This window comes from Neomonachus schauinslandi, chromosome 6, assembly GCF_002201575.2.
Source record: "Neomonachus schauinslandi chromosome 6, ASM220157v2, whole genome shotgun sequence".
NCBI lineage: Eukaryota > Metazoa > Chordata > Mammalia > Carnivora > Phocidae > Neomonachus > Neomonachus schauinslandi.
Genome location: NC_058408.1, coordinates 65,995,614 through 66,129,191, shown reverse-complemented (window position 1 = coordinate 66,129,191; position 133,578 = coordinate 65,995,614). Strand labels below are relative to the sequence as shown.

Here is a 133,578-nt window from a genome sequence, read left to right as displayed (position 1 = left end):
CTGCTGTGCCTTCCTGGGGATGGACCCCTGAAAGTCTCTCCTGGCCCCGCGCTCCCTTACTGTAGCCTACCCTTCACCCACCCCCCTCCTCGCCGCTGAAATCTCTGGGCCTGGGTGTGTTTTGACCTTTGTTTCCCTAGAAGGCGGCCAGCGACTCCATCCCTGGGCGAAACGGCTAGAATTGTCAGGTGTTCATACACAGAATCCCCAGTGCAGGTGTGAGTGAGCACAGGCCAGCAGCCTTTCACATTATACTGAACGCCACTCCTGGTCAATAGTCCTCCTAAAATCCCTGGGGCCGGACGGGTCTCCAAATTCGGAAAACGTGGATTTGAGACAGAATAAGACCCATGTACTGTGCATTTCCTAACACGCCCGCAATCTGGAGCACCTCCCAACTATCGAGTGCATGACTGTTTTTGCAGAGAATCCTGTGAAAAGTCAGACTAATTGGGATCAATAAAAACCATAAATAGCCTCACCTTGCTTGGTTCAGGTCAGATCTTGGCCTAAATAAGTTATGGAAGAAAACTTAGCATTCAAGGGCTTTTGGGGATTGAGAATTGCAAAAGAAAAAAAAATTGTGTGGGGTGGCAGACTTTTATCTGAAAAATCCCTCTTACCGATGAGGCCCTGGGGATCCCGCTGTTGTTACACAGGGATTCCTCCCGTTGCCAACATCTGGAGGCTGTCCTTGTCGTCCACGTCATGTGGACATGGGGTCGCGGAGGGAAGCCATCCTGCCCCAGGTCCCTTCCTCACCTCCTATCCCTCATCTAAGCCGGTGACGCTTCAGGGCACCTGCTCGGTGCGTGATTGTTCGGGAGTTGGATCCTGGTGGGGGAGGAACTCACAGGAGGTGTTGGGGCCACTGCGGGTCAGGGATTGCTCTGAAATGAAGAGAAAGGCGATCCAAAGTCATGGTGGACATCTACCGTCTGTTTTCATTTGCTTCCTAACATGGGAATTGCTAAACTGTGGGACTGGCCCAAAGCTGTTTGCAACCCCACTGGGCTCCCCGAGGGAGCTCTTCCTGTCTGTCAGAGACTCAGAATGTGGCCAGGGCTGGAGCAGTGATGTGTCTGGCCTCTTCCCCGTGGCTGGATGGGTGTGCTTGGGGAGCCTGCAGCTGGACAGGCCCCCTTGCTCCCCGAGCCCAGTCACCTCACCCGCTGGGCTTTCTGATTATTGTCCTGCCAGGGAAGTGGGCCTTGGGCTCCCTGTGGTTTGGGCAGCTCTCGGCACCCATGGAGAAACAAATCCCCTGCCCCACTCCCCGATCCTGCCCCCCTTCCCTCCTGATCCCAGCCTGGCGTCTGCTGCTTCTCTCGTGTTTGGAATCCTGTGCGTTTTTAAGGTGTGGGACCAGCTTTGGTTTTATCCAGAAAGCCAGAAGCTTTTGGTGTGTGAAGACGGCATCCTCTGGGCCGAGAAGACAGCAGCAGGTGGCTCCTGGCTGCGCCCCGGGAGGCTGCATCAGAGAAGGGAGCCACCCCTGTAGCCAGGCCAGAGCAGCTCGGGCTGAGGGCTGGGCCGGGCCCTTCACCCCACACGCCCAGAGGGATGCCCGGCCTCGGGCACAGCCCCCATCAGTGGGAGCCGAGGATCTTGCTTTCCTGGCTCGGGCTGGGGTGGCTGCTGAGGGGGAGAGAAGAGACAGCAATTTGTGCAGCATGTTTGGTGGCGATCCAGACACAGGTGGGGGTTTCTTGAGTGAACCCCGGCACGGGATGGCTCATACAGGGGTTTGTGGGCTCAGAAGGACAGTTCCACCTTGGCCCCTGAGGCTCCCCTCGGCCCCAGCTGCTTCCAAACTTGAGAGGACGTCAGCCTCTGGAGGAAGCCCTTCCTGTGTAGCTGATGTGTGCGAGGAATGGGGGCACCCCGGTCCTCTGAACCCCCAGTCTGTGAGGATGGCCGCGTGGGGGAGCAGCTCGAGACAGCGACTTTCTCCATGAGACTGTGGCCCAAGCGTCACCGGCTTAGATGAAGGATAGGAGGTGAGGAAGGGACCTGGGGCAGGATGGCTTCCCTCCGCGACCCCACGTCCACATGACGTGGACGACAAGGACAGCCTCCAGATGTTGGGTCCTTGATAGGCTCGGTGTGGTGCATCTGACCTGCGGTGACCCTTACCAACAATCCTGGCAGGGGGGCCATGAGTTTGCAGACCTTCCAGGTGTCAGGACTGAGGCACCAGCAGAGCAAGGCCCCGAACACCGTGGCGTAGCTGACATGGCCTGCAGCGAAGTCTTGCAGCCGAGGGGAAGGGGTCTTGGGGGGTTGGAGGGTTCTCTGGACCTCCTTGCCCGTGCAGAAGTAGCAGGTGACGGGAAGGGGTCTTGGGGGGCTGGCTCCACCACATGCCGTCCTGGGCGGCCCTCCAACCTGCAGCCCGGAGCGGGCAGGGGACCTGCTCCAGGCCCCCGACCCCCCACTTCCCAGAGGCTTGGCTGGGGCTTGGGCCTCATGCAGACGTCACAAGGCCCAAGCCACAGTGAGGAGCACACGAACTCTAGAAGGTCGAGGAAGCCACACGGTCAGAATTTCCCCCGGAAAGACCCAGACCTAAGAAAGAAAAGCCGAACACTGAGCCCCCAGGCCCAAGAGAATGCCTTCCGAAGGCCTGACTCTGGAGGAGGAAGCGAGGGGTCCACTGAGGTGGTCCTCCTGCGCCAGCCCAGCTCTTTAAAATCCCCCCAAAAGATCTACAATTTTTTTGGGGTGAACCCCATCCTCACGCAGATGGGGTGAGTTTGCAAGGGTCACTTGGGTGTGGGCTTGGCCCCAGCCGCCGGGCCTAGGGCCTGAGCCAGCATGGGGCCCCATCCTGCTCCCGGGGCCCGGAGGCATTCACGACCCTGGATGTTTTTCTCTGGTTGGTGATGCTGACCACTTCGGCATTGTGGAAATGGCTTGGGGATGTATAATCTAAATGTCAGTCCCCAGTCTGTGGTCGCAGGCCCTTGTTGACCCCTCTTGCTGGTTTGTTTGGAGGGCTTTCAACAGAGGGATTGGAGGCTTAGAGCACCCCCAGCTGCACTGACCCTTCCTGGAGACCGTGACCTCGCAGGGGGTGGGGGAGCCGTGTGAGCTGCTCCCCACGAACCTGCCCGAGGCTGAAGGGAGCCAGGGTGCCACCTTCTCAGCGGCCCCCCTGTGCTGCCATTAGGCAGTTCTCCCAAGCGGGGCTCCGTGTTCCACAGTTGTGCATCCCGCAAGCACTCAGCGGGCACCGATGCACCCAAGGGGGGCTCCCAGAGAGCAGCACCCTGGCCGCCGCGGCACAGCACCTGCCCTTCCCGCCCGCACAGGTGGAACAGCAAGGCGAGCGGAGGCAGGAGGGGCGCTTCTCCCCGCGGAGGAGGCCGCTGCGTGTGGCCAGGAGGCCACAAGGCCAGGCAGCCATGAGGCCAGGCTGTGGGAAGGGGGGCTGGGGGCTTCCCGAGCGGGTGGGCGCTGGTCGGGGTCCGCGTTTTTCACCTTTTGGGCTCTGAGAGCTTCAGAATGTCTGTGGGATCACGGAGGCATGCAAGCTGGGCCGGACTCGCGAATCTGCCCTAATCCCTGTGCTGATGCGTGGGGAAACACGTGCCGCAAACACTGGGGCGAGTTCCAGCCTCAGTGCTGTTTGTCTCTCCTCCCGTCTCGTGCTTGAGTTGGACCATCCGTAGGTGGGGCAGGGAGGGACTGGGAAGCTGATGCCGGTCCCATTTCTGTCAGAGCAGAGGCCTTGGAGGACAGGCCCAGGGCCCTGCAGCCGCGCTCCTGTGTGGGCCTCACGGACTTGGCACGCAGGGACTCTTTCTAGTGACAGACATGGGCGCTCTCTCCCCTCCTGATCCAGTCACACGGGAGGCCGATGACAGGGCTGTCCTTGTAGGTGTCCTGAGTTTCCTGTACAAGTTGTCTCTTTAGGTTTAGTCCCCAGTCCCTCTCCCTGCCTGCCTGGATTTGCCAACATGCCAGCCATCCCCAGGCCAGGCCACCGGCACCCTAGGCCGGCAGAAGCACAGACACATGCACACTCTCTCACACACGCATGTGCACACACGCCCCCCCCTGCCACATGCTCACAGCCCCTCCGGCTGCTGGGTGAGGGCAGGTCTCAGGATTGAGACCTTAACATCTGCAGAGAGGCCCTCACACTGCCTGGGAGCCATCCCTCCAGCGTGCGCCCTGGCAGGCAGCACTTGTCCTTGTCACCCCACCCAGGGCCCAGACACGCACAGCTCCCTTGATCCGAAGGGCCCCTGGGCCAGGAGCACTTCCTCCCAGGGTCCATGGCTCCACACCCCCGGCCACCAAACCTGGCTGGCCTTCTGTGGGAGGGATGACATGGGTCTCCCAGAGAGGAGGGGACCGTGAGCCCTTTCTGGGCTCTTCTGGGGCTACAGTCATCCCCACTATCCCCCCCGCCCCCCGGCCTCAGGATGAGAAGCAGTGAGGAGAGAAGGGGGCAGAGGTCACGCCCACCCTGCTTTCTGGGTGAGCACCTGGCCGGGTGTCCCAGCCAGGGAGGTGGCGTGGTGGCCGTAAGTGGCCGGGGCACCCCGTGGACACACTTGGTGGGCCCTTTGCCCGGGCTAAAGTACACATGCCGTTGTAAATGGTGCCAAATCTTTGAAAACAACGTACATAAAAACAACACTGGTTCTGTGCATATTAGCTGAATTTATATTTGGATGAGTGTTGTGCTGTGATTTGTAGTTTTTGATACGTGAGCGACTTTGTTTGGGTCTGTCTTCCTCCCCTTAAAGGAATCGCTGTCCGTTTCTGTTGTTCTCTGCCGAGACCCTCTCCCCGACCTCCCAGGGCTTCCTCAATTTACTTCTGCCCAGATCCTCGGGGGCCGCCCCCCACCCCCAGCCACTTCCCCTGTGATCCTAGCCAGCCAAGGGGGTCTCCAGCCCAAGCCAGTGACTGGATGGAGCCTTCCACGAGAGGAAGAAATTCTCCAGCTGGGGACCTAGGGAAGCTTCTAGACTTGCCGCCTGGGGCCCGCCTGCGGCTTGGCCTTCCCCGCACCTTCAGGACCGAGCCCCCAGCAATCTCGCCCGCCCCCGCTGCTGCCCGGGTCCCCAGGGCCCCTGGAGGCAGGGTCCCAACCCCCCCAGCGCCCCGCCAGCTTCGGAAGTCCCAGCTCAAGCACCGTTGCCATCCGTGTAATGGGAAGCAGTGCGCATGACTGTCGAATCCTGTGTACATATCTCCATGTACATATTTATATATTCCGATTATAAATATGCAAAGCATGGCATCTCTTTGGCATTCCAAGTTTGTGTTTTTTTAAATCCTGAAAATACGGCTTTAGAAACTTTTTCTTCCTTTCCCTCTTTTCTATGTAATAAACATATTTCTATGTAATAAAAATAAAGGTCACTCATGTGACCTTTCTGGTGGCTTCTCAAAGCCCTGTGTGCTCTCGTTTTTCCAGCTGGCCGGATCCCGACTCGCGCCCTCTCTCCGTGACCTCTGCTCATGCGGTGGTCTTAGCACGAAGGCTATCCTTCCCCAGGGCAGGCCCGGCCCTCCTTCAAACCCTCACCTCCCGCCCCCCTTGTCCTGGGGACCCCCGTGTTCGGCGATCGGATCCCTCTGCAAGTGGGAATCTGCCCACCAAGTCGGGCATTGGGCCCCCACCAGGTTTAGCAGGAACGCGGGGCAGGTGAGACTCATCTGCTCGCCCGTGGACCGGCTGATGAGGGGAACGTGTGGAAGTGTTAGGACATGGTTAGGAGGACTTGTAACGAGGTGCTGGTTGAGCTGACGGGAGCTGGGAGGGAAGTGCAGGGCTCGGTCCACAAGCTCTGCGGGCCCAGCTGGAATTTGCTAACGGGGTGAGGACCCGAAGAGCTTGTGGAATCCGTGGCCAAAGACAGTAGATAGACCAGATGGACACGTGGGAGTTCAGAGAGCTCCTGACAGGCAGAGGTAATGCAACCAGATGAAATCTGTGAGCTGAAGCTAACAGCTCGAGGAGACAGCTGCCCTGGGCCGTTAGCGCCCCACGCTCTCCCTCACGCCCGCGAGTCAGGGGCTCCAGGCCGCGTTCTAGAAGGCTCTATCTGCAGAGCGGCAGTCAGCGCTCGATGACCCAAGGCACACCCTGGGACCTTTCTTGATCCAAAGACTTATTGTGCTCAGATCATGCCAGGGATGCTCTCTGCCAGAGAAAGCTTTCCGCAGGCTGTGCGGCCTCAGAGGGGCCCCCTTCCAGGGGTAGGGGAGGAAGTCGGGCTGTATGAAGGCATCTACTCCCTAGGATTGCCCCGCACCCCCAGACCCCAGACTGGCCACGGCCTTCAGAGGTGACCCTCCAGCCGGGTCACTGAGGGACTTCACCCGCGGTGACATAGGCCAGGAATTACCGAGGAGAAGAGGGGGCCCCACAGAAAGAGGAGACAGTGCAAGCGTTGCTGGTGTGAATGGGGTCTGCGTTCGCGGCTCAGGGGCAGCAGGGTATCCCGAGCCCAGGGGAACTCGAGACAGGGCCTATGATGGGCCTGTAGGCCTGAACGGCCCCTGGGGGAGGGCCTCCTCCTCCCACCCACTGGGTTCAGGCCCCCAGAAGGGCTCTGGCTCTGTGGGGAGTTATGGGACCAGGAGGGTCCCATGCTCTTAGCAGGAGCCTGCAGCTGTCTTTCCAGTCAGAGCCGTGGGTATTTTCATGTCCACCCAAAATAGCTATGTTTAAAAAAACAAAACAAAAACTCTAGAAAGCAAAGAAACTTTTAAAACTGGGAATGTCATTGGTGGAGGAAATAAGCACTTCCAGAACACTTAGAAGCTGTCCACATCTCCTGAGGTTCCGGGCCAGGAGGGGAGCCCAGAAGTCAGGACTCGCCCTCGCCGTTGGCTTCTGGGGAACCTCGAAACACGTCCAGGATCTTTTGAAGAAGCTGAGGTGGAGATGAATGGATTTTATCACCAAGAAACCAGTGTTGCTGCTTTGAGCATCGGGGGTCCCTAGAGTCTGCATCTGCTCTCACTCCCCCCATTCAAATCCTCCCTGGTTCCCCAGGCCCAGCTCAGGAACGGCATCCCCCAGGGTGAGACAGACTGATCTTGCTTGCTCTGCCCTCCACTCCTCTGTTCCAGGGGCCAGTTGTGCCCCTCACATAACCCATGCTGTGTTGGACTTATCCCATCCCAGCCCGGCCAATAGCTTGTCCCTCTCACTGAGCTAGCCTGCAAAAATCAAGGTCTTTCCTGAGGTCTTTGGGATCTCTCCTCTTCGGTCCTGAGGCTGTAGTTTATAAGCCTCAGGTTCCTGCCTCGTGGATACAGGAGGCCAGACAAGACAGCAGCACACAGAGTGGCAGAAGAGAAGGTCTCGTCCTGCCTCCCTGAGGCCAGTCCTAGCCTTGCCTCTCCCACCAGGAGGGGTCCTCAAACTAGTTCAAAGTGACCTTCTCTCGCTAATAACAAAAAGCCCTAAAGTGATATTTGCTCCAGAGAGTGTCCTCGGAGTCTCTGTCTTTACTGACATGGACTCGGTCTTTGCACAGGACAAACACACCCACACAGGCGTGCACCAGGCCTGGGCACACGCGCATGTGCTCTCCACAGGTGACCAGCGATGGATTTGGCACTTAGACATTGTAAGTTTTCATCCCCAGCCCAGCCTCCCACCTTCCTGCTTCACCTGTCCCCTCCTGTAATGGGGCACAGTATTTAAAGAAAAAATTGTAGGGGGGCCCGGCTGGCTCAGTCAGTGGAGGGTGCGGCTCTTGGTCTCGGGGTTGTGAGTTCGAGCCCCACATTGGGCATAGAGATGCCTTAAAAATAAACAAAACTTTAATAAAAAAATAAAGAAAAATTACATGCATGCACAACGATGCCAATTAAAACTTTTTTTTTCCATTTAAAAAGGTCCCGAGAAGGTTAACATACATGTACAAATCCTTTCTTTTCCCATCAACCCGACGGCAAGTGTGGATGCCCCAGGCAGGTGCAGGGCCAGCCAGGACACCTCGAGCATGCTGGGAGTCGTTACCTGGTTAGAACGTGAGAAACCGGGGGTGGAAGTCCCAGAACTGAGACCAAGCATCTCCTCTTTGAGCCCCTGCAGAAACCGAACCCCGAGGTTGGCATCGAAAAGTCCTTGGGGATTTTCCACCATCCTGGACCCTCGGGGGTGTCCTGCCGCCCAGCCCTGCTGGGTTACCCACCAAGCAAGGACGATGGCCCAAGTCTCTTCACAGAGGGAACCAGGGTTGTCAGCCAAAAAACGCTCCCCCAGATGGTGCCAGGTCCTAGAATAGTTTTATTTCCCTCGTTCCACCTGGCCCCGCTCCAGGATCACTTCATTACACAGGGAAGGTGGAGTTAGGAGCGGTCAATTGCTGATGAACACACCTGCCCCCTTCTACAGAAAATGGAAACTCTTTTCTGCAGAGAGTCCTCTCTGTACCTACTATAGAAACAGGATTTGTTTCCATTGGCTTCCTGCCCGTCTGAAGTGTTGGTTACTTAGCCATGCAAATAAGCAGGAGCCAACAGGCCTATGGGCTCAAAGAATTTTAGCTCTCGGAGAAGCCAGCCAGACAGAAAGAGAGCAAACACTTGGAAGAAGATGAACAGCCAAGCCTCAGGAAGGGCTGATGGAACATTGGAGGCTTGACAGGGTTTCCAAAGTGTCTTGAAATTTCAGTGAAAGCATTTCACGTACCAGCTCTGCCCTGGCTTCCTTGTGAGACCCAAGGGGCATTGTTCAATGTGGCCCCACGGGGCCTCAGGTCGTTTGGGGGCAAGGTTGGCAGCCATACCTGAGCCACACCTTGCAGAGATGGAGAGCGCAGTGTGCCAGGCTTCACTGTTGCCGTGGCCTCCGGGTCACCAGGCTGCAAAGGCTTCCCAGGGCCTGGAGCCGTGGAAATTGGGGTGGTCTGCACCGTGGAGGGGGCCTGCCCTGAGCGTGGAGTCGGAGTCCATCTCGGAGTCCATCTTAGAGTCCATCTCAGAGTCTCTCTCCAGCCGACAGGAGTCTGGTTTGACACTGGTGGAGAAGGGGACACCCTCCAGCCCAAGACTCGCCGCCCCAGATTGCTTCCAGATTCACTTCCTGCCAATTATGCGGCCTCTCTATCCTCCTCAAGACCCAGGCAGCCCGCCTGGTTTTGCAGAATTCGATGCAGTGAACTTGACTACATTAGTAAATGTATCTTTTCAGCACAGTAGCCATCTATATTCATTAAAACATTTTGGAAGATAGAAAAAAGTAGTTGAAATAAAAGCATACTTGTTGACTGAAAATTACTTTCTAGGGGCACCTGGGGGGCTCAGTCGGTTAAGTATCTGCCTTCAGCTCAGGTCATGATCCCAGGGTCCTGGGATCGAGCCCCGCATTGGGCTCCCTGCTCTGCGGGAAGCCTGTTTCTCCCTCTCTCCAGCTTGTGCTCTCTCTCTCTCATAAATAAATAAAATCTTTAAAAAAATGAAAATTACTTTCTAAATGGACAGCGGCTCTTCTGAGGAACCACAAAATCTCAAGGGTATGGCGCCCAACCTTTCTACCTTTTCCGCCGTCTCCCAGGTAAAGGGTCACAAATTTCCGTGTAACTCCCCCAAGACCGGGACTCACCACCTTATTCCTCTGTGGGTCGCGAAGAACTCTCAGAGACATGTTGGCTGGGCCATCCCCTACTTTTCTGCAACTTCTACCTGTCAGTCCCTGCGGATCTCTCCAGGACCCAGGATGGAGGATAACACAGGGGTGTGGGAAATGCCCTCCGTCCTCCGCAGGACAATGGCCCCCATCTGCCGTCCACCTCCCCTTCCCTTCTGCACAGAAAACACCTGTGGCCCTTTCCACCACCACTCAGGAGACCTGGCTGCCAGGCATGCTCTGTTCTGATTGAGGAATCCCAGCGCACACGTTTTGGTTGTCGAGGAGTGCGTGAGTGCGTGAGTGCGTGTGTGTGCGGAGGGGGTGCAGCGTGGGGCACACGCTGGGGATGAGGAAGGGGCCCGCGAGCTGGCTGAGCAGGGTCGTGGGAGGAAATGGGGAGAACACTGGAGTGGCCGGGATCCCACTCCTTGCTTGTACCCGCCCAGAGTCCTGAATCTGAAAGCGTGCCCGTGGAGAATGTTTGGAATACACATAGAAGGATAATGAAGGAAAAAGGAAAGGGCTCGCTGGACGCTGAAGTCGGCTTCTGTCACCAGATGGGATACTGTGAGCACTGTCCCACTTGGGCTCCCGGGGACTCGCTCTGGAACGCCAGGCCGCATATCTGCCGTCCCCAACGCCCCCGTGGGGGTGTCCCCTCTAACCAGGCGGCAGGTGGGAACCAAGCCCCTCCTGCCACCACCCCCACCCCCAGCCTACAGCTGCTCAGACCAGGTGTCCCCAGGGGTCCCCCCAACCCCACACAGCCACAGCCACCTCAGAGGGGTGCCCACAAACCCCTTTCACACCTCTACAGCCCACGGCCTGACCTCACTGCTCCTCTGGCCGAGCCTCCTCACTTGGTCTCACCCTCCCCCAAGCCACCAGCCACCAGCGGGACCCCCCCCACATGCCACCTCCTTGTGCCCTGGTGGGAGAGCCTTTGAAGACAGCTGCACGCCCCACCCTGGCGCCCTGGGGGTCCCTGCCCACCCCGCCAGCCCCACCCCCAGCGGGGCCCCACATGGAGCCACCTTGGGCCACCTTGGGCCACTGCAGACCCCGCGTCCTCCAGCTGCCTCAGCGGCATCTCATGTATTCCCTCCACCCCCCAGCCCTTCTGGATAATTCTGGATAAACTGACCTTGGGGGGCACTTCCTCTGCAAAGCCTCTCTGAAGTGGCCTTGTCCCTCTCCGGTGTCAGGCGCCCTGCCCTGCCCCCCACCCAGGACCCCCAGCCCTCTCACCTGTCTGCCTCCACGCCATGCCTTACACCTGGGGTCTGGTCCCGCCGGCAGCGCGACCTTGCTCACATTTCCTAATTTACACCGCACAGGTAATGACACGCGCAGCATGCACCCGCGCTGGTCGCGGCGCCGGTTAGGAGGTATGGTATGTGCACTGTTCAGCACCCACCCTAGCGCTTGGCTGTCGGGGTTCTGACGACATTGCGGCGGCCGCTGTGTCCCAGCAGGACAAAGATGCAGCAGGCTGGGGGGAGCCAGGAAGGCCAGGGACCTCTGTCTGCCCTGGGGCATTTCTGGGGGCCCGGACCAGCCCGCCCAGCGACCTGTCGACCTGTCGACCTGTCGACCTGTCGGTGAAGGAGCTCCTGCACTTCCTCCTTTCCTCCTGGGGGGCTGTCCTGCACATGACCGTCCAGAAGGGGGCACTGTCCCCCACGGCCGCACCAGCAGCCTCCGTGGGCAGCGTCCCGACTCACTCCTGCATGCACGTGTGCTCAGCAGGCGTGACTGAAGTCAGGCACTTGTTTTCCACTGAAGTAAAACAGGCCTGCTGCCGCCAGCAAATTGTCCCAGTGAGACACTGTTTGCCCATGATTTGCAGAAACTATTTTTTTTTTAAAGATTTTATTTATTTATTTGAGAGAATGAGATAGAGAGAGAGAGCATGAGAGGGGGGAGGGTCAGAGGGAGAAGCAAACTCCCCGCTGAGCAGGGAGCCCGATGTGGGACTCGATCCCGGGACTCCAGGATCATGACCTGAGCCAAAGGCAGTCGCTTAACCAACTGAGCCACCCAGGCGCCCTGCAGAAACTATTTCTAAAATAACCCAAATACGTGTCGCCACATTGAAAACCACAGAACTCAGCGACGCCCTCCCCCAACCCCAACCCACACCCCAAAACCGCTTCACTCATTCACAAGTTTGGAAGGTATGGGATGGAACGTGGAGCTGGAAACAGCGGTGTTAGCACACAGCAGGGGCGGGGGCTGCCTTGTGTGCCCCCCAATTTCACATGCCGAAGCCCGAGCCCCTGGCAGGACTGTGTCTGGAGCAGAACCGGCAAGGTGAGGGTGTAGCAGTGTGCCCCACTCAGATGCAAGGGCCCTGCGTGAGCAGCCGCGGCAGAGCTCGCCCCGGCCCCGCGAGGTCAGTGCGCGGCCCGGAAGGGCCCCCCCAGGCACCAACCTGCCAGACCCTGATCTTGGACGTCCAGCCTCCGCGACTGTGAGAAAATAAATTTCTGCTGGGGGAAGCGCTTCCCGTTCTCATATTTTTATTGTGAGTATTATATCAGGCTAGTTTTTTTCTTGTTGAAAAAAACCCCAAACTGTAGGCCCTCACACCCAGCTGAGGTGTGAAGTCTCTCTTCTCACTGAAGTTCCGGCCCCCGCCTCCCTGCTCAGGCCTGTGTGCTCGGTGCACTAAATGTCTGTTGCAGCAAAGGGAGACAGGACGCGCACACGTGCCTTGGTGTTTGCGAGAACAGGATGCATTTTCTGTCTTTCTCTGGAAGGACGTGTGACCCGGCCCGGGAACCAGCAGTCTGTGGGGGGCGTCAGGGGCAATAATGACTGCGGCTCTGCGTGCCAAGGGTCTCTGGCGGGAGGAAGGCTGCGGGGGCTGTGCTTGCTTGCAGGGTCACCTGGAGCCTAGAACAGACAGCGCCTCCCAGAGAGCTCCTGAGCCAGGCCCCGCCCCCAGCCCAACTCCCGCGGGCTGGCAGGATTCCAGGTCCTGCCTGTTGGTGGTGGGGGCCAGAGCCAAAGCCTGGGCTCTGCAGCTCAGCTCTCACCACCAACCCCCCCCTCCCCGCTCCCCGGAGAGGGCCATGCTTGGGATCAACATCTCCAGGGCCTCGTCAGGTTTCTAGTCCCCAAAACTGGAACTCATGGCTTGACCACAGGCCGTCCCCAAAATTCTGTAATGCAGCCACATGCCCGGACCAACCCTGCCACTTGGTCGGTGGGCTCAGTTGTGCAGGGTCGTGGAAAGAGCTTGAGTCTATTGCTTACCAGCTGTGTGATCTTAAATAAGTTACTCACCCTCTCTGTGCCTCTGCTTTCTCATGTGCAAAACGGGGTTAACGAAGCTCCTCTCTCAGAGGTTTTATAAAGATTGGACTAACAGTCGTGACTCACTTAGCATGGTGCCAGGCAGGGAGTCATTCTTTCTATGGCTGCAGTCGGCATGAGGTGGGGATTGGAGGACTTTCCCATAAAGGGACAGGTAGTGAGTATTTAGGCCTTGCGGCCACAGGATGACTAGGGTACCTACTCAGCTCTGGCCTTGTGGTGCGAAAGCAGCTGTAGACAGTACATAAATAAATGGGCATGGTTGTTTCCAATAAAGACTTATTTACAAAAATAGGTGGGCTGTAGTTCTAAGATGATGCCTTTCAGAAGGCTGGATCCTTAAGGGAGGGAAAAAGGGGGACAAGCAGCCAGGCTGGCCTCCGATGACAGAGATGCCCTTTGCAGTGAGGGGGTTTGGGCGCATTCCCCTACCGGGAAGGGCTACAACAAACCAAGGATTCTTAAGCCAGACCCATCCACCACCTGGGGATCTATCCAGGGGCTTTGGTGGGGGAAAGGGGGGTGTCCAAGAATCCCTGAATTCCTATATAAATTTGTGCATATGCTTATGGGCATTTTTCTGGGAAAAGGGTTCATCGCTTCCTTTAAATTATCGAAGGCATCTGTGATCCCCAAAAGGTGAGAAACCACCCTGTTGAGTCAAGCAACTCCCCAGACTTCAGTGAAGATGCTCAGTGACCTTGGGGCTCTAGCCGATGTGGGAAGAAGAGGTACCAGGGCTCGCCAGGCCCGCCACTGCTCAGAGGCAGGCTTGGGTCTCCTGGTCCCTCCCCCCACCCCCACCAAAGCAGGCTTCCCACCAACTGCAGGTTCTCAAGCTCATTCTGGGAGGCTTTCCTACGGGCCCCTGGTCTGAAGACAGCCCAAGCACTCCCCAGCCAACCCTCTGCAGACCCACAGGGAGCTTCCTTGTTTCCAGTTTCTGTCCCCTCCCCAGACTTGGCAGGTTGATGGGACCCCAGCGTCCTGCTCAATAGGGTAAGGGGGTGAGACCCTCAGAGAAATGCAAGGCACAGAATGGAGGACTGGCCAGCCGGTGGGGGTAGAATGGGCACTGCCCTCTGGTGTTTACTGGGAAAGTCTGGTCCACCTTGGTTCCCAGAGCACCCCAGACCAGAGCAGCCCAGCAACGGCCCATGCTGCCCCCATGGTCAGGGCCAGGCTGCTGCTGACCCACACGGGCACCCAAGAAGGCTGACAGTGCTGCCCACCAAAGTCGATGCCCTGAGGACAGGATGGCCAATGGGAGGCAGAGCTGGGGGCACTTGTACTTGCACTCCTAGCCCTGCTCCCCCAGGACCAACCCCGGACTGGCTTCTGGGCCTCTCCGAAGACGTCCCATGAGACGGGAGAGCAGCTCACACTTGCTGACCCTGCCCCTCGCCTTGTCCCAGCCTCGCGCCACATGCCCCCCCCCATGCCAGGCCCCCCGGGATCGCTCTCCCCGAAAAAGGCCAGCTTTTACCTGGTTTCTAGGGAACCCAGGCCAAGCCGGTTGGTGCCAAAAGTGACCTGGAAAAGCAATAGGGTGACTGACCACCCGAGATGCCACCACGGCCCTCTGCTGACGGAGTCCAGGAAGTAAGAGTTTTGGCCCGAGTCCCCATCACAGTGGGCCCAGTGGGTCCACAGAGCTGTCTGTGGTTGGTGCCCTGGTTCCCAGGAGCAGCACTAGGATGTGTTTACCTGCACCTGACGGGGCACTCACCTTCGATCCTCACCCGAGGAGCAGAGACTCACACTTCCCAGGGATTTCCAGCCGGGCCAGGCCTGGTGAGAACCACCACCACAGAGGGAGAGGCGCCCCTGCCCACCTTGCTGGAGTGCCTCTCCCCACCCCCGCCCCAACTGGGGCTGTGGCGGGACTGTGGGCAACGGACCCGGAGCTCTCTCTGGTTTGCATGCTGATTCCGTCTTCAGGGCAGGGCCAATGGGCAGCCCTGGCTATGGGAGTTTGTCCGAAGCAGGCAGAAAGACCCAAGACTCCATTAAGTGAGCCCGAGGACAACTCTTCCCCCCCACAGGGGATGCCCATGTGCCCTGGTGGTGCCCGGGCTCCCCTAAGCCCCTCCGCCACGGCCTGGGGTCTTTTCTCCAGGGCTGGACCTCTGGGGGATATGTGGGGTCTGCTCCAGGTTGGCAGGAGGAGGGGTGCATAAGCTGAGGAGGCCCGGATGCTCCCAATCCCACTGATGACCCTGCTGGAGAAACCCCGGGCCGTGAAGTCCGGGCTCAGGAGCCGTGGGCCTGGGACACAGGTGGGGGGGGGTTTCATGGGTTGGGGGTGGGGGATGATCACCAAGCCCTGGGGGGCCACAGAGGAGACAGTTGTGAGTAGAAGGGGGACCGGCGCTCACGCCTTCCAGCAACTGTTTGCTGGGTGCTCTGCTGGCAATGAGAAGGTCTAGTAAGACCTGGAGGAGGGACGGCCCCAGGGGGCGCAAGACCCAGGAGCCAGGGAGCCCACGCCAACTGTGAGTCGTTCTTCTGCCGAAGGAAGGGCATCCACGCACCCAACTGCCATTATCACTGACGGTGCTCGGTGGGGCCCTGTCAGCAGACACTGGCTAAGCACCTGTCCTGGGCCTGGCCCTGCGAGATGCTGAAGAAACACCAGTTCACAGGGGCAAGCCCCCGCCTTCGGGGTGACATCCCACTGGCGTGGACAGAGTCTAAATCCCGTGGGTGGCTGCAACACCGAGAAGGTATGGGTGGGACCATCACTGTGGGAGACAGTGGCTGGGGCATCTCGCTTTTGCCTGGGGTCCTCACCCCACTCCAAGGGGCCAACAGTGGAGCCAAGACTGTACTTCCGTTCAGGTTCTCCAGGAAGCTACCTGGAGGGGAGGCTTATTTCCCACTGCTCTGTGAGAGCGCACGGCCCCCTGGATCAGAAGCGATGGACAAGGCCAGGGAGCGCAGAGCCCCGTGCGGAGAGCCTGGGACCCAGGGCCAAGACAGGACAGGCTCTCTGTCCACAGATGTTCCCTGGAGAGGAGGAAGACAGAATCAGGTCTGCAACCAGGCAAAGTCTGGATCTAAATCTCTGCTCCCCATTTATTGCCCAGGTCCCGTTGTTTGGCCTCAGTCTCCACCTCTGTAAAGCGCAGACTTCAGAGCCCTGTTCGTGGAGGTGATCGGGAATCAAAGGGGGCCACAGAGGCAAGCAGCCAGCCCCTCACCTTGCACAGAGCTAAGCTCCACGTGCAATGGCCTCCCGGTGGCCCCCCCAGCCCGCGGGATGGGGGACAAGCACTTCTTCATGGCCATTCTGCACCCTTGAACAACTATGTAAAGGTTTTGTGGACAAGGTTGAACAGACTGGATTTGAAGACTGTTTTAAATCCTTTGCAGATCGAAATGTTATCCGGTCTGAGCCTCCATTCCGGGGCGTCCCCAGAACGATCCTCCAGTTTCCAAAGAATGCCACCACCACCACCCACCCACCCCGAGGCGCTTCTCCAGGGCTTGGGGTGGCAAGGACCGCACTGCAGCCGGCACTGTGGTCTTTCGGGCCTTTATTCAGAAGGTACAGAGCGGCGCGGTCTGACAGGCACTGTGGGGGGGCGTGGTTTGTAACAGTTGTTTACTCCAAGGTGTCGCAGAGAAAGGGGCGCAGAAGGAAAGAGAACCCTCTGGGGAGTTGAAGAAAGGCACTGGCTGGAGGGGTTGTGAATCCCCCGCCTCTTCCCAGGCTGGTGGCCTGGGTTATATACACACGGGGGCAGGGTGTGGACTGGATGCAGGCAAACTCAAAGCTAGATACAGCGAACAGGGGAAAGAGTCCATCTGGGGGGGGGGTGCAGTGCTGTGTCCGGGCTCTTTCCCCCAAGTGGGAAAAGAAGTTCAGAAAGAAGGCACAGCTTTAAAGGACAAACAGAATCCAGCCTCCCAGTCTTAGTGTTTTGTGCAATTAAAAAAACTGGAAAAAATAAATATAACTTAAAAACTTCTTACACGACACTAAAGGCAAGAGAAACCTTCCTCGAATACGTGAAGCATGCTGCTCACCGAGAACCCCCTGGGGGCCCGGCAAGGACCAGGCAGGAAGGCTGTCCGTGTACCTGTGCGCACACGGCTTGGCTCACCCTCCCGGCCCCTGCACGGCCAGGACCCAAGGCGTCCCTGTGGGGGCTGGGGCTGGGCAGGGAAGGGTTCTGAGAAATTCCACTCGGGATCCATCTACCCCTCTAGGAGAAGGAGGCGGCAGGGAATGGGGGAGAACAGTTAGCGAGTAAATACAGAACCCCAACCCTAAGGAAGAGAATAACCCTACGAAGATGCCGCTTCATACCACTTTCACAGTCAGAACGGGACCCAAAGAAACCCACTGCCAATGAGGCAGCACGGACCTCCTCTGACAAATATATCACTTGCACTTCAGCCCATCGTTTGCAAACCATCGGTGCCTGTTTAAAGTGCTTGGAAATTTTGTTCTCTTAAGTAGATAAAGCTGGCCACCTGCACTTTTTGTTTGGAGCAATCATTTGCTTTAGCAAACTTTCTTGGTAGATAGAGGACGATTTCTGGCCAGCCCACAGTGCTGGAATCTTGAATCTCAATGTCAGAATTTAAGTCCCTCCCTCAGGCCCCTTCCGAGCCACAAGTCACTCCAGCTCCGGAAGGAGACCCAGAGCTGCCTTTGGTGCTCCTGCCTTCAGAGGTCACATGCTGTCACGAGGCCTCTCTCGCTCAGCTGGGCGGGGGCGTGACCTTTAGCAAACCCCCCACGGGAGCTCACTACTGTTTTTGAACAAGAGCCAGGAAGTTTAAAAGTGATTTCCTTTTTAAAAAAATCTGTACTTAAACATCCTCATGTGTCCCACCCTCTGCCCCCACCGTTACTCACCCCACCCGAAAGGGGAAATGCTGGTGTCGTGTAGGGAGGTCGGAGGTCCCCCAGAGGCCCTGGGGCGGCAGCCCAGGAAACCTCTGAACTGGTCCCTCCAGGCGCACACACCTGGGTGCACACGTCTCCACCGTGTCCCTGAAACAGCTCCCAGCAGAGAAACTGGCCCCAGCACCTGCTGCCTGGTCAGAGCTCAATTCCGCCCCCCCCCCGCCCCCGCCCGTACCTGCACGGACAAAGGAGGGCACCTGGGGTACACAGCTCCGCATGGCCAGAGAGCTGAGTGCTTTGTTCTTAAAGTCTGGCCAATTTTACATTCTTCTCCATAACAGAGACGTAATTTGCTTGAAAATTAAAACACAGCTTAATGGCTTCCCCAGCCATCTTTAGGCAACCTGGAGACTCCAGGGAGAGATGCCTGGAGCACCCCCTCCCCATCCCTGGCACCCACCACCTACCCTGGGAGCTGCCCACACCACATTTGGGAAATGTGGGTCTAAGCCCTTCAGGCACTAAGAGTTACTTTAGGGGGGAGATGAGGCCAGTAAGCCAGAAACCTGCTTAGCGCTGCCCTGAAGCCCACCCCAAACCTTCTGGGGACCTGACCTCATGAAAGAAGCCCAGGGAGGTGGGGGTGGTGGGGGGTGAAGGGATGTGTGGGATCTGTGCTCTGTAGGTTCCGTCTTCTTTCTCCGGGGCTGGCTATGCCCCGGCCCACCCCACCCGGTGCCCCCAACCTCGGCACTGCAAGGTGGGTGGCTGGAGGCACAAATGGCTCTGGGGGGTTGGAGGGACATCCCTGGAAGCTCAGGTGTGCAGAGTGTCCTCTGAATTCAGAGGGTGAGCATCAGAGGGAAGAGCACAGCTCCTGCCTGCCCCCTCCTGCAAAGGCCTAGGTCAGAGAGCACAGCCAGTCAACTCTAGCTAATCTCCGAACTCCCAGGTCTGGCCCAAAGCTGGAGGGTTTCAATACCAGATGGGTGGGAGCCCTGTGTTAGCAGGCCACCACCGTCTGGGGGCGCCCCTGGACTGCTAAAGGCCAACATGCAGTTCCCAGTGGCTTGGTACCCCAACTACCAGAAGCCTGCAGCCAGGCACCTGCTGAAGCCAGGGTTCTTACAACCCCCTCACTGCGGCCCCCCAGCCTGTGTGCTGAGCTGGGCAGCTCACTGACCGCACGGGCCACCAGGGGGCAGCAGGCCCCCACAGGAAGCCCGAGCGGAGGCTGGAGCTGGCTGCTGGGTTAGGAGCCCACCCAGTGGCCACCTGAGCCTGCTTCCAGACCTAAACCCAACAGAGCTGCCCTATAGGCCGCTGAGCCCTGGTCTGGGCATTCCTCTTCTGCTCGGAGATCCGACGGATAGACAGAAGTGGAGACCCCAGCTTCAAGCCCTTCATGAGGAAAGTCACCAGAAAATCTCCCCTCTGCTCTTGGAAATCTCCATCTCGTTTCTACAAAGTGTCTTGTAGTGCAGTTCAGGAGGGTCAGTTCTGGGGCTCGCACTTCCCTAGACACGAAGAGAAAAGGAAGGAGAAAAAAGGAAGCACAGGGGGAGGAAGGGAGGGTGTGGCGAGGCGGGCACAGGGGGGCCTCAGGCAAGCGGGGCGCCCTGGCACATTTCTGTCAGGATGTCGATGAGGTTGTTCAGACCCGAGAGGTAGCCGTCCTCCCGGTTCCCCTCCTGCCAAGGCACGTTGTGCTGCAGGGTCTGGCCCTCGGGCAGGGGTGTGGTTTTTCCGAAGTCGATCATCCACACCTTGGCCTGCTCCTTCTGGTCATGGATGAAAAGGAGTGAGCTGCCGATGACCTGGGGGGAGAGGGGGGTGAGTGGGGGACTGGGGAAGGCAGCACCGGAGCCCCCACAGCCCATTCCACTGCAGCCGGGTACCCAGGGCATGCCCGCCCGGGATGGGGGGCGTGAAGCCCAGAGCTCAAAGCTCCATCCTGTATGGCAAAGCCCACCCAGGGTGGCTGACCAGGGGGCAGAGGATGCCGGCCACCAGGACAGCCACTGCCTTCCGTGTGGGCAGCGGCACGGAGGACATCTAGGATGGCAGACCCCCACCCCCCAGCTCTGGCCTGCACACTTTCCACTATTTCAGACTACCGCTAAACCCTGGGCCTCACTGTGCCCCTCCTTCACCCTGATGGACCTGCCCAAATGCACACACAGGTCCCCACCCAAGAGGGTGGCAGGGAGGGCCAGACCACCCCCATTCCAGCAGCACAACCCAGGCAAAGCCTGCGCAGACAGGCCCGGCAGGGCCTCTGGGGCTGGTCCCTGCCTATGCCCCTGCTCCGAGGACCACGGGTGCCAAGGAGCCCTCCCCCACTCCAGGCCAGCTCAGAGCAATTGCATGGAGTAAGGTGCTCTCCCAAATATGAACACATCCCCCAAACCCTCCCCTAGGTCACTGTGTGGGACTGGAGAAAATAAGGGGGTACGGGGAGAGGGTGTGGGGTCCTTATAGCTCCCAGGGCCCCAGGCAGGACAGGGAAGAGCTCCTGGAAATGCTGAACCCAGAGAGGAGCTTCCTTTTCCCAGATGGAAAATGGCAGAAGCCCCAGCTCTTTCTAGACTGAAGCTTTCAAATGAGACTCCAGAAGGAGTAAAGCAAAAACAATCTTCCAGAAATAACAGCAAAGGTGCAGAAGAAGAAAAGGCATATGTTCGAGACAAAGCCTGGGCTGCCGACCGGGGGCGGTGCGGTCCATGGGGCAGGTCCTGGGGCTCTGAGGCCCACGGACGGCCTGTGCCCTCTGGAGCATGCAGGCAGGCTGGGGGGGGGGGGGGGAGGGGGGCTCCAGCAGGCTGCACAAAGACCTTTTATTGAGCTGGGAATCCAGACGCCCTGGGTGGGGCGGAGGGCTTGCACACCCTGGGCCTCAGTGTGGAGGAGGAGAGGAAAGGGCATCCTGGGAATGGCTAGGCCAGGGGCAGCTGCTCAAGGCAGAGCCCGCCCCGTCTGCCCTCTGGGCACCATAGTCCCCCCTCACGGGCAGTCCTATCCAGGCAGCTGTCAGAGCCACCCCGTGGGACAGGTGCGTCCTTGACCAAGGGACCAGTTAGGGATAAAATCCCAGGGCAAGCCAGGCTGTGTGCCCAGAGGCGGGGCCAGCCGTGTCACCTGCTCAAAGATGCCGTGAGGCCTAGCAGGGCCTGGCCCACCCCCCTCTGGGGAAGCTCCCTCTGCCTGGGGTCCTGGGACCACCCGTTTCTTGTTCCTCCTGCTGCCCTCACTGCCCCCTCTGTGTGCCAGGCTCAGACTCAGGCTCCCTCCATACAAGAGCCCGAGAGGGGCTGCTTTCTGGAAGGAGCTGCAAGCCTGCAGGGAAAACAGGATCCCTGCTTCACATGCACCTGGCCACGGCAGTACCGTTTCTGGGAGTAGCATGTATACACATGTGCACGCATGCTCCAGGGGCTGGGGGCCCTGGACTCTCTGACATCAGGATCCTACAGACCCCCCAGGGAAACTGCTGACAATTCCCAAACCTCTCTCGGGTGTCTGGGTTGCCTGCCCGCTGCCCCTGCAGACAAACAGGTGCAAAAGCAGGAACAGGTGGAACGTTCCAGCCCTGCTCCAAGAGTGGTGCCTAAGACGGGCCAGCCCCTTCAGAAGGTCTTGGGTGGTGATGGGTAGCTCTGCCCTAAGACCCAGAAGCGTGTGGGACAGAAGCTTCAGCTGCTGGGAGGGGGAGGGAGGAGTGGGATGAGGATGACCACAGCGCTCAGGCAGGACAGCCTGCGTGGTCATTCCAGGGAGCCTGGTGCAGACACGTGCCGACGAGGCTCCTGCTGGCAGCGAGGGGCCTGATCCCGGGCGGGCTGCCTCTGGCTGCATGGTCCAAAAAGTGCCCCTCAGGCTTCCAGAACAAGCAGGTCTGGAAGTGTGGGAGGCGCGCTCACCACTCAGGTGGGCAGGCCCGAAGATCATGGCTGACCCCACAGAGCAAGGCTCTCTGCCCCAGAGAAGGAAAGCCCAGTATCTACCTCATGGCATTTGAAGAAGGGAGAAACTTCTAGGGTGGCACGAATGTCTTTCAGCCGGTCCCGGTAGGCGATCTGGGAACAGAAAATGGCCAGAGTTTTTTTTTTTTAAAGATTTTATTTATTTATTTGAGAAAGAATGAGAGAGAGAGAGTGAGAGTGAGAGCATGCACACATGAGAAGGGGGAGGGTCAGAAGGAGAAGCAGACTTCCTGCTGAGCAGGGAGCCTGATGCGGGACTTGATCCTGACACTCCAGGATCATGACCTGAGCCAAAGGCAGTCGCTTAAAAATAGCCAGAGTTTTAAACACTTGGGGGTGGGGTGGCTTTTAAGCCCCGCGTGGCCCACTAGCATCACTGGGTGTCAGAGCGCAAGAGACCTTACACCCTGAGGTTTTATTCCAACCTCCAGAACCAGGCGAGGCGGGCAGCTGGGCTCCTGGGGCCACGCTTCATCCACACCCCCCACCCCCGCACAGCCATGCAGCCCCTCCGAGCTCTCACACGAGGGTGAAGTTTATTCTGGAACACCAGCAGTGTGCCTCCGAACAGCCCGGTTGCCATAGTGTCTTCCAGAATACAAACCTCCATGCCCCTGACCTTCCAAAGGACAGAGGAAGTGGGAAAGCCACAAAGATCTCGGCCAGCGGCCTCTCCACAGAGCCCTCGGACAGGGATGGAGCTGCGCGGGCTCCCGGGGTGCCTGCTGTCCCCAGGGACCATGGGGAAGCCCGGTGCACACAGGCTGCCACGGTCCCTCAATGCCCTTCTGCAGAACGTCGTGGCCCGGGGCTTGGCACCACGTGCTCTGGGGCGGGCACCATGAAGGAGCAGGTGACCCGGAAAACAGAGGGCTCGGGCCGTGGAAGAGCTTGGGGGTGCACCCCATGCCCGAAGCCTCCTTGCCAAGGGCTCAGGGAAGCCTACCCAGCCTGCAGAGGAGGGAGGGAGATCCAGCCAGCGAGGAGTCTGCTCAGAGAAAAGGCTGTACGTGTCCACCCCTGCTCAGAAGGAGCCTATCCCCAGGGGCTCCAGGGCCCATGTCCCCAGTGTGTCTGGGTCTGTCGCAGGGTGCCTTTCCCTAGGGGTATGGATACTCAGCACACCCTACCTCTGCCTGGAGGATCGAGGTCCTGACCGCAGAGGTCAGAGCCATCTGTCCAGCCTGTCTACTAGTGCAGTGGCCTGCGCATGAGATCCAGTTTGTGCTTTCCTAGCTGTGTCCTGGACCTCAGTTCCTCACCTGTCAAGTGCGGACAAGAACGTCTCCCTGCCCCAGAGGGCTCCCTGGGGATTTGCAGCGAGGCTATAGTGACAGCAATCCTCTCATGGGAGGGAACCGTCTCGGCACCGTGAGGGGACGGCAAGGCAGAGAGTGAGCCCACCAAGTGCCCCCATCTACCCTCGGATGGGGCTGGCGACCAAGTCACCTTCCTCTGCACCTGCCCAGTGGAAGTTTGGGGCCAGCGGGGGCACTGCGGCCCAGCTCAGTCTAGGGCTGGGCAAGCCTGGGGGTGCAACAGTGGTCCCTGTGCAGCTGGCCCCTTCTGGTGGGGGTTGGGGGTGACTCACCAGGATGTTGTGGTTCCCCTTAGTGAACTCTCTGAAGGCCTCGGTGACCTGCTCCCTCGTTTTGGTCTTCTTGAAGTCTCGGTTCACGGAGCCGTCTTCTTTCTGAGAAGGAGAAGAACACCCGCCCAGGAGGGATCAGCAGAGGGCCTGGGGACCGGCGGGTCACTCACCGACCCAGCAGCCCAAGGAAACCAGGCAGCTCGGGGGGGACCGTGGAGGCGTCATGGTCCCCATGTGCAGGACAAGGAGGCAGGTGCGTGCACCATCCCAGGGAGGCTAGTCAGGTGGCAGCGCAGAAGGTCAGGGGAGGCCTGGGGGTGTGGAGCCCAGGGACGGAAGAGCGGGGCTGTGGGCAGCAGGGGCCGAAGGCTTCCCCCGGGGCCTGGCCTCGGAACCCGAGTGCCCAGGGGACACTGCTGCTGTCCAGACAGAAGAGAGGGGCCCCCTACCCCAAGGTCAGCTAGGTTCCCTTTGTAACGTAACATCTTTTATCATAGGTTCCCTGGAGACCAAGATATAATATTGCCTGCCCATCTCTTCCCTGGCCCACCTGGTGCAAGAGATTGCTCCAACTTCTTAATCTGGCACTATGTCTGTTCCAGGCTGTTCCAGGGAAGCGCATGGAGCTTAGCTCCCCCAGGAGGAGCTCTGTTCTTGGGGACAAAGGGTGAGTGAAGATGGCTCCATTAGGAGCCACCAAACTTGGGTCTGTGCGCCATCAGGCCGGAGGCTAGTTAACGCAATGTGCTTGCCTCTGAAAGGTTAAGCAGGATGCTGGGGTGGAGGGACAGCCAGGTGGACAGCCCATCTCGGGGCGGGGGGACCCTTTCCTGGAGCAGGGGAGGGGAGAGGCAGGTGAAGTGTTGGGGGAGGACGCTGGCCAGACAGTGAACAGAGGCGAGAACATGCAGCTGGAGAGGGAGAGGTAAGGAAATGGGGGATCGTTTCAAACAGATAAGGAGAGGAAAAGGAGCATTACAGGGAAGGGGACGAGCATGAAATTTGCAGCCAGTCTGAGGGCTGGATACAGAAAAATAAAAAAAATGCTGGTTTCAGAGGACAGGGGAAGGTGAATGGCCTTCTCAGCCCAGAGCTCGAAAAGCAGCGGTGCCCAGGGGACTCTCTGCAGGGGTGCCCTGCCTTCAGCCCACTGGCAAGCTGGGGGCTCCCAGCCGTCCAACCCCGATGCAAGGGCTGGGCGGTGGGGCCCAGAGTGGGTCGAGGATAGAAACCCAACAATGCTGCAAGGACCAGGGTCTGCGCATCCATGACCCCATGGGTGAATGTCAGAGCCTCCATCCCTTCCTCAGCTGGGAGCTGGCAGCCCGTGCACCTGGCCCACCTTGATGCCCTCGATCCTGAACCCGAGGGTGGCGGTGGAGCTGATGGTCTCCCTCCACTGCATGTACCGAGGCTTGGTCACAGCCCGCTGGGCCTTCTCCTCCTCGGTCGGGGCATCAGGGTCTACCTCAATCATCTTCTGGTACATGTCCTTGCGGAGGCTGGGTTTCTTCCGGGCCTTGGTGAGCTCCTCCTCCAGGTAGGTCCTGTGTGGGAACAGGGGTGATGAGGACCACTGGCTGCACCACAGCTCCAGCCTTGCCCGAGGGCTGTACTCAGCTTAGCCAAGGCATGCTCACCCGGGATGGGCACACACTCCGCTCAGGCTGCAGAGAACAGGGCCACCTTGCGGATGGGGTACCCCACACCAGCATCACTGAGGAGGCCTGGCAGAGCCCAGGAGTCTCCCTTCCAGGAAGAGGCTCTCTCAGGAGGAGACATCTTGAGTACAAAGGCCAGGACCAGAAAGTGGCCTCTGAAGAGGCCACAGTGGGGGAGGGGGAAACCCATGACTGGGAGAGGGAGCCTGGGTGTCCCACGGCCACTGTTTTATTGCCCATGGGCCGGCTCAGCCTGCCTCGCCCAACCCGTGCCTCCTCACAGTGGAGCCTCCAGCCCGAAGGGCCTGAGAAAGGGTGGCCAACGCTTGCTCACTGCCTGCCCTCCACACGAGCCAGCTGGGCCTGCTGGCTGACCTGGCAGGGGTCCCCTGGAAACTGGCGGGGTAACGGGAGCAGGGGCAGACCGGCTGACTCCCTTGCCCCCATCGCCAGACTGAGGTGGGGAACCCACCCCTGCTGCACACACAGGCGAACGCAAACGCCCCCCTGCCCCCGGCTCCATGGCTGCCTGCAAGCCTTCCTGAAACAGCAATCACAGCGCTGAGCTGCAACGGAGGAAAGTTCTCGGCGTGGGCCCCTCGTGTGGGGGGCGGTGGCGGCGCCCCCCCCCCCCCCCCCCCCCCCGGGGTCGTCCCGGGGCCTCGCTTGCCACTGCCCATCACACCAGCTCCAAGCTGCTGCGCTGGGACCCAGAACTGACTGCATGTCAACTCCTGAGCTCTTCCAAGGACAAGTTTTCAGAAACCATTGTATCAAACGTAAGAAAAGACCAAATCATTGGGTGTGAACACCGGCCTAGTCACTCAGAGCCTTCCGTTGTACTCGTGCGCACCCCCCTGCACGCACGCGCACACACCTCTCCCTCGCACGCACGTGCACACCCCCACGCACGCGCACACACCTCTCCCTCGCACGCACGCGCACACCCCCCACGCACGCATGCACGCGCACGCCCCCACACCGCTGGGCCTGCAGAGCCCGGTCGGCGATGGGGGAGGGGCGGTGACACGTCGAGGCACGTCCGGCGGGCCTGTGCGTGCGTTCTGCGTGGCGGGGGCGGCCTGGCCATCCCCAGTGCTCCGGAGGGCGCTGTGGGGGCCTGCGGGGTGGGTGGGTGGCTCGACTTCTGCAAAGAGCTTTTACTAGCTCTTTAAACAGGAAACGGGCCTCAGCTTCCAGTCCCTTCTGACGGGGGCTTTCTCCAAAGCTGGCCTGCGATCCCTCCGGGGGGAGTAGCCCACCCTCTGGCAGAGGAAACGGTCAGCAGCCGGACAGTGGGGCCCGAGCTCCCCGACGCCGGCCCTGGAAGAACGCGACACCTCCAAGTACCACAGGGTCACATCTAAGAAAACTCCCCAGGGCCACGTGAGCCTGTGTCCGAGCAGCACCCCGGTCCCACGAGGCCCCTGGCTTAGGACACTACCGGTGCCCGTGCCACCTGGGCCGACGCTAGATTTGCTGATCAGCCCCTGCCCTCTTCTTCCCTGCGACAAATCTCCACCCCTCATGCCCTGGACTCGGGCCTCCCCCTTCTGGCAAGCACAGGCCACACTCCAGGCATGGCCACCGACTGCTGGTCTTAGGGGAGGTTGTGAGGTCAAGCATTCTGGATGGATGGAGTTGGGGAGGCAGTGCAGTCCCTGCAGGGGCACAGGACCCCAAGGAGCCCCCTTAAGGCCTGGTCTGCAGGGCCCGGTCCAGACAAGGCTGGCTGGCCTGTCAGCCCAGCACGGCCCTGCTGGGTCCCTCCCCTGTGGCATCTGTGACCCCTACTCGGACTGGGCCGTGACCTCTGCCTTGGGGTGGCAGGAATGCAGGGGAGCCCATCCCTGGCATGGTGAAGCAGAGAGAAGCTGGGGCGAGACCCCTTCTGGGGAGACCCACCCCTCCCCTCCACGCGGACTCCGGGCCTGGCCCACACCTGGGCTAAAACTGTTCCAGCCTCGAGGGTCACTCTGGGTCTCTCCCGAGAGCACCGGGGGGACAGAGCTGCAGGACCCAGCCTCAGGTGGAGGGGGCGCCTGCCCCCAGCAGCTTCCCGGGGAACAGACAGGCACACGGGGCAGCCTTTCAGGACCCACTAGCCACACGTTCTTCCCTCAGGCTGTACTTTTTTTGGCCACGGTCAGAGTGAACACTCATCAGAATATTTATGTGTCTTCCCTTGAGAGGGCCCATCCTGGTATACCCTGGGAGGGCCTTCCAGGGACAGAAATAAAACTCTGGGGAAGAGCAGTGGCAAAGTGGTGGCTGGAAGGACATTCTGTTTCCTCTCGGTGGGCCGGAGTGGTGAGGGCCCTGGACAGAGGGAGGGAGGGGGTCAGGGACACACAATAGCCGAGTGGGACCGTACCTCCCCATCCCTTGGTCCCTTCCTGGGGACAACACAGAGGGGATGCAGCCCGCGGGCCTGACTTAATGACAATCCCAGGAGGGGTGAGGGAAGGGAAACCGGCCTTCTCCCCCAGCCTCCATCTCTGTCACACACACATAGACACACAGACACATCCTTCTCTCTCATTCTCCTCTCTTAAGAAAGAAATCTGCTTACAGCACCCAAAGAAAACACAGGCCCCAGCTCGGAGCTGCTTCCCAGGGCCCGGTCTTCCCGGCGAGCCGCGGGTCGGACGGAGGAGCCCGGCGTCTGCCTGTCCAGGCTGGGCCCCTGCAGCCGGTGGCTCCCCGAGGTGAGCATGGCTCCCGGACACCACGTGGCCACAGCCCTGCCTGCAGGAGAGAAGGAGCTGCTCGGGAACCCCTGGGACCGAATGGTCCAAGTTTGAGAGGGATGAGAACACCACGCAGCCAAGACAGGGCCCAGGGTGGTGCAGGCGGCGGGGTTTCGGCTCCTCTCGGCACGGCGCACCACCCTGTCTCCTCCTCGCCGCTCTTCCTTCTCCTTCCCTCCCCAGTCCTCTCCTGGCTTATCTCCCTGGGCAGACACCAGGGGTTGGACCCGATTCCAAGCACAGGCCCACGCAGCCCCTTGTGGCCTCTATGCCTTACTTGGGGCCCCGGAGCACCCCATGTCCGCCAAGGGAGCAGCTCCTGGGCTCTCCCTCCCCTCAAAGGGCAGACGCAAGTCTCTGTTGGCAAACCAGCACGTTCCACTAATGGGCTCTCCCTTCCCATGGGTGGGGGCACAGGGGGCACTGAGAAGGGCCTCTACCCCTGCCTCCCTGTGCGGCCACCCCCTTGCTACTCCAAGCAATCCCCCCTGCCCAGAAAGGCAGTTCTCTGTGCCCTCCCCAGGGAGGCTCAGCACGGACCCAGGCCCTGTTTCCGGCCCCACAGGTATTGGCTCCAGAGAGGGGAGGACGCTGACAGGGGCAAAGCAGGGTCCCATCCCCTCTGCACGTCATGTGACAGGACCGGGGTGGGAGGGGGTCCCAGTGGTCCCCCTGGACCCCCAAGCCTCCCCCGTACACACCGGACTTCGGCGCGGCCTCTGTGGGGCCTGGCTCACCTAACGCCCATCTTGCAGTCCATCACGCAGGGAGAGTCAAAGGCGGCCAGCAGGTCGTCCATCTGGTTGTAGCGCTCCCCGTCCTTCACCACGTCCCCGTGGTAGGCGGGTACAAAGGGTTTCAGCACGTCGGCCATCAGCCGGTCCAGGCAGCGCTGCTCAGACTCACAGTGCTTCTTCAGGATCCTGCCGTTGGCTGCCGCCTTGAAGCTCCCTGCGGGGCAAGGTGGGAGGCGGCCTTTGGTCCCTCTCCGGGGCCCGCCCTGCGCTGATCCCCCCCACTCCACAGCCCCCTCGGGAAGTCTCCCGGGGGGTGCCCCCCAGGTCCCCGCTTGTGGACCAAGCACTTTAGGGGGAGTGGATGCAGGTCCCGGTGTCCAGGCACGCTCACAGGCTGGTTCCCCGGCTTCCCCGACCACAGGCTCCTTGTCTGAAGGGAGAAGGCCTCCAGTGCTCACGGATGGAGGGCCTGTGCTGTCCTACTGGTATTACCGTTACCACCCCAAGCCCATCGTCCGTCCTGCTTCTCAGGTGTTGAAGGTGCCTCCAGTCTCCGGACAGGAGTCCTGGTAGGGCCGGCTTCAGTTTCAGGACAGGGACACTGGCTGAGAAGCGGGGGTCTGAGGCATAGCTCACCCGAGCACTGCTCCAGTCACACCTCCAGGAAAATATCTATTTAGGAAGGTGTCTGTCCAAGCACCTCGGGCTGGGCCCAGGTTTCGGAGATATAGAGGAAATGTCAGACCCCGTGCTGGTCTGCGGTCATGAAGGTCAAGTCTGGGGCAGCCACCGAAACCTCCGCAGAGGACGATGCTCACCAAAGGGCCCCCACATGTGGACTGGCCAGCTCTCGGGCTCTGGCGTGACACGTCCTTCCACCCCTGTGGCTGGTGGGCACCCTGGCCACCTGCATCTAGGACCTTCCTTAGCTTGTGGGGTGACCTGCCTGCCTCTCCCCCCCCCCACCTACAGGCTCCTTTGGGACAGAGACCACGTTTCCAAGAATGTGGTGACCCCCAAGACCATGGTGATGCGGGGATAGAGTGGGCGCTCAGTGAAGCGCTGGGCGTGGCCCCTTTGTCCCAGCTGACCCATGGTGGGCTAGCGGCAGGACTGATGACGGCACAAGTTTTATTGGGCTCAGCGGAGGAGAGGCAGAGGGGGAGAGAAAGATCGAATGCGACAGAGACGGGGGGGGGGGGGCGTGTGTGTGTTTGAGGAAGGGGTGGCACGGGCCCTAGAGGGGGCAGCTGTGCTCAGGGCAGTGCTGAGGCCACATAGGCATGTCTGGCTGAGACTGCAGACCCCGGGGTCTCAGAGAAGCTGCTCCAGATGCTCCCATCCCCAGGAGCATCCAGGGCCAGGCCCGCCCCACCCGCGTGCTGGGTGCCTCCGGAGGGAGCCGGTGGTCCGGCGGGAAGGTTGGGGGTGGGGTTCAGTACCTGCATGTCCTGCCAGCTGGATCCAGGGGTACTTCTTCTTGAAGGACATGACAAAGGGAGACCAGTGAACCATGTTTTTTATTTTCCTCCATGATTTGCTCTAGAAACAAGAAACAAAAAACTCTCCATTAGAAAGAGAACGAGTACTTTCCAGTTAGGATAAATTCAAAGCAAGGTAACTCCGTGCCGGCGGCCCCAGGATGAGAAACGCCACGCCCATGGGGCAGGGGCCCTTGGCGGCTCCGAGGTCCTCACCCTCTGTCATCTACATGGCGGACGTACCGTCAGAGGGAGCTCGGCAAAACCTGTTGCTGAGCAGAGCGCCCAGATGCAAGGGGACCTTCAGGGCGAGGGTGTGACCGGTGCAGCGTGGAAGCGGGAGGGCACGTGTCTCCAGTCCAGTGCGGACCCCACCCCATGCCACCGCCCCACCAGGGAACGACTAAACCCACCCTGCATCCCCGCTACATGCCCCTCTGGGGCCTCAGTTTCCTCCTCTGCCCAGTGAGGGAGGGACAGCTGGTCCACCAGGCTCCTAGCATGGCGGGACCCTCAAGGGTTCTGGGAAATGACCCCGGCGTCCCAACAGCACTGGCCCCTCAGAGGCAGATGAGAGATGGCCGGTGTCGCCTCACGCTGTACCCGTGGGTGTGGTGGCAGAGGTATTTCTTGCCTGCAAGGGGCTTGAAGAGAGACTTTGCAGGGAGTTCCTGGGGAGAGCACCCTCCACCCCACAGCTGGGGTGCACTCGGGGTGAGCGGGCCTGCAGTTCCCTCCTCTTCAATGTACTTCTCCTTAGGGAGTTTCTCAAGTAAGACCTGTGAGCGTATGCACGCGTGTGTGAGTGTGCATATGTGTGCGTGTGTGCATGTGCAGGTGCGCAGGAGGGGCTCCTTGCGCAGAAAGAACTGACATTGACTTAGCACCTTACTTTGGCTCCGCAAGAAGCATGCAGGGCCGTCACTGTCCCGTCCACGGGTAGAACGTGACCCTCAGAAGTCAGCGATGAATGAAGCTGGCACGCAAACCTCCATCCCATACGACTACCTTACAAAAATCCTCTTCTCCCCCAGCAGTACATGTTTCTCCAGAAACACACATCCCCATGTTAACTTTAGGACAGAATCAGAGACGGAGCGGGGAAGACCACGTGCCCCCAACACAGGCGTCCCTGGAGGTGGGTGGGAGCCCGCCCTGAGCAGCGAGCGGGTCCCTGGCCAGCAAAACCACAGCGTGAACCCACGGGGCTCCGGGACTCCGCGCTGGGGGAAGGAGAAGCTAGCCCCTCTGCACAGGGGCAGGGGGCGGGGAGGAGGGATCCCGCCTCCACTGGGGGGGCCTGTAGACGCAGCAGCTCCTTGTTCCCTGCCCACGGCCATGTTCCCCAAGGACACAGGCCGCATCCTTGCAGAGGCTGCTGGCGCCCAAGGTGGATTCAAGGTTAAATCAGTCGCCCCGGGTTTTCGTTCTCTTTGCTGAGACTCAGCTGCTTCTGTCATCAGGCTTTCAAGTGAAAATCTGTTTAAGGAGAGGAATTCCTCCCTACTGAACCTGGCAGTCTTTCTCACTGTGCCAGAAACGCTCACCCCGCCACCAAGACCTAGTCTGTTCTTACGCCACGCCATGTGACAAAAGGGCCGGGCCTCTACTGGCAAGGTTGTTTTTCTAGATCATTCTGACGGAGATCACCAAAGAAGCCTAAGGAAGGCCGAGGCGTGACTTAACTCAGCACCCAGAAGGCCGCACAAACAGCGCAGGGCGTGGGGGCGGGGGGCAACAGCGGAAAAACCTCATTATAGGAGAGGAGCCGGCGGTGGTCCGACGGCCCTGCGGGGAAGACGTCAAGGTCGGTGTGGAGGCAGAGCGCACAGCCGGCCACCACCCAGCACAGCTCACAGGGGATGAAGGTGCCACAGGTGCAGCGTGGAAGCAGGATGGCACGTGTCCCCAGTCCAGCCTGGACCCCACCCCGTGCCACCGGCCCACCAGGGAACGACTAAACCCACCCTGCACCCCCGCTTCATGCTCCTCTGGGGCCTCAGTTTCCTCCTCTGCTCAGTGAGGGAGGGACAGCTGGTCCACCAGGCTCTTGAACAGTTGGACTCTCAGGGCCAGCATCACCCGGCTGCACAATGTATCTGTAGATGCAGTGGTGACACATGACCCAGGGAGGACAGGTCCTACGGCCAGGGAGGGGTGTGCCAAGATGGGTGTGTGCTGGGAAGGAAGGTCTTCGTGGAGGCTGTGCCGGACAGAGGCAGGGTGCCGACAGACTTGGGGGAGAAGACTGTTGCAGGCCTCTGGGACGGCGCCTCGGCCTGGGTCCTGAACAGCTGGGTCCAGCAGGGGCTGAAGGTGAGCAGGCGAGGCCAGCTCTGGAGGCTGGGCCGGGAAGCTTGGAGCAGGGCAGTGTGACGATGAGGGGAGGCAGGTGGACCTGGCTCCGTCCCCTCCTTGCTGACCGCCCTTGGATGAGCTCATGACCTTCCTCGTGGACCCCCCTTACCTGTAAGATGGGACCAGCACACGGGTTCCCCTGATAGCAGGAGCAAAAGCCACTCCACGAGGATGGGGTGTGTGTGGGAGTGTCGGAGCTGGAAAGGAGAGGGGTGCTCGGGGTGGGTCCCCGACAGTTCAAGCTGAGCTTTTCTGCTCAGCTTCCCTTCCCAACATGAGGAAGCATGCCTTTCACATGAAAAGGGCCAAGGCCACGAGAGTCCTCCCACAGCAAGGCTGCCCCGGGTGGTCGAGGACGGTGGAACATTCTTGTCTGTGGGTTTGCATGCCTGGGGGCACCGAAGTGGTGCCGAATGTGGCCACCAACACTAACAGGAGAAAGCATGTCCAGATCATGGTCGGGCCCAGGAAAGGAGGGTGCAGGGCCACCGCTCACCAGCCCACAGCAGCGGAGGCATGTGGGAATGTGGGGGGGATGGCAGAGAATCAGCCCCCCCACCCCAGGGAGGTTTCTTCAAGGCGGGTCCCCTGGGCAGTCAGGACGGGAGGCTGGCAGCCGCTCTGCTCAGGGGGAGTCTTCGGAGCGCTCCTTTAGCAGAAGAGTCCAGAGCCTTCGGCAGACGCACCGTGGCTGGCCACCCAAACCCCAGGTATGTCCCATGTGGGGGCTGGGCCCTGCCACTTGCAGCCTAGCTACCAGATAACGCCAGGCTCTGCACCAGTCAGATCTGACCTTGGCTGGAGTGCGGCACTTGGGATGTTGTTGGGAGCACTTCAAGGGAAAGGAAAGAACCATGGAACGGCCTGCCTGCCAAGCAGGTGCGGAGCCACGGGGCAGACTTTCACCTCCACTCTGTGCTGCGTGGGAGAGCCTCCTGCAGCGCGGTTTTCCAGGTAGTGGTGCAGGTTTACAGAATGTGATGAGACCCCACGACACAAATCCCTCGCTGACAAGCCCCCGGGGTTCAATCAGCACTATCTGGGTTTTGCTCTGTTTCCCACGTGCAGGGGACCTGCTGCACGCCTGACCTCGCCCCGTGAGCAGTGGGGTTTCACTCTATACTCCGGCTGCACGGGGCGATTCAGAAGGAAAGGTCCCAAAACCAGCAGGACGGGGGAGGTGAGCGGCCTGGAGATGCCTGATGCTTGGAAATTGTTCCAGGAGGTTCCATCCCCTGGCACCTGACTGCACAGGAGTGGAAACAGTCAGAGCACGTGGAGAGATGTGTAGGGGGAGAAAAAAGACCTGAAAACAGACCCCTACCCTCTTCGTGCCTGAGCCTGGCCCAGCCCAGACGAGCCTTCCCCACCACAGCCCACCCGCCCGTCCCGGCAGCTCAGACTTTGCCCGCCCTACATCACCGGCCCGCAGGAACCGAGATGTCTGGCCTCACAGCAGATGCGAACCTGCTAGAGGCCGGCGCCTACATGGGCGCCTCCGAGCGGACAGGCTGCCGTGGCCCCAGAAGGGCCCAGGGCGGAAATGGTCCCCTGGCCAGTGGGGCCACAGGGCCCAGGCCGAGCACAAGAGAGGCAGCCTGGCTAGCATCTGATGCTGTGTGTTTTTCTAAACTGGATTCCAAGCCTCCCTGTGAGGCTCGTGGCTTCCGAGAAAACGCCATCCTCTCGTTGCTCCCCCACCATGTCCCACTCATGCTGCAGGGGACACTGCCTCCAACAGATGAGAGGGCCGACTGGGATTGCCTCAGAGTCTGGCCTTCGTCTTCCATAAAACAGACAAGAAGGATGCAGCGGGGAGAGGAGAACGAGGACGAGGACGAGGAGGACGAGGAGCAGGGACCCAGAGCCGGGCTGGGGGAGGAGGAGCCAACCCACGCCCACAGGACCAGCGACATGACATATGGGATTCCTTGTCCAAAACTCCGTAAGACTGTCCACACGGGGATGGCAGAGGCTGAAGCAAGCGTGGGGTCCCTGCTAGGCGAGGGCGCTCTGTGGCCACAGAGCATTCCCACCAGGGAAGCCGGCCCCGCCTCCTGCGGGGGATAAGCGCCCAGCCGGTCAGCGGGAGCAGGTGACCTTCTGGGTCCCGACCTGCTCGCCCTCTGCCGATGACCATGGGCCGCTCTTCAGCACTGGGGGGCAGGGAGGGCTCCAGCACGGGTGGCCTGAGACTCTCCTTGGGGGGCTCCCAGCAGCACCCCCAGAAAGGCCCGGCAAGGGGTGAGGATGGTTACCCATCAGCACTCCTCTCCTTGCACACACAGCATCATGCCTGTTCTTTGGGTCTGGCCTTGCTCCGTCCCCCCTGGGGGCCTCCTTCTCGTGCACTGAGAGGAGAGTGGTCCCCACGGGGGTGTCTGAGCCCAGTGCCCAGCCTTCCCCACAGGAGCTGCCCAGGGTTGGGGCCCTCTGGGGCCTGCCCCTCGTAGCCAACAAAACTGGGGTGGGGTGGGGAGAAAGGGGAGTGATGTTGAAGTGACATCAGGCAGCTGCCCCCACCCCCACATGGAAGTATGAACAGCAGTTCACTAAACACGTACTCTCCCAGGCTGGTGAGATCCTGCAGGTGACCCGGGCCCCACACACCTCTCCCCACCCACCCTCAGACGCCTGCAAGGGTGTCTGGTCTCTGCCCTCAGGAATTCCCCCCAAGAATGGCTGCAGAGAACTCAGCTAACCCCACGAAGCTCGGAGCCCCCGTGCCCTGGAAGCCCTCCCTCTGGGTGATTCCGCAGGGCCCTGGGCATGCCTGCACACCAGCTCTTATCTGGACGAGCGTGAGCCTCCTGAGAGCCAGGCCGCCAGCCCCACCAGGGGGGTCCCTGAGAGGCCACCCTGGTCAGCCCGGCCTGCAGCTGAGCCAGGCCCCACACGGTTCAGGAGGAGGGAGACCAAATCCAACTGGGTCTGCCCCGTGGGACGTGGTCAGAGCCCCCCGGGGCCAGCTGAGGTTTCCAGGCCTCGGCAGTGAGCAGGCCTTTGACCCTGAACCCTCTGCCCCCCTCAGTGTTCTTATCTGTACAGTGGGCTCGAGAATGTGACACGCGCCCTGCCCACCCCACAGGGCTGTGGGGAGAACCGAGGAGGGAAGAATACAGATGGGCAGGTGCTCTGTTCACGGTCACAGGACAGGAGAACCTCAGGTGTTCATTTGCTTTTACTTCTGTATATATATTTTTTTCTTTTGGTAATTGAAATAGTTTTCACCTCCAAGGCACAGCAGACGGGCAAGAATCCAGCTGGGCGCTTCCAGAGGGTCAAGTCATCACCAGGGGGCAAGAAGATGAGTAACTGTGTAATTCATTGCTCGTGATGCTTCCCTCTGGGTGCTCTCAGCCGCTGGGAGCCCGCGGGGCAGCTCCAGACGTCCCCGCGCTCCGGGCCTCAGGGATAGCCAGAGCCAGCCAGGCCCAGGCGCTGACACCAGGTTCTGGGTCAGAAGATCAGTAAAGTTGCCCAGAGGAGAAGAGTCTCCCAAATCACCCCATTTCACATATGTGGAAGTCTGCCAGGCGCCCCCGAAGAGCAGCACTTGGGGGTAAAGAGTGAGATTGCTGAGCACATTTCATTTTATAATAAAAGGCAGTTTTATAGACTTTTCTTAACCTTTTCCCACCAAACTGGTTCCCCCAATTTTCTTCTTTTTCCTCCAGTGCTTCCCTTTTTATCGAAATAGTTTGACCAGTTGGCTGACTTTTCTTTTTAGATAATTACACAGAGTCTCCATTTGTTTTTTGTTTGAGTATAAGAGATGAGGAGAAATCTCTAAGACGTCCGAAAAGGGGAATCTTCTTTGGACCCCGTTACTCTCCAAAACAACACTGCCGGGAGGCCGGGCTTTGTGGCACACGTGCGTGTGCAGGTGTGTTAAGTGAGTGGCCATAACCCGGCGTGTGGGGGAAAGTGGCGGAGAAACTGCATGTTACATGGCAAAGATAGTGCCAGGCATATTACTAAGCTTTCAGGCTGTCCTCCCTCACCACACTGACACAACCCTGTCTGTTCTGCACATGAGGACACGTGTTCAGAGAGGTTAAGTAACTTGCCCAAGGTCACACAGTTTCCTGGTTCCCGCCATTTAATTCTGAGGATTTTGTTCTGTTTCAGCCAACAGGCTAACCAGGCCCCGTCTTCTCTGCCTGTTCTGGGGCTATCGGCTGCTCCCCTCCTCCAGTTAAAACATAACCTCAGATCAACAGCAAGGGCTTTGTCCCAAGAGCGATCTCTCAGACGGGGGAGACCTGCTCTGCCTAGTTCCCAGCACCGCCTCCCTGACGCACACTTAGGGAAGGCACGCTTCACAAGCCCTGAGAAGGGGGCAAGACACCCCCTGCCCAGGGAAGGCCCGCTCTGCCTCAGTGCCTTTGCTCTGCTCTTGCAAAAGTCTGAGCGAAAGTCACTGAGGTGTCCATGTTTGGAAGAATGCTTTTTTTATTCCTTCTTCTTCGGGTCTCTCTGAAAAAGCAGTTAGGGTTTCCCGGGTGATCCTTCCCTCCTGCGCTGGGGCAAAATCTGCGCTTCTCCCAGGCTGGGCTGGCCAACTTTGTTCATTGTATTCGTCCTGGCCCAGCTTCCCGAGCTGGCAGCTGGGCATGCCCGGGCAGGTAGGCACCCCTGGCTCGAGAGCTCCCTCCTGCAGCCCTGCTTAGAAACCTGGCGGGGAGACCCAAGCGAGAGCTGCCCCGCCCCCAGCGCTGAGCTGTGTGCTTGGGGCGTTGGGGGAGAGGGAGGGAAGAGGGCCTTTCAAAACCAAGACCCCAAGGATCGGAAAAATTAAGCCCAAGGACTTGGCAGGGCAGGTAGCTCTGGCTAAAAATAAGAGTCTGGGCTTTAAGACCAACCATCTTTCCCCTCTTTAACAAACAAAAAAATTCCCCCATAAACCAAACGCAAAAACACTTGCAAAAAGACCCGAGGAATGTTCTTTTTTATTCCCGCCTCCTCACGTGATGTTCCCCTGGCCCCATGGCTGGGCGGGGGGGGGGGGGGGGGGGGGAGAGGGGGGTGTGGCGGCAGCAGGCGGGTCAGAACACCTTCAGCGGAGGTTATGGCTGGGCACAGGTTTTCCACCTGTCCTTCGGAGAAGCCACCAATGCAGGGTGGGGTGGCTGAAGTAACCCCCGGTCTGGATCGGCAGCTGGCCTGGGGCCGGAGAGCAAGGATGGGCAGCCCTCTCTTGCCCCCGAGGCCACCACCTCGGCCACTGCAGGCGTGAGAGGTGGGACCCAGCCCGGGGTTCTCGGGGTGAGGGCTGCTGAGCGCCAGCTCTGGGGTGGACGACCTGGTCAGGACCTACATCTCCTGCTCCACAGTGGGCACTCCCGATGCAAGCTCAGCCCCGTTGACCCTGTGTGAGGGGGGCCACCCCGGCCAGCCAATGCCTTCCAGCACATTCTGGCCAAAGCCAGAACCCTGAAGGGCTGCCCAGCTCTGCTCCCCCGGTGAGCTGCCTCCTTCCTGCAGCAATGAGAGGCCCACTTTCTAGACCCGGATTGGCACACTGGGGTCCTCAGTCAGAGAGACTCCCCCTCAGCCAACATCCAGATCTCGGCTGGGGGGGCTGCCCTGGCCCGGCTGGCGAGTGCCCCCCACCACCCCCAGGAGGGAGCTGGCCCCCCAGGAACACAGGCCAGTCCCAGAGGCCTTTCCGCCCCCACGCCCACACTCTAGCTCTCGGGGCCTCTCCCATCCTCACCCATCCGGCAGCCAGCCCCCTCCTTGTCCCACACCCGCCCCACACCTGCCCCATCCCAGGTCTCTGCCGATGCAGCTGCACATGCTCTGCCCTCCGTCCTCCCCTCTGCTGATCTGCGTCCTACCTATCCCTGCAGCCGATCCCGCAGGAAGCTGTGAGCTGGCCCTACTTCTCCACGGAGCTGCTTAGACCACTCCAGCCCCACGTTCTGGAAGCCCAGGAGAGTGTACAAGTGCCTCCTGACTCTGCGTAGTGTGCTGTGTCTGCCAGGAGAGGGTGAGCTCCTGGGGGGCTGGGCCTAGCGCTGCTGTGTGCCCCCCAGCTGCACGCCCCCCAGCTGCACACACAGTGGATTACAGCACCCCCGGCTGGCTGACTGACGGAGGGGGGGCTTGTGGGGGAAGCCTCGCAGGCCCAGCACACAGCAAGGGCTCGGGCCCTGCCACATCGCACTTCCTACAAGATAAAATACACCTGAGCCGGCACACGCTTCCTTAGATTCACCTGCTGGGACCTGGATTTTTCCAGAAACATCTCCAGGGAGGAGGGGCATCCTTGCGGGAACTTCCCGCTCCATCTGCTTGGGGTTCCCTACACCCGCCATGGCTCCTGGGCAGCTGGGAGCCTGGCTGGCCCTGGACCCCAGGGGTCTTCGCACACTCACAAGGGTTTGAGGGTTTGGAGGACCACCCCCCCCAGCTCAGATCAGTCAACTAGCAAAGAAAGCTCTTCTCATAGTGCATATTCCAGACCCACCCTCCTCCCCAATTCCTAGCTTCACACGAGCTGGCATCCAAGGGACCTGCAATCTTGCCAACCCAGCCTTTGTTTGGCTAGCCAGGGACGGAGGTATCCTTCGCTCAAAATGGAAATGTTCCTAACACTCCCTACCAGGCGAGGCCCACAAATGCTCCATCTCAGGTCTGGAAGGTCACTAACTTGGCTCCTCCTTCCTCCTCCCTCCTGGGCTTCATCCTCTCAAGAACTAAAAATAATGGAGGACTAGAGGAAACACAGAGGGGTGGGGGAAGCGGGGGAGGGAGGGAGAAGGACACACAAAGGGAGACAGGGAGGGAGGGAGGGAGGTGCTCTGCACGCACAGAGGCCTAGTGTACCTCTCACACCAGGAGCCAGGGGGCCTCTAGGCTGCAGGACCAACAATAGGAGGAAACCGGGAGAGGCCGGGCTGGCGGAAGGGCTCTGGGCTGGGGGAGGGCAGCCTCCAGCAGCTGACCTCCCGGTGGACAAAGCGCACAGGACAGAAGAGCTCAGCTTTTCCTCTGGGAAAGGGCACCCGGGGCTCTGCCCAGCTGGGGGGGGGCACCCCTGAGACATGCACCAGGGCCCTTCCCCCGCTTCGCCTCACCCACCCTTCCCCAGAGACCTTATTTTCACTTTGGTAAAATGCAAAGAAACAAAGCCCCATTACAGAGGGTGGAAATTTACTGAAGGTCCTCACTGGTCAGCCAGACGCTTGGCAAGGAAGGGCGGGGCTACACAGCACCCCCCCCACCTGGTGCCCCCCTCGCCCCACGCACCTGCTCCTGCTTCCTCCCTGGCCTGGGGGTGCTGCAGGCCCTCAACCCCTCCTTCTCAGCCCCCGGAGACTAAGGGAAGGCCATGCAGGCAGTGCGGTGGGGCCGAAAGCACGCGCACTGAGCTGGTAACGTAATAAGCAGCTAACAGTATTGAGTACGAGAGCCAGACGCAGAGCTCGGTAAGCATCACGTGTGTAGGACACCAGCGCCTCAACCCACCACACAGGGACTCCCGTTCTCCTGGGTTACAGGTGGGGACACAGAGGCACGGAAAATTAGACCGTCTGTCCCAGGTTCGACAGCTGGTAAGTGGCAAAGGCAGGATCTGAACCCAAGCAGTTTGGCTCTAGGGTCAAGCCCTTCATCAGTCTGCCAGGCTGCCCCGTTATCACTGGTGGCATGTGACCTTCCAGCTAGATCAAGCCAGGTTGAAATGCTGGTATTCCTGGCTGGCGGGATCAGACGAGTCAGCAGCCTCTCTGAGCTCCAGCCTCCAGCCCATCTGCAGAATGGGAATACGTATTACCTGTCCTGCAGGCTTGTTTTCAGGATGGAAGTCTCCGCACGCAGTGCCGGCTAGCAGACACAGGCATCCAGTCACGTGAGGACGGCACACCTCCCATGGGTGTCTGGTCTCTGAGCCCCAGAGCGGGGGCGCCTCTTTGGGGGATGAAGCAATGGCAGGGGCTCTGTGTTGGCTCAGCAGATGTGAGCTGCATGGCCGGGTCACCTCCTCCTCTATGCCCCAGTGCAGGCCTTCGGATCCCTCCTCACCAGAGGGACGTGCAGAGGATGAAGGCCGCAGCTGGCAGGAAGTGGGTCCCCACCAAGGTCCCATTCCTTGCCTGGAAATGAACCCTGGAGGAGCTTGCCTTCCACAGTCTTTCTGGAAGTCCAGAAGGCCAAGGAGATGCTTTTATGAAGCCTGGTGCTGAAGACAGCAGGTGAGAGGCGGCCTGGCCCTCGAGCCACCAGCCTGTGCCCCCAGCAGATGCTCCCCTCCCCCCCAGCCCTCCCCTAGGGACCTAGGGTCTGAAAGAAGTCACTCTGCTCCTTCCCAAAGGCTCCACCGAGCAACAGGGCCCGGCTGCGCAGCTTTGTCCCACACGGGAGCATGACATTTAGACTGCCAGGAAAATGTAGGGAGGTTTTCTGCAAAATGTTGAGGAATCTACAGTGTCATTGTCTGCCCTGCAGTTCTCAGAAACACAGCCCTGCTACCGACACAGAGTCCTCCTGGGTTAGCACTCTCACACTCCTGGTTATTTCTCTGACGATACATTGAGATCGAAACTCTTTGGGTTGTAAATCAGAAAGCCTAAGGACACCACTGGGCAGAACAGAAGCCTTCCTCAACCTCTAGCTTGCTAAAAGTTGACCTCTCTGGGGACGCCTGGGTGGCTCAGTCGGGGAAGCATCTGCCTTCGACTCAGGTCATGATCCTGGAGTCCTGGGATCAAGTCCCACATCAGGCTCCCTGCTCAGCGGGGAGCCTGATTCTCCCTCTCCCACCCCCCCGCTTGTGCTCTCTCACTCTCTCTCAAATAAATACATAAAATCTTTAAAAGTTGACCTCTTTGGGCCAAGAATGTTCACGGACACAATACTGCCTTCTAAGTAGCTTCTGAGAATGCAGAAAGTGCTCGTAAGAGATTTGCTAAGGGGCTTCGTCCAGGCTAACTCCGAAGCCAGATTTTGGGGAACTCCCACGTAAGGAATTTCTGAGACGGAAAGTTTTCAGGAAGAGCGTGAATGCCACATGAGAACTTACACGCAGTAGTATCAAATATTTGAACTTTATTTAGGAAGTCTAATCAAGATGTGTTGGTGCAGTTCATATTTCTGAAAGATCCCACTGATTTGCCTGTGGCTAAGCGGCGGTGAGCAAATAGGAACGCAGGCTTGCAGACACGGGCAGCAGCTCATTTCCAAAGAAGCGCCCGCAGCCGTGCCTGGCGGAGGCTAGCGGCGGGGCAGCTTGCGGCCCTGGATCCCGCCCCGGGTCACCCAGCCTCCCTCTCCGCCCTGAGCCCGTCAGGACAGAGCCGTTCTCAGCAAAGCGGCCATGCACCTGTTCACGCATAGGCCACTGCTGGCACAGGAAACGGGCTGCCAAAAAGACACAGCAGCGAACCCCCAAGTATGAGCCAGACTCGTCGGCTCTCAGAACACGCTGTCCCCCGGGTTATCTCGACGTCTGTGTCGGTACGTGTGATTTTCATAAACAGACTGACTCATCGCCCTTCCCCACGCGTCTCTGTCAACTGGGCCCCAAGTGCTTACTCAGCACTTTCCCCTGCAGCCCGAGCCTGTGGGGAGGCAGGCAGTCCACGGGCCTCCCAGTGCCAGAGAAGTCTGCCTTCTCCCTCGGCGTCACAGAGCAGCGGGCCAACAACCCGACGTTCCTCGCAGCCTGAGCCACACCGCAGTCCCCTGTCGGTGGCCTGCACAGCCTACAGAAAGCTTCTGGTTCTCTCAGACTCCTCTCGCCTCCTACTGACTCACGGGCAAGAAAACACGATTTCGGAGACGTGAGTGGGTTATCTGAAACATGTATTCTGGAAGGCCAGAGGCTGAGGACTGGGCTCCACGGAAGTCCCTCCCACCAAGGACTTTGACCCTGAATCCGGGGAGCTAGAGAGGCGCTTGGAGGATGGGGTTGCTCTGGCCACAGGCAAGAGGTGGGAGCTGAGCAAGCGCAGAGAGCAGCCCCTTTGTGACCTGCACCTGCCACCCGCCGGGCACCACATGCATCCTGGAGGAAGTCAGAGCAAGTGGCCGCCACAAGGGATGAGGTGGGAAAGCTGTCCTCCTGGGCGATCGCGAGCCGCCAGGAAGGACTCTGTCCCATGCAGAGGGACTGTGGAGTCTCACCGTGGCTACAGCCCTCTGGCAGGCTCGGCCCCTCCGAGGCCACTGGGGATGGCCCACATTTAGGACCTGTGACATCGCTTCTAGGGAACAGAACCAGCTGGCTGACTTATTCCCCTTAACTTTCAAGGCTATTAATAAGGCACATCTGTCTCTGAGTGAAGTCACTAAGGAAAAATCCAACCGAAGAAAATACTTTCAAGCGGTCGTCATTTCAATTTTGGGAAAAGGAAGCAAGGCAATAAACCACCACAGAACCCTAGAATTCAGGGTGACCCAGGAGGAGAATGGAAAGTATGTGCCCTGGGAATGTGGGAGTGTGGGCGGCTGGGCTATGTACTTAGGTCTTGGCCAGTGGGACGTGAGTGGACCAGCACCTTTGCAAGCTCTTTCCTCCTCGCCTCCCCAGGCCAGGTCCTCTCCTTCCCCCGCAGGTTCCCCCTCAACCCTCCGTCAGACCCAGAGTAGAGCCACTTAGCAACAAGTGACCAGATGATGTGGGCCAGTCCAGCTAGTAGTCAGCTAACTTATTTTCTGTGGCTACAATTTTTTTTTTCTAAATTAGTCGCTGACATGTACAAATGAGGACATTTCACACAAAAGCCCAGATCTCCAACTGTCTTTGCGATCCGTGGCCCACCCTCCTGGGAGGCGTCCATCTACAGGCTGGAGCTGAGAGGACACCTTGAGATGGGTCCCCAGGCCCCGTTCCCACATTAGCACCTGCCCAGAGCCTGACAGCATGTGAGTCGACCCCCTGGATTTAAAGACAAAGAGGAAGGAGAGGAGCCAAAGATGGCGTCAGGACCTCTACGGGTCTTAAGGAGTCTATTTGCCGGTCAAGTGAGTGTGGACAGACTTGTCACCTATTTTGCTGAGCTTCTGTCCATCTGCACATGGAAAGGAAAATGCACAGCCCTGCCCACGCCTCAGACCGTAGGGAGGATGACGCTGGAAAACAAGGGGATGCTCTGAACACTGACTGTACCATATTCAAGTAGGACACTGGCCATTCGGGGCTAAGGGAGAAAAGAAAATGCCCGCGGGAAGCTGGCCTCTCTGGTTAGAGGAGTAGCTGGGGAGAGGCGAGCGGGGCAGCGGAAGCCCATGACATGGCTCGGTGGTCACCGAAGGGAGCTGAAATAGAAGCTGGGACTTCTGAGCCACCCAAGCATGCCGCCATGGCTGGGACCCCATTGTCGGCTCGCCAGAGAACTGGAACAACACTGAGTCACGGCTGAACAGCGCGGGCCCTCACCGGCCTCTGCCCCCATCGTTAGAGCAGAATTTAGAATGCGGCACCTGCCACTTGGGGCTGCCAGCTGCGGCCCGGCCTGGGACGGGAGACACGACGGCATCGAGGTGGGCCAGGAGGAAGCCCAGCATTACATCTTGGCCATAAAACTCAACACTCAACGCCGGGGGCAAACCGGAGGGTCCCGTGCCTCCGAGTAGTCACAGCCCGGCGGCCAACTACACGGTGGCTGTTGACCCACGCTGCCAGGAAGCCCCTCTGCACTTCAGCCTCAACAGCTCTCTAGAATGTGAATCTCAGCATGCCAACTCCAGGCCCCTCCCCACCTTTGCTGGCGGGGCGCCTAGGGGACTCAGTCGATGAAGCGTCTGCCTCCGGCTCAGGTCGTGATCCCGGGGTCCTGGGACTGAGCCCCGCGTCGGGCTCCCTGCTCAGCGGCAGAGTCTGCTTCTCAACCTCTGCCTGCCTCTCTCACTCTCGGTTTCTCATGAATAAGTAAATAAAAAACTAAAAAAAAAAAACAACAACAAAAACCTTTGCTGGCTTCAGGATAAAGACCAGACTCCTTCAGATGATCCCCAAGCGCTCTCACCTGCTCCCCCCAGGCAGCCCCCATGCTGAAGAAAAACTAGCCTGTTTGTCGAGACACGTCACGCTGCTTGACGCTTCTGAGCCTTCTGTGCTATTTGCTCGGGCAGAGACGCCTCACCTAACCTACCCAGAGAACTCGTCTTCATCCTTCAAAACCCCACTCAGGCATCACCTCCTCCTTGCACTCTCCTCAGACCTCATGTCCCTTAGCCCAGTGCAGGAGCAAAGGGACCATGTCTCCCCTCATGGCACCTGTGCCCCAGGCCTCGAATGTCCATGTGCTGCCCGGCTCAGAACGTATTCACGTGACTGGGTTGTACCTCAGTGTCCCCTCCATTGGAGTGAACCTGCCTTCAGAGCAGCAAACGGCTCGTCCACTCTGAATCCCTCGGCCCCAGCATGCTGCTTTCTCAGGAATGCCTGGTACCTAAACGGCTGGGAGTCCCCCAAGACTCAGCCTGGTTGGGAAGGCCGAAGAGGAGCCTCGCCGGAACCCCCAGCCCCAACCCTGGAGTTTGGCTTACGGCTGGGGGAGTGGGGAGGGTGTTCCAGAGCCAGGGAAGGAAGCCTCACACGAACCCGGAGGTCAAGAACTCGAGGCAGCAGCCTCCAAGGGCCAGCACCTCAGGAAAAGAGGCAAATGGGGAGAGCCCGGAGCCAGGACCCAGGTGGGGAACCCTGGGCTGCCTCCCTCAGGACACCCACACCTTTTGATACCGAGGCCGGCCCTGGCCGCACATGACACTGGCCAGGGTGGCTTTCTCCTGCAGACTTATTAGGGTGCGGCTGCCGGGCGGGGGGGGCGCTTGGGCACACGAGGAAGACAGAGCCCCCAAAGGCACCTGGGGGGGTACTCTGCACATCAGAGCAAGAAGCAGCTGCAGTTCACACCCCTGTCCACCCAGACCACAGCTCAGCAGACAAGCCTCAGGTCTCCCCACACCTAGGTTCACGGTGGCCCCACAAACAGGCCACCTCCAGTGCTGCTGTGCCCTCTCCCTGCCCCAGGCCCCCAACCCCCTGCCCTTTTCTGATGGAAGCAGCCCCCTAGGCTCTCTCCTGAAACCCCAAATCTGGTAGCTCTGCTGCCTCTTTCCCCCTCCTCTTGCACTTTGCTGGCTGGGATGATTTGTACCCATTCAAATCCCACAATGTGTACGGTACGGGGTTCAATGCTGTGTCCTGGGGAGCCACATTCCATTAAAGAGGATAAGTATGGGGCTGAATAACTATAAAAGAGGGTCAGAACCATCAGTGACCTTATAGAGGCCCAGATATCAGGCCACAGGGAGTTAGTTTCTTTGGGAGACGGGAACAAAATTAAGTCAAGCAATTAAGAGGGCAAATAATAATGAAATGGATCAGCTTTCTGTTATCACCAGGAGCCAGCAATTGTGGATGAACACATGCCCACCTGCCTTTGCTCCCGACCTCCGAGCCTCCTGTCTGATTCTATACACCTGCTGCACGAACGGTTTCATTTTAATAATATATGTAAGTTTCAAATTCCCCGCTGTGTTAGCTATCCTTAATACACACTGCACTCCACCACCCAGAAGGTCCTTCAGAAGCTCTCAGGTGTAAAGTCAGCCCCCAGACAAGACGCACACGGAAACTCCGTGCTTTGGGGCACATTCACAGGATTCAGAATCTGAGGGGGGGCCCCACTCAGCACGGTTTGCATCCCTGAGTCCTGTCCTGAACTTCCAGAGCAGGTGAGAAATAAACGGTGGGAATGCAGAAAACAGACTGGGGCCCCCTCCTTCCACCCTGTTGTTCAAGGAGACCCCTTGCAGTTTTAGTGATGTTTTAAATTTCTCAGCAGCAGAGACGTTTAATCAATCCCAGAAAAACAGAGTTAAGGACAGTATGACGGTTTCCGGATTTACTGAGGGGAAATTTGTGACTTTCTGCCAGGTTCATCTTTATGTTTAAGATTTTTTCTATTTGTATTTCTCCTGCTTCAGTGGAAAGAAACTATTCAAAATTAAAATTAGTAAGAATTGGTCTGCAGCCAGCTATAAAGGAAGGCAGTCTGACAAACCTGGCTCTCCACCGACCATGAACTGGCAGAGGAGATCAGGTCTTAAGAAGTCTGACAGATGTATACGAGACTCAAAATAGAAACTATAACGTTGTTATTTATTACAACCACAGACCCATATAGAAGTGTGATTTCTCCCTTTCCCCTAAACATGCATTAATGTATTTAACAAGTATTACACCAGGTGATGTAGGAAGTGGAATCACCATATCATACGCCTGAAAATAATATAACACTGTATGTTAACTACACTGGAATTATAATAAAATTCAATTAAAAAAAAACAAGTACTAAATTCATTACTACCCTGCCCCCACACACAGTTTTTTGGTTTTTGTTTTTTTACCAACGTGATCATATACACAAAATTCAACAGTAGACAATTTCACTGTCTGCAACTCTCTTCGGGCCATTTCATTGTTTTATTTCTTGATTATTGCTGAAAATGATTTTGTCATCCAGGAGAGAAGAGTGTTAGAAAAATCCACGCCAAGTGCCAGATATGCTGCATAATACCACTGGTTCAGTGTCCTGACGACGTGTCAGGTGGAGAACAGAAGGTGAGGTTTTCAGAAAGGAAAACCCAGCCAATTTCTCCCAAGCAGACTGCTGGTCTAAAGTCCTGGGGCCACAGTCTCTAGCTAAATGGGCAGACTCGAAGGAGGACAGTACCAGAGCTTTCTCGGACTATCTAAAATGTAAAACTTCTAAGGATCAAAGGCAAAGAAATCCCCCAAACCAAAGTAAAAGTCAAATAAACTGGAGAAAGTATTTTACAAAATTTATTACTGTAGAAGGGTTGATACATCTTGTACATGAAGAACTCAAACACAAGGGTGAAAAAAAACCCCTCAGATGCCAAGACATAAACTTGGCAACACATACATAGTGAAAACAACAATGTGCTCTTTCCCTATGAAATTAGCAAGAAACCAGAAAAATAGCAACACAAGCGCTTGGGGGAGGAGGACACGCTTGGGGGAGGAGGACACACAGGAACGCACCAATACGCCGGGCTGGAAGCGCCCTAAGTGCATGGGACCCTCAGGAGGAAGCAGCCCAGGGGTATGTGTCAAAGGCTGTCAAAATGTCTGAAGCTTCCATTAGCTATTCTACCTCTGGAAATCTACTTAAGGAACTATGGAAAAAGTTACAAGCACCAAGATGTTAACGATGCCATTGTTTATTTCACAATAGCATTGAAAATAGCCTGACGCCTAACAATAGAGGAATGATCAAGTAAATCAGGGGCACATCCTTGGGACTGATCATTAAGTCCTAAGCGTTAGAAAGACACATGGAAAAGTTTGTATAATATTCTGTGGGGGGAGGGGTGGGTAGAAGGGGAGGAAGGAGGAGAGGCTATAAAACACATACATAGTTAATTTTTTTTAAGATTTTATTTTTAAAAGTCATCTCGACACCCAACAAGGGGCTCGAACTCACAGCCCTGAGACCAAGAGTCGCACGCTCCACCGACTGAGCCGGCCAGGCACCCCTACACGTACATGCTTTAAAAGGCTCGGTGGAAACACACCAATTTATAAAAATAGCTACATTAATATGCATTTCTGCATACTACGTTTATACTGAATTTGACAAAACTATTTGGCCTCTTGCTCTGATTTTTTAGCTATTTTTTAAATCGCACCATACTGCACATATAGTGGGTAAGCACTTTCAAATCCTTTTTGAATTAAGGTGGAATATACATTCACCGATTAATTAGTAATTGACAGAATCGTTATGTTATGATGTTAGGGTTGCGATGATATGCACTCTACACCTATGATGTTAGGGTTGCGATGATATGCACCCTACACCGTCTTTATTTCCAAAACGTCTATAATATGGCTAGTTTGCTTTATACGATTTACGAAATACACAGATCACCAAAAAACCAGGTAACGTGGACAAATTGCTGCCCCCTCCAAATGCCCCTTTGTGCAGGTTCCATGAGGTCAGGGCTGGACACTGTTCCCGGAATGGAAGCCCGCAGAATTCTAGGACCCCAGGAACCTGAGCGGAGGGCCACTGGATAACAAACAGCTAGAATCGTCCGGTGACGGCCCTCCCGCTGTTCAGATAGCACCTGCAGGATCCGGAGGGGTGAACGGAACGTGCAGAACCCTCCCACTGAGAAGGGCAGGGCCAGTGGGATTCATCCTCGTCCCCTCCCTGCAAACACGGGGCCCAAGGAAGAGCTCAGTAAATGCCTCCGCTAAGGGATCGCTGCCCTCCCTCACTGCCGGACAGACACACAGTGAAGTCCCTGACGGTCCTCCGTGGAGGGAGGCAGACGCAGACAAACATATGGTCCATCTGCCCAACATGTGGGCAGCAAGCGTTCCGACGAGCCTCAGCTCTTCCCCATTAGGGGATTTTTCCGAACCCTCTGCATGGGTGCAAGTCTCTGCGAAGCCTCTGGAGCCTCTAGACACAGCCATAGGGCGACATGTAAGGCACTCGTGTACGTGAGACGTGGCATATATTTCGAATCTCTTGTCCTTTCAGCTCCATTATCTCTATCTGCACAAAGTAGGAAGCAAGACAAGCCTGTGTGCAATTTTGATTTCCAACTCGGCCAGAGTTGCAGGGAGCTGTGGCTTCGTCTGCCCAGAGGGCTCTGCCAGGTGGGCTCAGAGACCTGCTCTTCTATTGTTCTGTTTAATGATGCGTACAGGTGAGGCACAGACACACAGAGGGGCTTTACTTCCCTTTCTGGATCAGTCACGGTGTCAGGTGGAGGACAGAAGGTGAGGCTTCAGGAAAGGAAAACCCAGCCAATCTCCCGAACCGACTGCTGGGCTAATGTCCTGGGGCCACAGTTTCTAGGTAAATGGGCAGAAGAGAGGGAGCACAGAGTCGGAGCTGGGATCCCCACGTGTGCCTCAAGCTCCAATGCCCCACCCCCAGCTCAGCGGCCATCCCAAAGCCAGGGGTTCTAAGTTCCAGGCCAGAAGAAGTTTGTCGTGCTAGAATTCCATGCTTTCGAAGGCTCTGAGCGACACTGGGGGGTTCAAAAGTTCTTGTGACCCAAACCAGCCCTTACAAATAAGGTTTTAAAGTGGTAAGGTATTTTTAAAAATATCTAAAATCAACAGCCTCTCTTATGACTTTTTTACTGCACCTCCCTTGCTTTCAGTTTCTTTAGAATCCCTGTTTGCTTCCTTCTCCTCATTACCTGACCACCAAGTCCCCGCTCTGCTCCCCTTGCCACCTCCAGAAAATCCACCGCGGTGTCTCCTGTAGGTCACACCTGGGGACCCACTGCATCTGCAACTCAGCTGTTCACCCACATGCCTCTGGCCCACCCCCGTGGCCCCTCCACCCTGAATGACTCGGTAGTCCGACTAAACTGACTCCAACCCAGATGCCCCCCAAAATAAAGCAGCAGGATAACAAAGCACCTCGGTGAAAACTGCATCTGCCCGTTTCCAGGGGCACTGCGGGGTACCCTGAAAACTCTAAACCGGAGGGAAAGGAGGCTGGTCCTTCAGAATCGTGTGCGTGTGTGTGCACGCACGCTTAAAGACAAGAGAAAAAAAAGAAACCCAGTGAGATGCTCAGAAGGGAATGCTCTGCTGTAACTGGTGTTTACCATGTTCCACTGGGTGCCGAGGAGGAAGTGGTTACTATAACCCCAGGGGGGGAAATACTTGCTTGAAACAGGAAAATGGAACTCTTACAATTTTCCACTAGCAGTGTGCAAGAGGCCATCACACTTGGAAACCCTTGCACAAACACTGCCCAGAGCTGAGTGCCCAAGACTTGGTGCTATTGCCCCCAAACCCTCAAGCACAGAGCAGGACCTTGACACAGCTCCGCTCTTTCCCAGAGACATCTTGGCTCTTGGAAAAATGCTCAGCGTTGTTTCCCTTACCCTGAGCCAACGGAGAGGCTGGGAGGGAGCCCCTGGGAGCTCAGGGTAGGAGGAAGGAAGGGTCAGAAGACCCAGGCTATAGTCCCAGCCCGGCCATTTACAAGCTGTGGAAATTACTCAACCTTCCTGCTTCTGGGTTTCTACTTCCTCTCTATGAGCCGGTGATATTATTAACTGCTCTGCTCACATCCTCCGTTGTTGTGAGGCTCATACGGAGGAATAAGGCATAAAGTCGGGGGTTCGCTGGAAACCCTAAGGCGCATGCAAATGCAGGTTGCTACTACCGAACGTTCAAGCCTTCAGAAAGCTTTCTGGAGGGCTGACCTCTGGCTCTCGGCTCAGCCCTCAGCTCCATCTCGGCTGGACTACTTCCCCAACTCAGCCTGCTGGGCCTTCTTCATAATTCTGCCCACAGTTCTGCAGAATGGCAAATATCCGACAGAGTGTGCTTAGTGGAGTGTAAGCACGACCAGCTAGCAGCAGGGAGAATCAGTGACACGGGCCCCCCGCTCCCACATGTGCTCCAATCCAAAGACCAAGCCTTCCCCCTCAATGACTAATTTGCCTGCTCGGAGGGTCAGGCCAGCTCTAGTTCTGACTCATAGTTTCCATTTATTAAAATGAACATCTGGCTGCCACCGCGATGCCTTTTGTACACAGGCTTCTAGCTCTCGCTCACCTGCGAGGCAACCTAATGTCCAAGGCAACGGGGACTGCATAATCACGGCCACCCGGCGCTCCATTCCTGGCCCCTGGCCCCACGTGACCTTGAGCAGGCCGTGAGCCCTTCCCAGACCTTGGCTTCTTCATCTGTAAAACGGGAATGACAAGACGGGCCCTGCCTGGCTGCCAATGTGATTGTCACAACCACAGGCGAGGTCCAAGGGCCGGGTATCTCGCAAAAGTGCCTTGAGAATCACCCCGGAACCTGGAGGTGTTTTATATTTTAATCCATTACCGGATGGAGGTCTGACCTTGATCTAAGAAGACTTTAAGCTAGCCGCCCAGAGGCATTTTTAAACAATGTCTGAAGTTTATCCAAGCGAGTCACAAAAACAAGACCTTAAAGTGCTAAGTAGGCTTTTAGACTTTTTTTTTAAATAGGGAAACTTTAATTCTTCCACTTTTCTTCTTTCACTCATTTCTGCTTTAGAGCCTCGAAAAGGACGGATCTAAGCGTATTGTGTTGCCTTTTAGGTAGAGCTAAATGTGGTCTCGCAAGTCCTCTCTGTCCCCACTTCTTTTCCCGGAGCACCTCGGCAGCTCCTTGGCCAAACCTGCAAACCCCGGCCCCCCGGGGCCTGTTTGGAAGCCCAGAGCTCTGTTTTCCTAAGGTCTTGAGGCCAAAGGCATCCCCATCATCCTTCCAGGAGGGTGTTACCCTTGGGGAGGGAGAGCAGGAGTTTCCAGGACACACAAAGGCTTATTCTGCTCACAAAGGATATTTACCAAGTCAGTCCCACAAACGTTTGCCAGGATTCCTGGCACAAGAGAGAACTGGGACGGCCTTCTGATTCACTGCCTGGCAGATCTACCCCTGTCTATTATTAGCACCCCAGGCAAGATGCCACCGGGCTGGGGAGAGACCTTTGTGTCAAGGTAGAGAAGGCAGGAAGAGGTGTGTGTGCAGGAGAGAAGCAGGAGGAGCTGTTTGAGGTTTCCTCCAGAGAGGGAAAAAGGCAGGGGGAGAGAGAGAGGGGTGGGGCTTCAAGTAGTCACTCCTTCCTTCTCTAACCTCATTTGAACTTCAGACAAGCTCCACCCCAGGATCAGAAACCCTGGAACTCAGCCCCACGCTGGCCGTGCCTCAAGGAGGCCCAGGCGTGCTCCCACTGTCCCTTCTGGGCCCTGATGGTCACACAGCCTCGCACCTGCCCACCCGGCTGGGCTGTAGGCCATGCCCGACTCTGCGGGATGGAGGAGCCCAGAGAAACACAGCAGAACGCTGGAGAAGCCCCTCCATCCATGGCAAAATCCAACTTACCGCAGCCCTAAATGCACATATGTGCCCCCACATTACTACCGCCCTTTACAGAGCACCTGCTACATACGCCGCCCTCTCTCCTTCACAAAAGGGGGGTATCGTCCTGGAGTTACAGACGCGAAAACCATCTTGGGGCGGCTCAGCTGCCCAGGCTGATGGTGATTAAGAGGAGAGGATGATTTGCGTCACCTGTGTACATCTCCCCAAGCACTATCTAGACCAGGCATGTACAGGCATTACTTGAACACTTTGAAAAAACATCAAATGAAAAAAAAAAAAAAAAAAGACGTGCTGGCAGTCAGGGGGTGGGTGTCTGTTTTTAAACAGATTGGTCCACTTCTACTCCTGTCCAAAGATTATTTAGCTAACATTCTTCATATGAAAAATCTTGCAAAAGAACCAATACCCAATCACCGTTATTAAGCATGACAAATGACCGCTGGAAAACAAAACTGAACAACATAAAATGAAAACCTGCCGCTGTGCAGACTTAGGACTGCGCATAGACACCAACCAAGTGTTGCAAGACCTCAGACTCCCGCCCAAGAGGGCGGAAAATACGAGCCGTGGGCGGACGCCACAGGGGAGGGGCTGAGCCTCCGTGGGAAGCCAGCTAGCCGGGTCTCCTGGTTGACCTCAGGCGGGCTTGTCGGTGTCCCATCCATTTCCCCGTCTGTAAAATGAGATTGGGACACTGTGAGATCGCATCAGATGCTCTCTAGGTGTTCCTTTTGTTAAAATGAGTATCTGTCCCAGTCAGAGAGAAAAAGGATGAATTGTCTATTCCAAAAGGAGCCAGGCTGGGCTAATAAGGCTTTGGTCAGGTTTTCACGGTCTCGACAACCATGCTCACAGTGGACTTACTCCAAGCTGCTCTCCAGAAGGAGGTTTCCTGTGTGACCAGTGAGGTCTCCCAGGAAGTGACAACAGAGGAGTCAGTCTTCCCAGCAAGAGCCAGACGGCAGGCTCAGAGTGGATGCCGGAGAGAGGGACATCCCAGGGGGCAGGTCCCAGGGGAGGTGCTACTGACAGACCCAGAGGGACGCCAGCAGAAGGCTCAGGGGCTAGCCGAGGCCCCGGGCCAACTTCTTCGGGGATCCCTCCATGTGTCCCAAAGAACTGGGTGCCTCTCCAAGACAGAGCCCTCTGACTCCCCATGCATTGACTTGCTGGTGTCTCCTTCCAACGGGGGGGGGGGGCCCCGGGGGGGGGGGGGGGGGCAGCGTCTATTTAAAATTTTACAAGATGTGGCTTTGTTTCCATTTGTAAAAAGAGATTCGATTGTACCAAAATTCCAAAGAAAACTGTCCCTTTGTAATGTTACCTCTCCCCTTCTCTGCCTTGCTTATTATTAAGTCTCCAACCGAAAGGGCTGTCCTATTCAGTGCTCCTGGAGTTTGGGGAAGAGCCTGACTTTGGGGAAAAGCCTGGGTTCTTCTGGGTCCCAGGTCTGCAGCTAATTCCGCACCCCTAGCAAGTCATGCCACTTCTGAGCATCAGTCCACAAAATGGAAGGATTAACCACATAAGCTCACAAATAATGGCTGGCCCTGAAATTCCATGGTTTGGGATAGTCTCAAAAAAAGCTGAATTGTGGGAACTGACCCACGTTCAGATTTGGCTTCCCTTTTGAAGTGGTTTTTAGGGAGAAAGTGGATCAGAGGATGGAGATTTTCTTCCTTATCAGAATGACACAAGAGTATACTGAAAATTGCATTTTGACAACATGAAAATTTTTTTCAGTGCTTAGAAAAAATGTCTAACAGGGGGGACTATAGGTTGATTTTCACTTCTTTACGGTTTTCTGGATTTATCCAATTATCTACAGTGGACCTACAAGGTGTGTTGAACAATCTCACAAGTTATTGTGTAAAATTATATTTTGCTGGGGAGAGGCTGAAGAAGAGAAGCTGACTTCTGAAATCCTGTCTTCACCGGTATCAAGCGTTCGCGCTCCCACCGGAGGAGGGTTCATCGAAGCGATGCCGGAGGCGGAGAAGAGGACATTCGGGAACCCCCAGACCCTGGTGCTTCCCACTGAGCTAGACACCTGGGCCCCGCGTCTGCGCCTGGGACCTGCTGACGGGCACCAACCACCTCCTGGCCTACGCAGGCCGCTGGAGGCGCGGGGACCCGCCCCTGGGGCCGCATTCCCAAGAGTGACGGCGGAGAGCCCTGCCCTCCGCCTTTCTCGGGAGCGGGGCGGGGCGAAGCACGAGGGGCGTGGCAGAGCGCAGGAAGGTGGGAAGAAGCGGAGAGCGGGGGGCGTGGCGGAGCGTGGCGGAAGGTGGGGCCCACTTCTGCGCGACCCCGGAGAGAGCGCCCAGCTTCTAGAAATCTAAGTGGCATTTCTTGAGATTTGAGAGGCAGCATCGGAGTTCTAAATCCCTTTTGGCAGAGGTGCAGCCGAGCCCCGGCAGGAGGAACAGAAACTCTCCCCGTAAGAGACAGATGATTTTAGGGTCCTTGTCCAGGAACACAGGTGAACGCGTTACTGCAGACTGGACTTTACCATGAGCCACTGTGCTAAGTTACCCACGATTCTTTGGCGTTAAAAGGAAGCAAAATCTCATACTTTGGGGCGGGAGGAAAAAGGGGGCCCAGGCCCCTGAGCAAGGGCATTGGCAAAGAAGTCGGCATCCGTGCTAGGAACTTCTCCGGGAACAGGCTCAGCTTGGTTGAGATGCAGTCAAGCCCAAGAGGCAGGTGGAGGTAACTACTGTCGAAGAGGCATTTTTAATGCCTTCTCTCACCTGAGGATTCACGCTGCCCCCTTACCTTGAAACTCACTGGGCACCACAGCTAGCCTGTCTGTGGGAGAAACGAGAGGGAAAACGTTGCACCTCATGCTGGGTGAATGCAAGACCTCACCCCACCCCCAACACACACACACACACACACACACAGACACACAGACACACACCCTTGCGAGTAGGCTAAGTGGGCACGTTCCTCCATAGCCCCAAGAAAAAGTCCCCAAATAGAAAGTGGTCAGACTAGGACTAAAGTTCTTGTACCAGCCACCAGAATTTGCCCAGGATGGCAGGATGATTCATGCCCTGGCAGCTTTGCAGCTGAGCACCTTGGTCAGAAAATTGACCGTCTGCCTCCTCTCCCCGTGTCAGACCCAGGGGTCTAGTGAGAAGGTCTCAGCCCCGTGGGCTGTTGCCGGTTCCCCAGGAGAAGCCAGATGGCTTTCTTCCCAGCCTGAGGATCAGGCTCAGGCCTAGACTGGTGCTTCTGCTGTTCAGGGGCATTCCTTCATCCACCATGGGGTTGGCTAGCGAGTTTGCCCTTGCAGAGCATCTTGAAAATGGGGCAGGGAAGGAAGGGGAAAGAATTCACATTGTGTCGGATGCACACAGTGTGCCTGGCACTGTGCCAGAGCTTGTATCTGTGCTCAGTGCTCACAGCCACGTTGGCAAGAGCGCAGAGTTGAAGTGTAGAAACTGATAAATCTGCAGCGAAGATCCAACCAAGGTCTCTGCCAGATGTCAGGCAGCCTCCTCGCAACTGCCTGCACCACGGGGAAGAACTCCTCCATCAGGGTGAAAGATCTGATTTAAAAAAATTATGCAGTCTTTTCTTTTAAAACCCAATTTGCATATCTTTGCATCCTGCAGATTTGGATCCGTGCTTTGTCCTTTCCCACCTGCAACACTTAAATGCCGTAACCCAGGCACTGAAAAAGGGAGTGAGAGCAGGGCTATTAGCGGACCATCTTTTGGCAGGGCTGCAGAACACAGCTCTCCATGATACCTCACTCCCCCCTTCAAAACAACTGTCTGTATTCTAGCCTCTGTCTCCCAGGCCCAGGCTGGGAGTTCAGATGCCGCGTGGAAGCTCACGGGAAGACACCATTAAATAAGAAGTCATTGCAGAGCTATCTGGAAACAGTTTGTAGCCAGATAGGCAGGCCCCCCAGAAGGCTGGCTGAGGGATCCCAGGCAGGGATCCACCTTCACTATTCAAAGGAGCAACAGGAGAACCACCAGCTAGTGGCTGGCGGGTGCGCACAGTGGTCCGTAACCTTGGCTACACATGAGCATCACCTGTGGGCTTTATGACCCCGTTCCCTGGGTCCCGCTCTCAGAGATTCGGATTTAACTGGTGGGGACTGCAGTCCGGTGTAGGACTGGTGAAGGCTCCAACGTTTCCAACCTTCCCAAGTTCCCACATGTTTCCTAGGGGAGAACCACTGGGCTGGTGTTTGGTCACAGTGGCCCAAAAGAACTAGGAAAAAGTGAGTAACATTCAGCAAGCCACGTGGGGTTCTTGAGAACAGAGAAAGCCCAGGGGGACTACTGTTAATCGGCAGTGACAGGCAAGATGGCAAGGGAGAGCAAAGGTTTTGGAGCCAAGGAAGCAGAAGTTTGAATCCTGGCTCCAGCACTTTGCCCAGTGTGTGACTGAGGCGAAGCCACTGAAAGCTTCGGAGCCTTACTTTCCTCATCTGTAAAATGGGGGTAATAAGACATCCCTCACGGGATGTATTAAGAACTAGCCACCCCAGGACCCTGCCCGGCACATACTATGTCCTCAATGGATGCCGCCAAGGACTGTGAACAACTGAATGCACTGGGGTTTAGCCTGGGTTTGTTCTTGAAGAGAAGGGAAGCTGTGGGCTGACCACGCCCTTCGGAGGGGACCCCCGAGAGGGAGTGTCACACTTCCCTGGGGGGGGGAGCTGTGCAGCAAACAACGAGAAGCCAAACGTGGTGTGGGTGACGGGCAGGGCAGGGCCTCAGCCTGCACAGCGCTCCAGATGTCGTTCCCCACCCCCAGTCCCCTCTCCACATCCAAGTTCAGCCTCTGGAGGAGGTGCACACTTAGAGGGAGAGTCTAAGTGCATCTGGCTGCAGCTCTGCCTCCCAAGGTGGTTGGCAATTAGACAGAATTGTGTCACCCCAAGCAGCTCTGCCCACGACAGGTCTGTCCACCCCGGGACCCATGCCCACTCTCTCCCTCCCACTTTGCCCTGAGATGCTCTGGGGGCGGCCAGGCCCCAGAGGGGCAGCCACCGCACGGCGGCCCGTCACCTGTTCCCGATGAGCACGGGCAAACCTGGTGGCAAAGCTAGAGCTTGGGAATCTGTGACAGGTATCCCAAGGCAGACAGGACGGGGGAATCCCAACTCCGGAACAAGAGCTCCCCATTCGCCCTCCGAGCAGCCCAGCACAAAAGACCCTGCTGCCAACGCGTGGCTATCTCTCCTTTTCCTTTCTCTCTGTTCTCCCTTCACAGCAGTAGACTTGGTGGAGCTGCCTTACATACATTGTTCTCATGATGCTCAGAACAGCCCAGTGAGGCAGGTGACGGCAGGGTGGGGGTGGGGGGCGAGATGCCCCAACTCACCAATAAGAACACAGAGGCTCAGCAGATCTCCTGACTTGCTCAGGGTCACAGAATCCCTCAGAAGTAAAACCAGGACTTGAATCCCTGTCTGCATGCCAAGAACCCATTGCTCTCCACCATGCCACAGCCCCTTGCCCTCTGCCCATTTCCCCCTTGCTCGCTGTGGGAGCATACTGGGAACTGGGGGGATGGAGGGAGAGGTGGCTGGCTGGATTCTCAGTTCTAAAACTGTGCACTTGGGTCACACATCATTCCCTCTTTACTATGCCTCTCACTTATCCTCATTGGAGAAATGGCAGAGCCACCTGCCCAAGGCCAGGGTGAAGGAGGACTACAATCCAACCACCAAGCACCTTACAAAGTCTATGCCCCAGAGGGCAGCTTTCAATCTTAGCAACGTTCTTGCTGGAGGGCTTATACGTCACTGGTCCAAAGTGGAAAATGTTTGATTCCAGCCAAAGAAGGCGCGGGTATCCTGCTGATACCCTGGGGCATGCCCCATACTGACAAACCATCTGGCTTTCTGGGTCTCCAGGAAATTTCCAACACAAATAATAAACGAACCAGGAGAAAGGTAGCCAGCCCTCACCCTTGGCACAAAGTACTGACGCCGGGGTTCTTAGGAACAGAACCAAGGAGAATGAGGAAGAAGCAGCATTCAGTGTTTCCCAGGAAGGGAACGAGGAAGAAGGACAGCATCCCCCCCCGCAAAGAATTCATGGCGAGAGAAAGTCCTGCTCATCTGTTGCCAGGCGCTCTGCAGCTGGCCTGCCTGGCACGACGCTCCCAGGAGGGGGTGAGCCCCAGCCAGGGAGCGGAGCAGCCGGCCTGGAGACCCCCATGTCCTCTCTCCAAAGTCTGCATGGACGGCCCGCATTTGGAGTCACAAAGCAGCCCACCAGCCAGTGAGCAGGGGAGGGGAGGACAAAGGGGAGCTGTTTTTTGTTTATTTTTTTAACGTGAGAAGGGTGACCACCGATTCAATCCATACAAACCCGAAACCATTCCTGTCCCAGAACCGGGATCTCTACGAGCCCACCTCGGGCAGAAAGTCCTGTCCACCACAGAGGAAGCTGGAAGCTCTCCTCCCCAGGGAGACAAGCGAATGCGTGAGGATGTCAGGCCTTATGCTCTTAAAAGGACATTGCCATAGGGCATTTCTTGTGTTCTTTGTGGAGCGTCCAGAAGGCGGGCATGGACCCAGAGATAAGAAGACCCAGGCACAGTGACGGGATGAGAGTCCAGAGGCATTGGGGCCCTGTGCTGCCCATCAGGGCACCCCGCATCTGGTGCTCCAACCCCCACTCGCGGAGGTGGGTGCTGATACGCTGCTGGAAGATGGGACTCAGCATCAGTCCTTAAAGGGGAACAGCGTCTTGAGAGAGGCGCCCCCAAGTCCCTGTCCTCAGTGATTACCTCTCTATGCCTGGATTTGTCAATGCCACTTTCAAAACCGGAAGTGTCTCCTTGTCAACCACAGGACGTTTTCGTTTCCCAAGAGTGCAGCCCTCCAAAGCCCAGCTCGTACTGTGCTCCACATTTAGGAGGCTCAGTTCCTCACCCCCTCCCCGCCGATCCCCTATGTCCCATCCCACTCACCATTTCCCGGTCCCGCCACATTGTCTCGGCTTTGGGCTGTGGGGTCTTTCCACTTGGAATCTTGTTTCCCTCCCTGTCCAGCCACAGGAGTTCAAGTCCACACCGCACACCTGGCTCAACTGTCCCAGCTTCTGGGATAGCTGCTGGGGAGACTCCCGGCTCGCCCAGGGCAGAAATCACCCCTCCCTGGCTGAGCCACGCCGCCCTGCCCCTGCCGCTCCTGGGCCCCACAATCTGATTGCACAGCTCCCCAACCAGCTACACCACGCACGGCAGGTCCTTGGGGCTCACTCGGCTGGAATGTCCAGCATGTGCAAAGTGTTTAGCTCAGTGTCTGTAAAATGAAACAACGAAAAGTCCAAACACACAGTAGAAGCTAAAAAAAAAAAATCCCCTTCTGGTCATGAGGCTCCAGATTTGGGGGAGTGAGGGGCTTGCTTCTGAGTGCAAGGAGCGTGGGGGGCTGGCAGGCAGCACGGGGGACGAGGTTCCCCCCGGGAGCAGATGAACATGGGGTGATGGGGGGCTGAGGACGGTGTGGGCAGCAGGTGAAGAGTGGGAAGAGGATGAAGACGCATCAGCTCCCGATAAGTGAGGCTGCTGCTTCGGGGTGAGGGAACAGCCCAGCTGGCGTGCTCCAGGAGGCCCACGAGCACAGCTCACCAGAGAACTTCTTGAGAACCCAAGGGAAAGCCAGGCCAGCAGGCGTCCCAACCGGTTTTGTCTGCTGGGACAGGGAGGCAGTGGAGGCAGGCAGCCAGCTCCCAGAAGCATCTGCCCGGGGGGTCAACAGCAGGGCTCTGCTGGCTGAAGAAGGTCTCCAATTCTCCAGCCTCCTAGATGGCCTAATTTCATCTCTAGGCACCGCTGGTATTGACTGGAAAGGGGGTCATGGTTAGTTATCAAGGGAAGGAGAAAATCCCTTCAGGTTCACAGAGACACGGTTACTGGACTCGGGTCCCCTAGAGCATCTCCTAGGCCAGAGCTGGGGATCCACTTCGGGCTCTGGGGAACTGGGGAGATTCTAAAGGCTCAGCCCATCCAAGCCTCCGTCAGCTTGGTGGGGAAACACAAAGCTCCCGCACGGCCCTCCTTACTCTCCGAGAGGCCCGAACCTCCTCCAGCCTGCGGTGTGACGTGCCCTCCGCGCCAGCACAGACCTACGCCGGCATTAAGCCTCATTACACCCATGGGCCAGGGAACTCTCCAAACCTCCCCAGCACTAAAAGGCTATCTCCAGGGCGTGCGCCTCCTCTCTAAGCAGCATTCCCTTTTGAAATGTGGTAGGTAGCTCCGCACAGTGTGGAGGAGGCCATCCCAAAGGGCCTGGGTATGTGTCCAGCCTGCCCGAGGCTTGTGCGGGGTGTGCCGGCGGCGGGTGTGCATGCTGACGCCTGTCTGCCGTGTGCCAGGACAAGGGCCCCCTGGAGCGGCCAGCCGCAGGTGGGGGTGCCGGAGTGCGAACCTGCGGGAGCAGGAAGGCTTGGGTGCAAAAAGGAACGACCCAAAAAAAGAATCTCTCCATAGCATCATTTACACTTGGGCTGAAATAAGCTCAGTGTGGAGCAAGGCACACTCTGGTCAAGAAGAGAAGGCAGAAACTAGGGCAGAGTGCTGCCACATATTTGGGCCATGGGCTACAAAACCATGAGCTATCTGCGAAGAGAGCTCGTTTGGAGCCACGAGCATACGGCTCCCGTCCTTGGATGAAAACAAGACATCTCACCCCCTGCCCACATGGGGCTGCTCAAAGTGGGTGGAAAAGAGGGGCCAGGAGGGCCCGGGGTCTCCTCGGCCTCCAGCCCGTCACTCCCAGCTGCCCGGTTTCTGTTCTCCAGCTTGGGCCCCAGCCTGGGGGAGCAGACTGCCTGGAACGCCTGGAACAGCTTTCTGCATGGAAGCCACTGGCACACGAGTGAGCTCAGAGTTTCCTGAAGCTGCAGCCCCAGCGGATCCACGCACCCAGGGGCCTGGCCTGGCACAGAGACGCTGTGGGGCCTGGACAGCACGATAGTTGCTCTTCAGCTTCAAGGGCCCCTTGAGTGTGGCCCTCTGCTCAAGGCAACGCAGACTGAGGTCAAAAGACACGGTCCCGGGGCGCCTGGGTGGCTCAGTCGTTAAGCGTCTTCCTTCAGCTCAGGTCATGATCCCAGGGTCCAGGGATCGAGCCCCGCATTGGGCTCCCTGCTCCGCGGGAAGCCTGCTTCTCCCTCTCCCATTCCCCCTGCTTGTATTCCCTCTCTCGCTGTGTCTCTCTCTGTCAAATTAATAAATAAAACCTAAAAAAAAAAAAAGACATGGTCCCCGCACCAACCCGGGGCACTCACCAACTCCCACAGGCATCTGGGGAGGGGGGAGAGCCAATCCCATGAACCAGGCATCTGCCAGGACCAGCAGGGTAGTTTCTGCAACAACCTTTCCCCCTCATGTAACAAGAAACACCAGAAAGCCCCAAGCCCCCTAAGCTTTCCTTAGGATAACAGACCTAAAGTGGAGGCCAATACCAAGTCTGGCCCAAGTCCAAGGCCAGGAAGGAAAACCATGGGCTCAGTGCTTCAGAGAGTCTTAACCCTTCTGACAGCGCCAAGCAGTGAATCGGAGCCCCCCTGGAATGGCAGATTGGGCCAGTGATGTCACTATAACAAAGATCCCTGCAGCCCTTGGTGGGGGGGGGGGTCCCAGGCAAGAATGGCCCCCTATCAGTGACAGGTGCAGTGCTGTACAGAGCTACTCCCGGAGACCCCAGGCTCTGCCAGCCCAGTCCCATCTGCTTGGGGTCCCCTGTAAGACAAAGAGAAGAGTCCCCCCGCACCCGCTTTTGCTGTATTTGACATTAGATGGTAATAAGCCACAAGGTGAAGAGAGGAAAGGGGGCTCCGTCCTGAGCAACCCAGTGCTAATGAAGCCCCCCACGTGGGCAGGCTGCCACGGGGCCACGTGGGCCACAGAGCTGGTGCCATGTTCCCTGTGCTGCAGCAGCTGGTCCAGCCCAGGCTAGAGCTTTTATGCCGGAACGTCTCCTGTGCCTTAGCACCTGATGTTCAGAAACCCACCCATGAGCCTCGCCCCTGTCCTTCTCTCTGCCTGAGCCACAGACTACCCATGGAGGCTGACGATCCACGGGTCCAAGCACAGACACATGCCCTTGGGTGGGCTGGGGATGGGGTCCGGAGGGAATGGTTTGAACGTGCTTTGCTCCTGCAAGCAACCATGCGATCCCCCCCCCACCCAAGTCCTCCCTAGTTCACGGATGTGCTCGTGACCCCCCAAGTTTGCGCTCCCACCTCCTCCGACTCGATGAAAACAGCCCTCTCCAAGCAGAGAGGTTTAGCTCTATGAAGATTCCTAAAGCCATCGGGATAGGTCTTCTTGCCAAAACATCTGGCCACTGGCCTGTTTTGAAAGTTCCAACCAATAATCTTTTAAAAAACACAGCCAAGGAGGCAACGACCAAAAAAGTAATGGAGCCAATACGAGGTTTCTGTTTTCCAAACAAGCCAGAGTCTACCCATCTGAATAAATAATAGTTTCCTCAAAGCGGTCCCCTTTGGAGTCCTGCCCTCAGTCCACGGAGCTGTGTTTGCTCAAAACATTTTTGCAAAGTCCTATAGAATAGCCTCTGGTTGACACAGAGCGTTGAGCATAATGTTCCTAAGCATTCAACTGGCAGCCCTACTATGTGCCTGGTTCCGTTTAGGCCCTGGGGGTCCTGGAGGTCAATGGAACGCGGTCTTTCCCCGCAATGGGCTCGGGGTAGAGAAGGGAGGAGGAACACTGGATTTTTTGAACACACACCAACCAGGCTGACAGCTTTCGATGTGCTGCCTTTAATACGCACACACACGAGTCCTCTTCAACACAGAGGCTGAGATGGAGAGAGGCTTACTTAGCCAGAGTCACCCAACCTGGAAATGACAGAGCTGGAGCTGGCCCCAGGCTGCCACCCCCGGGCCGCCCTCCCGCCACCGATTGGCTCAGGGAAGCTCCGTCCGCGTTGGGACCCAGGGCAGGAGCTTGCCACGTGTCTGTCCAACTCCAAGTCTGGCCTCTAAGCACCTCCTGTTTACCCTTTCGTCAAGAGCCTTTCGCAAGCCAGGTGGTAGGAAGAGCTTCTCCAGATATGAAACAGGCCTCTTCTGCCCTGTTTACATCAACTTCGACAGACAGGCACTCAAACATATCCGCACATACCTCACTTAGTCATACAGGGGACCGTCCACCATACTGGCTTCTTACAAAAGTTGAAAGGTAGGAACAGCCCAAGTGTCCACGAATGAAGGAAGGGGTGAACAGAGGTGGCGCATCTACATCACGTTATATTACTCAGCCTTGAAGAGGAAGGAAGCGTGACACCTGCTGTACCATGGATGGACCTTGAGGACTTTGTGCTAAAAGGCGTAAAAATAGATGCTGTATGATCCCCCCTGTAGGAGGCACGTCGAGTCAGTCACAGAGACAGGAAGTAGAACGGTGGTTCTCGGGAGGGGAGGGGCAGGGGAGCCCTTCCACGGGGCCAGAGTTTCAGTGGGGTAAGACGACAGACTTCTAGAGGTGGATGGTGGTCAGGGTTACACATGATATGAACGTACTCAGTGCCACGGAAATGCAGTTGAAAATGGTTAAAATGGTCAATTTTAGGTTACATATATTTTATAATTTTTAAAAACTAGCTTATTCTCTTTGGGGGTAAGGATGCATGTTTTCACCCAAAGTAACCGTAGACACTTCTGTGAGATTGATTTATTCTACTCTCTTCCCAACCTCAGGCCATAAGGCCTCTGATGACAGTGGCAGGGCCAGGCTGTGGCTTAGCAGGTTCGGGGAGGGCTCGACATGTGCGGCATGCTAAAACCAGCCCTAGGAAGCCCCCCACCCCCCGTCCTGCCGAATGTTCACGAATGCCTCAGCCTGGGCCTGAATTGAAGGCAGGAAGGAGAGGGCTTAGAATAACAGACTCCCCCCCCGCCCACCTACAAAGCAGTACCTTGCCTAGTGCCTTTGGCCCAATGCAGAGCAGAGCCAATAATTTTAATGGAGGAAAACGAACAGACACCTGCTTGTCTGAAGACCAGTGTCTTCTGGAAAACTGTTCTCGAGAATGACCCAACATGATAATGCCTTAATGCCAAGCGCCCCGTATACGCTGCCACCCTCTCTCCCCATCACGTCGTTGTACTGGATGAGGTCAAGTTTCAAGGACCCCAAACCAAAAACCAAGCATGGAGGAGCGTGAGGAGCCGCACAGGCTTTCAGGGGCCCTCATCCTGAAGGCCAGCGTTGGTGGAAGTGCTCCCAGGGTCCACCCGGTGTCTGCAGTGCTTTGTTCTGGGCTCCCGGGTACCTGCCAGAGCCCAGATGGGTGACCAAACCAAGGGCCAGTGAGGAACAGTAACAGCCCTGGGGAGACAGGGATAAAAGGCCTGTGAGGGGATTAGCATTTATCAAGGGCCTACTGTGTGCAAGGTGCTGTATCTTTATTCCCCACTGAGCCTTCACAACCCTGTGATTGTCAGGTTTTTAAGAAGAAATTCAAAATCCCCCCAGGAGTCACCTGACCCCAAAGTTTACACTGTTTCTATGACACTGGGCTGCCTCTCAGAATGAGCTATTTTGGTTTTTGTTTGTTTGTTTTGTTGTTTTGTTTTGTTAGTTTGGGGTTTTTTTGCAGGGGAGGGGGGAGATCCTGCTTGCCTGGCTTTCAAAGTTCTCCAAGTTTTCCGTAGGCCCCGGCCCAGACCAAATTTCCATCTGGGTAAAAAGAACATCATCCCAGGGCTATGTCCCAAGTCACATGAAATGGCGGGAAGAGATCTCATAAACACAAGTCCCAAAACCTCTTTAAATAAATAAGAAAGTGGAAATCACTTTTAAAGGGGTAAGCTTTGACAGAAAGCACTCCGGCTCCCCAGCCTGGAATCCTTAACATAAACCAGTGCGGATCCTCCCCCACCCTGCGCTGAGCTCGGCCTCCGAAGCCTAGCCTAGGTCCTCGACCCTGTCCTCGACTTTGTCCTCGTCCAGAAAGCGGGGCTCCGGGCAGCGCCCGAGCTGATGGTCTCTGAGCAAAGCCTCATCAGACCACCACCTGGCTTACTGTCAGGAAAGGGAGGCGGAGATGCTGGTTGTTCAAGAGATCAATGCCCAAAGTATAAAAGTAAACCTTTAGGTTTGAGGAACATGCTAACTTTAACAGGAAGGAAGGAAGGAAGGAGGGAGGGAGGGAGGGAGAGAAACAGTCTCCACACAACAACCCTGTTTTGTGTATTTTTACCAACATGGACACGGTCTTTCATTCCTCCTTTTCCCCTTTTACCAACAAGCACCAACGATCAGCAGACAATAAAATCTCAACAGCTGGCTCTTGAGTCCAGGGCCGTGGCCTTGTCCTGGGCTGGGGGGCGGGGGGGGCGGGGGGAGCAGCGCAGCCTAAATCCCTGATGAGCTGCTGTCACAGTGCCTGGCTGGTGAGGGAACAAAGTACCTTCTGGTCCTGGTTTGGGCGCTGCTTCTGTGCGGGACCTCGGAGCCCGTCACAGCGCACCCCACAGCAGACTCTTCTGGGGACCTTCTGGGGGCAGACAGCCCCCCGAGCCCTGCTTGCTCAGATGGGGACTGAATGGGTGCTGGGCACGGAGGTGGGAGACGCTGAGCTGGGACCACCTCGGGCTCATGGGGCCCCTCCACCAACCCTCCTGCCCCACTGCCTCTCCCTGGCTGGCCTCACCTGAGCGCCTGTCGTCTAGCAACGCTGAGCATACGGGGGACGGAGAGATGACGACACATGCTGAGAGGCACAGGGGCAGAATTCAATTTCTAGACTTGAGAACCACTTCCTATGTGGGTCTAGAGACCACTGCGTGCTCTCACCTGGCCTTTAACTGGGACCCATGTAAGCAGTCATATTGACAGCATGTGCCCGTCATGACCCCCCCCCCACACTGTGCACTCGCACACACACACACACACACACACACCTGTGCACACACACTGGTAACAGAAGTCTCACAAACCAGGACTTAGCACAGCTTTGTGCTACTCTCCTGCATTAAAACTGACTAGGGGGCACCTGGGTGGCTCAGTCGGTTAAGCAACTGCAGTCCCAGGATCTAGTCCCGCATCGGGCTCCCTGCTCAGTGGGGAGTCTGCTTCTCCCTCTGACCCTCCCCCCTCTCATGTGCTCTCTCTCTCAAATAAATAAATAAAATCTTAAAAAAAAACAAAAACAAAAACGACTGGCTGTGACCACCGAATCCAGACCCGCATTTCAGGGTCACGATCTGTGGTTTTAACACTGCTGGGAAGATTCCTGCCGCCGGTCCTACCTTTCTGAGATAACCTCGTAGGCTGACATCATGGGTCAGACCGAACTTACCAGGGGTTGGTTTCTAGCTCATTCCCCTGTTCTGGATAACTCACATCTCCCTGTAGAGCCCCACACTGGTGCTTTGAAGAGAATTCACATGAGCCAGGGGCCCAGCCCCGGTGGGTTCCCATGGCACACATGGCTTGCTTTGTCTTCAAGGGCAGCCCTGAAAGACCTCAACTGTGTGTTCACAGAACCATTGTTAGCAGCCTTTAGGACAGCACGGGGGACGGGAGAAGGGTCGGGAGACTAAAGACAGGTAAATATTTGTCTCCTGTTTTTTGCCAAATTGGACTCTGGAAGCTTCTGCCTGGCTGTATTATAGAACAAGTGATTTGTGAACATTTACAGGGAAGAGCAGAGGTCACTAACAGTCTAAGTGGGTTCTGTAAGGAAAAGTCTCAACAAACCAACCTCATTTCTTTTCCTGGGACAAGCTATAAAATCAGAAAGAATGCCATGGAGAATGTGTTTAGATCTCCTTGAGGTGCATGAAAAAACAGACAGACATAAATCTGCATCTGAGTGGGGCTGAACAATTTTTTTTTTTTTTAAGATTTTGTTTATTTAAGAGAGGGAATGAGATAGAGAGAGCATGAGAGGGGGGAGTGTCAGAGGGAGGAGCAGACTCCCCGCTGAGCAGGGAGCCCGAAGCGGGACTCGATCCCAGGACTCCAGGATCATGACCTGAGCCGAAGGCAGTCGCTTAACCAACTGAGCCACCCAGGCGCCCAAGAGCTGAACAATTTTGAAGGTATCTGAACTACACTCTGGAGGCTACTTACTGATCACGGCCTGTTCATTAGGAACCTTGTGGAATGCTTCTCTGAGGACTCCAGAAGGTTCCTTCCTGAGTCTAATCCTGCTCAAGCTCTCTATCGACTACTCCTCTGATGTGTGAATGAATAGCCACAGTCCTGATCGGGGTGCAATGCCTTTGATCATAAGTGATAAGGGCATGAATTGGACACACACAGCCCTTCACAGTTCTACCAAGGACGTGCGCATACCTCACCTCATTCGAGCCTCCCAAGGCAGGGTGCCACGTCTCATTATGCTCATTTTGCAGGTGAAGAAACTCGGGATTTCTCAGCCTCTGCCAGGCTGACATTTTGCATGGAGAAAATCTTTGTTCCTCCATGCACCGTAAAAGGTTAGCATAGCCTCATCCCTCACCTCACCCCCCAAAATGCCAGTAGCACTCCCCTTACAGCTGTGATGGAGAAAAAGGTCTCCAGCCATTGTTGAATGTTGGGGGTGGGGAATGCAAAACTGCCCTGGTTGAAACCCACTGGCTTGGTCAAGGTCCAGAGTTAAAAACGTGCTGGGCCAATTTCTGAATTCAAGTCTCAATTCTTTCTACGCTCTCAAAAAAGCTGGGAGGGATAGTGAACATGAGGAGTCGTAGAAACCAAGAATCCAAACTATCTTGATTGAAGTGCTAGGCCAACATCAGTAATAAGAGAGCCCGAAGGTGCTGGCATGGCAGCAGTCAGGGACGACAGACTGCAGGGGAAGGAAGCGGGGGGGGGTCAGCCTCGAGCTTATGGGTAGCAGTCCTGGCATCTCTCCCCCCAGCCCCTCCTCACCCGCGGCAGCCGAGCCCCAGACACCTGCAGACCCCCCCCACTTCCCCTGGAGAACCTGCCTCTGCCCCAGCCTCGCCCTGCCCTTGAGGAGCCTGCCGTGCAGTAAACTGGCAGACAGATGACAGGAAGGAAGAGGGGACAGGGAGGGAGGGGCCTGGGGAGAAGCCTGGGCAGGGCCCAGACCTGGGGTGAGATCTGCAGGCACCTTGGGGAGGGTAAGGACGAAGCAAGGAAGAGGGGAGTGTGGGGGAAATGCAGGGGGGACCCAGACCAGGAAGAGGAGGACAGAAGGAGGTAGAGCAAGGGGAAGGCTGGCCTCTCTTTGGCCTCCTCCCCAGCCTGATACTCATCCCCACCCATACTGTTGCCCTTCCCGCTGCTCATCCTGCTCCTCGCCCAGAGCATCCACTGAGCCCAATACCCACCCACAAATGTCCCCACCTGGGACTCTTTGGAATCCAATACACTTGGTTAAAATCCTGGCTCTACCCATGAGTGTGATTTGGGGCCAATTATTTAATCTCTCAGAGCCCTAGTCTCCGTATCTAGGAGAGGAGTACAATAATATCACCCTCCTGGTTTTGCTCACGGGATTAAACGAGAATTAGATCTGCTCAGGGCAAGTGTGCGCCGGTAGCTAGCATCAGTTATGATGGGCGATCCTGGCAGGCCAACCAGGACCATGTGTCACTGCCCCAAACGCCAGCCCCAACATGGGACAAGGTGAAGGCTCAGAGAAGGCAGGCCTGGGCCCAGACTGTCTCTTCTCTTTCCTGAGGACACCACTTTCTTGTTGGGAGCATTTGCTGCTACCATTTCTCAGGGTCCCTTTGGTGACAAAGTGACCATTAAAGAGGACAACTCCCTCCAGAGAATTTAGTGCCGACAACAGCAGTGAGAAAAATCAACAACACAAAAGGTTAACATCCGGTGAGGGCTCTGAAGAGTTTCTAAGTATCTGTCACACTCACCGCGGAGGCAATGTGGCCTGGGCCTCCCCGGGAGGCCTGAGTACCGCAGGCAGCCCCCCACCAGCTTCAGGGGGGCTGAATACCCCCTGTGCCCACTCCCAGGAAAACATCCCGGGCACGGATCACACTCAGTGGTGCCAGTCTCCTACAGGAAGGACGGGGACAATGTCCCTAATTAAAGAGAGGACATATCCTGATGTTCATTCATCCAGGCCTCCTGGGAACAGACCATACACTAAAGAAACTGGTTCACTCGAATTCGGAGGTATTATTGTCTGAGAGCAACCAAATACGGCTCATCGAACCAGAAAACACGGGCAAACGCAACTGAAAGCTGGTAGGTCCAGGAATAAATCCACTGAATTCAGGCTGCGTGCCTGTCACAACTTGCTTAACCTTTTGGAATCTGTTTCCTGGTCTGACAGATGACGGAGATCGACGCAAGACGTGATGCAGTTAGTATCTGGTGAACTGTCAACAAATGTGAAGTATCTTTCCCCTTCCCTCCCCCCACCCCAATAAGGAAATCTGAAAATATCCCAAATACACAGAAAACACGAGAAAGAGAATGTCCCCCTTTCAGCAAGTGAGTGCTGCGAAGGAGAGCTGGGCATGAGCAGCGAGGGGAATGGTTTCCGGTTTCCTCCTCTCGCCAACCCCCTGGCTGAAGTCAGGCAGGCGGGAGCCCTCTGCACCCGATTCCCCAACTCAGCAAGCCAAGGCTGCCATGAACACACCCGGGACCAGCCATGCCCCGTGCCAGGGTGCTCGGCAAGGGCCAGTGGGTGTCTCCCAGGCAACCTCACACAGCTCTGGGGGGTCAGGACAGAGGGGTGACGGGCTCCCCAGCCTTCTCTCCCCACGCTGAGTGCTCAAGGGGGAGAGTAACCGCCAAAACCAAGTCCCAAAGGGAAGGCAGAATTTGCCAATGTGGCCAGGCCCCTGCTACACGTTACCTCCCCAAAGTGCCTTCCCCGCGCCCACGAAAGCTGAGCATCTCTCCAGAGAGGGCTCCAGGGGAGGGTTCTCTGACTCTGTCAGAGCGAGCAAGAACAGCCAGCAGAACGGATACGCCTTCACCCCTGGCTGGTAAGGGGTCTCAGAGAGGCACGAACACCCTCTCAGCCAGCAGACCCGGAGCCAGGGGCTTGTACACAACGCTTAGCAGGCAGCGCGAGTGTGACTCTAGCCCGGGCACGCCAGCTTTGTGGGCTGAAAGCAACTTTTTTGTCTGCCCGACCGGCTCAAATCGTATTTTCTGTCCCCTACGTGTCATGGGTGTCACTGTCGAGGAGCCAGAGGGATCACCCGCCTTGCACGGTTCCTCCAGGGCAGAAGCTCTGCTGCTGTTTGCACAGCACTCAGCACGGTACCTGGCACACGGCAGATATCTGGGACATCTCCATTGATGCAAAAGCTGAGAAAGGTCACAGGCTCCTTAAGGTCCCTAAAGCAGTTACAGCTCCTTTCTGGAGCGACCACAGCTGGCCTGAGGGCACAGGGCACAGAGGATGAGAGTCTCTCCTAAATGCGCATGGATGCCCTCAAGAGGAGGCCCGCCCTGGCAGGACCACCAGGTGGGAAGGTGCGTACCTTTTCATTTCCTTCTGCCTCTTCTGGACTCAGGGCGGAGCCCAGCTACACCTCACCTGGAAAAAACAAGAGGCCCAGGGAACAGGCATTGCTCACTCACAGGTGAATAAACCAATTCACCCGCAGCTGGAGAAGAACGAACAGCAAAACTCTTCCTCCGGGAGGCCCAGCCTAACACGAAGGAGCCACCGACTGAGATCAGAGCAGGAAGAGGTAAAGCATCGTCGGCAGGAGTATCTGGAAAGCGGCATCCCCAATGAGGCAAGCTCTCACCACTCAGCTCCAGACCTGGCTTCTGCTCCGTCCTGCTGACTCAGTCCTCACTCGTCTGCTGATGGTCCACAGAGGGAGCGCCGGGCAGCACCAGCTCTGCTCCTCGGCTCACGACTCAGGCTGCTGCCCTGTCCAGCCTGTTGCCCTTACTTGCTTCAAATTAAGAAGTCTGAGTTTGGCAGCTCAGGGAAGAGCTGGGAAGCCAGCATCCATCTGGAGTCATCTGGAAGCTGCAGCTGCTGCTGGGCAGGGCCCAGGGAAGGGCTGATGGGCAAGAAGCACTGCCTCACCATCTCCTTGGGCTCCAGGACCTCTGCACGGCCCTCCTCTCCCTCCCACCATCCCCCATAAGGAACAGCCTTGGCTTTCTTTTTTTTAAAAATATTTTATTTAAGGGAGAGAGACAGAAAATGAGCAGGGGGAGGAGCAGAGGGAGAGGGAGAAGCAGACTCCTCGCCGAGCAGGGAGCCTGACGCGGGACTCGATCCCAGGGCCCCGAGATCAGGACCTGAGCCGAAGGCAGAGGCTTCACCTACTGAGCCACCCAGGCACCCCCAGCCTTGGCTTTCTAACGTGCTGATAGTAAGGACCCATCAGACCAGGAGGGCGGGGAGCTGTCGGCCAAAAGGCAAGTACTCAGTGGGCCATCTGTTGAGCAGTGTCCTGGTCAGAGCTGCACTGTGACAGAGTGACAGAGGACAAGGGCACGGCAGGACACCAGGAGCAGGACCTGAGGGTCTCGGCACCGCCAGGCCCCTCACAGGCTGCTGACGATGCCCATTCCCGAATCTAACAGTCTGCCCTGGAAGGCAGGGTAGGGTGCAGCACTTAAGGGCGCAGACTCTGGCACCAGGCGGCCTGTGTTCACATTCTAGAATTTTCCCTCACACTTGAGAAGCTACTCAACCGCTGTGTGCCTCTGTCTGCTCACCTGCAGAAGAGCTACGTGAACAAGGCTTCCCTCATAGGGCCATTGTGAGAACTGAAGAAGCCAGAATGTTTAAAGCACTTAGCATGATGCCTGGCACATAACGTGCACTCAACAGTTAGCCTTTCTCATCTGTCAGCTCTCCAAGAGCAGTCCTTGCTGGGATACTCCCCAGAGAACCCAGTACAACACAGCCTCATTAATTTAAAAACAAAACAATTAGTACCACTCACCACTTTTCACAGAAGAGAAGTATTTTGCCTAAAATGCTATTAGTAATTGGCCAGGTCAGGATTGAAACTCGGCCTCAGGCTATAGAGTCTGCTTCTCCTTCCCATAGGCTATCCTGCCTGAATGCTGAACACAACCTCCCCTTCACAAAACTAGAGGGAGCCCAGACAGAAGTCAAGCAAGAGAGGAACAGAATACAAAAAGGAGAAGCTGAGAGGCATCAGAAGAAATTCACTATCTCGTACAGGTCTGTCTCTCTCTGGATACTAGGTTTACTGCAGCTTTCCCTTTGCCTCTGGGTTTTTAGATTACACAGGGCACAGCATGGATGCACACAGCACCTTCGAGAAGACACAGCGACAGGCGGTGGAAACCAGGTCTGTGGACGTGGATGGGGACAAGACTTCTCAAGAGCTGACTCTTCCCGTGAACACACCTCTGAGAACCTCACACGTTCTTGGCACTCGGATCCGAAGCCACCCGAGAAGGATCTGTGAGCGCAAGCAAGGCTCCCTGCTAGATCAGCCCCAACTCCCACTTCTGGAGGAAGTACCATTTCTGCACAACAGAAAGGACCAACCCAAAGGAGGATTCCTACAAGGCTCTGCAGGCTCTAGTGTCTTGCTCGCAGCTCTACTTCAAAAAGTTGACTTTCCCCATTTTCTCCGAGGACCTCAGGTCTTACGCTCCACGGATGTGGGGAGACCTGCTCGGTATACTGTCCGCGTGGCAGGGATTAGGAGGGATAGGGAGCCTTGCCAAAGCCCGCTGCTAGCTGGGCCTGAAATGAGCACACGGCAGGAGCCCTCACTAACCCTCCTGGTTGGGATGACAGGCTCAATGTCACCACCCACCGAACCCTGCTACCTGACCTCACAGCATCAGCACCGAAATACTCCCTAATTCTGCTCAACAGTCAGTGCCAAATAGCCATTTCTGCTCACCAACTGCTCTTTTATCAGAGATCTTCCTCCCCCTCCTCCTCTAACACTCCCTGCACACCCAGGGAGGGTCAGCAAAGGCCGGAAATGCTTCCCTGAGATCAGAGACAATACCTGGGAGCAGAAAGAGACAAGAACACTGTATCAGGTATTTGTTAAGCAGGGAAACTACTTCCTGACAGAAAAACCCAGGCGATGGCTCCCCTACTTCACCATGGTGAGGCACCCCCAGGACCACCTTCTGCTGGTGCCCTTGCTCTTCTCAGGGCCTCACTGGATCCATCTGCCAAACAGGCGGGACACCTGGCGCAGTGCCTAGGGGTGAGACGGCCGGCTACACTCGCTGAGACCGCAGCCCAAGGTCCATCAGCTGGCTCCTGGACACCCAAGTGCTGCACTGGGCACTGGGCACTGGACAGGCGGCGGTGAAGACCCCTGAGCCGGACCCTGCCCTCTGAGAGACTGGACGAGGGGTCCTGGGGAGGTTGGGTCACCGCAGCCAACCGGGAGCGCATTTCAGGGGCGGCATTTTTCTGTGACTGTCCCTTACCCCGGCCTCCGGTCTCAAGGGACCAGGAGTGTAATGACCTTACTCCTTTCCAATCACACACTTTCCCCTCTGGTGGATCACGTCCGCGGACCCCGTGGAGGAAATACCTGAGCTGGTGTGTCCCTGCGGTAGGCGGTTTATTTTCATGACAGAAAAATACCGCAGCCAAACATGCCTGTGTTTCAGGATGCTGAACACTGAGGTGTGACAGGGGGCCGAGGGCTGAGCGTACCGGTCTGAGCCGCCGAGAGTGGCCACGAGGACGAGGGGGGACGCCCGGGCAGGCAGGGGGGCAGGTGCACGCAGGACCCCCCGGCCCGGCCTGTGCCACGCGCCGTGCCCCCGCCCCAGAGCGGCGGCCCTCCCGCCCTCCGAGGGGCGGTGAGTCGGGGGGGCCCGGAGTCCGGGGGTCGGCGGCCTGCCAGCACTCCCAAGGGCTTCTCCCCGGCGCGGACTCCGCCCCTCCCCCCGTCCCGCCGGCCACGCGCGCAAGCCTGGGCCGCCGGGGCGCCGCCTCCCGGCATGCTCGGCGGCGGGGGCGCGCCACGTGACGGGCGGGCGGCGCCGCGCGGTCACGTGACGGGCCCGGCCACCGCCCCCTCCGGGGTCTGGAAGGCCGCGTCGCAGCCTCGGTTTGCGCGCTTGTGAGGTGGGCCGAATCGTCTACGGAAGGCGCACAGCGTTTGTAATTGGCGGCGGCTGGCGTGCCACACGGATTTCTGCCCCCGTTTCCACCGCCCGGTGGTGTAGCAGCCCCCACGTTTCAAGCCACGTGGGCCGAATTACCCAACGATCCCGTCCGTGTCTTTCCGCGTGCCTCTGAGCCCGGGAGCAGCAAGTGTGGGTCCCCCTGCGAGCCCCGTGAGGCCTGAGACGCACACACAAAACCCCGATCCTTGTCTCTCGGGATCACACTGCCCTGCAAAGGCTTCGGGCTGCAGACCCGGGGGGGGGGGGGGGGTCAGGGTCGCTCACTTCCTGTCCCGACCCCCCACTCCCACCCAAGATCTTCGGAGAACCTGAGCTTACGCTGAAGTCAACATTCTTTGCCGTGTAAAAAAAAAGCCGCGAAATGAATGAGAAGAATAAACATTAACAGCACAAGCACCTCAGAAAAATCTGTTCAGCGCGCCCCGAGATACCAATGACAAATTATTAACTCCGCATACGTTAACTCTTTTAAAGATTATTGTATGTTGTGGGCTAGCCACACCCCAACAGCCGGCAAAACTGGTCCAAGTGGTGAGAATTTCCTTACATGAGTGAAGCCGGAGGAAAAAAAGTTTTTTTTTCCCCCGGGGTCATTATGAAAATTTCAAAGAAATTAGTCTTCCTGGGAGGTTTTCTGGGGAATGCAACATCATGTCACTCTGGAGAAACAAACAGAAAGACTGCAACACATGTCCTGGAGGTGAACAGGACCCGGGAACGAGTTTACCCTGGCTTGAAAAAAAGCAGTGCATCCTTCTGGCAACCTTAACCGCCAACCTTTTTTTCAGAGATCATTGGCTACTTAAACGTTCCGTGATGGACGGTCAGCAGCGCAGTGCCCCAGCCGGAGTGAGGGCCCAGGCTTCCGCAGGCCACAGCGGACAGCCTGTGACTTCACAGAGTTTCACCTTCATTTGAAACCTGGAGCTGGAATATACTTTCTTAAAGTTGTAGGCTCCTTTTGCTCTGTGAAAGAAACACCTCAGCAAACTTAGAATTGGAAAGGAGAAAGCTACTAGCAAGGTTGTTCGCAGTGCTTTTAAGAGAATCACGGCATGGCTACTGCTTGGTCCAAAGTGTTTCATGTTCAGAGACATGGAACAGCACCAGTCACTACGGGAAAAGCAGATCCACAGGCTCCCTGCACACAGGTCACTCTCCGCACGGCAGAATCATCCCCAAATTTCACAGAAGATTTAGGAGCAAAGTCCTTTATCTCTCGCCCCACATTTCACAGAAACATCCTGGCGGTGAGAGGGAGGGAAGAGATTTCAGAAACATAAAATTGAAGTGCATGACTTTGATTCTCTCCCTCCTGCCTCCCTGTCCTCAACTTCCTGAGTCAAAACCAAATATTCAGAAATGCCTCTGGGCCTATGTGCACACACATCCCTCTGGCCTCTGACCAGAAAGACCTGTGTCTGTGACTGCCTCTGTCCCATTCCAGGAGGCTGCGCCAGCCTCGACACTGGAGGCTGTGGGCATCTCCCCTCCAGCGACCGAGAAACTACACTGGGAGGTTTCTCTTGACCCTGAGAACATCTTAGAGCCGCTCCTTGCAACTCCCTCTCAAACAGGTCATTTCAGGAATTTGAAAAGTCCCTGGAATTGAAGCAAAGCCTCTTAACCAAGCCCAGAAGTGCTGGGAAAGCACTCCGATCAACCAGAAAAGATTTTCTGCCCTCTCTCCCAACTCCCGAGCACACATTTACTCACAAAACATCACCCTACCGGCCTGTTCTCTCTTGTTCCAAGCGGTTGAGGGCTAAGGCTGATGGTGGCTGGGAGTTGCCAGGGGCATCTGGGTAGATGTCCCCCCTCCCCGTTCCTGTGCTTCGAAGGTCAAAAGGCCTTCACAAGCCACCCCTGCCCCACAGACCTGAAAGATTTCAATAGTTTCAGTCAGAGGCGGGGCAAAATTTTTAAAGAGTCAGGTGAAGGGACAGAACGCACTATCACAAAGTTAAACTCAGACCTGAAAAATAACAAATAGCTAACAGATAACTGATAGTGAAACGTTTTGGGGGCTGGACAGGTGTTTCCTCCAAGTAAATACCAGCAGCTCCCTTTCCCCACCTTCCATCCCTAGGTTCCTTGACTGGAAACTTTCTAGAGCTTGCTGAAATGGAGCCCGGAGATCAACAAATCTTTGGGTTCTAAGCCTACAGACTGTAGCTGGAGTTGAGATGGGCTTTCAGCCACAGATGTCCTACAAGAGCCCAGAGAATGGTTTGTGAAGTATGCATTTCTCTAGTGGAGAGGGTACACCACTCTCAACCACTTTCCAAAATGATACAAGACCCAAAGAGGGTTAAAAACCACTGATCTGGTCTAGCTCTTGGGTTTCACAGAGGAGCCCCAGAAAGCTCAGTTGAGTGCTCCAGGTGACCAAGCAAATTATATGTCATCTTCTACAGCTGGTTGGGGCCCGTGGGAGGAGAAGGACACCACATGAGCTAACAGGCCTTTTCCCTTACTAATTACAAGGATTCCAAGAAGTTTCCAGCCACCACTCTGTCTGGCTCTCTGGGCCTGGGTGTGTTGGTCGCTACTCTGCTGCCAAGCTGTGCAGATGGGCAGGAGACTGGGGGTGGCTGGATATGGCCAGGAGCCAGCTAGCTAACAGCGAGGCACCTGCTCTGAGCCCAGGGCTTCCTGGGAATTAAAAAAGGGGTTTTTCAGAAAACCCCTTCTGAGGGCGAGGCACAGTCCAGTCCTCTAAGAACCCATCCCGAAGGTTGGTTGCATAAGAAACAGTAGTAATAGGGGCTCCTGGGTGGCTCAGTCGTTGGGCGTCTGCCTTCGGCTCGGGTCGTGGTCCCAGGGTCCTGGGATCAAGCCCCACATCGGGCTCCCTGCTCCGTGGGAAGCCTGCTTCTCCCTCTCCCACTCCCTCTGCTTGTGTTCCCCTCTCTCGCTATGTCTCTCTCTGTCAAATAAATAAAATTTAAAAAAAAAAAAAACAGTAGTAATAATCATCTCCCTCAAAGACCAGCTTGTCCCTATTTTCAGGCCAGCATCATTAAGACCAATTTCACAAGGGGCAACAAAAATCTATTAGAGTAAGTCAGATGAAAACACTGCCGCCAATGAAGTAGGATTTTAAGAGCAAACCACAGAACAGGAAAGTATTTGTAACAGCAACTGAGAGCTCGCTATATAGAAACGCTAGCAGCTCAGGCCATCACTACTAGAGGGCAGTCACTCAGTGGGAAGCAGCAAGAGCTTACAGAGGAATAATTAAAGGGCATCGTCACAAGGAAGCATGGCGAGTCCCATTTGAAAGCTGAAGAATTACACATTCTACCTTGAAGGGACAATCAGACAGCAGCAGATACACAGAAAAGCCAGTGGTGGTGGAGGAACCAGCAGAGTCTTTGCGGATGGCTCCATCATTGGTCCAGTCTTTCCAGAGAGGATGGGGACACGATGAGGTGGCTGCTCATTCTTCTTGGGCGCCGAGGACAACATCACCGAGGGGAACACTTCCCAAGGAAGTAACCATGGGAAGAAGAGAAAGGTAACCTTTACAAAAATGCTCGTGGCTGCAGACAGCAACAGCTATACCTGAGCAGGTGCACGAGGATGGAACCGCTGCAGAGGTTCAAGCCCCGGCTCGGGAATCAGAAGACACCACATTTTTGGATACTTGTTTGCCTCCTCTGAAAAGGGGTGGCCATGAGATTTAGGAAAAGTAATCCATATAAAACACTGAGCTATGCCTGGCACATAAATACTCGGTAAAAGTTTGGTGCTGGGGCGCCTGGGTGGCTCCGTCGGTTAAGCATCAGACTCTTAATTTCGACTCAGGTCATGATCTCAGGGTCATGGGATCAAGTGCCTCATTGGGCTCTGAGTTGAACGTGAAGCCTGCTTAAGATCCTCTCTCTCTCCCTCTCTGTCTGCACCCCCCCCACATGCTTGCTCTCTCTCAAAAAAATAAATAAAATATTTAAAAATAAATAAAAGTTCAGTGCTATCATTATTATATAATATTATACTCACTGAAAATCACAAGCAGATGACCTGTGTCAACTCACGAAAAAGAAAACATGAGTTGACATAAATATGATAAAATCAAAAAGATAAAGCGAGTACAATCAGATTACAATCATGTACAACAAAGTTATGCAGCTGATCAAAGACCCAAGTACACCTGGAAGGAGTTAAATCGTTCACTTGGTCATGGTTATCATTAGCTTCTTAGTAACATTTGAGTTTATGTTAAAAATCAAAAAGAACAGAGAAAAAAAAATCAACGCAACCTCCAACCCTTTCTAGGATGAGGAGGGGGATGGAGGGAGGGATGTGATTTTGTTTGGGTGCCTCTATCTCCCCAGAGGGAACTCAGCAAAATGTGTGTCCTGAGCTATGGCAGCGGGAATCGCTAATGGTCTTGAGTCAACTCTCCCGCCCGAGGCTGACTTGGGCACAAGCGTGTGACACATTCCGGTCAGAGAGACACAGGGATGTCTGCCGGGGCAGGGGGGAGGGGGGATCTTCTGAGAAATACACTGAGACATAGGAAGAGCCATCCTTGGGGCCCTGGGATGTTTGGGAACAGTGCACAGTGGTCCCTGACATCCAGTGGCCCCCCAAGAAGGTCTTAGATGAAGCAGAAGACCTGATGTTTCCCTGACCCTACCTGTCTAAATATGAAGCCCTTCAAGACTGTCCACGAGCCACAGAATGTGGCAGTGGGGGCTGGGGGGGCCTCGCCCTCGCCTGTCTCCCAGCTATAGACTCACCGTATCTGAAGTCACGTTGGGCTCAGTCTTTCTCCATGGTCCCCCAGGCCAAGGACAAGGTTTGTGTCATCTCCCTTGTATGGCACTATCCACCTGCTCACAAACAATCCCTTAATGGAGCTTGCCTGTGAGCCCAGCCTCGTTTCCCAGAACCTTGCTTTATGGTCCCGTCTGTGCCTCCTGCAGCGTCCTGCCCAGCATCAGCACCAGCCCAGAGCTGGTCCATGGCAAGTACCTGCGAAGAAGCAGCTCACGGACTACGGAAGATTCATGACCGACTGGCCCCCAAAATGCAGCCAAGTCCTGTCGAAAGACAGATTTCCCGCCCCTGCTCCTCTCTGCCCGCTGGCTGGTGGCCTCCTAGAAAAGATGCTGTGCCAAGAGGTATGGCCTTGGGCTGGGGCTCTCAGAAGAACCGAAAGGACACTCCTGTGGTGATCCCTTGTAGTCACTTGCCTTTGTTCTGCCCAGAGATGCAGGGAAAACTAACCAGACACTGCAGGTGAGAACGAACTCCAGGTCGCGTGAAAATGTATCACCTCTGGTTCAAAAAGTAGGAAAACCAGCAGGAGAAGGGGCCACAAGGGGCAATCAAATAGAGATCTTTCTTTGGCAGTCTCGCGCTCACCCTGATAGCATTGCTTCTTTGCTATTTGAGGTCTCTGGGTGAATGCGGACCCTCAGGGGACCCAGGGGTCTCACCCCATGACCCTGGCCAGGGGCAGGGCGTCTCCCCTTTCCCGCTGGGAACCTGGATTGGGAAGGACTTGAGGCTCAGTTTGTGGCTCCGCCAGCCTGGGACACCAGCCGCAGGGACTCCGGAAGCCTCACCCAGGCCCCTGGTGAGACGTCAGCAGCTGCTGGGGGGTGGGTGGGCTGCAGGTGGGGCCCGAGCCCAGGGACCTCCTGCTCCCTTGTGATACTGGACTTTGTTTACAAAACACACACTCAAAGACAGATTTATTAAGAATTTTAAGGGGCGCCTGGGTGGCTCAGTGGGTTAAACGTCTGCCTTCGGCTCAGGTCACAATCCCGGGGTCCTGGGATCGAGTCCTGCGTCGGGCTCCCTGCTCAGCGGGGAGTCTGCTTCTCCCTCTTCTCCCTCTGCCTCTGCCCCTTCCCCACCCTGCTTGTGCTCTATCAAATAAATAAAACATCTTTAAAAAAATAGAATTTCAATACGGTAACCGCACAGCATTAAACCCCAAGCGTTCGACCCTGGGTGCTAGGGGCCTGTCCTGCGCTGGTCACACACTCATGGAGGAGCCCTGATGTGACCATGCTCATTAAGACAGGAGGAGGAAAGAAAGGAAATCAGCCCAAAACATTCTCCAGTGAACTGGTGGTGCCCAGTGCTCATAACAGGACGAAAAATGTAACTTCATCGCTAAAAAATCAGGCCAACACCCCGCCCAAGGTGACAAGACACTGCGCAGTCTGACATCGCCTGCCTGCCCCAACCACCCCCTCAAGTCCCTTAACTCTACCTGCAATGCTCTCAAGATTCTGCCAAAGTAAAGAATTCCTCGCAGTGGTTGCTAACCAGAAACCCCCTGCCCGGCCCGAGAGGGGGGCACGGTGCCGAAGGGTTATGACCCGCAGGTGCTGGGCAGTCCCAGTAAAAAGCTCTGCCACCCAAAATGCCAATAATGCCCCATTTGGAAAAACTGCATGAGAAACCGGAGTTTCACGGAGACCTACCCATCGGGACCTCCTCTTGCTCGTCAGGGAGGCCACAGGTGCCAACAGAAATCCCTCAAGAATACTGTTCATCGTCTCTTCCAGGGCTCAGCTGAACCTACCTGGGCGTCTGCCACACCCCCCTTTCCACCCCTAACCCAGAGGCGAGAAGGGGAGGGATGGGGTTTCACGGCAGTCTGGGGCCACGCTGCTGCCCCAGATCAGTTCCTGGGACCTTCCTCGTGTGAGGGTGGTGTTTTTCTAGAAAACCTTAGTCCTCCTCCCTCTTCCCAAGCAAGCCCTGCAACAGGCCTTCCTGGGGCGGTGGGGAGGATGTTCAGTCTCTCACAGAAAGTGCCCTCCGGCCTGGCCCCAGGGGCCTGGGAGAAGGGCTTCAGGAAATTTCTGCAGTGATGTATAGTAAGCCACCAGGGTGGAAACGTAGCAAGAGTGAGATAGTCGTCGTGGTTTTATATTTCGTACCTGTGTCTTCCGGAGACCTCAAAGCCCGGGGTAAGAGTGGGGTGAACCACCTTCCTGCCACCCTGAGGGGTGGGCAAGGCTTGGGAGGCAGCCCTTCTCAGAGCCCGAGCCTCTTGCTGGGAACCGGGGGTCCTGGGGAGGTCCACAGTAGTCGGATCCCTGCCCTCCCGGCCCCTGTGGGTGCAGTCCCAGCCCCAGGGCAAGAGAAGGGCAGGTGGGTGCTCGAGGCCGCCCCATGCCAAGTGGGCGGCGGGGAAAGAAGGTGAAGAAAGCCGAGCCACGGGGCCCCCCACTGGAGCCTCCTTTCCGGAGACAAATTCCCAGAGCGGGCACCTTTGCAAGCACTTCCTGCTCAGCTGAATGCAGCATGCCCACTTCGCAGCTGAGAAAGCAGAGGTCCACGTGGAGGGGACAGTGGTCGCGGGGGAGGGAGCACTGGCCTGTGCAGAGGGGCGGCTGGCCTCTCCCTGGCTGCCCTGGCCCTGCATTCAGTCACCATCTGTGCCCTTCAGGCCCACCCGTCTGTTCAGGCTCCTTTACTGGTCCTGCTCAGCCTGTGGAAGCTTCTAGAAGCACACCATGGCTTTGCTGCCCTCAGCGTGAGAGAACAGTACAGGCTGGAGGTGTGGAAAATGCTAGGGAGCCACTGCATCCTGGGTGCCCTGGGGCCCCCGAAAGAGGAGAGAGGGAACACACAGTGCTCAGCAAACCACAGGCAGGTCCTCTGCACACCCTTCCACGGCAGCCCTCCCCTGGGGGGGCACATGCGTGTGCACCTACACGCACCCCGTACACGCACACACACGCACACACGCTCCAGCAAGCCCCCGCTGCAGGGAGACTCTGGACCCAGCCGGTTGCTCCAGGCGCTTCCCATCTCTGGAATGCCCCTAACCTCCCAGTTCCCAGACGGTGGCTTACTAATTTTGTCTCCCTTTGAATCAAGGCCTGTGCCCCCCCCCCCACCCCCACTTCTGTCCACTTCACTTGCCCCGGCTCCCTACACACCGTGGTGAAAACCAGTTCAGAAATTGAGTGGAAACCAGTTTTGGAGAGAGCGCGTTACTGGGCAGAGAGGTGGCCCACAGCTGCTATTTTTAGTTCTATTTTTCTAAGACCTCTGTGCCCCCTGTCGAGGGGTGACAAGGACTGTGTCCTTCCCACAGGTTTCCGGTTTTATCCCATTTTAGATCCACCACAGCCAGGCTCTGTCTCTATCTCCCCACTCCAGGGCCTGGGACCGAGTCGCGGTCTGAATGAGTTTCCAACGAGAAACACTCTTCCTGGTTTTATAAGGAATTTGTTCAGGCCTTCTGAAAGCATCCCGAAGGGGCTCAGTCACGTCTGCTCACAGCCAGTGCGCGTTCCACTATCTCAAAACAGCCCCGTAAATCTATGGCTCACAAAGGACGCCATCTTGCTGGACACTTAGCTTGGGTTGAAAGCCGTTCTGTTTCCTACAGTAACAGTCAGGGGAAGTGTCTGGGGTCCGGATAACCACCAGTGTCCTCATCCACTACTCCCACTTTATGGACACAGCCCACTGCATCCAGGCCCTGTTTACTTGAACACTTTCTCCCACGCCCAACATCGTAACTCTTAACAATGAGGGCTTGCAACCTGGTCCTATCCCACGGAGACCTCTTAGACTTATTCAGAGAATTAAACTTGTTTGGAATCCTGATGGTCTACTTTTCTCTTTTCGCTCAGCAGTTTCTCACTGAGCCTGGCAATACGCCATTCTTTGAAGCCAAGGTGGTAGGCCCTCAGAGCCAGGGCAAGTGACCCATGCTCGCACGGCTCAGGTACGGGCCTTGGACATCAGTGCTGTCCCCCAGATATTTCCAGTTCTTCTCCTGGACACATGGTAGGACTCGATGCCCCTGTCCCCTTCAGGTTAGGTGAAGACACAACACTTGCTTGACCAATGAAATATGAGCAGAAGAGGGCTGCCTGGGTGGCTCAGTGGGTTAAGCGTCTGCCTTTGGCTCAGGTCATGATCTCGGGGTCCTGGGACCGAGTCCTGCGTCGGGCTCCCTGCTCGGCAGGGAGTCTGCTTCTCCTTCTCCCTCTGCCTTCCCCCACCCCAGCTCGTGCTCTCTCTCTCTCTCAGATAAGTGACTAAAATCTTAAAAAGAAAGGAAGGAAGGAAGAAGGAAAGAAAGAGGAAAATATGAGCAGAAGAGAAACGTGACACTTCTCTGAGCTGAAGCTCTCTGAGCCAGTATGTGAATCCCCATCTTCTCGTTCTCTCTGCTGTGGTGACCAGCGACACTCCAGAGAATGGCTGCACCGTCAGCCAGGGTCGCACAGTGAAGACCCAGCTGCCCCAGACCAGGTATGCAGTACAAGCAAGAAATAAACCCCTGCCGTTTGAAAATACGGATTGCGGACCTGTTTGTTACTGCGATGAGCCGCACCCATCCCGACTGATGCAGACCTGTGACTGAAGAGCTTCTCTAGCTGCTGGGAACCAGCTTGCTGCTTGAAAGGAGGGAACAAGAAAACAGCAAGAGGGAGGGAAGTGAGGGCCCACAGCAAACTATCTGCTTGTCTCTCCCACTTTCGTGCCTGTGTGGGGGTCCTTCCGCTCCAGAGATAGTTCCCCTTTTCTGCCTCAGTGAACTCCATCAAAATTCCATGCAAACAGCACTATCTCTGCGATTCCTCTTCCAGACAGCCCTGGATAGAGCAGCAGCTGTCCTCTGTTTCCAGCGGGACCCTGGGCGGGGGCCCTGGATGGAGCCATCCCTCCACACACATGGACGCGGTTCTGCATCACCTGCCCCCGGAAGGCAGCATGGAATGCTCGTTACCAGGACAAGTTCTAGAACCCCGGCTTTCGACCTGGGGCAATTTGTCTCTTGGGGCACATCTGTCAATGTGTGCAGACATTTCTGGTTGCCACAACCGGGGGGAGATGCTGCTGCTCAGGGATGCTGTTAAACATCCTACTGTGCACAGAACAGCTCCCCCAGAGCAAAAAAATATCTGGCCCCAAATGTCAATAGGGCCGAATTTGAGAAACCATTTGCTACAGTTAGGAGGCCTGGGTTCATGTCCTGATTCTTCTATTGCTCCTGATTTTAGGCATATCACTTAACCCCTCATTCAATGCCTACCCGTAATCAATGCATGAGAGACGTGAGCTGTTGCCATCTGCCTCCTCCCTTGAGCTAAGATTCCCAGAAGGCAGGGACTGCGCTTCACTCACACAGATCCCTCCCTGCCGGCACAACCTGGATACAGCCAGCACCCAATACATGTGTGTGGGCCATTCAAGACCAGAGCCGGCCCTTTCCTGGAAGCTACCCGGTGGCAAGTAGTGGATAAAACCTCCCTCCCGGTCCCCCAAAGACAACGTCTGCACATTTAGCAAAACCTCTGCTGGCTTGAGCGTCAAGTATTTTATTTCTTCTAGTTCACTGCAAAGGATGAAGGCAATTTACAGTAACTCTCAGTTAACCAGAATATTTAAGAAATGAGACCGACGCACACCATCCCGGAAGAATGCAGGTTCACGGGAAATAAATTTTATAACTGTGATGTTATCTGAAGAAGTGACTTGAATCAAAATGAACGACTCCCCAAGAGCCATAACACATTTTATTTATTCGACCTCAAACCAAGCACAGATATCAAATTTTAATTCGACCCAGGAATGTAACAAGGGTGTTATTTTTCTCCATCTTCTTCCCTTAAGACTATCGAACAAGTTCAAACCAGAATGAAACCTAGGCTTTCAGAAAGTACCTAACCAGAAAAAGACTCTGAACCAAACCATCATGTGACTCAGCTACATCTTTGATCTTGGGCCGCATCAGATGACTGCTACAATGTGCTGGGATTTCTAGTAGGCCACAGGGACTGGGTGGAAAGCCTGTGATCATCTACCTACATGAGACCATGTCCACCACCCGGCTCAGGGCCTCCTGTAAAAATCCTCCGCTCGATCGTTCTCCAAAAATCCTCTAAGCCCACGTAGAAAACAATTCCTTCTTTGTGACGGATTGTTTGTACCAATTCACCGAATGAGAGTTTGCAAACATTATACTTCGTTAGACCAAGGAAGAAACAGCCCCGCCTTCTCGTTTTCTATGAGTCACTAAAGCCAAGATGAAGGATGTGCATTTCACACACTGTGAAGCCCCAGGTCCTCCACAAGGCAGAAAAGCAAAGGTAAATCCGTTCTTTTTTTTTTTTTTTTTTTTTTTAAGATTTCATTTATTTATTTGACAGAGAGATAGACAGAAGAGCACAAGCAGAGGGAGAGGGAGAAGCAGGCTCTGCACTGAGCAGGGAGCCTGATGCGGGACTCGATCCCAGGACCCTGAGATCATGACCTGAGCCGAAGGCAGACGCTTAACCATCTGAGCCACCCAGGTGTCCCGGTAAATCCGTTCTTAAGCAGATGACATCCCCCCCTGCTTCCCCTCGGAGCCGGAACCCTCTAGCAGGCCCTCAAGCTGGCAGCCACCCCATTAACACTCAAGGCCACTTCCTGCGGCCCCTCCCGAGACGGGAGGCAAAGGGCAGAAAATCAGCAACACTGCCCATCAGCCTGCTATGAGGGGGTGCGATTCAGTCCTGCTTCTAAGGAGGAAAAGTACTTTGGTCACCACGGGTTGGAGTGGTGTAAAAGGATACACACGCTTTTTCTCTTCGGTTTCATGAACACAAAAAGGGAAGCATTTCTGGGACCTTCAGCACGACCCTGTTGCAAAACTAAACCCCAAGCTCAGGCCAAGCTGAAGAGACCCAAGGGGAAGCCCGGAGGGGAGGCTGCACGTCAGCCGCAGTCCTCAGGGAGGCCGGGAGGGAGGCCTGGCAGGCGCCAAGGAGACACTCCACGCTGGTGCCTGGCTGTCTCTTTACTTCCAGGCCCGATGAGCAAGAGCCGGCTCGCCCTGAACACAGCCCCAGTGAGTCAGCCTTGGGGGGATCCTGCGGCCACAGGTGCGGGAAGGTGATGGTGTGCGTGGGGGCCGCTCAGAGGGGAGGCTGCTGTGGGTCAGCGCTCTATCCTGGAGTCAGAGGAAGTGGGGGCAGGAGGGGACCTCGGGTGACCACACACCTTCCTCGGGGCACAGAGAGGCGCAGCTCCCTCAACAGCGTGGGAGGGGGGCCACGAAGGTACGAGGCTTTTGACACCCTGCCCGCGTTGTGCAGCACCTCTGGGGAATTTGTTTTAAAGCCAAATCACTTCACCAAAGAGGATGCAGCAGTGGCAAATCTGCACACGAGAAGATGTTCAACACCATTAGCCACTGGGGAGAAACCCATGAAAACCACAAGGAGATAGCCCCACGCAACTCTGGAGTGGCTAAAATAAAAAACCGTAGCCACCCCGCATGCTGGCATGGATGTGGGAAACCCGGATCGCTCACACACTGCCACTGGGAATGCACAGTGGAGCGGTCACTCTGGGAAACAGTCTGGAAGATTCTTAAAAAACTAAGCAAGTATGTGACTACCGTATGACCCAGCAAGTGCACTCCTGGGCATTTATCACAGAGAAGGGAACGCTTACAGCCACACAAAACCCTGGACGCACCTGTTCGTGGCAGCTCTGTTTGTAATGGCCAAATGGTGCCCCAGCAGAGACGTCCCTTCCTAAAAGGGACAGCGTCGTCAGAGTCTCAGACGAGCATGGAGTGAGGCTGAGCAATCCCATTTCCAGCTAAGGGCTCCCAGAGGGCATGGTGCTCACCCCGCTGGGGACGGACTTGGCCTGTGGTGTCCGCTCGCCACCCCTCGGCACCTTCTCTGCGCTCACAGAGCCACCACCCTGTGATGACACTGTGCTGCCCCTGTGTAAGGTGGAGCCACGGCCTCTCGAGGTTCACAGCCTCAGACTCTGCTCTGCCCACTGAAGCCACGCACAGCAGGTCTCTTCTCGCAGGTAAGGAATCCGGGGACAGCCATCTACTGCAAGTTTGGGCCTCCTGTCCTGTCCACCGGACCCGTTGGAATAAACCTTCTCTTCTCCCCTTGATCGTCCTGTGTCTCCCGATTTAACTGTAGTCCGAAGGGAGGTAGCACCACGTGACGCATTCAATTCCAGTTTAGGTGCCACACCTGCAACAGGTGTTTACCCGTGTCACTTAGAAGGATGTGGATGCCTGGGTGCCTCCCCTGCTCCACTGTCAGGGGCTCACTGCCCAGCTCCGTGGGCAGCAGTGAGAAGCCGCTAACTTCTCTGCCTCCCTCCCCACCAGGCCTGGGAGCTTCGAGGCAGCTCCAAAGCTCCCTTTTGCTCCCGTTCCATCAACTTGAGTCTGTGCTTTTTGTACAAAGGCCCATTCATTGAAAAGGAAAAGAATCTTCTCTTGGTTTCACCTCTGAGAATAGAAAATTGATCTTGAACCAGACTGAAGCATGACTCCAGGGCAACGATGCAAATCCAACTCTCTCACCCGCCAGATGGAATATGTCCAAGGCACAAGCAACCGAATGCCCTCAACCATCCACCTGTAAGGCTTCCGCCCAGACCCCTCCATCTCACTCTGCATTCAACGCAACCAGTCCCCCATCCCTCTCCAGCCCAGGGCCCAGAACTGAACCAAGCCCTCCTTGTGCACAGTGCACCACCCTCCTGTGTCCTCCCGGTGATAGACCGTGGGGAGCAGGGGGGGAAGGGCTGTGCTGCGGACTGCAGCCTTGTCCACCTGGTATCACCTCAATATGCTTACCATGGGATAAGGAAAATATAGACCTTGCAGAAATTCAGTGAAGTAATTTATAGACCATGCCTGGCACATAACAGATGAGCCAGGAATCGGAGCTGGCCTTATTCTATTATTATTGTGCCCCCAAGACAGCTCAGCACTTTTAACCACAGTTAATTTATATTGAATTTTTTAATAGTGTCATAACTCCCAGTAAATTTCACAGGCAGTACTGACGAGCCAGGTCGCCTCCATCCTGTCCTTCATGTAGGGAAGGACGCCCAGCATGGAGCCCGACATGGGGCTCGAACTCACAACCCTGAGATCAAGGCCTGAACTGAGATTGAGTCGGACCCTCCACAGACCGAGCCACCCAGGAGCCCCCATGTAGCTGACTCTTTGAAACCTCCCTTCAGGACTCACATTCTCTTCTATGACACCTGGTCATGGGGTCACAGTGAACTGTTTCCTGAGTCATTGAGATCCTCTTTCCAAAGTCAGTGTCACTTGTCCCCAGAGGCCAGGCTGGGACGCTCAGGGCACTTTCCTCCGGGCTGACCCACACGGACCCCAGGGTCCCAGACAGTGCAGCCCCTGGGTGAGCCTCTCCTGCCTCCCCCACCCCTCCCCGCCCCAGGGATGTGGTATCCGAGGCTAGCGGCAGCAGAGGGGAAATCGAGGCCTGCAGTGGGGTGGGAGGCGGCTCTCCCGAGGAAGCAGCACCGTTTTTAATGTATAGTGTGATAGCGCAAGGCCAACAGGGTCCCAGATGCTGCTCCATATGGCTTCAGCCTGTGATGGAAATTAATTGTGGCGCTGTGTACATTTCCAGGTCGGGGCAATAAGGAAGCTACTGTCCAGCACGCTGCCACTCACACAGCCTCTGAGGTCAAGGCTGCCACATACCAACCAGCTCTTTTAGTGGTTTCATTCCTCCCAGACGCCAGCCTCTGGATCCTGCAAAGGGCAGGAGTCTGGGGCTCGGGGAAGATGTAAGCAGAGGCCAGGCCGGAGACACACAGGTCCGAAAGGGGGCACGGCCCCCAAACGCCGCATGAAGGAGCAGACCTTTCAGTGCCTGGACACTCTGCCCAGAGGCCTCACGGCCATCTTGGGACACATGGAGGCTCATGGGACCAGCGGCAGGCAGGAAAGACGGGAACCCCAAGGGTCACTGCAGCAAGCCGCCCGCCCCACACTACAGCTGTGGTGGAAAGAAGGATTTCCACATCCTGTGTTCAGCATGTCATGAAGCAGAAAGCCCGTGCCTGGCAGGTGGGGGTGCCCGAGACTGTGTCCATGCCTGGCCGAGGAGTGGCCCGTGCTGCTCTGGTGGGACCTGTCCCCACACAGCGCCAGCTCCCGCCAGAGCCCGCACAGGGTCCCCCGGGCCTTGCCGGGGCTCCGATGTGAGCTGGTATGCTCAGGGTCCGTCCACCTGACCCTCCACACCGCCGTCTACCACCCCGGCCCTGAGGAACAGTCCAGCAGGCTCCACACAGCTCAGTCAGGACAATGGCAAAGAGCAGCGTGACTCAGGAGGTGTGCTGAGCAGGCTCTCCTCTGCTCCCCATCCGAGGAAGTGGGGTGGTGCAGAGAGGCCTGCGGAGACCCCCCAGCCTGGTCCTCAAGGCCTCAGCGGGGTCTGCAGCGAAAGACAGAGCCTGCCGTAGTAAGCATGCACACCCCCTACCAGCAGAGAGGGCACAGGGAAGGCCAATCACTCTTGTTCAGAGACCTCACAGGCCCCAAGAGCCATGGCCATACAAAGCAGTGGCGTTCCTTATATATATATACATGTATATATGCCTTCTCTGACTTAGGAGCTGTGGAGGGCAATCAGAGGAGCGGGGGGGGCGGGGATGGCGGGGAGAAGGAATGGAGCCTTCCACATTCCAAAAGCTGGGCGCTCTCCACCTGGATGACCTCGGCCAGTTTCCACCTCCAAAACAGAATAAAAGGAGACTGGTCCCTGGGGGGTAACCTGACACCCCCTTGCCAGCAGCTGAATACAGTGGATTGTTTCTTCAACTTCAAGTTCTGAGCCCCTGGTAACAAAGCCAGGCCTCTGGGAAAGTAAACCCTGACGCCAGTTTTGTCATCCTGCGTGAGCTGTACTTGGGATGAGGATGGGGTCAGCGAAGGCGACCCCTACCCACGCCTGCCCAAGGCCGGGTCTCACTTCACCTTCTCGACAAGCCAGGAGGGACAGAAGAAGATACTAAGGCGCAGAGAAGTGAAGGGCCCCCAGGGACAGACTCTGGAGCAGAAGGAGGGTGTGAATTCGGGTCTGCAGGCTCTCCCGCGCCCGTCCTACTTCTGTGCTCACCAGAGCAGCCCTCCCCACAACCTGAAGGCGGTACCATCAGTCCCGTCTTACAGACGGGCAGAAACAGAGTCACACAGGTCACACTCAAACCCAGCACTGTGCACCTAGGCCACACCACGGCTCGCCACGCCCCAGCCTGCCCCAGGGCCCTTGCTTAGGCTCAGGTTCAGTAAATACTTACTGAACAGACGTCCGTGCCAAGCTTTCCTGACCACGTTCCTCTGGTCAGTTGTGGGGGTGGGCTGTCTCCCGGGGCCCCATTTTAGCCTTCAAGAGCACATTTCCATGCACTGGAAACCTATCTGTGTGGAGTTCAGTACAGGGCATTAAGGCCTGGGGAGGGGGTCAGGGGGCGAGTTCCCTCTTCCTTTCCAACTTCCTAGATAGAGCTTTTGGATCCAGAACAGTCCCTTTGCTTGGCCGCTTTGAACGGAAGTAGCAGCCTCCTCAAGGTCTCATCCAGACTCCCTTTCCAGGGGCCAGTGCCCAAATTCAGTCCCCCTTCACGAGGCTGCACAGCACACACGGGGAGCCCCCCGTGTGTGTCACACGCCAACACCAACTCCGTTTATTAGCTCTTTAGCGAACGTGCTTGTGTTCATGGCCATACAACTTGTTCCTGAGTTTCACAACTCTCAAGTCTATCTGTGGGCATCAGCTTTGCCTCGAGGGCAGGTCCCCAGGGACGGGGAGAGCATCGACCAGGCTGTTCTCTTCAGCACAGGTGTCTGCAGACAGAGCACGGGCGTGGCTGCCTGATGTGTGGGCGCCGCTGGGACAAACGTCCGCTTGTCAGCGTGGGAGGCCAGCTGTGTGTGGAGGTTTCCCGATCCAGGGCCCAGTTTCTATCCGGGTCTAGGAAATGCCCAGTTTCTATCTGCTGAATGTTGCGTCTGCTTGAAAAATTTAAGACTTTGCTGGATTCCTCCCTTTTGCTTTCCAGGACACGGAAGAGAAAACCACCACATGGTATTGGAAAAAAATCAATGCCCCCTTTAAGTACCCTCAAACTCTAGATGGAGCACGGTTGCCTCTCAGTTATGCAGGAGCTCATGGCCCTGTGCCGGGAACACTGACCCCTGCCTCACGGCCCCCTCCGCGCCCACTCTGGCTTCTCAAACTTACATCACATTTGCGCCCCACCTGCGCATGAGACAGCAAAGCGCAGGGCAGGACGCTTCGTCCGCAGTCCACTCTGGCTGAGAGGCTGGCACAGGCAATTTCTGGGTCGGCGACACCGACGTGGGACCATCTTGCACACATGCAGCACCTGCCCTTTTGGGAAAGCTTTCAAAGCTCATAATTAAAACTAGTTTAGGCAGGAAAGAATCACTCTCTCAAAATGATCTCACTTGAGACTCACAAAGACTCCGTGAAGTAGGAAGGTTTCATCAATATACCCATTTCACAGATGAGGATCCCACAGCCCAAAGAGGCCAGATGTGGATCTGAGAGGCACTGGTCCTTCTAGCACCCTGCACCCCCGGAGTTCTCCTAGCAGAGTTTCCAGAGGAGGCCCTGCACCAGCCACCAGCCGAATGACTTGGAATGAGCAAGATGCTCGATGCTAATGAGTGCTTAATGCTGTGGCCACTGTGATGAGGTGGGGAAGGGTGGAAAAGGCTAAAATACCAACTGTAAGGCATTCAAAACGTCTTAGACTAAAGTACAACTAGAGGGGCGCCTGGGGGGCTCAGGCGATGAAGTGTCTGCCTTCGGCCAGGGTCCTGGGATCGAGTCCTGAGTCGGGCTCCCTGCTCAGCGAGGAGTCTGCTTCTCCCTCTGCCTCTGCCCCTCCCCCCTCTCATGTGTGCGCTCTCTCTCTCAAATAAATACATAAAAATCTTAAAATACAATACCAACTCTAAGGCATTCAAAATGTCTGCCACATTAGCCATTTCTGCATCCGTGAGGATTTTCCAATAGTTTCTCAAATCCCAACGGCATCTTCCCACCCCCCAGCTCCACCACTTAGCAGCCACATTTCCTCCCCTTGGCTCAGCAACCTGGGTGTGAGGATTGGCTGTCCCATCAAAACGTCCTAGCCATTTCTTAAGCTACCGGCTGCTGCGGTTGGATTTTCCACTTGACATTGTTAAGAGATCAAACTGTCTATGTCATTGTCATACACGGGCCTTTTCAGTTTCCTGCTGGCAGATTCAGGTTAGATAAACATTTTAAGCATTACAGAAGTGATACTCCCAAGTTCCTCTCCCTACCCCAACCAGGGCAGTCTCCCCATGGTGAAGAGGTGCATTTTGTTAAATCTGCTCCTTGGGGAGCTAACTTGTAAAAAAACAACACAACAGGCCACACCCATGCACAGCAGAAGACTAGACAAAGAGCCAGCTCCCGTGCAACTCTGGAGGAAGCCCTTCACGGGAGATCCTACAGACTCACACACTTGACGACTCAGTCATCAATTGCCATAGAGAAGAAAAAACAAATTGAGCTGAGCCTGGAAAGAATGTCCGTGAACTTGGAAAAGCACTTGCTGGAAACTGCCCGGGGGGTGCAGTGACCTCCCCCTGGAACCGCCCAGGCCCCAGCAGCTGGTGGCCTACCAAGAGAGACTGAAGATCGTGCAGAGGGATGGCCGGCCCCCAAATCCCTCCATCCCTGCCCCTGCAGCCGGCTGGACCCTCCCTGCAGAGTAGGAAAGTGGTAAGTGCGATGGGATAGAAGATATTACAGCTTCTTCTTGGAAAACAGGACCATCAGTTTATTCATTCTGATGAAAGTGGTGGGGGGGCATGCAGAAGGCAGAGGACCCTTCAAAAGGGGTGAAGAAAGTAAACTGCTCTCGGAGCCCCCAGTGCCGAAGGCACAAGTCCCCTGTCCCTGCGTTCTGATGCACTGAGACCAACTTTACAAACGCGGGCAAAGGGAGAACCCGTGGGAGGAGATCTGCTGGGCCGCGGGTGGGGCCTCGCCCCTCGCCAGTAATACACCGTATCACCTCTAAATTGGGCCACCCCTAATCTTAGTCACCAGGTCAACGGAAATAATCTCCAGGCCTCCGTTCGAGACGCTGATCGTTTCATCTTCCCTTTCCACCAGAACCTTATTACCACAAAAGTAAAATGCTAGATGAACAGGATAACAGTGAACTTCACGAGGGAGGCTCTTCTTGGGTTGAAAATTCACCACCAGCAGCCCGGGCCGGGTGAGAAGTTTTCCGACCGATTCCGAGGTGGGGAGTCACAGCATTTTCCCCCCTTAAATTATACGTAAAAATGAACTGCAGAGGCTCGTTCTGCATGCTTTCTGTCTGTAGCTGCTCCTTTCTGGTTCCTTGTAAAACTTAGCTGCTTGGGTGCAAAAGAGAAGTAAATATTTCAGGAAATAAAGAATGTGTAGTATTGACAAGAGGCCTGCAGAGGAACCTTCTACCGAATGGCCTTCCACCAGGGGATATCAAATCAATAAAATGCCCAAGTAAAGCTCAACAGAGGGGAAAGATCCGATTTCTAACAGCTAATTCTTAATGGAATTCTCGAGAAACACGCCCGACCAGTTAGTCAAAAGCCTGCGCAGTGACTTATCACAAGTCACTCCTAATCAGAGAAGGCCTGCCAGGTGCCGCCTTCCAGTGACAGCATCGGCAGGGTCTCCCCTGCAAACGCGCTGCGACTGAGCTAGTCGCCGGGTGTGCCCTGGAACCTCCGCCCTAATGGACTCCCATCCCTGAGACTGAACAAAGGGAAACCACTCTAGGAACCAGAGAGAGAAGGGGCGGCAGCCTCATTCCCAATGTCCCACCACTGCCTGGGATGGATTCACAGCTGGCCTGGGAATCCGGGCCTTTGAGAAATTCATTGCATTCCATTTTGCCTGGGGGGGACTCGCTTCCCAGGATTGTACTGGGATGCAAGTGGAACCTAAACAAAATCCAAGGACTGCTACAGAGATTTCTTGCAAGGGGCCTGGCAGATTTTCCAGGCAGACACTGCCTCACCAGAGCTCAGAATGTCTCCCGAGCTGCCTCGACTAACACCTGCTGAGCCCCTCCCGCCTGCCAGGTGTGGTGCTGGGCACTTTGATTCGATGCGCAGCGGCCCGTGAGGTCACACCTGTCTCTCTGCCTCCCTTGGGGCCCGCAGGCCGGGCGCAGACTAGAATGGTCGAGTACCCTCACCCCTACGCCAGCAAGTTCGCAGGAGGAAGCAGTGAGCTCGCCTTCATCATTCCTTTCCCCCTTTCTTTGTTCTCCACCTTCTAGATGGTTAGACATTTCCTTCATGGGTAGATAACGCAGCAGACATACTGTCACTCATTCACTCAGCCATCCCTCCCTCCCCTTAACAAACCTTTTTTGAAAACATGTGCTGTGTTTAAAGCCAAGGAGGCTCTCCCAGGGGGAGTGAGGAGCCTATCCGCTAAGCAAGGTTTTTAAGTGAAAAGAATTGTAAACGTGGGTCTTGTCACTGTATTGAACCTTCTCTGGCTTTGTGTTCCTCATCTGTAAAATGTGGGTAATGGAGGAAATGAGCTTTAGAGCCTCTCCCAGACCCAGCTTTGTATTATGCTAACTATGTACACTATAGAGAAGTTCTTGTTATTTTTTTAACACCAAGAACAGAGGCTCAACTTCCTAACGGGATTCATATACGTGCATGGGAGAACTGAGTTGTCTTTTTTAAAAATAGATTTTATTTATTTATTTGAGACCGAGAGAGAGCACAAGTGGGGAGGAGGATCAGAGGGAGGGGGGAAGCAGGCTCTCCGCTAAGCAGGGAGCCCGATGTGGTACTTGATCCCAGGATCCCGGGATCATGACCTGAGCTGAAGGCAGATGCTTAACTGACGGAGCCACCCAGGTGCCCCCACCTGAATTGTCTTTAAAATAATAGTTCACTCCTGGAAAAGTGCATGACCAGGGGTCTGGGAGGACCGCAGTGGGACTCAAGGTTGGTGTCAGAACTACAGCAAGTCACGTGTGACTGGAGGGAGGGTCCTGGGACCGGGACGGCGGGTTCTTCCAGACCTCTGCAGTGGCCTCCACCGCCAGCTGCACTGGGCCCACTGGCCTGAGGGACAGCTACAATGCTGGGTGCTCCTGCTCCATGTGCTAAGACCGTCGATAGCACCAATGACCTCGACTCACCAAGTCAATAGTACCCTGTCCTAGGAGGGCGCTTGCGGTCTCGGGAGAACTGGACATCCAGATGTTCAAATAGCAGTTGGCGCTCTACATGGCTTTTCATAGTATGAAAGAGTTCACATTTGGGTTGGGTTTGATTTCCTCAACAGTGTGCTCCCCGATTCACGAAAAATACGTCTTTCCCCGGAGCCAAGTGTACCTGGTCAGGAAAAAAATCCTTGCAAGACACACTCTGTCCCAGGTTTGAGGGTTCGGCGTCACAAGCTGCAATGTCCAAGCCTTATCTTCTGTCAAAACCAGAGAACCGGGGCGCCTGGGTGGCTCAGTTGGTTAAGCGACTGCCTTCGGCTCAGGTCATGATCCTGGAGTCCGGGGATAGAGTCCCGCATCGGGCTCCCTGCTCAGCGGGGAGTCTGCTCCTCCCTCTGACACTCCCCCCTCTCATGCTCTCTGTCTCCCATTCTCTCTCTCAGATAAATAAATAAAAAATCTTAAAAAAAAAACAAAAAAAACCAGAGAAACTTCCACTCCAAAGGTGTGACCTCAACACGGGCTAGGGGTTCCTGAGTTAATTCTAAATCAATCATCTGCTGATTACCGGAAGTCTACACAGTTTTTTCTACCAAGATCTAAAACTCTTTCCATTAAATACTCTACAATTCTGCCTTTAGCTAACTACGTTGAAAGCTGCCAAAATAAAATAGGCCTCGACAATCTTATCGATCCCCCAGGAGTATAAATAAACTACACAGAACTAATCTAATCTGTGACTACAGGCGATGGGTACGTGCCAACAAAATCAGAAAAGCGACTTCAACGCTTAAAAACAAAAGTCCTGAAAATTATTTATCCAACACCTGAAATGCGTCTCTCTAAAAGCAGCACCTGGTTTGTTTAACACATTTTTCTTATAAAACCTGAAGGCCAGGTAAATCCTGAGCTGTGTTTCTGCAATGCCTCTGCATCGATCTCCCCTTTTCTCTATACCCCCCACTTTGATAAAGCAATCATCTGTGCAGGAGAGTTTGCAAATTGAAATACAACAGGGAACGGAATGCATCTTTTACTTTTCAGGTTAGTGTCCTGGCATCCGATCACAACCGCCTCTAATAACAGTCGATTTATGAGTATCTCGGGTATGACACCGAGAATTTATGACGCTTTTGCAATGCGATATGACAAAGAACCGGTCTTCCGGCAAAGAGAGGCAGATTGATTAATGGGTCTTAAGTAAAAGCACAAAATTAAATGTGCCCGGTTTGGGCCTCAGTGTCTGAGGGCCACATGTTCCGACACCCTGAGGCGGACTTCACAGAGGCTGGGTTTTACTTCAGAAGTCTAGAATTATACAGCCACAGAGCTAGAACTAGACAGACCTCCCGGAGATCATCTTCACGAAATGCGCACATTTTAAAAGGAGGAAACTGCGTCACATAGGTCGTCCTTGGGTCTCTTTGCCTCTCTGAGTCTTGGTTTCCTTATCCCTAAACAGAGCAGAGTAACTAATGCCTGAACCTCACACAGACGACCCAGGGTCCTCCCAGATCGCAAATGTGCCGAGGCCTTGTCAGAAAGATCCTCCCCACAGACCCGAGAGAAAGGAAGTGTGCCCCATCTCAAGCAAGCAGCATGTACAACCTGAACCCCAAACCCCACAAATCCGAGCCTTTGATATTCTTATCCAGAAAAGAATGTTCTATTTAAAGGTTCTCACCATTACACTTATTTTTTGGTAAGTACCCCTCTAAGGCTTTTACATTTTAATTTGGTTTACCCAAAATAAGTGTTACACTTTTCAAAACCACATAAAACCATTTTAACTTTTTTTTAATATTCTTTTTAAGTAGGCCCCACACCCAGCGTCTGGCTCGAATTCATGAGCCTGAGATCAAGAGTCACATGCTCCACCAACTGAGCCAGCCAGGCCCCCATGTAAAACCATTTTAAACTGTCTGAATTTTTTACTACATGTGTGAGTTACTTTTTCACACACACACACCCCCCCAAACACAGAACTAGTCAAATTTTTTTAAAAAGCAAAGGAAACAAAATTCCAAGGGCCCTTATAAAATATTAAGTACCAAGAAGGCAAGAATTTTTAGGATACTTCTTTACGGATTCCCCAGGTAACCAGGCCAGTGTTTTGCCTTATTTTCTGTACATATAATTGATAACACAATTTTGGAATAAATCAATAAAATCTACTTTCTAAAGTAAGATGCGTGCATATTTTAACATACCCTTTAAGCCTGGTGTTTCCGTGGCCCACATACTCGTAACGGAATGATAGAGGGAAGACAAGACGTACTGTTGGGATTTTTAGTTGTCTTAAAGAACAACAAGCAAGAGCACCATCCTTGCTCAAGTGCAGTTCGCTTCTGTTCAGACCACAGAGAACAGTAAGTGTGAAGGTGCCTGAATTTAAGCCCCAGACATAAGGCATGCAATACAATTGCTTCTGAGCCAATGTCTCGCATCTGAGCCTTTATAAACAGACAGGTGCGAAGCCTTGGAGTACTCGACTTCAGGGACAGGCCTGTGGGTCGGGCTCATCAGGAGCAGAAAGCCGGAGGCACGGTGCATGCATCTGAGGCTGTCTGCACAGCTCCTGCCCATGGAAACAAGGGGGGACACCAGCCTTCCGACCACATTCCCTTCCAGTAAAAGGGCCACGGCTAATTTGCATCATCTAAATGGCTAAGTGATTTTCAGAGTGCATTCCCGAACAACTTGCTTTTCACTTTATTTTTAACCACAGGGAGGGCTTCTAGATTCTGGTACACGGGCCGTGGGGCTTCCACCAGCGATGAGCAGCAGGGGGACCCAACAGCAGGAGAGCGAACAAAGCAGCCAGCTTCAGGCTTCCCTGGGCTGTCGCCTCCGCCCACACAGCATCACCCACAGTCACTCCTCCACAGAAGGAAAGAACAAACTGCACAAGGCATAAAAGGCCTCTTCTCTGGGGAAAGGCAGGGCAGCAAAAAAAAAAAAAATTCTCAGTGTGGGGCTGAGGGCCAGCGATTGGTTGCAAGACCGAGAGGCTGAACATGCAATTTCAAACCTGTGGGTGTGAGTGGGTGTGCAAGCATGTGTGACGGTGAGTGTGTATGAGTGTGAGCACCTGAGTGCATTGTGAGTGTGAACACATAAGGGTGAATGAATGTGAGTGTGATCGTGTATGAGCATGAATATGAGGGTGTATGAGCGTGTGAGCGTGTGTGTGTGCCTGAGCATGTAAGGCTTGTGAGCACATACGTGTGAGCGTGAACATGTGAGGCCAAGGGCGAACGTGAGCATGTGAGTGCCAACATGTGTGAGTGTGAGTGTGTATGTGGGTGTGAGCACATGTGAATGTGAACAGGTGAGGGTGTATGAGTGTGAGCATGAATGGGTGAGGGTGTGTGAACACGTGAGTGTGAACGGGTGAGTGAACGTGTGTGTGAGCACGTGTGAGGATGTGTGAGAGTATGAGCACGTGTGAGCATGAATGGGTGGGGGTGTGTGTGAGCACGTGTGAGGGTGTGAGTGTGAGCACATGTGAGCGTGAACAGGAGCGGGCATGTGTGTGAGAGCACGTGTGAAGGTGTGTGTGAGTGTGAGCACATGTGAGCGTGAATGGCTGTGGGCGTGTGAGCACGTGTGAGGGTGAGTGTGAGCATATGTGAGCGTGAACAGGAGTGGGCGTGTGTGTGAACATGTGTGAGGGTGTGTGTGAGCACACGTGAGCGTGAACAGCTGTGGGTGTGTGTGAGCACGTGTGAGGGTGTGTGTGGGTGTGAGCACACGTGAGCGTGAACGGCTGTGGGCATGTGTGTGAGCACTTGTGAGCATGAACGGGTGCGGGTGTGTGTGAGCACGTGTGAGGGTGTGAGTGTGAGCACGTGTGAGGGTGTGAGTGTGAGCACGTGTGAGCGTGAAGAGAAGTGGGCGTGTGAGCACTGTGAGGGTGGGTGAGTGTGAGCATGTGTGAGCGTGAACAGGAGTGGGCGTGTGTGAGCACTGTGAGGGTGTGTATGAGTGTGAGCACACGTGAGCGTGAACGGCTGTGGGCGTGTGTGTGAGCACGTGTGAGGATGTGAAGATGAGCACATGTGAGCGTGAACAGGAGCAGGCGTGTGTGTGAGCACCTGTGAGGGTGTGTGAGTGTGAGCACATGTGAGCATGAATGGCTGTGGGCGTGTGTGTGAGCACGTGAGGGTGTGTGAGAGAGTGAGCACACGTGAGCGTGAACGGCTGTGGACGTATGCACCCGCAGCAAAGTGCAGCCCCACAGACAGAAGCAGCAGGCTTATCTACAAAGCACTGAGGAGCGCAACCAAAAGGCCGGGTCAATCAAGATGTCTGGCCTTCCGTAGACAAAATATCAGTATCAGGTAATCAAGGGATTTTTGACCCAATGAGCAGATGTTTGGTGTCACAGATAGGGCTCCACCATAACAATCTGTACAAGAAAAAGAAAATTTAGCTTATCATGCAAGCACTCAACCAACAGCTGAAAAGTCCCTAGGATCCCATCATTTCCAGTTGGTTACCCACCCTTCCCCCCACACAGGCCCCCCTAGGCCTCACGTGACAGAGCCAAGCTGGCAGGGGATTTTTCCCTGGCTCTCCTCTGTGGGTGTCTGAAAACCTGTGTAGAGGTGGGAGGGAGGGTGGACAACAGGCAGGCCTCATTTCTTGTTTATTCTCATTTATTTTTAAACATGGGGCTTGAACTCAGGACCCTGAGATCAGGACCTGAGCTGAGATCCAAGAGCCGGAGGCTTCACGGACTAAGCCCCCCAGGCGCAGGGCAGGCCTCATTTCTACCTGTGGACCTGTTAGCTCACAGCACACCACTCAACCATCTGGCCTCTCAGTTGGCATCCCTCTGGCAAATGAAAAAAAAAATTAGCACCTTTCCTTATTGATCTCCCCTTCAGCTGACTTCCAGACAACAGCCCTTCTCAAAGGGACACAGAAGCTGTTTTGAGAGACAGCCAACAGGAGCTGCTAATCCGCCACTAGACAGGCCGAATGGAAAACTGGAGAACAAGTTAAAGCGACCTGGCTGTGCCAGCGACGGGTCAGAGTTTTGAAAGCGAACGGGAAGAGTGGAATGGAGGACCACCCTCTCCACCAGGCCTGTAATTGTGGGCGCGAAGTCAGAGAAACGTGAGCGCCTACATTGAGAAAGACGTCCATCCCTTCCCAGGTGCATCGTTCCTCCCCACCAAGCCGGTGTGCCTGTGCCCACAGCCCTGTCCTGCCACGAAACGCCAGGCTAATTGGGGCCAAATTTTGCATACACACTTGCCTCCCCATCATCAGAGAAAGCAGAGTCTCGTGAAAAGGAATGCCTGGTCTTCAAAAATTCAGACTGTGATTACTTAAGTGGAAGTCCAAGAGGGAAGGGGTTTGAGGTCCAAAATACCTTCGAGAAGGATGCAAAGTAGAAATACAAAGTTCTTAGCAGCTGTGGTTGGAGTTATTGCCATAGGATGAATAGTATTTGATACTCAAGATGCAGTCAGAAGGCTCCCTACTACAATAAAACCCAGACCTTCCCCCAGCATAGCACCAGAACCCCTCCCCTTGCACGCTGAACTAGGAAATTCCCCTATACCCCGGAAAAGTAAGAGAAAGTCCAGACCTTTTCAGAAGTGTTAGCTTCAACTCTTAACATCTTCCGTTAAGACACTCTGATCCTCCTAAGAGTTAAAACAGCCTGGGACTGAGATTAACTATGTAACAGAAATAAATACCCATGGCTAGAAAAAGATGTTAGTAGGGTGAATCAAAACAATGGCGCTTGAGGGGCCCCTGGGGGGCTCAGGAGGTGAAGCTCAGGTCCTGATCGCGGGGTCCTGGGATCGAGCCCCACATGGTGCTCCCTGATCAACAGGGAGTCTGTTTCTCCCTCTCCCTCTGCTCCTCCCCCCTGCTTGCGCTCGCTCTCTCAAATAAATAAATAATCTTAAAACAAATGTACTGAAAACATACCTGAAATGTACCTACACCAGCCAGCAAGCATATGCATTAGGAACTTTCTATCCTAGAGATATCACCCAGTGCCTAGCTCAGGCAATATAATCGAATATAACATTCTGCTATTTTAAAAAATTGTCTGTGTACCTCAAAGCATGGTTTTTATTTTAATTCCTACATCAAACTGTATCTAAGTTACACGGATCCCACAAATACTGCGCTGTCCTGACAACCACCTGAGGCCAGGTGGTTCTTCACCCACAACACTGGCCCAAGCACAGCCCCAGGTTTCGGAGCCCCGACATAGAATCACACGGCTCATTTTCCCAGCCTATGAGTAGAAGCCGAGATAATTTCATGACCTTGTCAGTCTTTCTTGCCTGAAGGTATCACAGAATTAAGTGTTTCGCCTGCTCAGACAAAAGCTATACTCAGCAGCTCTGTTCATTATCTTCTGGGATTCATCAGGGAGTTTCTGGTGACACTCAGGAATATTGTCTCCCCGAGAAGGGAGCCGTGACCTGCCAGAAAGGTACCTTAAATATCGTTTTTTAAGATGTTCATGGGAGTGGCAAGCGAAGTGACTGGATTTACTGTCCCCACTACAATGTGCCCAGCCACCTCCCCAGCACACACACCTGGAGACGATCGTAAGTTGTGACCGCCCCAGGGCCCTGATCGGAGTCTTCATGACTCAGTACAAAGTAAGAACAACAGGGGCGTGCAAAGGAGTCGAAGGAAAATGTCAGAACGTGACTTACCACTCTGGGCTTCTGCTGGTCCAGGGTATGCAGGAAGGCGGAGTTGGGGTCCAGGCAGCGCTCAGGGTCACTGGAGATGTCCTCCTCTGAGTCTTCGTAGGAGGAGGAGAAGCCCGTGGAGGAGGCAGATGAAGATGACAGTTTCCTCAAGGGCAGGCTACCCTGGGGGCTTCCCTGTACCTCCTCCAAGGTCCCGTCCTCCTGGGCACCCATGTCTGTGATGATGACGGCGGGTATATTGCTGGGGCTGCAGGCCTCTCTCGGGGAAGGCTTGTCCTTCCCGTCTGGGGAGAGCAGCTCTGGGCTGGGGTGGGTAGCTCTGTCCTGCTGGGGGCTTCCCCAAGCACCCTCCGACTGCACCCCTGTGCCACACGTCCAAGCCAGCTGGGCTGCCTCCATGGGGCCCAGCCAAGCCCCGGAGCTCCCAGGCTGCACCCCCAGCTTGTCCCCAGGAAGGCACGGAGGTTCTTTCAGATCTTTCACGGCTTCCCAGGAGGGCAAAGCCTCCAGCATTCGGCCAGAGGAAATTCCTGCGTCCACCTCCTGGATCTCTGGCTGTGCAGAGCGGTTGCCCCCAAGCAAGCCCCACGCCGTTGGAGACCCTTCATCCACTCCCCTAGAGTGCTGTGGAGGCTCCCTGATCACTGGGGCCCCACCCTGGGTCACCTCGGGGCCTATAGAGCCCAGGTCTGGGGGTGGCCTGACCCGGCTCGGGGCCTCAGAAAGCTCCAAGCTTTGCGCGTTCACAGTCCTGTCCTCTGGCCTTCCGGCTTTAGGCGCCCCAGGCCCCTGCGCGCCACCGGGCGGATCTCCTTTCCCCACCTTCCCAGGGGGCTCTCCGCTGCCGGGCCCGCCCCTCTCTGGGGCTGGGCTTGTCTGGCTGCCCAGAGACTGCCCCTGACTCTGCACCAGGGATTCCCCGGGGTGCACACCCCCGAGCTCGCGGGCCCTCTCAGGCCGCTCAATGAGGCCAGCGTCGTGTGGATGGTGTGGCCCACTGGATGTGGCTCTCGCTGTCTCCTCTGTGGCCATCCCTAAGTTCACGCCGACCAGCCCCGACGGGGGAGCTTGGCAGCTGCGCGTCCCCGAAGGCGGAGAGACTCTCTTGTCAATTTCCATAGCTCTAGATGAGCCACAGTGGGGTCTGGCCGGGGTCCCCTTCTCCATTCTTGCAGAAACCGCTGCACCCTGAACCCCTGGTCCTGACGGGGCGTCAGGGTGGGGGAAATGTGCCACCCCCTCGTCGCCCTCGGAGAGGCACAGGCCCGGCGCTCTTCCTCTCCCGGCCGAGAAGCCGGCCTCTGCAGTCTCTGGACATTGCTCCCCCCACGACTTTGTCCTCCGTTCCTCGCTCTGAGCCAGGGCCCTCCCTGGGGGCTGACTGCTGCTGCGGAGGGGGCAGGCGGAGGGCGAGCGAGCCCTGCCCAGACGCGGGCTGCGGGGCGCTTGGACGGCGGAGCTCTGCGCCTGGATGTGCGCCTCGAACATGCCCACTTTCTGGTTCACCTGCACATTCTGCAACTCGCGCTGCAGGATTCGCAGCTTCCTCTGGGCCTCCTCCGGCCCCGGAGGGGAGAGGGAACCGGCGGTCACCACCTGCTGCCCGTCCCCTCGCGGGCGGCCCGGCCAACTCGGGCTGCCCACGCTGCTGCAGCTGCCGCCGCTCAACCTGCGCCGGCCGCTCCGCCAGCCCCCGGGGCTCCCGGGCTCCTCGGGCGACAACGACTCGGCGGGTGGGAAGAAGAAAGAGGCGCCTCTCCCGGGGCTGAAAACGCTGCCGGGGCTCAGCACGGCCCTGCCCGGCGGCGGGGGCGTCTCGCTGCTGCTGGGCCGGGGGCCTCCGCTCTTCACCTGCTCGGCGCTATTCATAATCACCAGGCTGTTGAGTGCATAGCAATACACAGCCATAGTACTGGGTCCGCCGCGCTGCCCGCCGCCGCGGCTCCCGAGCGGGCTCCGCCGCCGGCGCCTCCTCCTCGCGCGGCTCCCGGCTCAGCCCCGGAGGCCCGGCGGCCGCGCCTGAGCGCGCCGAGGCGGTGGCATGGCCTGGGCTGCGGGTGGGGGGGCAACACCGAGGGCTCAGCCCCCGCCCAAAGCTCCATAAACGACAGCGCCGCTGTGGAGACACAAGGAGGAAAGTCAGGACCCCGGAGGGCGGGGGAGGGGGGCGATGGGGAGGGGACACCGGACGGGGGGGCGGGGGCGGCCGTCCCGCGGAAGCCCCGTCTGTTGGAGGTCCGGTGCCATTGGACGTCTCCGCCACCGGGAGGGCGCGGCTTGGCGCGGACAGAGCCCGGCTGCCGGTGTGAGCTTCCCGAGTGCGCTCCCACCCCTCACCCCAGGGTGTGATGTGCGCTTGGAGGTCCCTGCAAAGTCCAATTCTAAGATTCCTCCCCAGAGCCACGCGGGCTGGCAGGGGCTCCCGTAGGGCTACTTGGTTCCTAAGTGTGCTGCGTGCGGGCGCGGCTGGTTCGGATCACTCCGAGGGTGCGGACACCCCATCCACCGTCTGCGGGTCTCCTCGGGCCGAGCAAACCCTGCTTTAAGCCGGAGGGAGGGAAGCCCGCCCCTGGGCCGCGGCTTCTGCCGCCACCACCCTCTCTGGCCTCAGGGACCCACTCGGAGGGAACCTGAGCGAGACCTGCCTACCCAGCCGCTACCTGCGCCGGGCAGCGGGAGGACGCCGGCGCGCCGGCCTTTACCTCGCCGACCCCGGGCTCGGGGCTGGGACCCTCGGACTACGGAGCCCCGGGCGCGCGGCGGGGCCGCAGCCGAGGCATTTTTCAGCACTGGCCTTGTCGCCTGTCCCCAAACAAGTGTGTTTTGTAAGTGTGTGCGCGCCTGCGCGCGCCCGGGGCCGAGGCGCTGCACGTCCCCTGTACCGGAACCAATATTCGCCGCTCCCTGTCGTCGCCCCCCGCGGAGGCGTGTGTGTGTGTGTGTGTGTGTGTGTGTGTGTGTGTGTGTGTACGCGCGCGCACGGGGAGTCAGCCCTCCGCACGCCCTGTACCCGAGGACGCGGCTGCCTTTGCGGCACCGGGACCCGCGCCCACTCGGAGGCACCCCGGGGCCCGCGCGCCTGCAGCCCGGTTCCGCACCCCGCCCGGGCCCGCGTTCCGAACGCCGGGAGGCGCGGCCGAGGGCCGGGCTCGTCCGCATCCTGGGCAGCCTCACCCGGCGCCAGCCCAGCAGCCCGGCCGCCCGAGCCGTGGGCGCCCGGAGCGCGCGGGGAAGGCGGCCCGGAAGGCGAGCCGGAGGGACACCCCGAACCCGTCCCTCTTCCCCTCCCCGCGCCCCGGCTCCCGCCGCTCTCCCGGCTCACACCCCGTCCGCGTCCCCGCCGCCCACCTCTGCGCCTCTCCAGAACCCGGAACGCCCAGGTTGGCTCTGGGGCAGGGGAGGGGAGAGAGGGCTCGGAGGCGAGAGCCGTGAAAAAGCCGCCAAACTTACCTGCTATTTCTCAGCTGCCCGGGCCCGTGCAGACTGTACGGCCCAGGGACGCAGACCTCGTAGGAACAAGATGGCTTGAAAAGTGAAAAAGCTCAGGATCGACCTCCCGAGCGAGGTATGGAAGACAAAAAAAAAGGGAGCGCGAACGCTGGGGGAGAGCTCCCGGGCTGGGGCCGGCGATCGCGCGGAGGCTCCGCCGGACCGGCCCCGCACGCCCTTCTGGGCCGTGCAGACACTACTCCTGTCAGCGTCTGCTCCGGCTACTTCAGTGTTTGTTCAATGTGCGATTAAAAAAAAAAAAAAAAAGGGGGGGGGGTGGGGTGGGTAGGAGGGAGGCGGGAGGAGGGAGAAAGGCGGGGGCTTGGGGGAGGAAAGCAGGAAGGAAGTTGTGAGCCCGTCTGGGGTTGAACTCAGCGGAACAAGTTTTTCTTTTCTTCTTTTTTTTCTATTGCTTGGCAAGACCGAGGGAGGGAAACACTTAAAAAAAAAAAGTTTCCATTGTTAGCTAACAACAACAACAAAAAAAGCCTTTTAGCTTCTGCGGGTTAAAGATATACGATCCATTTTCCACCCCTCCACCGAGCCTTGCTGATGTCTTGCTTATTTTTGAAAAATGTTTTTAATAAAGTTTTGAGCGTGCATTTAAGCAAAGCAAATTGTGGGGACCTTTTTAGCATTTAAGACTAGCTCAAATCCTATATCAACGGTGTGGTGTGTGTTCTCGTACACAAATATGCAAATTCAAAGGGGGTATTTTGTGGGTGCCTCCTTGCAAAGTTGTAGATTTTAAATGCATCGCATAGTATTTTGGAAGATTGTTGGGCTGTGAGCTGTTGATGGTTTTGCAGAGCAATTGCTAGTTGTATAAACATGTCCGGACCTTGCACGCTTATCTGTTACTAAATGGGCACAGCAAATGTGACATTGGCATAGTTTTGCACTTAATGCTCAGTTATTTTAAGAAAAAGGATCCTCAAACTAAGAAAGCCTGAGACCCTTTGCTCAGTCTGTTGTAGCTGGATCATTTTCGAGAGCCTTTTCCCCCCACCATCAGCAAAAAAAAGGGGGGTGTAGGTGCATCAGTCAATACTTGGGGCAGGGGAGCCTACCCCATTTGAGCTCTGGTGCCACCAGTGTGTTTTTCATAATTCCGTAAATCCTAAACTGCAGCGTTTAGTAAAAAGAGTGAAAACACAGCTGCCAGGCTCAGGAGATTTAAAAATCTAGAGCCTGAATCAGTCCTTATATTTCTATAAGCTAAAATTTAGATGGAAATTTTGACTTTGTAGCAGATGCATCTCTTGCTTGTTTATGGAACAATACTGTTCCAGTGAGCAAAACAGCCTGCTGCTCTATCAGGGAAAGACTGGTGTCAAATCTGAAACCAAGAGCTCTTTTAGCTAAGAATTTCTGGGAATCAGACTTTGAGTCCTTTCAAATTTTTTTCCAAATATGCCATGAAAGGATTGAGCCTAGTTACTTTGCCACCCACAATGGGGCTAAATAAAAGGAGCCTAGACTTTATTCAGGTGTTGACTCAGGATCTGGGCAGTTGCTAAAGCAGAGATGCCAGGCCTACCCTTGACCCTAGTTCGGTTCCCCAGTGGCAAGAAAGAGGAGCTGCCAGTTCCCAGGAGACCCATTCTGTCAGGTGTCATGGTGGAAGCGACTGGAGAACCTAGTAATGCATACAATGAGCATGGAAATTTGGCTTCCCAGTCCCTGGGAAATCTCACTGTCACCTCACGGCTAGACTTTCCCAGAACTGAGAAATTCGGGATTCCGGGACGTGCAATTAGCCTAAAGAATTTTTGCTCAGAAGGGAGCCAGCAGCTGGTCAGGGGCGGCCTGCAGAAGGAATTCCTGCTTTGGGCCGGAGGTAGAGGCAGATGACAATTGTTCCAGTCTAAAATTCTAACTGCACTACCAAGAGCATGATGTCTTGGGGAAAAGATGGAGCAAAACCCATATCTGGAAGTCAGCATGGTTGGCTTGCCTCCTAAAGCAGAATCTGGTTGTCTTCCATGATTTTAAATGAACATAGGGGAGAAAAAAAATTACATAGCACTTCTTAGTAGTCAGGCACTGTTCACACTATAATCTTCAGAACAACCCTATGAGCTAGATACTATGATTATCCCCATTTTACAGAAGAAGAAAGTAAGGCACACCTGTGCAGTATGGATCTAGCATCCGTGCTTGTGACAATTTCTCCATATTGTACACTAGATATCTACAACCGTAGGAAACGGTAGGGAAAGTTTGACCAGCTATTTGGGGTTTCCATCTTCCCACTTTTGAAATGGAATTTTAAAAATCATAGCTATGAAACTAAGAACCAGAAAGGGAATTTCCTCAATTCGACAAAGGGTATCTATGAAAAAACCTACAGTTAACATCATACTTAGTGGTGAAGGGCTGAACACTGGCCCCATAGGATGAGGAGCAGGTAAGGGTATCTGCTCTTGCCACTCCTATTCAATGTGGTACTGGGAGTCCTGGTCAGGGCAGTTAGATGAGAAACAGAAATAAAAGGCTTCCAGATTGGAAAGAAAGAAGCAAAGCTCTTTACAGTTGATATGATTGTCTATGCAGAAAATCCAATGGAGCCCACAACAAAGCTCTAAGTGAGGTTAGCATGTGTATTAATTTGCTAGGGCTGTGGTAACAAAGTATCAGGGCCCCAGTGGCATAAACAAAGAAACCTATTTGCTCACAGTTCTGGAGGCAAGAAGTCTGAGCTCAGGGTGGTGGCAGGCCTGGCTTCTTCTGAGGCCTCCCTCCTTGTCCATCTTCTCCCCATGTCCCCACACGGTCTGCCCTGTGTGTGTCCGTGTCCCACTCTCCCCTTCTGATGAGGACATCAGTCATATTGGATTAGGGCCCACCCAATTTTAGCTAAATTACCTCTTTAAAGACCCTATTTCCAAATATAGTGACATTCTGAGGTACTAGGAATTAGAAGGTCAACATGTAAATTTTGAGGGCACGTAATTCAGCCCATAACAGCCAGGATGCGGGATACAAGATCAATACTTCAAAATCAATTGTGTGTCTATAGATCAGCCATGAACAATCAGAAACCCAAATTTAAAAGAATAATATTTATAATGGCATGAGGAACTATGAAATACATAAGAATCACCATGACAGAAAGGGTATAAGACAGTAGAATGAAATCTACAGAACACTACTGATGAAATTCTAACAGAAAGATATCCCTCCTGCATGCACCAGAAGACTCCGGATTGTTACTGTGTCAGTTCTCCCCAAATTAATCTACAGGTTCAGTGCAATCCTGATCAATATCATCTGGTTTTTTTGTTTTGTTTTGTTTTAGAAACTGACAAGCTGATTGTAAGCTTCAGAGGGAAATACAAAGGATCCAGATTCACCAGAACAGCTTTGAAAAAGACCAAAGTGGAAGGACTCTTTGATTTCAGGACTTATTATAAAGCTGTAATCACCAAAACAGCACAGTATTGGCATTAAGTTAGAAAAATTGATAAATGTGACAGAACACACAGTCCAGAAATAGACAGGTATGTATAGAGAAGATTGATTTTTGATACAGGTGCACAAAAGTGGAGAAAGGAATCTTTTTTTTTTAATTATGATTTCATTATTTTCTTTTTTGTAAAACTTTATTTTATTATGTTATATTAATCACCATACATTACATCATTAGTTTTTGATGTAGTGTTCCATGATTCATTGTTTGCGTACAACACCCAGTGCTCCATTCAATACGTGCCCTCTTTACTACCCATCACCAGGCTAACCCATCCCTCCATCCCCCTCCCCTCTAGAACCCTCAGTTTGTTTCTCAGAGCCCATAGTCTCTCATGGTTCATCTCCCCCTCTGATTTCCCCTCCTTCATTTTTCCCTTCCTACTATTTTCTTTTCTTTTTTTTTTTTAACATACAATGTATTATTTGTTTCAGAGGTACAGGTCTGTGATGAATCTTTTGACAAATAATGATGTAACAACTGGATATGGATATCCATATGAAATTCAATCCATACATTGTACCATGTACAGAAATTAACTCAAAATAACTCATAGGTCTAAGTGTAAAACCTAAAACCATAAAACTTTTATAAGGAAACATAAGAGAAAATCTTTGGGAACTTCAGTTGAACAAGTATTTCCTAGATACAACACCAGAGTATGATCCTCAAAAAAAACAACAAAAAAAAAGTTGACAGATTGGACTACATTAAAATTAGATGCTCTTCTGAAACAAATGAAAAGATAAGCTACAGACTGGCAGACAATATATGCAAAGTGTATATTTGAAGATTTATTTATTTATTTGAGAGAGAGAACAAGCAGGGAAAGGGGCAGAAGGAGAGAGAATCCCCAAGCAGACTCCCTGCTGAGGGGCTCCAGCCCAGGACCCTGAGATCATGACCTGAGCTGAAAATCAAGAATTGGCTGCTCAACCGACTGAGCCACCCAGATGCCCTGCAAAGTGAATATTTGATTAAAGGCGTAGTATCTAGAACATATAAAGAACTCTTAAAACTCAATAATCAGAGAATGTAAAAAATGGGCAGAAATTTGGGCTGACATATCATCCAAGGATGTATGGAAGTGGCAAATACGCATTGAAAAGATACTCAACATCAGTAGTCAACAGGGAAATGTGATTTAAACCACAACTAAACACCCTTACGCGCCTGTAGAAGAAGTGAGTTTTCATACGCTGCTAGTGGGAATATCAATGACATCACCACTTTGGAATACAGTTGGACAGTTTCTTAAAATGCTAGACATACCAGGGCACCTGGGTGGCCCAGTCGGTTGAGCATCCGACTCTTGATTTTCAGCTCAGGTCATGATCTCCAGGTCGTGGGATTGAGTCCGGCATCGGACTCCGTGCTCATCGAGGAGTCAGCTTGAGATTCTCTCTCTCTCCCTCTGCCCCTCGCCCCACTTGCATGCGCACGCGCGTACTCTTTCTCTCTGAACAAATAAAATCTTTAAAAAAAAAAGCTAAACATACACCATTCCACTCCTTGGTATTTACTCTAAAGAAATGAAACCATATGTCCAGGGGCGCCTGGCTGGCTCTGTCAGTAGAGTGTGCAACTCTCCATGTTGGGGTTATAAGTCTGAGCCCCACACTAGGTGTAGCAATTACTTAAAAATAAAATCTTAAAAAAAAAGAAAGAAAGCATATGCCCATATAAAGGTTTGTACACAAGCAGCTTTATTCGGATGGGCCAAAAAATGAGGAACAGCCCAAATGTCCATCAACATGTGAATGGATGAACAGATTGTGGTACACCTATGCAGGGAATCCTACTCGTCAACAAAAAGAAATAAACCATTGACAGACACAGAGCATGGATGAGTCTCAACATGATCATGTGAGTGAAAGAAGCTAGACAAAACAGAGCACCCACTGTACAATTCTATCTGTAGAAAATTCTAGAACACACCGTCAAATCTATAGTAACAGAAAGCAGATTGTTGACTGCCCGAAAATGGAGGGCCATGGGAGGGGCGGGAGATGGGGAAGACAGAGGGGACACAAGGAAATTTTGGAGGTGATGGTTACGTTCACCACCTTGGTTGTGGGGATGATTTCACAAGTGAAAACTAGCAAATCATAGAGTGTTAAATATATGCACTTGATTGCATATGAATTAAAGCTCGATCAGGCTGGTTCTTAAAAAAACATAGCTGTGAGGGGCGCCTGGGTGGCTCAGTCATTAAGCGTCTATCTTCGGCTCAGGTCATGATCTCAGGGTCCTGGGATCGAGCCCCACATCGGGCTCCCTGCTCCGCGGGAAGCCTATTTCTCCCTTTCCCACTCCCCATGCTTGTGTTCCCTCTCTCGCTGTGTCTCTGTCAAATAAATAAAATCTTAAAAAAAAACAAAAACAAAACAAACATAGCTGTGGATAGGTAGCCTTGCGTGAGGATGTTGTGGGCCCCGTTCTAGTGTCAAGCATAGTGCTAGACACAGAATATCTCCTGTGGGTAAAATATTAAATCCTTCATTCGGTGATACTCTCATAAAATTTCATGGACTAACTCTGCGTTCCACTCCCCATCATCTGTAACTTGGTAAAATTATCTGATGCTTCAACCTCCCCTCCTTTGTTCCCTTCAAGGAAAGGGCCTCAGTCTATTTATCTCTCCAGCCTTAGGTTTTAGCCCCACACAGAGTCGATCTATACATGTTTATTAAATAAAAACAAGAGATGAATCAAACAGTCAATCAAATCACTGTGCAAAAAAATAAAACAAAACAAAACAAAACAAATAAGCAAACAAAATTGAGCAATCAGCACCAGCAGGAAAGCGGCCCCCTCCCATTTCCCAGCTAGTGGGAAGGCCTTCACACCATGGAGCTTGGCTGGTGGGAACAGGCTGGGAGGGGTCTTCCCTTTACCTGTACTCCTTGCTTGAAATCTTACTTCCAAAGTTCCCAAAAGGCCATTAGCCCAAGGCACAGTTGAGGCCGAGTTGTGTCCCTAAGGGAGGTTACTGCACCTTCTCCCACCCAGCACAGGCTGAATGTGGCCAAGGCCACACACAAGAAAGGGTCTTCATACCGCCTTTCACCTCTGCCCTGGCCCTCTGGAAACTTCTTCACTTTTCCCTCACTTTTCCCTTGATCTGGGTAATGCAGCCAATTATGCAACCGTTCCTTCATGTACTGGCCTCTTGAGCATGAACTGTGGGCCCTAGGGATGGGGTGATAAAGCCCCTCCCTGCCCCCTAGTCCAGGGGGAGACCCATCAGGAACAGGCTGTGCCCTCCTGAGGGCTGCTGCCAAGGAGGGGTGGAGAAGGCAGCTCGGTTAGATCTGAGGTTCTTACAGGCTCCTCCATATACCATAGCTGTGTGTCCTGAGGCAAGTAACCGAAACTCTCTGAGCCTCAGTTTGGAGCTCTGTAAAATGGCAAGGATTATAACACCCAATCCACAATGTTCTTAGGATGATCTATTAGCAATGCACGGTTAAGCACTCCAGAAGATATGCTTTCTTAAAAAGTAGCTCTCAATCCCCTAGCACCTCGTACCAAAAAAGATCCAAGACTTAGTGGATCTAAGAATCTGCTCCAAGCATGCAGAGACTCGATAAAACTTTGCTTCTGCAATGAGCTTCTTCCACAACCAGAGACCTTCCTTCCTGTGCCCAAACTGCTCTGATCCCCATCACCAAGTGGGGGACTCTGGGATCTGGGGGCCCTCTGAGCATTTTCTCTCTGCTCTACCTTCAGAAACTCTGAAGTCTTACGACATCCAGATGGCTTATGCCACACATAAAACCACACAAGAGACGCCTGTTCGTGGCCCACAGGCCCTTCCAAGTGAGTCTGCCTGCCCCGCTCCCTTGTTAGAAATGCCAGTATCAAAGGGCCACTACGGGCTCCTCACTGATTAGACTCCGGTGCACAAGGGTCCCACCGACAGCTAGCCACAGGCTGGCTGATGGCCAGGCATGAAAACAGGGGGCCTCTTGTGGAGTCCTTGCTCCAAGAGCCCAGCAGAAGGATCCAGAGGTCAACCTCACAAAGCGAGAGCTGAGAGGGAGGGACCAAGAATGAGCAAAGGGGCTCTGGGTGAGCACGAGGGTGTGCGGAACAGTCGTGTCCCCACGAGGGAACCGGCAGCATCTGGAGCAGCTGTGGGCCGAGGGAGGCAGAGTGCCACCTGACTTGCAGGGGGGCCTCCCAGACCCCATTCCTGGGAAGCTGGCAGGCTCTGGGTCTACCCCAGATTATGTGAGCAACCCCACCTTCCCTCAGCCACTTAGTGCCTTGCCTTACACATCAGTATTTATTCATGAGTAATTCCTTAGTCTTTAAAAAAATACTATGTTTAAAAAGACAATCATCTTTTTTTAAGACTTTATTTATTTGACAGAGAGAGAGAGTGAGAGCAAGCACAAACAGGGAGAAGGAGAAGCAGGCTCCCCGCCGAGCAGAGAGCCCGACGTGGGGCTCGATCCCAGGACCCCAGGATCACGACCCGAGCTGAAGGCAGACGCTTCACCGACTGAGCCCCCTGGCGCCCCAGCCTTATTTATTTTAAACGAATACGGAGTCGTGCTGCCCCCTGACACTACCAACCCATGATGGAATCCGCAAGGGCAAAAGGCAAAGGGCAAATGTTATGATTCTAGGTTGATATGAAGAGGAAAGATTTTATTTTATTTTAATTAATGTATTTTTTTTTTAGAGAGACAGAGCCCGTGAGTGAGTGGAGGTGGGGGAAGGGGCAGAGGAAGAGAGAGAAGCTCAAGCCGACTCCACACTGAGTGCAGAGCCCGACTCTGGGCTCAATCTCATGACCCTGAGATCACAGCCTGATATCAAGAGTCGACGTTTAACCGACTGAGCCACCCAGGCTCCAGGAAGAAAGACTTTAGTGTAACACTCGCAGTCCTAGCTAGTGTCATTCTGAGCACACGCCATAGTATTGGGGCTTCCCCCATTATAATAGCATATTCTTCGTTCATTCCTTCTTGAAATGTTTACTAAACACCCCCTCCTCACTACACAATCTGTTGGAACCTGCTACCTTTTGTCTCCCCTTTGAGGGAGGAAATAATAAAGCCTTACTCCAATTTGCATCTGCAGTGCCCGATGTAAAGAAGGCTAATAAATATTTCTTGGATGATTGATGTCTGTAACTCAGGCAAGGGGAATAAATGAACAATTTTCTAAGGCTCCTAAATCTGGGTGTTGGGAGACGGTCTGGGAGGGGGGAACCACGCTGATTGGAAACACTCCTGCAGTGAAGCGCAAGATACGTACAGGTGTCCTCCATCCCATGTGGACCCTGAAACAGTGCTCTCCTTTCACACTGACTTCTCAGCCACTCAAATAACAGATTTCTGCGCCATTGGACTGGCTCTGACCCAAGCCTGGAGACTCCAAAAGCCATGGATCAGCCATTATCTGAGCCGGTGGGGTTTTTTAATATACGTATATATTTTTTTCACTGTCTGGAATCAACCATGAACTGATAAGAGATAGATTGAAAAGATGTACTCCTGCTTTTCATATCTAAATGTGAACTTGGCCAACTCCAACCCTCATGTTGAAATGTGGTGTCAACAGTTCATTTAAATTGAAACTGAGTCATTTGCTGTTGGTTTCAGATATTGGCTGCACGGTTTTCGCTGCATGCACCCCTTCTCCAGGGATCCCCGCCCACATCGGCCTGTCTGTGACTTAAGGCTGCTCTCACTGTAAGTTTAAACGGGGAAGGAGTCAGGAATACTATCTATACCCTTCCCCTGCCTCCTTCTCTGGATAACCGGGTTTGTGTGACATCTGTGCCCCCCTCCCCACCTGGGACAAATAAGTGGTGAGAAAAAAATTTTTTTAAAAGATTTTATTTTTAAGTCATCACTACACCCAATGTGGGGCTCGAACTCACGACCCCGAGATCAGGAGTCACACGCTCTACTGACTGAGCCAGCCAGGCGGCCCCTTCCATGAAATTGAGAAGCCATGGGGCACCTGGGTGGCTCGGTCGTTAAGCGTCTGCCTTCGGCTCAGGTCATGGTCTCAGGGTCCTGGGATCGAGCCCCGCATCGGGCTCCCTGCTTGGCGGGAAGCCCGCTTCTCCCACTCCCACTCCCCCTGCTTGTGTTCCCTCTTGCTGTCTTTCTCTCTGTCAAATAAATAAAAATCTTAAAAAAAAAAAAAAAGAAAGAAAAGAAATTGAGAAGCCGTTTTCTCTGTGGTTTGGATACCAAGGCTTGTGTCTGAGTGGTCACAGTCGGCAAGCCCAGGAGAGCCGGAGAGGGCCTTTGAGTCAAGCCTGTCCCATCATTTAATATTTTAGGGACAGGAAGGAACTACAGTTTACATGCTGGGTCTTTAAGAACAAAGTCTCAGGAAAGGTCACTCTGTAATGTTCTGACACAGAGTAGGTGGCTCTCTCCAACAGAAAGAGGAAGTCTCTCGGGTCCCCGGCCTGTCCCTCACAGTGAGGGGACAAGAGCAGCAACACGAGATTCTATCTCGGGCAACTGCAGACCTCCCTGCATTCACGCTTCACGTGTCTACAGAGCTTGCCCTGTGCACCCGCTACAGTAATCAGCTTTGCTGCCCTCTGACCCACGAGAGCCTCACTTCAGCCTTGGGTGTTGTTAGTAATGCCCTGCGTTTACTCCTCAAGCCATGTTTTCCAGGCAGAAAGAGGGGGAACAAAAGGACATGAAGAAGGAGAACATGTATCAAGTTCTGCAGAGAGAACTCAGACTAGAAAGGGGGCTGACCTTAAAAATGATTCTAATTCAGTGTGATGCATGGCGTAACGGCCTGCAAGGCACCAGGGGAGCTCAGTGGTGGGCTGACCTTGGGGCTCGGGCTCTGGGAGGAGGTGGGAGGGCTTCAGGAGAGGGGGCTGTAAAGGATGAGTAGGAACTCACCTGGCAAAGAAGAGAGACCGTCTTCGGGCGGGAGCGCCTGCAGGTGCAGGGGCTCTGACCCAAGGAGGGGCAGCTGGGAGGGTGGCCGGTGGGAGTGGCTGGAGCCCAGGGTGGGAGGGGGTCAGCAGCAGTGCCCAGAAGAGCCTGGCATAGCAGTTTGACAGGGACGTTCCTTGATTGCTAGGCTAAATAGTTTGGATTTTTATTTAAAATGATAGGGAGCCACCAACAAGTCTAAAGAGGAGAGTGACACAAATAAATCAGCATTTCAGAATGATCTCTCTGAGGCAATATGGGGGACATATTGGAGGGGCGGAGTCAGAGACCTGTTCTTCGGGGCAGCCATGCTGGGCAGGCACCTCGAAGGCCCCGGGGACAACACGCCTGCCTCTCAGCTGCTGGCAGCCGATTGTTTATCGCTGTAACAAGCCACCAGAAACTCGGGGGCTTCAAACAACACAGATTTGTGATATCCTTAGCCCGGCCACTTGCCTCAGCAAAGCGTGGGAGCTGAGAACACATTGGAGACCGTCTGCTAACACAGTCCCAGGAGTGACGGCCCACCTGCTCTGCTCCTCCGGCTGAGAAGCAAGTCCCAGGTCCCACCCACACTCAAGGGGAGGCGATCACACAGGGGCGTGAACACCTGCAGGGTCTGTCTCTACGGAAGGAGACAGATCTTATTTACACCATCTCAGAATCACCCGGGAAAAACCAGGTAGGGGTCTTCTTCTCAGGGGGCTGTGAGATCGGAGTTTATCTGTATCAATCCAGCGGTTATGGGGATGCTTCCCCGTGTGTGTGGGGGGTCACATATGAGGTTATCGCTGTGTTCCTATGATAGGCTGAATAGATGGACTTTTCCTGTTCATCTTTTTTTTTTTTTAATTTTTATTTGACAGAGAGAGACATAGCGAGAGAGGGAACACAAGCAGGGGGAGTGGGAGAGGGAGAAGCAGGCTTCCCGCGGAGCAGGGAGCCCGATGCGGGGCTCGATCCCAGGACCCCGGGATCATGACCTGAGCTGAAGGCAGATGCTTAACGACCGAGCCACCCAGGCGCCCCTCCTGTTCATCTTTTTATTCTATTACTGTAAGGTCCTTTGGTTTCAAAGTCTGTGATAGATACAGGCTTGAACCCCCGCTCTACCATTTACAGCCGGGTGAATTTGGAAGCGAGGTAGCCCCTCGGAGCATCATCAGCATCCTAACTGCAAAGTAGGCGTACAGCTGCTCACTCCGCAGGCTCTCGAGGGCAGATATAAAAGAATATAGCCCAGGCCTTGCCCATCGGAGCTCCGCCAGTAACGAAACCCGAGTTGTAGCCGAGGTGGGCGGTGCAGACCAAGGTGTACTTCAAGGCCTTGTTCAGGGTCATGCACAAAGTGAGCCCTGCTGGGCTGGGACACAGCCTGGACTCCAGGCTTCTCCTTAGCAGGCTGGGACCAAGGCGGCTGCCACGGTGGTAAAGGTAGATGGTTAGCGGCTAAGGTTTTTGTGAGGCTGCTGCCTCCCCAGTGGCCCCCTTTCCCAGCTGTCCCCGCGCGTCCCCACCCGCTTTGGGGGCTGGGGCTCGTGGCTGTGGAGGATCATAAGGCACAACCTTGCACGGACAGGGCTCTTCACGGCCAGCCACAGAGACTGAGTTTTGCTTCCATAAGCAGAAGGTCAGGATAAAACAGTATAGGATTTTGGTGATCTCATCAAATCGTGAATAATGCCAGTACATTAGGTTTGGGCAGTGGGGCAGGAGACAGGGAAGCTCCTGGCCCACGTTGTGCTGAGAACTAGTTCAGCGCCACACAAGACACGAAGGACACGGCCCGTCCCCGGAGCTGGATGCGGCCACCAAGGCTACCTGCCCTGTCACCACCGAGGCTCTACGTGGCCCTGCCTGTCAGAGTCTCGTGCATGTGCCTGATTATCTTCTTGTGTGTCCATGATACCTCAATAAAGTGGGTTTTTTTAAGTTTTTGTTTAGTTATTTGAGAGAGAGAGCACAAGCAGGGGGAGCGGGAGATGGAGAAGCGGCTCCCTGCTCAGCAGGGATGTGAGGCTGATGTGAGGCTCAATCCTAGGACCCTGGGATCATGACCTGAGCTGAAGGCAGACGCTTCACCCACTGAGCCACCCAGGCGCCCCTTTCTTCCCATTTTCAACGGCAGCTGGCAAGAGATGCATTTTACTGAAGTAATAACTGAGTGAACACGTTTCCTCAGAAATAAAATGAAGATGACAATGTATCCTTCAGGACTCGTCATGATGGGTAGGTGAGATCACGTGTTGAAGTTAGTCTATCCCAGAGTTTTATAAGTGTATAAATAAGAATTATTAGCTATAGAAAAATTAGTATTAATTTAATAATAAGTAGCCATTCCTGTGATTAGTGATTATAATTGTAATTTTTGTGACAATCAACCTGACTCTGAAGGCTCAGCTAGCTGATTGAAGAAGCATAAGTATTCATAAAACAGGGGTGCCTGGGTGGCTCAGTCGTTACGTGTCTGTCTTCGGCTCAGGTCACGATCCCAGGATCCTGGGATTGAGCCCCACGTTGGGCTCCCTGCTCAGCAGGGAGTCCGCTTCTCCCTCTCCCTCTGTGCGCTCTGGCTCTCTCTCAAATAAATAAAATCTAAAAAAAAAAAAAAAAGAATTCATAAATCAAGAACGCCTACCTGCCTCAGGGGGTAATGCTTCCTGGTTCAGATCTGCTCGGGGCAATTCAGTAACAAAAGCCCCTTGGAGTCCAAGGCAACTCCACTTGGCCCCAAATCCCCCGTGTCCCACTGCTGTGACGCCGCCCGGCAGGCACAGGTTGTTTGGCCCCTGGTGTTGCCGGCAGAGATTGGACTCAGACTCAGGATGAAGTCATCAACCCAACCCTGAAACAAGTCCCAAGCTGTAGGACCAAGGGGGTGGGGTGGGGCTGGGGGGTAGGCTGGGAGATCCTGGGAAGTGTCCCCAGCCCTGGGTCTGGGTCCCAAGCAAGGAGAGAGCTGACTCAACTGGGGTCACCACGTGTGCTGACATCACTGTTTCCAGAGCCTAAGGTGTAAGCCTTCCCAGGATCTTCCCTCATCGGACACTCAGCATTTCCTGCCTGGTGCTTTTCTACCCCCACCTCCCTTCCCTTCGCCAATTAGGGTATTAAAATGCCTAGTTCCTGCTGAATTTTCAGAACCTCAGATGACTCATACCGTGCCCTTGAGTGAGTGCACAAAGAATCAAACCATTCCTGTTGCTAAAGGCGGCAGTTTCACATTTTTGAGATGATCTAAATCTGCATTTTCTTCCTGTACTTTGCAAACACTTGGGTGAAGGGTGGCAGAATAGGGAAGAAGGTGGGCCTGGAGGAAGTCAAACGGGACACAAATGGGACACACATCTGCATAGTCATTTTTTCTATTTCTGGAAACATTTTCTGGGAGCTGGAGCTTCATGGAATCTGATTTCTTTGCCTCTGGTCCCTCCCTCACTTTAAATGCGGGTAAGTGGTTCATACCTCTGCCCCACTCTCTTATTTAACCCTGGTGCCTCCACCTTCACCCTAGCTGATGACACCCCAGATTCTGTCCAGCCCTGTTCTTTCCTGAACTTCAGCCCCATGGCCAAAGCAGTCCAGTGATATTAGACCCAGCAAGTTCAAGGTGAACCCAGCATCTTCTGCTCCTTCCCTTAATTAAGAACCTAACGACACCAGGGGCACCTGGGTGGCTCAGTCCTTAAGCGTCTGCCTTCAGCTCAGGTCATGATCCCAGGGTCCCGGAATCGAGTCCCGCATCGGGCTCCCTGCTCCGAGGGAGGCCTGCTTCTCCCTCTCCCACTCTCCCTGCTTGTGTTCCCTCTCTCGTTGTGTCTCTCTCTGTCAAATAAATAAAATCTTAAAAAAAAAAAAAAAAAAAAAGAACCTAATGACACCACTCATTCATCCAAGCTAGAAATCCTAGGGTCTTCAGTTTACCTTAAGGAGTGAATTGTGCTTCTTATTCACCACCCCTCCCCCACCTGGGATACACACTCAGTTCTACTCCTGCCTCCAGTGTATGTCAAATTCACCCCTCCCTCCCCATCTCTGCTGCCAACGGTCAGGCTCACCTCATCTTTGCATGAAGCCACAGTGACAGTCTCCTAATTGATTTTTTGCTTCTCCATCCATCCGTCCACTTCTCCTATCAATATTTACTGAGCACCTACTATATGCCAAGCACTGTTTGAGGACCTGGGGACACGGATGAACCAAACAAGAGTCCTGCCCCTGTGGACTTTACATTCTTATGATGTAGCCAGATAACGTGCAACAGATAAAGGACTTCTGTATAAGATGGCAGATTGGAACTTTCTTGTAGACTTTGTTCTGCCGATACCTCAAAAATAGCCAAAATAAAGAGTAAGCAAAAAAAAAAAAGTCATCAATGGCAATCAAATTAGGAATGAGGGATAGCTAGTACAATAAACTTCACAAACAGTTAACCAAGACAAGAAACAAGATGCTGGATGGAGTAGAGAAGCCCGGGGTGGGGGGCGGGGGGGGGAGCTTGGTTCCTAGCTTGGTCCTTCCTCCCCTGGAAGCTGCATCGGAGAATGTTCAAGGTCCTGAGGATTCTGACTAGCATCCCCAAGAGACTGTAGGTATGGAGACTGTAGGTATCCATATGCATTTCCTCTGCGGACTGAGATAGAAACGGTTGTTGGGGAGAAAGTGGTAAAATGTGGGGAGTGAACAGTGGGGCTAATTCTGACCACAGTGAAGGCTCCAAGGCAACCAGCGAAACCCCGCAACAATGAAAGCCTTCGGTGTTACTGCCCAGCCGGAGGGGTAAAGCCTGACACATCTCCAAAATTGCACAGAGGGAGCAGACCCCAGGTTTCTATGGCCAACACTCAGCCCGCAGAGCTTCCTGCCCCCCCCCAAGGCCCCCTGACCCCCACAACGACACAGAGAGAGAAAAACAAACTGATCTCAGCTGCAAGAAGGAAGAGTCAAGAAGTCACCTGCTCTCCATCAGAACAAATTAAACCTGCGGATGCACCTCCTGAGTGCGAGCAGATGGGAAGGAGAAGCATCACAGCTATGAAAGCAGGCTATGGAGGGAAAGGGGGGGACGCAGCAGGCAAAAGCCAGGCCCCCCATGAGAAGACATCATAACTCAAGCATCAGAAAAAAATTCCGGGGGCGCCTGGGTGGCTCAGTCGTTAAGCATCTGCCTTCAGCTCAGGTCATGATCCCAAGATCCTGGGATAGAGCCCCACATCAGGCTCCCTGCTCAGGGGGAAGTCTGCTTTTCCCTCTGCCCCTCTCCCTCCTTGTGTTTTCTCTCTCTCTCTGTCAAATAAATAAATAAAATCTTAAAAACAAATTCTTCAAGCATCTTCACAGAAAAAACAAACCACCCTAGGGTCACAACAACTGAGGGGACTCCGTGTCCGCGCAAGCAACATTCCCGGCCGGGGAGATGGGTCGGGGCTGGGGGAAGGCCGTCCACTGTCACTGGCTTGTTTTACCTCTAACTATCTGGCATTAGCTTGCAAACATGAATGTGCACCTCAGCTACAATCTTGCCGATTTCATGCTTGGATATATTACATATTCTACAAAAATGATTGCAGTTATGCTGGAAGTCAGGCACAAGAATGTTTGTAACAGCACTGCTCGTGATAGGAAAAAAACAGAAACAACCTATCAGCTGAACAGATAAGGACATTGCAGTTTATTCCTAAATTCATACATTGAATACCCTCCCTATCACAGCGATAACAAATGAGCCACAGCCACACACATCAATGTCGCCGAATCTCAGAAACATGCTGCATTTAGCATGTTAAAAAGCAAACAAAATTAGGCGGTGTGTCCCTGGAGGAAAATTTCATGCCAAATCTCTAAAGGAACCAGGGCCGCCATCCCCTGTGAGGACTGGGGTGGGCAGTTACCACTGGGAGGAGCGAGAGGGGAGTTTCACCAGTAGAAGCAATGTGCCATGGACCGGCTGGGTGAGGAGTTCGTGTGTTATATCGTGATGACTTATGATCTATACAGTATGCATATTCTTCTAGGTGTCAATATTTCAGGAGAATAAAGGAAACAACATTCCTTTCAAAAGGAAACCCTTTTGAAGATTTTTTTAACCACTAGGGAAAGAACTAAGGAAGGAAACAGCACCATAAAGTAAGCAGGACCGAGGAATGATGGCTGGACCAGGTGCCGCTTCCTGTAGGAAGACAAAGGGCAGGAAGACAAAAGGCAGGCATTTGCAAAGGGCTCAGGGAATGCAGCACCCTTAGTCCTTCCTGAAAAACCAAACCAAACCAAACAAAAAACTCCTGCTTGTTATAAAATCAAACCTGCAGGGGAATGAAGTGAAGAACTCGAAAACGGAGAGACCGTCGTAAAAAGACTTGGAGAGAATATTGAACCCATTTAAATGTAGAATTGTTGCTAAAAGGAAAAGAAAAGGGATGGAATTATGGCTGCCCAACAAAACATCCATGTTATAAACCTGGACGGTGGGTAAAAACAATAATAGCAATTTTCTGCTGGAAACCAGGCATGGGCTTTCCTATCTGGCCATGTCGGAGGGACAGGTCCTAGAAATAGTGGCCTGCTTAAACAACTATAAAAGTGCCCAAGCAGAGGAGACACCTGTTTCCAGGAAATGGACCACCAGAAACACATGGCTGAGGTGCTGGAGAGCAGGGATGCACACAGGTGACTCCACGTCTCCCCGGGGTTCCTTCTCCTGAGGACACCCTCTGAGCCCCTGCAAGGAGATGCAGAGACAGGTGGTCTCTCTGAGCTAGGGGGAGGGGCGAAGCTCAGAGGTCAGGACTGCTGAGGGCCTTGGAACTCGTGGGGCAGGGATGAGGAGAGGAGGGCACCGAGCTGCCCAGGAGTTGGGGTGCCCAGCCCCTGGCCGAGCATGGTCTTGGACAGAGGGTGGACTTTAGGGGGGAAGGTCTGGCAGAGAGCGGCTGCCATGGGCTGAAAGCTGCCTGGAGACCCCCGAGGTGGAGCTGGGCTCCGAGCCACTGGCTCTCCCACCAGCCAGAATGGCTGAGCACCTGCCTGCCCAGCTGGACCGAGAAAGAAAGCAAGCTGAAGCAAAGGTGACCTGGCCATGGAAGCTGCTGACGGTCTAACCGTCTGAACTAGCCAAAGCAATATTGATTTCAAAGCCAAAACCTCCATCGGGGTGAGGAGACACAGTGCTTTCATCATCAAATAGGGAATGAGCAGCGTGGATGGATCCTAAGACCAGCTGTTCACCCGGTGCCAACACAAAACGAAAGGTCTTTTTCTGCCTCCGGAACGTGTGTTGTGAAACAGAAATGGAGCCTATTCTTTAAGGCAATGAATGCTTTCTCTGTTTAAATGACTTGTATTTGGTATTTCCTTTTTTTTTTTTTAAAGATTTTATTTATTTATTTGACAGAGAGAGACACAGCGAGAGAGGGAACACAAGCAGGGGGAGAAGGAGAGGGAGAAGCAGGCTTCCCGCTGAGCAGGGAGCCCGATGCGGGACTCGATCCCAGGACCCTGAGATCATGACCTGAGCCGAAGGCAGACGCTTAACAACTGAGCCACCCAGGCACCCCTGGTATTTATTTTCTATGCCTCTTTCCTCCTTCCAATGTTTTCTATTACAAATATCTACATGGGGTAGAGAATTTTTTCGGTATTGAAATATGTAACTACAAGCACTGTATATTTCCTCTTAACAACAATAAATTGTACATTTATTATGTCTTTTTAAAACAGGCAGCCTCTGAAACATGGATTATAACCCTACCACAGAAACACAACTCATTGTTTGTTATTAGGTCACTCAGTAACATTTAAAAATGAGTAAATAAAGTCTTGTAAAAATGCAGAATATGATCTTGGGGAACTCCCAAGAATTCCTGGGAATGATGATTTGTGCCTGAATCCCAAGGATTAATGTTACTTCTTTATCTGATAAAATCCAGCATGTTCTTCAAATTTTAGGTCACACATTCCCTCTTCTTTAAAATTTTCCGTGTTTAAAGTAAGCCAAAAATGTTCTGTATTAGCCAAAGCTGATTATTGCAAATTTCTGCGATTATTACGATATTGCGATTATTGCAAAGGAGTGCTTTACTGGCTGGTGTAACCGGGAGTGTTTGTAGCTTCAGGCCCAGCTGGATCCAAATGTTTAGAATGCCATATCTCTCTGTTTCCTTTGTCTCTGTCTCTCTCCCTCCCTCCTAGCTTTTCCTCTGACAGGGCTTCAGTTTCTCTCCACTTACAGTTAAAGATAGTCACTGGGAGCTCCACGCAGGCATTTTCCTTAAAACTCATGATCCTAGACCAGGAGAGAATGAATGCTTTTCTGGGAGGTTTGATGAAAGTCCTCAGTCACTTTCTGATTGTCCCCATGTGTGCCACCTGCTCACCCCTGACCCAATGATTATCATCGGGGATGTGGATATTCTGATTGGCTATATGTGGGTCACCTGCCCTCATCTGGGATCAGCCCTCCCTGCCTAACAGAAGGGATGCGATGCTGGGTACAGGGGAGCCATGGATGTCCACCAAACCTTCCATCCTTCTCTCCTGCCCCAGAAGGGATCAGCACCTCTCTGTCTACACCCCCATAACTGCTGTTTCTTCCTGTATTACGTAGTGTGCTCTTGGGCGCATGTCCGTCTCCCCTCCGTCTGCTCCCCAAGCGTCTGGCTTTCCTCCTTTGGGCATTCCAGCATCTAGTGCATGCCTGGCACGCAGCACGTGCTCAACAGCTAAAGCTCATTGGCACTTTTTTGTTAGGCACTGTCCACAGTTCTGTATGAACTGCTTACTCTTCCCAGCCATACTATAAAGTAGGAATTATAAATCCCAATAAGTATTTATTGGATAAGTGAATAAAGATAAGGCATGGTTTAAAAAAGTTACAAACCGAGCCCCATTAGAGAACCCAAGGGCTGCCTGTCTCTGTCCAGCAGACTCGGTGCTGTGAAGGGACCTCTTGTCTAGTGGGCCTTCCCAGAAGGTAGTGAGTCTGACCACAGAACAAGGCTGGGCTGACTTCCGCCAGAGAGGCTGGGCCAGGGCCTGTGATGCGGGCCTGAGGCAGAGGGTACTGGCTGCCAGTCACCTCTGCTCCCCATAACATCATAAAATATCTGGGGTCCCCCCAAGGCCAACCAACAAAAGAACAACTACCTTTTGAAATAAGGAATCCTGAGACTGGACCCAGTCCAAGACACACAGAAGGAATCCCTCTGGCAGATCCGTGGTGGAGTTACAAAGCCAGAGGGACCTGAACAATCACCCGAGACTTTGCTTTTGTTTTCAAGATGAGGAAGCAGAGGCCCGTAGAGGTTAAAGCAATCATTCAAGGTCACACAGCTAGTTAGTAGGGAAACTAGAAGCTGGAAGCAGAGCCCAGGTCACTTTCTGTGTTCCCCAAGGCTCCACACACCCTGAAGCTTCAAGTCTGCATCCTCGGGCAGGCAGCCTCCATGCATCGTGCATAGTTCCTTGTAGACACACTCTGGAGGGGCCTTGGCTCAGGGACAGTCAGAGCTGGGAGCCCCAGGACACAGCTCCGTAGCCTAGAACCTTCTGTGCTCAGAGTGGTGGAGCAGTGTGCCCAGGACCTGGACACATTCCCATTGGAGAGAGGTCCGTGGCATTTCCTCCAGAGTGGGGCGGTGGAGAGCACTCAGCTAATGTTTGGATCAGTGGAGCAGAGGAACCTCCGGCCCTGCCACCTCCCCGAGCATCATCTCCTGCCCCCATCATGGCCATCACATCAGGGCCGCCCTGCATATTCTGAACCCCTCCCTGTCTCTGCCAGCCTGCTGGGGTGGCTTTTCCCAGTGCTGGGATGATGTTTAGCAGGTCATTGGGGGTTTCCAGTTTGATTCCATGCTGGTGCTCCGCTGGACCAGAATATCAGCATGTCTGCTGGGCTGGCCTCTGCTCATCTTAGATACAGATACCCAAACACCCTAAAGCCCTCAGTCTCCATAGTAACAGGCCCTCACCAGATGCGTGTGGGCCCAGGGTGAGAGCACAAACGGAGCCCCACACGCTGCGCATCTAAATGGTGAGAAGCGGTAAATCACACCAGTAAACTCCTAAATAAGACATGTTCCACCCTCTTAGCCTGATAAATTCGTTTTTATAGCAACAACACTTAAAAATATGTGTAAAGCTATTTATTATTTTTATGTGACCACAAGTCAATAAGATATCGAAGTACCTAAATTTTATTATTGTAGGACACACCTGGTGTTTGGTGATGGGCTGGCAGTTTCTAGATGAGTAACAAAATACCCACATAAATCGCATATTATCATAGTATTTATCCTATATAAATTGGATTTTTAAAAGATTTTATTTATTTATTTTAGAGAGAGAGGGTGGGGCATGGCCAAGGAAGAGGGAGAGAGACAATCTCAAGCAGACTCCCCACTGAGCTTGGAGCCCAACCTGGGGCTTGATCTCACGACCCTGAGATCATGGCCTGAGCCGGAACCAAGAGTCAGACCCTTAACCGACTAAGCCACCCAGGTGCCCCTCCATATGAATTGTTTTTGTTGTCTTCATTTTAGCAACATTTTTCATTATAATTGTAATTAGATGTTCACATAATTTGTTTTCCAAATAGTAATGATCTAAAGAGTAAATGATAAGAGCAATTATATTTGAAGTACACAAAATTTTAATATATTTTCACTAAACTATGATGAAAAAAATTAAAATGACATGTTTTTTTAAAAAATTATTTTTCTTTTAAAATATTTAAACTTAGGGATGCCTGGCTGCCTCAGTCAGTAGATTGTGCAACTCTTACTTCCAGGGTTGTGAGTTGAAGCCCCACATTGGGCATGGAGCCTACTTAAAAAGCTAAATAAATAAAATAAAAAAGAAATCTCTTTTTAAAAAATAGGGGCGCCTAGGTGGCTCAGTTGGTTGAGTGACTGCCTTCGGCTCGGGTCATGGTCCTGGAGTCCCAGGATCGAGTCCCACATCAGGCTCCCTACTCAGCGGGGAGTCTGCTTCTCCCTCTAACCCTCCCCCCTCTCCTGTGCTCTCTCTCTCATTCTCTTTCAAATAAATAAATAAAATCTTAAAAAAAAAAAACTGAAAAAATAAAACACTGAAACTTGCCTATTAAAAGTAAACGCCAGGGGCGCCTGGGTGGCTCAGTCAGTTAAGCATCTGCCTTCAGCTCAGGTCATGATCCCAGGGTCCTGGGATCCAGCCCCACGTTGGGCTCCCTGCTCAGCGGGGAGCCAGCTTCTCCCTCTCCTCCCCACTTGTACTCTCTCCCTGTCTCTCCTTCTCTCTCTCTCTCTCTCAAATAAAGATTTTAAAAAATAAATAAAAAATAAAAGTAAATGCCAAACTGTAAATTATAATTCATGAATATAAACGTTTTGATCAAAATCATTTAAATAAAAACAAAATTTTTATCAACTCTTGAAAATTTAATTAAATCTTATTACCTTTTTATAAAAATAAAACTATTTGCATTTAGCCTCCCGTGCCTAGCTAGTTCATATACTATGAAGAGTCAGCGTCTCATTTCATACCAGTTACATGGGGATCACACCTGTTTGATCCTCCTTGTTCATGATTCTGTGTTTAGGAATTCACCCACCTGCTAACATTTTTGTAAGCCCCGGATCAATACTTGCAGCGCTTCCCAGGGCATTTGCAGACACACCCCGCGTGGTGAAGACTTCGATCTCCTGACGCACGTGTTCCAAGCTGAGGTTGAACTGTTAGGAACTTGGACTAGATCTCCCTACAGAAGAACCAAGCGGCACCCGGAGATCTTGGAGGATAGGAGGTTTATTTAACGCCCGTGGGCTCAGAGAAGAGTGGTCTCCAAAGGTCTGAGCCCTGAGCACAAAGGGGGCAATGTATACACTCTACTTCCGCATACTGGGCACTCTCGGCGCATGCGCAAAGAGGGGAAGGGAGAGGAACCCGGATTGGCCCAACCGGGAAGCAGAGCAGGGAGAAGAACCCAGAAGAGCCCTGGGGCTTGGACTGGGATTCCCTCGCTTGGTCTGTCGGCCATGTTAGGACACAGATTTTTCCTTAGAACAAGATGGTGCTCTGCCTCCTTGTTTCACCTCTCACGTGGGGAAAACAAATGTCTTCCCTGCAGTCTATTTAGTACCATGTTTATCAAATTTCTGTGCTTTTCTGGAGTGGCTTTGCTGTTGGCAGTGGCCCCCAAGTGCAGAGTGGTGTGCCGTCCAGCGATCCCGAGCCCAGACGGCTATGAGGGGCCTGCAGAGGAAAGAGGTTTGTTAGATAGGCTTCGTTCAGGCACAAGCTCAAGGTCAGCAAAACAACAGTATGTATTAAATAAGGCACCTGTATATAGAGACACACATAAAACAAGGTTACGTATTCATCGGTTGACAAATTGTGAGCAGAGGCACACAGGAATCCGATCCGCTTTTCCCGTAGGAACAGTGTTCAGTGTTGCTCATTCAGTGTCTGTGGGGATTTTACAGGCCGTGATCACTGCAAGTCATGAGGACTGACTGTGTATACAGATTTAAGAGTTGTTTAATGCCTCAGAATGTTCCACAGCTGGCTTGCACAGCTGTGGCAAACACTGAGCCGCATTGGGGGGGCCCACGGTGCATGTGGGCCACACGCTGCTTCTTGGCTTGTGAGCTCATCCCACCCACGCTGGGAAGAGGGCTGAGCCACTTAACTCATCTGTCTCTAACCCACGTTCTTCCACTGCTCAGATTTGTCTCTGCTCCAGAAACAGTGTCCGTCCCCAGCATCGACGGTGACACAGTCCACAGGCTCACGGCATTCAGATGCAGGCACCTTGTGTTTTGAAAATACAGGGCAAGAGGAGTGGAGAGGCCTTTCTCTGGGGCCTAACCGTTGTCATTCAACACGAGGGAGGTCGAGGGTTACAGACCTGAGCACCAGAGCCCAGGGACAAAGCTTCTATGTGTGGTTGGACTCGCTGCACTGTGTGTGCACGTGTGTGTGGGGCAGAGAGAAGCATGGGCTGGGGACCGTCCTCCATGGCGGCCTGCAGCTCAGTGGCCTGGGAGCATCCAGACCAGAAACTGCCTCGACGTGGGTCTCCATCTGTCACCACAACCCAGTGCCATCAGCTCTGAGGCTCTGGTGGGACAGTGAGACATGTTCTCCGCGGGTTTTTCCAGAAGAGTGTGTTTGTGTTAAATCATCATTGCGGTCCCCTTTTTGTAAGAGGAAGTCTGTTTATTGTTTTGGAACAGGGACAGCAGATGGTTTTCTCTGGTCACCCAGCCAATGGATTTTTAAAACCTAGAGTGTTTCTTTTTCTTTCTTTCTTTCTTTTTTTAAAGGTTTTATTTATTTATCTAACTGAGAGAGAGAGAGACAGCATGAGAGGGAACACAAGCAGGGGGAGTGGGAGAGGGAGAAGCAGGCTTCCGGCTGAGCAGGGAGCCCAATGCGGGGCTCGATCCCAGGACCCCAGGATCATGACCTGAGCTGAAGGCAGTTGCTTAACCAACTGAGCCACCCAGGCACCCCTCTTTATTTCTTTTTTTTTTTTTTTTAGAGAAAATGTGCCTTGCTTGGCCCGCAGTCCCTTGTGCTACCTCTTTGCCCCAGATTCTAGAAGATGAGGATTGTCAGGGAATTCTAACATTTTCCCAAGAGGTGTTAATCTGCTGCTCACTTTCTCCTCATTCGCCTTTTTGCCATCTATTTCCATCTTTCGGGGCTTGGCATCCAGGACTGCTGGACGCAGCTGTGGGATCTTTGTTGAGTCCCTGTGCGCCTCTGTTCTGCATTTGCACAGCAGGGATGCTTGTGCCAGCACCTGGCTTGTGTGACAACAGGTGACACCCTCTCTGTCCCGTGCTGGCGTGGACTGAGCTGAGCACGGAGTCGCAATGGCTCAGCACACATTCTAGGCGGTGTGGCAAGAAGATTGAACTAATAATCTCTCTATTCCCCTCTATCAAAAGAATGTCATGGAGCCCAGAGCCCTTCTCAGGGTAACAAAGCAAGGAATCACTAGAGATTAGTGTTGCTTTCGTATGATCCTGGTAGGTCTCTGGGCAGAGCAGGGAGAAACCAAAGCTGACAGCGACGGCTCCTCGCACTCCTTCGGAACTAAGAACATCATTCCTCATTCATTACATGTGGTGCTGGGCACTAAAAATGAAGCATAAGAGCTTATGAACAAAGGAACATGGGTCTTGATCTAACAGCTTCTCCGGGTTTGGGGTCTGCCTCACTAGGCCTGAGATGCCCCTGTCCACCTGGAGAGCAAGGGCAGTGTCCTGGGGCAGCCAGAGCTTGGGGCGGACAGCGGACTGAGACCTGATGGGTGCAGGGCAGGGGGAGCACCCGGGGAGCCAGGTGGAGCCCCCCCAGGGGTGGCAGGGGTGAGGTTGAGGTTTGGTGGGAGAAACGGGAAGAAGGAAGCTGGGGGTGGCTGGGCGAGAATCTGAGACAGGCTGGGGGTAGGGGTTTACCGGAAGGGTAGGTGAGAACTGGAGAACCAGGCTCGGACCACCCAGGTAGGACACCCACCCCGCCCAGGAGCCGTTCACTTCGGTCACTGGCTGTCACCACCAGGCACAGTGGTTATCGCTCCCCAGACCCCTGACACCTACCCATGCCCCCCAGGACACTTGCAGCCCATCTCTGACTGGCCCTGTGACTTAGGGTCCCTCCCCCACGACGCTAAGTCCTGAGTAAAACACCACTGATCTCAAGTAGGCCCTTGCCCACCCTGTCCCCCGACCTGTGCCAGGACTCCCCCAACCAAGGGGCAGTTGGCAGCCGGTGACCCTTGGGTCCCTTTGGTTTTAGCAAAGATTTATTGGTCTCCCCCTCCCAACCAACGGCCAGGTCACAGCTCCTGTTCTCAAAAAGCTTGCATTTAGAGGGGGAGAGAGAAACCATCAGGCACGTTGCAAATCAGGAGACAGATGTGATGAGCACCGGTCACCGCCTCGGAGGTGGAGGCCTTCTGGGAGGGGTCTGAGCCAAGCCTCCGGAGCAGGGAGACCGGTGTGGCCAAGGCATCCACTCCTTCTGCATTGGAAGGGCACAGTCGCAGGTACCAACTCCAGCAAGCTGGCTGCTTAGAGCCCTCGGCAGAGAGGAATTTCTAGACTGAATCACAGCTAGGTGGAAGAGTGCGGGTCGGAAGGAATTGGGGTGGTAGGGTGGCAGGACGCCATGTGCGAAATGTCAGGCCTGTCTTGGGGGTGGGGGTTACCAGGGAAGACGGACTTCTGACGCAGCAGACACGAAACAGCAACCAAGCCTGAGAGCTATCACATCAGCCCCATCTGACCCACACACAGTTTACATCTCCCGGAAGGGAATGAATACATAATACAACTTACATGCATACATTTTCTTAAAAAAAAAAAAAAATCACCGTGAAGCCCTAACTAGGTCACAGAGGTCACACAGTGGAAGAAAAAAGGAACATATGTATAACCAAATGGTGCATATTTCAACACAGGAACATAACTGGGTGCACCTTCTCCGGAACACGTGATGGGAAGGAAGATATTGGCATTGGTCTGGGAATCTCCATAAACGTGATGGTGACAAGTGCAGGCCGCCAGGAGTGTGTGGTTTGTGAGTCAAGTCGCACAAGGAGCTCGACCTTAGCTGATGGGATTTCCTGAAATGGGGACCCACTCTCGGTGAAGCCCTGGATAAAGCCAGGGTCAGTGTTCCCTGGAAAACCTTGTCTACTGAACGCTGTGGAAAAGGCGCTCTTGGGGTGCCTGGAGGGGCGCAGTCGGTTAAGCGTCCGACTCTTGGTTTCAGCTCAGGTCATGGTCTCAGGGTCATAAGCTCGAGCCAAACACTGGGCTCCACGCTCAGCACAGAATCTGCTCGAGGTTCTCTACCCTCCTTCCTCTGCCCCTGCCCCCCGCTCATGCACACACATGCACTCTCTCTCTCTCACATAAATAAATAAAATCTTTAAAAAAAAAAGGAAAAGAAAAGAAAGGGCAGTGGGGTTGACACATGCATGAGTTAGCCTCTGGGCCCCACCGTCTGCGGTCAGGCGGGTCTGCACAGACACCCCCCGTGTACCACAGCTGCAGTAACAAATTTCCATCAATGTAGTGGCTCCTAACAACGCTCGTTCATTCTCTTACGGTTCTAGAAGTCAGAAGCCCAAAAGCAGTTTCTGTGCTGAAGCCAAGGTGTTCCTGAGGCTGGTTTCCTCTGGAGGCAGGGGGAGGACGATCCAATCCCCTCCCTTGCCCCCGTTCCCCGGCCCCCTGCTTCGGCCCCTTCCTCCATCCCCAGAGCTCTTGGCTCCCACCTCTGTGTCACTGTCCCCTGGTTTCCTCTCACTCAGACTGTCCTGGGCCCCTCTCATCGGGGGTGTGGTGGTGCCGTCAAGCCCCAGCAGATGACCCTGGGCAAGCCGCCCACCTCGAGGTCCTGCATTCGAGCAGACCTGCAAAGTCCCTTTTACTGCAGGACAACACACACAGGTTCTGGGGATCGGGACGTGCGCGTCGATGGGGCGGATGCTCTGCCTGCCAGACTTCTAGCTCTCACTTCCATGCAGACTTCAGCCTTCAGCTTCCCTGGGGGATGCCCCGGGACTCCGGCTTTCTGTTCGGCCTCTCCCCACCGTGGCTACCAGGGGGGCACACGCATGGAGAGGAGGTGGCAGGGAGTGCAGCCTGTGGTATCTTCTTGGCCAACAAGGAACCAGGGTGGATGCTCTGGCCTCTCCTTCCTCAGGCGAGATTGAGCCCCAGTTACCACTGGTCTTTCTCCTTCTTTGTGTCATCCTCTGTATGAGTCAGTGTTCTTCAGAGAAACAGAACAGTGGGAGACCTACACATGCAGGCTTCCCCTGCTACCTGAAAATAAGTGTCCCTGTGAAAACTTTCATGAGCCAAAACGATGGACAGCGAAGAAGCAGGTATCTTTCATTTATATGGAAAATTGTTTGAGGATTCCTAGACCCCAAAAATAACCTCTGTGGGCTTTTCTGATACCATAGGACACATCTTGCTAATGGATGCACAAACTAAATAAAAAAGAAGCACAGACACTCACAGATGCAGTTCAAAGCTCTGGCAGCCTGATCCTGAGATGCTGAGTGTGGGTCCTGGGGCAGGAGTCGGGGGAGCCCCTCTCACTGCTCTAGCCGCTGCCCCATAAGAGCTTGCCGCAAAACAGACGCTGAGGTAATTGTCTCTTTTCATCTTTTCTTGTAAAAGCGAAAATCCTCTTTGGATATCTTTCAGTTAGCAAGAACAGGTATTAATGCAGGTATTTCACAAAAAAGTGGGGGATACCTTTATAGATCCCTTTATATATCTGTGTATGCATATATATATATATATATATATATATATATATCACAGGTGTATTATTTCTTTACTATTTATTAAAAAGAACTGGAACTGGCTCACATGAGGATGGAGGCTGGGCAGTTCCAAAATCTGCAGTCAGTAAGTTGAACATCCAGGAGAGTCGATGGTGTAGTTCTATCCAAGTCTGAAGGTCTGAGAAACAGGAAAGCCTATAGTATATGTTTCAGTTAGAATCCGAGTCCAGGGCAGCAGAAGACCCATGTCCCAGCTCAAAGACACAAAGAGAGCTGGACACAACCAAGTCAGATCTTT

General features: G+C 54.7%; 1 protein-coding gene and 1 non-coding gene across 2 annotated transcripts; both read right to left on the bottom strand.

Moving 5' to 3' along the window:
* Positions 1 to 16,464: 16,464 nt before the first annotated feature.
* ITPKB (inositol-trisphosphate 3-kinase B) lies at positions 16,465 to 104,114 on the bottom strand. The gene is made up of 7 exons (XM_021679511.2): positions 102,086 to 104,114; positions 29,960 to 30,059; positions 28,518 to 28,731; positions 24,712 to 24,916; positions 23,370 to 23,471; positions 21,800 to 21,871; positions 16,465 to 19,612 (listed from the first exon to the last, which is right to left on the bottom strand). Exons 1-7 carry the CDS (start codon positions 103,991 to 103,993, stop codon positions 19,397 to 19,399), a joined length of 2,817 nt encoding a protein of 938 aa, XP_021535186.1. The 5' UTR covers positions 103,994 to 104,114; the 3' UTR covers positions 16,465 to 19,396.
* Positions 104,115 to 114,920: 10,806 nt separating this feature from the next.
* On the bottom strand, positions 114,921 to 114,993 carry TRNAR-CCU. The gene has a single exon. It is a non-coding gene; the product is annotated as a tRNA-Arg (tRNA).
* Positions 114,994 to 133,578: the final 18,585 nt, after the last annotated feature.

Coding starts and splice junctions, on each gene's coding strand:
- ITPKB (XM_021679511.2), bottom strand. CDS start 103,993: ATGGCTGTGTATTGCTATGCACTCAACAGCCTGGTGATTATGAATAGC. Junction 24,917..28,517: donor GACTGCAAGATGGGCGTTAG/GTGAGCCAGGCC, acceptor GTTCCCACACAG/GACCTACCTGGAGGAGGAGC. Junction 19,613..21,799: donor CCTTCTTCAAATGCCATGAG/GTAGATACTGGG, acceptor CTCTCCCCCCAG/GTCATCGGCAGCTCACTCCT.